The sequence below is a fragment of the Vipera berus genome, assembly GCF_964194415.1.
Source record: "Vipera berus genome assembly, chromosome: 1".
In the NCBI taxonomy this organism is placed as follows: Eukaryota; Metazoa; Chordata; class Lepidosauria; order Squamata; family Viperidae; genus Vipera; species Vipera berus.
The window spans coordinates 58,375,589-58,498,729 of record NC_138202.1 but is presented as its reverse complement, the minus strand read 5'-3'; the positions used below and the strand labels follow the sequence as shown (position 1 = coordinate 58,498,729).

At 36.9% G+C, this 123,141-nt stretch overlaps 3 protein-coding genes across 11 annotated transcripts; 2 read left to right on the top strand and 1 right to left on the bottom strand.

The window, feature by feature from the left end:
- The first annotated feature begins 17,925 nt into the window (after positions 1-17,925).
- On the top strand, positions 17,926-38,252 carry COCH (cochlin). Of its 3 annotated transcripts, none has more exons than XM_081346764.1 (12): positions 17,926-18,371; positions 18,487-18,519; positions 18,846-18,890; positions 24,194-24,350; positions 24,976-25,109; positions 26,228-26,290; positions 26,727-26,771; positions 26,857-27,004; positions 32,065-32,168; positions 33,678-33,904; positions 34,681-35,197; positions 36,471-38,252. In XM_081346764.1, the coding sequence occupies exons 2-12, from the start codon at positions 18,495-18,497 to the stop codon at positions 36,644-36,646; spliced, it is 1,641 nt and encodes a 546-aa protein (XP_081202890.1). In that variant the 5' UTR covers positions 17,926-18,371; positions 18,487-18,494; the 3' UTR covers positions 36,647-38,252. The 3 variants fall into 3 exon arrangements, with proteins under 3 accessions (XP_081202890.1, XP_081202889.1, XP_081202891.1); XM_081346763.1 differs by having other exon boundaries at positions 17,932-18,371; positions 24,191-24,350; XM_081346765.1 differs by lacking the exons at positions 17,926-18,371; positions 18,487-18,519; positions 18,846-18,890 and adding an exon at positions 23,050-23,108 and having other exon boundaries at positions 24,191-24,350.
- An 8,608-nt stretch (positions 38,253-46,860) lies between these two features.
- Positions 46,861-93,432, bottom strand: STRN3 (striatin 3). 5 transcript variants are annotated; one of them, XM_081313676.1, is made up of 18 exons: positions 92,815-93,431; positions 80,226-80,329; positions 79,228-79,301; positions 75,505-75,586; positions 74,980-75,159; positions 70,884-71,016; positions 70,323-70,464; positions 67,276-67,386; positions 61,047-61,187; positions 57,463-57,596; positions 56,011-56,186; positions 55,864-55,911; positions 54,152-54,273; positions 53,670-53,837; positions 53,088-53,228; positions 52,258-52,365; positions 48,464-48,550; positions 46,861-48,376 (listed from the first exon to the last, which is right to left on the bottom strand). In XM_081313676.1, the coding sequence occupies exons 1-18, from the start codon at positions 93,160-93,162 to the stop codon at positions 48,207-48,209; spliced, it is 2,469 nt and encodes an 822-aa protein (XP_081169802.1). In that variant the 5' UTR covers positions 93,163-93,431; the 3' UTR covers positions 46,861-48,206. The 5 variants fall into 5 exon arrangements, 4 of the variants coding, with proteins under 4 accessions (XP_081169802.1, XP_081169803.1, XP_081169805.1 ...); XM_081313677.1 differs by lacking the exon at positions 48,464-48,550 and having other exon boundaries at positions 92,815-93,432; XM_081313679.1 differs by lacking the exon at positions 61,047-61,187.
- AP4S1 (adaptor related protein complex 4 subunit sigma 1) lies at positions 92,535-122,844 on the top strand. Of its 3 annotated transcripts, none has more exons than XM_081313680.1 (6): positions 92,535-92,688; positions 110,803-110,980; positions 111,778-111,864; positions 113,704-113,772; positions 115,605-115,616; positions 122,489-122,844. In XM_081313680.1, exons 2-6 carry the CDS (start codon positions 110,843-110,845, stop codon positions 122,615-122,617), a joined length of 435 nt encoding a protein of 144 aa, XP_081169806.1. In that variant the 5' UTR covers positions 92,535-92,688; positions 110,803-110,842; the 3' UTR covers positions 122,618-122,844. The 3 variants fall into 3 exon arrangements, with proteins under 3 accessions (XP_081169806.1, XP_081169808.1, XP_081169807.1); XM_081313681.1 differs by lacking the exon at positions 92,535-92,688 and adding an exon at positions 95,499-95,548; XM_081313682.1 differs by lacking the exon at positions 115,605-115,616 and having other exon boundaries at positions 122,556-122,844.
- The last annotated feature ends 297 nt before the right edge of the window (positions 122,845-123,141 follow it).

Genomic DNA, 123,141 nt, shown 5'->3' with positions numbered 1-123,141 from the left:
AAGTGCTTTTTGACTCAGACTCTACCTGCATTCTCACAAGCTTTTGATGTTGGCAGGTCATTTTATTTCACTGTTGTAGAACAGGCAAATAGATTTTGTAACTGAATGAAATTTTGACTGATCTGAGTAGCTACCACTATTATGTAGTTCAGATTTATGTCATTATCTTTTTTTCTGATTTTATAAGGCATAAATTGTATGCCTAATGATTAGCAGCATAACTAATCATGTAGTGATGTGTTTTATATATGGTCTGCCCTTCAAAAACTGTCTCCAAGTAGAAATTGTCCATGGTAACATAATATTTCAGTTCTTTGAAACAGATGAGAATTCTTGAACTACTTCCATTTCTGACGTTAAATTTTTCAGGTCTGGCAAATATCTGGATGGGATTCTTCCTTATAATCCTCAGACATGCCATTCTAAAATCAACGGTGGAACAGAAACATTGAAAATAGGCCTAATAATCTGTATTTGGCTCAAACATGTAGCAAATGGGAGAGCTTTCTCTATGAGGGGAAAAACAAGCTAGACATCATGGATCCTTAGCATTATTAGTTTACAATCAGCAGGGAATATAAATGAATCAGAAAAGAAAAAAATGGTTTGCTTCATATTTTTATATAACATTGCTAAACTGAGAAAGGGAATACAAATCTGCCTTTCATTTGGTAATTAATGCATACAGACCTGAAAAGCAGCTTTCTTAAAAAGGAGATATTTCCATAATTATGAAACTAAATTTTTCTTGTAAAAGTTGCATTAATTCCATAACTGCCACATAATTTTAAATAAAGGAGGTTATTTACAGATTTGGTGCCATCAAATTATTTTCTGTTCCTCCAGGTGATTCTACCTTGTTCTGTCTTTCCCTTAGCATATGGCCATATCTCTGTGTTGATCACGTGAATTTTAGGTGCTGCACTCCCCAAAATATTCCTTTTCTCACCAAATTGCTAGATTTTTCAATCCACTCATCCATACTGGCATGAGTTTTAAATCCCATTACTATATTATACATTCTTTTCTTTGCAGCAACAGAAGCTAGGATTCATCTTTACAAATACCAACACTGGTGCTAGGCAAAACAAGTAAGTCAGATACTCAGTGTCCTAGGTTTCTGAGAAAGTCCAGATGCCAAAATTATTCTAGTAACCAGAGACTATCCTTTAGCCGCAGCAGGAACTACATTCTCTTCTTCTGTTTCTAATAAACTTACTGCTTTGATTGTTAGGACAGTTCCAACATGTGACTGTCTGATTAACTAGAGGAGGAGATAGAAATACTTTTTATTCAATTAAATCTCAACAGAAAACAAATAAGTTTCTCAATCATAGTAGCTGATACATAGATCCCTGTGTATGTTATAATTCTGACTAACTTTAAACCTAGCTCTACCCTCAAATGAATTGGTAGAAGCCGCATCTCTTAAGGGTGGAGAGGTGGCTTTTTTCATATTAATTGAATATTAAATTCATGTTAATTTTTCAATGTAACATTTGTCACTAATAACAAATGGGTGTATCTCATTAATTCAGATAAGTGCAAGATATTCTTCATCTAAATCAAATACCTAATACTGTCATGGTTACAATAGATGAGATCAGTAAAAGCAGAACTCCAAGACTAGAGGTTTCCTTAAAAAAACATGTTTATTGGCTACAAAGTATCTGCACAGTCAAAAATGAAACTAAGTCTGGAGTTTAACATCCTTTTTCATACCTGGCCACCAAAATTGTCTTCTGACCAGATGTAAAGTCTTTAGAAACCCAAAGTGACCACCTTGTTTGGCGTTGTGGCTGCGCTGAAGTGACTCACCATCAGGTCGTCTTCTCCCTCGTCGTTGCAGGTTCAGGCAAGCGCTCTGCCAGGGTTTCGTGTTTCCCCTGGGGGGGAGAAGTGACCCGTGCAGCTTGCTCCTGGCTAGCCCAAATTGGGCATGAGGTCTCGGGCTTTGCAGAGGCAGCAGGTGCGCTCTTAGCTGAAGGAAATGGGACCGAACAATCAGCTGCTCGATGTCCAAGTTGCCCACACCTGAAACATCTTATCGGGGGTCCTGTAGGTGCCCGAGGAAAACCAGAGGCTGCGGTAGGTTGGGAATGTCTGGCCACCTGGCGTCTTTCTTGAGTCTGCCTTGGTCTGGACTCCGATGCTGTAGGTCTCTGGTAATGGTCCAGCTCAATGTCCAAGGTTATAGCCAGGCAGTACCATTCGCAGAGCTGATTAGGGATCCCCCTGTAGGTGCACACATGGAATAACTCATGGGCTAAGCCTGCCTTGAAATATTGAATTAGTGATCGCTCAGGCCACTGCCTGATCCGTCCAGCCACCTTCCAAAATTCTCTTACATATTCTTTCGCTGGCCATCCCCTCTGTTTCAAGTTATAGATGTCCTTTTCATCTTGCAGGGCTTGGGATCTGTCTTCAAATCTGGCTCTCAGCTCACCAATAAACAGATTGATGTCCTACAATTCTGGTGCCTGCTCATTGTGTAGGCTAGTCATCCATTTTGCAGCTTCCCCTTCTAGGTTCCCTGCTACGGCATCAACCATTCCAGCACGGTCTGGGTAGGCATTAGCATAACGATTCAGATAAGCCCACATCTGATTCAGGAAGGACAGCTTCTTGGGGTCCCTGTCAAACATGGGGTGGGTACACAGGCCATTGCCCCCAGTAAGCTTGCTGTATACTTGGCCGTTGGCACTGAAGTCACGGAAGGGCCCATCCCTGGAAATCCCTTGGCTGGGCCCCTGGGCTGGCAAGGCGTCGATCTCGGTTGGGGCTCTGCCAGTGTGCTGGACTTGATGTCAAGGCTAGTCTAGGCAGCATGAGCCATCACGATGGGACTTGGGTTTCACCGAGGAGGTGGAAGGGTTGGGGAGTGTCTGTTGCCTCGTCCACTGGAAAACACATGGTGGGCAATCATCTCTATTTTCCCCATCTTGAGTTGGTCAAACTTCTCCCTCAGCCGCTTGATGGAGTAGCTGTGGATGGCAGTCAAGTGTCTCCATTCCCCTGACTCATCCCACCCAGCAGGCCATTTTGTCTTTCTCAGCACAGGTGAATGAGAGCCATGGAATGATATCAATGGTAATGCAGCCTCAGTAGCCTTAAAGGTGCTCCTTCACTGCAGGGCAGCATCCAATTGCCAATTCTCTCTGAGAGTCAGCACAGCACAGTCAAAAGTGAAACCAAGTCTGGAGTTCCTCCAAAGTGTTACAATGTTACAAAGCTAAACTTCCCACCCCAGCACTATGTAATCAACTACGTTCCCCAATAGAAGACTTTGGCAGGCTTTCTAACGGAAGGCTCAGCCTGCCAAATTCCCAGGCAGAGATGACCTTGGTTCTCACGGGACAGAATATTATTTAGGCAAACATTTATATCACCCATCCCCCCCCTCTCAGTCCTGTGGCAACCAAAAACGAAACAAAATGGTTTCATGCAGGATTGTTGCAGTCTTGACAGATACATCATATGGATATTGTATCATCCCACCTCCATCTTTATTTACTCTGGAGTAAGTGCACAATGCATCAAGACAGCACCATGAAGGGGATAAAGAGAGTAGCCCAGTCTTCCATCCCTCGCTTAGTTTAGAAAATTGCATACTTGCATGCAACGGAAAAGCTTTTTTTTAAAAAAAAGAATCCATTGTCATTAAGTGCTTAAATGATTTTTCCCTCCCCTTCTGTGCTGTAGTCCCACTCAATCAGACTATTTACATTGGATTCAGATAAAACCCTAGAAGATGAACTGCACAGTGAATATTGTATAGTTTGGCCCTAAATAAAGACATCATTTTTGGAGAAAGAAAGAGGGGAGCAGCAGGAGAGAACAGCAAGAAGAGACCTATTGGTCAGAAATGAAATAATAAGCTAAGAAGAGGGATCCAAGAATGAAATAAACATTACAGTGTTATTTTTAGCAATGCGTTGAGTGACTGAGCAACTGAACAGAAATGGGTTCCAAATTATAAGTCTTGCTAAGAGCCATTTCAGCTTTGGATGTTGACTACATGGTTTAAAAGAGACACACATACAAACCCCTCTCCTATATACTTAATTTATGTATTTCAGATATTCAGTTTTTAATGTAGGAAAATATCCTTCATACAAAACAAAACACTTTATGTCTTATACAGTTCCCGCTTTGCAGCTTTGAGATCTGATCTAGTTCTTTTGAACTCCAAAACAACAGGACACAGAATAGATCTCTTTGATTTCCAGAAATGTTTTTGTAATAATCAGACATCTGAATGGACTTCCCATTGCCCTGCACTCAGCACTTAGGATGCTCTGAACTATCTCTGACCTCCAGCATTCTGAGATCAATTGAGCAATAGCACAGTTTGTCATTTAAAATGACCTAATGTATGCCACAAAACCATTTGAGAAAACTGAACTATCTAGTAGAAAGCTAAGGAACCAATCCCAAAATAATAACCCAGAAATGCCAGTAAAAGCAAATAAAATGTTGTTAAATCTATGAAATTCTCTTCTCTATGACCAGCTCCAGCTATATCTCTACTTGCATTCCTCCAAAGAGATTAGGGGGAAAAATACTATATTTGTATGCTGCACACAGAAACACACATGCCCTTAGCAATCTAAAGGTATTTATTGACACCCAATGGCTTGAAAGTTCTAAAATAGAACAGTGAGAAGGAAACAGAGAGATAACAAAAAAGCTAAAAGTGCAATTTAATTTTTTTTGAAGAGAATAGAAAAAAAGAAAGATATAACAATATGAAGTAGTTTTCAATATTTTACCTCTCTCTCAAGTTACATGATGCTTCTGTTCTTTCTATAATCCATCCATTTTTTCATTTTTTTATGCAAAAGGTCTATAAGGGATTTCCAATCACCCATAAATGTAGATATTGTCCTTTCTTTAATCAAAGACGTTTGTCTATCTCAGCAAGTTTTGTCAATTTCATCAACCATTCTATTATGGTGGGTGATGCCAAATCCTGCACTCTTTGTATATATAATAATTTATTTATTTATTTATTTATTTATTTATTAATGGGATATAGCAGTAATCTTATATTGAAATAGTCTTGCATGGCTTTTTTCTGTTTATCCATCAATCCCATATTCAGTTGAATATTAATCCTTAAAATTCTCTTTTATCAATATATATATTTGAATCAAATTTTTTTAGCTCTTTTACATGTCCACTAAGTATATCCAGCTTGAATTTCTTGTTATCCACTAACTTTGCCAAGAAACTATAATATTACAATGTTTCCATACTACAATGATTTCCAAACAAATACAGAGATTGATAATATCTTTCCAAAAGTAAAAATAATTGGAATACCATTTTAATTTCTGGAAAGTTATGGTCCAGTTGCCTATGTTTGAGTTTTCAATGAGTATGTACATGCTCATTTCCCTTTTAAAAAACTGATGTTTTATCATTGGCTCTGTCCAATTTGGTAGCCTTTTGGCAAACAAACAAGTCTCCACGCTAGTGATTTTTGTGACCACACATACAGGCCAGCTGAGTGACTTTGGGCCAGTCACTCGCTCTCTCAGCTCAACCCACTTCACAAGGTTGTTATTGTGGAGAAAATTAGGATGAGAAAGAGGTATTAGGTATATTGCCATCTTGAGTTACTTATAAAATATTATGAGTAGGATTTAAAAAAACCTAATATATAAATAAGCATGTCCTCATAATTTCAAATATGCCCAACAGTCAAACAAAAATGTGCAAATCCAGTCTAAACCAATATGTGTAGTTACACTTAAAGAAGACATTTGCCAACATGTCTCAACAAAGCCTATTATAGACTAGAGATAAATTGTTTGATTTCTGTCTTCTCCATTGTTAGCCCCGCTGGTTATTTTTCTGGGTTTTATGTTTACTATCTATTTATTTGAACCTTCAGAACATGATATATTGATGGCTATTTTAATTTCTTTGAAATTATTCTGAATGACTTGTTTTTAAAAAAATTCATTGTTAGCTGCTCAGATGCTCAATAATGAGATAGGAAAGTGTATAAATTCAATAAATAAAGTTTATCTGAAAAAATAGCAATAGTTTACTGGACCCTTATACTGCAAAAGAACAACAGTGATGTTTTGTGATGCTGCACAGCTGGAAGGCACAGACTAGAATGATTTAACACAGTATCTGACTTCAGTATCTGCCAATGCAATTCATATGAAGCAGTGGTGTCAAACCCGCAACATCATGTGACATGTCGTGACATATCGTGACTTTTTTTCCATTGCCAGCAATGGTGTGGACGCAGTTTTGCCATGATGCATCCGTGTTCTGTACCAGCCTGCTACCGGCCCTGCAGAAAAGGCAGGGACAACCCCTCTACAAACGGCAAGAGGCTGGAATTACGCCTGACAAATTTATTCACATAAAACAGAGCAAGACAAGACACCAACCATAAAACACAAGCTAAGAAGCAGGAACAATCCAAGCGGTTGCCTTCAGCAAACCAGCCCTCCCACACATTCCCCTTAAATACAGTTCAGAGCGTGGCCTCTCTGTGCCTCCTTCCGAGGTGCCCCATTGCCTCCCTCTGTTTACTCCTGACTGACTGCCTCCTGCGTCGGGCGTCCTTGAACAGGGCCAGCTGTGGGTCATCTTCATCCACGCTGTCAGGCTCACACAGCTGGGTCTGCATCGTGACCAGATGAGAGGGGCCTTGCTGGGGGCTCTCATCAAGCTGTCCAATCCCCTCAGCAAGCTCTTCAACACCCCCCTCCTCCTCCTCTGAGTCGTCCGACCCAACTGCCGAACCCACAGGCTGACCCTGAATCACAACAATCCGGCCCATGGGCCGGCAGTTTGACACCCCTGATATAAAGAATGTATGCTGCTCTGTTTAGAAAACATCTCCTAGGCACTGAAACTACAGTGACAATATTGCTGCACCATGAAAAGATGAAGACTGCAAATGTATTGTTCTACTGCCATTCCTTTAATAATGCAGGAGTGTCTCACTTTCTGTTCATTCCAGACCACCTGCATCCATCTCTCTCTCTTGTCTCTCTGTCTCTCTCTCTTTGTGTGTGTGTGTGTGTGTGAGAGAGAGAGAGAGAGAGAGAGACAGAGAGAGAGAGAGAGAGAGAGAGAGAGAGAGAATCAATTGAAGAAATATTTTTTTTAATTTAAAGGCATATTATATTAGAAATATAATAGCGTGTCAAGCTAACTGAATTGTCTTCATGCTGACTTAACATTTTGAACAGTATTTTCTTCGCAAACTATAAAAAGAGACCAGTAGCCAGTGATAAAATCTAACGGTGCAGCAAACCGTTTTGTTTTATAGAGAAAATAGCAATTTTTAAAGTTTTTTTTAAAAAAAGATGGGATATTTTAAAAAAAACAGAATCCATTCCAAAATTGTGTTTAATAGCTCCAAGTTAATGACAACACAATTGTCCACCAATTTCCAAACTGAAACAACTAAATAAGTTGTTTATTCTTTTGATTAATGACTTAAAAGTAACAAACAGAAGAATTTATCATTTTAGTTTCAGATCACAATAAAGATGCAAGTACCTGATATTAGTTATTGGCAAATATGCTGATAAAAAGCATCTGAATTTACCCTATAGCTTTCAATACATTTTTTTCAAGACTCCAGTGATATTTCTATGAAGTGGATTTGCTAGCAGTGAAACAAATGTTTTCTTAGCCACTATAAACAACAACATGAAAGGAAGAGATGCCTAAGTAAACAAGAACAGGTACTTTTCCTGACGTTTCTCAACAGTTTAAGGAAAAAATGCAATTGCCAGTTATTTTGACTCTTTAGTACATGCCTGAGCAAACACTGAAACTCTTTCCAGACCTGTATATTAATATTTAAAGCAAGCCTCTATGTGTTCTAAAACATAAATCAAATTCCAAATAGTTTGGGTGGTATAAACAGAAATTCTACACCCCAGTCTGCCGTTACTGTATTCAGTCAGAACAGACTTCTTATTCTTTTTCTGGAGGCAGAAATCCTGTGCATTTTACAAAGCCACATATATCATGCAGCAGTTTAAAAGAAACCATTTGAAACAGTCCTTTATATTTCATGAAGTGTCTGGGCAAAAATAAAAAGCTAACAAAAGAACATTTTTAATTCAGGTTGCTTAGTTTAAAAGCATTAATATTTAGTGTCACCCTTGGAAAAGGCAGGAGTTTACATAATTCACTAATTTTCATGATTTGTGCATTTAATTGAAATTTGTATACTCACTATAAAATTTGTAATTTATTAACTTCAGTTATTTTACTGAATTTCCACTCTCTTCTTATCTTTAATTCATTTTAATGTATGTTTTATTTTGTACTATTTTTCTATCTGGACACTTTGATCTTACATGTTATTTTAAAGAATGAAGTTTCGCTAGTTTAGTTGGGAAAAAGAGGGTTAAAATAGCGTCTTCCAAGAAATTCTCAGAGTATTTCTTTAATGATGCAAGTAGTTCCTTTAGTTTGGCAAGATTTCTGTCTATAGATGAGGAACAATAAAGGAGCTTGCTTAGATGTACCTACCAGATAGAAGAGAATATTTCTAGCTCAGGGTTGAACTGTGGCATCTATGGTGCTCTCTGAGCTTGGTTGTTTTCTTGCAGACATTTTATTACCAAACTAGGTAACATAATCATTGTTAGTAAGGAATGAGGTTTGTTCTCATTTTACATAGAAGTGCAGGGGTCCCCAATCCCCAGGCTGAGGCCCACTATCTGGTCTTGAATCTTTTGGAACTAGACCATGGATGTGGCGCATAAGCTCGTGCATGCATCCTCACTCATGTGAGCAGCAAGTGCATGTGTATGCACGCACTCCATTTGCATGGTTGACGGGCATATGCGCCCACCGCTTGCGCAAATGGAGTTGCCCACCGCTCACACGGAACCGGAAAGATTGGGGAACTCTGTACTAGAGGCTTGCCCTGTCAATATGGTTTTGGTGATTCTTTTGTTTAAGTTGTTGTTTACTGTTAAATTATCTAAGTTGGTATTTCTATGATTGAGGCATTGTTTGATTCTTGATAGTTGGTCTAATATTAATTTTGGTGCTAATTTCTATTCATGTGGTTGTTGATTACTGGTGAGGAGGTGTTTGGGTCTTTTTGTTTCCTTTTTGGCTTTTTATTGTCACTTTTAAATGATATGTAGATTTTGCTTATCTCTATGTGCCTGTTGATGACTAATTTATATGCATGCCAGGCTTCCAGGAATTCTCTAGCATATTTGGACTTGGCTTGGTCTAGGATGCTGATAGTGTCTGTGTGTTTTGTGAAATTAAAGCATTTCCATCATGTCTTCTAACTGCTGGTTGGTGTTCATGGAGGTGCTCTGCTAGTCTTCTGCCTGCATGCCCTATATAGTGACTATTAGTCCTTACACTGTTTTTTCTTCCAGGGATGCTGGGATTTTTGGTTTACTTAGGATGTTTTGAAGGCTTTAGTCCACTTTAAATAATATTCAGACAATCTGGAGAAGGAAAAAAGGTATGATTATAGAACTAAAAATGAAATCTTAGAGTGATTGGAGGAACTGAGCATGTTGACTTTGAAAAGGCAAGAAAATGGCAGAAAATGATAACACTGTTCAAATAGCTTAAAGGAAGTCAGCATCAAAACCTGTTCTCTATCATTTCAAATGGCAAAGCACAGAATAATAGATTTACATTTTGGAACAGTGCATTTTTTAAAAGAAATGCTAGAAAAACCTTGCTTATAAGAGTAATTCAACAATGGAACTAATTAGCTAGAAAGTTGTGTTCTTCCCACATTTCAACAGCAGGAAAAGGAAAAAGAAAATTGTCAAATAGACAAGATAAATTGTTATTCAAGCCTATGAGTCTAAAACTAAAAATGTATTGTACAAATAGAAGATCAAGAAAGAAAAGCAGTGTTGTTTAATAAGGCTGATTAAACCCCTAAGGTCAATATATTGAATGAAACAGTTCCTAGATATAGGAACTGGATCCGGGGTTCAAGGCAGGCTTAAATTAACATGGTGTCTAGCAACCATGTTGGTTGTTGGTACTGCTTTGTAAAGTTCCCAGCAGCTACCTCTCCCGGACTCAGGCCATATTCATTGTGATACCATCTGTCACAGGGTTCTTTTTTAAATACCCAATTAAGTGGGCTCCCCAAACTCCTGAGGGCCCATTACAAGACCCCTTGGCCTTGTTTACTCAGACACCAGCAGACCCTTGGGTAGTAGTCCCAGTTTGATTCCACACCCTTCCTACATCTATTGCTGCTTTGTTTTACTATCAAGAGTAAGCTCCTCCAATTCTCCTCTTCTCTTAGGTTACTTCCAGAGACAAACATTATTGCAAAATTTCCAATTCTAATGCTATAAAAATATTATGTCGTTTCAAATATTGTTTAAAAAAAACCCTCAAAAGAATTATTTAAAACAAAATCAGATTGGCTATGAATAATGTATGTAAATTGTTGAGAGGCTCTGATTACATTCCTGGAAAAAAATTCATTGGGATGGGTCCAGCTTCTTTTCTAACCATGAAATCATTATCTCTGCAGAGTTTGATCAGAACATCCTGGGTTGAGAAAGGAGAAGAGTAACTTTATTGTTATCCCATACTCTGCAACCTGCTGTGGCATTTCCTCCACTGTTTCAGGTTGGCTCCATAAAATTTTACAAATTTAAGTCTACCTCCTGTGACCCAAGAAATAACAAGAAAATAATTCTTGGGTAACTGTTTATAGGATGAACTGTTCAGAAAGGCTTTTTTAAAAAAGCGATATCAGTCTTCCTAAATAAAGTTTTTATTGTTTGTGTTCATTGTTTATTACAGCTAATGATTAACCAATGGCAGAAATAGGAATGTAAAGACATGAGATAAACACAAAAAAACCCAAATAAAACATACAAGATATAATTGAATTAGAACTGTGAGGGCCATATAGTCTACTTAAAAATATCACTTGATCACAATTAAATCAAATCAATAAAATCAAATTGTTATCAGCTATTGTAAACCATGTAAAATAAGACATTGTTCCTAAACATCAAGAGTAGGCATACATGCTTTTAAAAATGAATAAATTTAACTTTCATTGTAACTAAGAGAGAAAAATGGAACAACTGATGTTTTGGAAGGTGTTGAAGATTAGGTATGCCAAATATCGATTGCAAGCAAATTTTCATAAGTACGACTTTGAATTGATTGGCTAATTATTATTTCAGAAATCTGTCAAAAGAAGTGAGAATGGACTCACACTGGTAGACCCTTAAGAGAGCAGAAATTCCTATAATAAGACACAGTCCACACCAGGGGTCTTCAAACTTGGCGCTTTGACTTGTGGACTTCAACTCCCAGAATTCCTCAGCCAGCGTGTCTGGCTAAGGAATTCTGGGAGTTGAAGTCCACAAGTCATAAAAGGGCCAAGTTTGAAACCCTTGGTCTATACCCTCAATTTCCTGAGAACCACAGGAGAAAAATATCCCAGTTTTGGGATCTTGATATCTGCCTTCAGTAACAACTGAGGAAAGAACATCTAGCCACATAGATGGTGTGATGTTTAGAACTCATCAGAAATTGGCAATAATTGAGTGAAGCTATTGGGAACCTTCTTAGGCCAAAACTGATATTATCTGAGTCAAGAATTCTGTTTTATGGTCTTACTAGCTGAATCAAAGACCAGTATTTTCAGGGCTTCCCACAAAAAGTCATATAAAGTTAGTCTCCAATGTTTGATTATTTCTCATTATTATAGAAATCAGCACAGTAGTGTTTTTTCCTCTTGTCTAAACTCTGTTGTTTTAAAATACATTCTTTGCTATTCAAACTATTCTAATTGTTGTTCAAAATCTAATGTGATGTCCAAAAAGTTGCAAAATACTTCAGTCTAATAATATTCAGATTATATTATGCCATTAGAAGGCAATGATGCTGAACTTAATTCACATGTAGTTTTAGCACTGTCAGACCACCGAAAATACTTTTTCTGGCTCATGCAGAAAATCCCTTTTTAATTTGTCATTTTGTTCTGACAATTCATCATCAGTTGGGAGTAACTCATAGTCACCCCATTTCAATTTTGTTTTCTTTAGGGCTCTACACAGTAAAATAATGGATTACCTTTGTGCTGCAAATTTTTATGATTTAATTTGTAATAACACTGCCATTTCTAACAGAGACAAATATACCAAATAAGGATAAAGTTTTGTGTATTTGACAAGTGAGCCTTGACCTAAAATAAGTTTGACACAATAATTTCTTCAGCCCTTAAAATGTTACCAGGCTATAGCTCTAACACATCCATAACATAATCTCTCTGGAATTTTAAATGTACCAATTATTTTATTTTTGCAGGAACGAACTGGCATTGTTAAGTAACACTATGAGGAAGTAGCCAAAAGTGTACTGCAGTTATACTTTTGTGTTATTTTGGGCTATAATTTTTATAACATTGAAGTCTTATTCCTTTTACTTTGCTGTAAACCAGATTCCCATCCTCATATGAAGTTTTAAATGCTATTTTTACATGTGAGGATGAAGTCAGTGGACATAATCCCATGCTGCATTACAGGGCAAAACATTTTTAAAGGCATGCATTTCAGCTTTAAGTATAATACATTTGATAAATATACTGTTGCAGATTTTTAATTTTCATTTTATAAACTGACTCTTCATTTTAAAAATATTTTTTAACATTTGTATTATTGTGTTTTATTGTTGTTAGCCGCCCTGAGTCCTTCGGGAGATAGGGCGGCATATAAGTCCCAATAATAAATAAATAAATAAATAAATTATTATAGCAGCCTTAAGCACTTCTTTACTTTCTCCAAAAAATCAGTTCCTAAGTCTAACAAATTAAAAATAAAGCATAAATTTATAAAGTCAATTATGTACTATTTTACAAAGACAAAATAGGTGTTAGCATTAAGTGAGATTTCACAGCCTTTGTTCAAGTTGGAATAGGATGTACACATATGACTTATTTTCTAAACATGAAGCATTTCCCCACAAATTGAAGTATACTGAATCTTCTCTTCATGTCACTCTAGCTTTGGCCTAAGAAATGAAATCCTGACACATCCTGAAATAAATATTGAGAGAAATTTGACTTTCTTCAAGCTGGGAATGGTTCATCATCTAAATCTAGCAGGAACACCCATAATCATATTTAATTATTGTCTTCCTGCTTTTCCAGAGAGAAAGAGAAGTCCCTCTTAGACTTATTCAATACTATATTTACATTAAAAATGTATCTGTTTCTTTTAAAAATAATTTTTTAAAAAAGAAAACTTCATCTTAATCCATCTATTTATTCAAGCATGGAAGCTGTGATTGAATTCCTTATGCAAAATAAAGAGCCACTCCAGGCTTATATTCATTTCTGTGAAGATTTGTCTTGTAGCAAAGCCTTTAAAATTCAGAAATATGCAGAGTTTTTAAATATCCCTTCCGTTTGGCAGTTTTTACCCTTCATACTTCAACCATAATATCACTCTTCTTTCTTCTGCCAATTCAAAAACTGATTTTTTTGATTTTAAATAAAATCTGTGTATGGAGTAACAACTTTTTCCATTCATACCTCCTCCTTATCCTTTCCTCTTTTTTCATTAGCTGGAATAAACAAGAACTATCTGTGAAATTAAAAGAAGAGCATACTCAGCTTAGTGGTAGGAGTGAGTAGTGCGCTGTCATTTGCATCCTTACGGCAGAGAAATGTTCTTTTATATTTATTTTTGAATTCATTCCCTTGAGCTATCAAGATTGTTTTTGAGGCTAATTCAGTCTTAAAAGATATTATCTACCTAGACAGATTTTGCACCAACTATAAGTTTGAAAGATACTGTTTCTGCCTCTTCATCTAAGTCAAGCATTAAAGTATAGGATATTTTAATACAAAATATTAACTATAGAAGCCAGGAATGAATCTTGTGGGACTTCACTCAACATCCTATTCTGGTTTATACAGAACTGTTGCTGAGCATTATTTTAATACAATGCCAGAACCAGCTACATACCCACATAATTATTACATTTCTTATTTGTCACACTACTTAATAAGATACTCAAACCAAAAGTGAAATAGATTTTGTGCTGCTTTGAAAAAAGCCAAAAAGTCTTTTGCTTGAACATATAATGGTAAAGGGTTGTTTTTTTAATTCAGTCCAGAACAAGAGACTTGTGTAGTATCTTAATAGCTGTATTGTGAAATAAAATTTTTCTTCACAAGAACTAGTGTGTTATCTTAATTTAACAAAGATACATAGACAAAAAAAATGTGAAAAGGAAATGATTAGCAAATTTAATTTGATTTACAGCTCATTCAGTCTTGCCTCAGTTGCTAAATTATTTACAAGTTAATATTATAAAGTCATATCAGTTCTGGACAACTTTTCATGGCTGATTGGAAGACATTCCCTTTTGTTGTGTAGAATGCTTCAATGTTTTAATGAATGGTTTTTAATCATTATGCATGCACAAATATTACATAGATTATATCCTTCAATAAACTAATACACACACTAATGCACTTTACACTGTATATTAAACTATCTCCTTAAAACATAACTGTCTGTTCACTATTAAAATGTCCACATTAAATTCTAAAAATATAATGGACAACACTGCATCTGAATTTCTGCTGAAGTTAAAATTAGAGAAACAAATGGCTATTCAAAAGTTGCACATAAATACTTAAAAATAAAGATTCAATTAATTAGCTGAACAATTGTAAAAATAGTGTAAATGCATTGAGTTGAATTATTTTCTAACAAGGAACTATTTGCAAATTGTACAAACTACAGACCATTTTCCTAACATTATAGTTGCTTTGTCAGTTGTAAAATAAGTGCTTTCCAGATGCTTGTTAAAATTATAGCTGCAAAATATCATCCATGCAATTGCAAATATAAGTATTAGTCCAGATGTATTATTTCCTAAAACAAATCTATGCCAATATTTATCTACATAAGGAGTTAATCTAATTAGTAATTTTCATTGTAATGTAAAATCTTTCTAATTGCTACTTAATTATCTGATCATTTAGAGTAGAAGGATTGTATGCAAACTGACAATTCAGCTGGTGCCTAATCAAAAATTCATAATGGAAAAATCAAAATGGTGCTCGCTATAGATTTAGTATGAAAGTTTCAGCTGCTGGAAAATGAACCCAGGAAAAATTAGTCTATGTTACAATGTATCAAATTAATCATACTTTTGCAAATATTTATATCTTGCAGGGTGGTTTTTTTGAATCACCTTTTTATTATTGTTAAAATTTATTTGGAAGTGGGACAAATAATTCACTTGTGATCTCTTCAATAAATTAATAACTGGAATCAATTTACCCATTTCAAGAAGGAGCATTTGATTTCAAGTACAGTATTTTCACTAACTTTAGGAGACAAAAACAAAGAACAAATCTCATGGCATTATAATTAAACATGATGTGCAAAGAAGAAGGAAATAATCTAATAATAGCTATATAATCAGTATGAAAATATATAGTTGTTACTTATTTTGTTTCATTCTTTCTAAAAAACAAAACAAAACCAGATGTGGACAATAATGAGACAAAAGAAAGAAAGAAAGAAAGAAAGAAAGAAAGAAAGAAAGAAAGAAAGAAAGAAAGAAAGAAAGAAAGAAAGAAAGAAAGAAAGAAGTCAGATTTTTTTGGAAAAGAAAAATGTGACTATGTATAATAATTTAATTAATTTACATGCTCCTGCTCATTTACCCTTTTAAAGTAATTTTTGATAAGATGTAATAAATTTTACTTATTAGGCATTGGGTTGTTATAAAGATCACTGGAAACAGGCAAATTGTCTAACTTTGTGAGTAAGAATTCCACCATTATACTGGTATGCCACTGGTATGAATTCCACCATTATACTGGTACGCCTTCTGTTCTATGTCATTATTGATGACTTTAAAATGGTATTAAAATGGTTTAAGTTTTGTTCCTATTCTGCAATGATTTAGTAAAATGGAAGATTAAAGCATTTATAGTGATTATCACAATAAAATTCAGAATTCATTTTTTCTGCTAACCTTAGCTTTGTGGGCCATTGGCCATTAACAAAGAAGCAAAACAATAAGATTATCCAAAGACAAACTAAATTATATGTGGTCTTAATTAAATACCACAGAAAATGTTTGTATTTATTTACCATCTAGATTGAAAAAAATAACTTAGAATTAAACTAAATTAACAAAAGCATAAAGACATTTGATCAACACATATAAGTCAGAATATTTGTCAAGGAAATATGATAAAAAACTTGTTTCAAAATATCAGCAATAATTATTACAGCAGAGCCAAAATGTTTCCCAGATGGCAAAGCAAAGTAGTAGAAATAACTTTTTCAAATACTGCATGTTAAAAATCAGCAAGGTTATATTCTACAGTATTCTATAAGCTGTGGTAACAAAACTGGCTATGATAGTCTGGGGTTCAACATCCAAAATTTTCCTTCTGTTTAAGACTATATACTTCTTTAAAAGGGAGTTCTACTTCTCAGTTTTTATTTGCACAACTTGAGTCTTCAAATTGTCACAGTGAAATTGTTTAATTTATAACACTATTCCTCTTAAAAGGACTCAAAGTGAGGCCAGCACAAATAAATACAAAGTTACTGCAATTAAAATATGTTCAATTTTTTTTAAAAAAAACACCCATATATCGGGTAATATAATAGCCATGCAAATTCCAGGACTAGAATCCACTCTCAAATTTCATATACAAAACATGGTTTTATTTGCTAGTTGAAAGCATGTAGGTGGAAACCAAACATATTTTTAAAGGGAGAAAGTCCAAACTCAGAATGCATCACCAAGAAAGTATCTTGAAAGTTCACACCACGGGCCATTAGTAGGATCACAAGCAACCACACTAATCTTATGAAGGAAAACAAAAAGGCTGAAATTGTACTTCCCAGTGGCAACTGTGTAAAAGAAAAAAATTCCTGTGACATGTTGTTTTCACTCGATCATGTCCAGTAAGGCATCAGGGGCCAGTGACACTCTTCAAGCATCTCATCTGATAAAAATAATGAAGTTGTGGGGGGAAAATAGGAGGAGAAAGTACCATTAGGTATGTTCATTGCCTTGACTTATTTATAAAAATAGTAACTGTGGGGAAAAATAAAACAATAATAAAATAAAATAAAGCAGTTTCTTTACTGCATTTACTATACTTATTAGGATAGAGAAATTTTGAGGAGGGAAAGAGGGAAGATGATGATTAGGGAGAAGGAAACATGAAGGAAGTTAAAATCAAGGGTGGCCATCAGAAGAATGCAAATACGAGAAGACATATGCTATGTTCTGAATGACCTCAGAACAAAAATAGTTGAGACAAGTGTCCTGTTACAAGAACCAATGTAGTCCAGATACTGCATTGTCCTGCTCTTTAGAACAAAATACTCTTTTATGGGATGGATCCTGTACTCTTCCCATTTGTCCACCACAATGCTCCAACGAAAGCAAAGGCAGCTCTGTCCTATGGGCCTAGATAGGTCGATGACGCTAACTTCAGGCTTCGGCTACGATAATCAATACGACATAAAACAAAACTTCTGAAATTTTATTTTTTTTATTTTTATTTTAATTCCATTTATATCCCGCCCTTCTCCGAAGACTCAGGGCGGCTTACAAGCTTAGCAGAAATATAGCAAGAGGTTGGGTCAGCTAATGGGACTGCAAGTCTACAATGAAGAAGGACCAATTCTCTAGTCTAGCTCCATTTAGCGCGTCGCCAGTGCACGAGGGAGGATTTACGGAGGGGCCGAGATGGAGGGCGACCTTCGTCGTTTATGCCTCCATCGCTCTCAAGGGCGCGGCAAATAAAGGCGCAGCCCACGAGCAGTTTCTCTCTCACCCTGATTTAACGGGGCGGGAAGGAGAAATGCGGGCTTTGTAGGGTAGGCTACCCCCCCCCGCGCGCAACGAGCTAAGGCGATTAAGAGCGCGGGAGCTGCGATGCACCTGTTGCAACTGCCCGCGCGTCTGCCTTCTCCTCAGAAACAGCGATTGCCGCTGCCAAAAGGCCCGAGTCCGGCGCACCCTGGTGTTTCCTTGGCGCCCTGCCTCCCTTCTGGGACAGCCGCCTTCTCAGCCCACCCAGGCGGACCAGAGCCTGCCCAACGTTGCTCATGCGCCCGGGGCGACATTTAAAAGCAAAGCGCTGGCGGTGCAGGTGACAGGCGAATAGCCGGGGCGGCTTACACCCAGCTACCGCCTGCGACCGCCGCGCCTTCCCACCCTCTCGCCCTGGTGCTTGCTCGAACGGCCCCGTATTTCCCCTCAAGGCTCTGCAGCAGGGTGGGCCTCTTCCCAATTCTCTTCCGGCGAGTGGGAGCCCTGCCGACCGGGAGCCAGAAGAAATCCCAGCCCTCAGCCCAAAGGTATTGCGTCCCCCTCCGCGTCTCTTTTCACTCTGGGGAGGACGGGAGAACGCCGCCTCAAGTTTACCCGCGGAGGTTGGCAGTATCCTGACGGCGCCCTTTCTCTCTCTTCTAGGTGCGTCCATGGCGCCCGTCCTGCTCTTCCTAGGTGAGTACCCCGCTCTCTGTCCCCTTCAAACTTGGCCCTTTTATGACTTGTGGACTTCAACTCCCAGAATTCCTCAGCCAGGCAAGCCTGGCTGAGGAATTCTGGGAGTTGAAGTCCACAAGTCATAAAAGGGCCAAGTTTGAAGACCCCTGCCCTACAGCGACGATTGCGGAGCGGCAAACAAACGCGCACCTTCAACGCGGGGTGAAATACCCGACGGAGGGAACTCGACGGAAAGCCCCCGGTCTTCCGAGCAGCGTGCTTGGATGCGAAGCCTGCTTGTTTCCGAGCGCTTCGTGTAAGCCCTTCCCCGTCTTTCATTGCAGGCGTTTTCTTGGCGGCCCGAGTGGCGAAGGGAGCTGAAGGTTACGGTGAGTTCAGAAAGATCTTCGTCGGTTACTCTTTTCCTCCTCCGTCGTCAGAATGGCGAAGTTCCTTTAGGTCCCGTCTTCAGAAAATGTCCTTTGCCGTTTTGTTAATTCTTAAAAGAGTCCCAGAATCTCTTTTGACTCCGTGTTCAGTGTTTCTTTCTGCAGCTTGAGGTGGTTTGCTATTTAATCAATCCTTCTAGCGCCAGGATATTGTTTCCTTTTTCTTCAACGTAAATAAACCGTTTTGAAGCGTTAAATTACTGTGTGAAAGGAAATGCGGGATTATTTCTCCTCCCCTCGCCAATGTATTATAAAATGTCAAATAAGGGACTGATTTTTTGCTTTAACCAAGATACAGCAATTAAAGAAAGTCATTTTTGCACTTTTATAGAAATAGTTAGATTAAAATTATATGGGAACATTGTACAGTTGCAGGTTTTTTCTTATCAGTTTTTAAAAACCAGCATTAATGGAGAAAAAAATAGCCACATTTCCTATGTTCTAAAATTTAAAATCGAAAGATACATAATACTTCAAAGACAACTTTGGAATTCTGAATGTTACCTGCTACCTGCTCCTTTCATAACTAAAGTAGAACAGAACTTTATGCTAATTTAGTTTGAAAAGTTATTTTTCCAGCTAGAATATTTGTGAAATTAAAGTAAAAAAGTTGATGGATGTATTATTATAGAAATTAAGTTAAACTTCAAAAAGTGGTACAGAAAAATGAAGCATAATATGTTCCACATGTATCAACCTATTATTTCCATTATTAGATTATATTAGTTTATTAAGTCAGCATTTCGTTTCAGTCTTCTTTTTTCATAATACAGATAGACATTTGGCATGCTTGTTATGAGTTGCAGTGTTTGAATCAATCTCTCTGATGTTTTTCAAATTGCTGTTTCTTCCTTTTGTTATTTCTTTTTTCCCAGTGTAGAGCCAATGAGCTTAGTTTTTTTAAAAAAATCTCCTGATTCAGGTTGAAAAGGTCTTTGCGAAGGGGTTTGTTTTGGTGCTAAAGATGACTGGGTTTTTAATAATTTAATAATTTTATTAAATTTATCAAAGAATAAAATACAAATGAAAATGAAAATAGATTTTTTTCTTTTAGCCTTAATAGACAAGGAACTTGAAAAAAAAATCTGGAACCTTCCTGTTATATATGTTGACGGCAGCAAGAATGCTTTATGGACAAAAATGGAAAGATACTCTAATTCTCACAGTAATGGCTGGAAAAACGGATAGAACTATCAGAGATGGTTAAATTAACTGCTCTAATAAAAGAAAAGAATACATCCAACTTGGTTTCTACTTGGAAACCATTTCTAGATTTTGTGTTTGAGATGGGAAAAAATGAAAATTTGGCTTTGGGTTTTGCTGATGAGATAGGTTTGTTATAGAAATAGCTAGCATGTATTAAGTATGTAAAAGTAAAGTTGAAACTGTAATGTTATTATTTTATTTTGTTCTTAAAAATCAGATTTTTTCCCCTTTACCCTACAAGATGAAAGTTGTAGGAGAAATAAAGCCTGCTTTTATAAGTGAAGAAAAGTATTCTGAGTTTTTCCATACAATTCTGAGTTGTATGGAAGAATATAGCTTTATGTATCATTAATGAAGTAATTGGCTGTTACTGTAAAGGAAACCAGCTTTATCAATTATAGTGTCTTGTATTTACAGATAGGTTTAAAAATGTCATAGAAATACATGCAAATAATTACAATATAATCCTCTATGATTTCATATTCATATCACCCCTTCTATTATTGATTTGTGAATTGATGATTGGATTAAATATATACAATTGGTCCAGAATGTGATTTTGCACATGCCCCTGATTCACCCATGTTAGGCACCTTTAGGTTTGTCCTCTGTTGTATGAACTGCTGTCAGGCATGAAGGACCAGGTCCATATGTGAAGGTTAAATTAAGCTGATTTATAGGCACAGGAATCTAATCAACTAATGGTCAACACCTGGTTAGAGTTAGCTAAAGGTCAACAGCACTCAAGGAGCTTTGGAGTTTGTTCACTTTGTGGCTACGTATGAATTCTAGTCTGATCTCTCTTTTCATTCACCCCTAGGTTCTGCCATTTCTTTTCCTACAACTGTAATTGCTCCCACATTTTTTTCCAGATGGCATTCAAGGTGCTGGTTACAACCTTTAAATCTCTATATGGCATGGGGCCAGGTTAATTGAGGGACTGTCTTTTCCTGCAGGTATCTAGACATGCTCCAGATCCCTTTCATTAAATATGGCTATTTAGTAACATATGACATATGCCTTTTCCATTGCTAGCCCATTGTCCTGTAGAGGCTTCCATCCTCTTAACCTTCTATAGAGCTGGTTCTTCCCCCAAGTGCTGGATTAGGATAAGTTTGAAACCTAAAGATTATGGCTTTGGCTACATCAGAGGATGGGTTTTTACTATTGTTGCTTTCTGTTTTTATTGTTTATGACTTCTCTAGGAATAATTTGTAAAACTACTGGCTGTTTACAGAGCTTGTAAATAAAATAGTTGAGGTATCTGATAAGGTACAGAGTTGTAAAATAGTTTAGATCACACTGATTTTGATGTGTAGAAGATCATTATAACAGCTTGGAATGGGATAGGACACAGAACCAAACTGAAAGCAAAACTAGAACATCAATTATATTTAAATATAATTTTCTGCCATATTTAGATACATCAGCAGGTATCATAGAGTTTGGAATGAAAAATATTGTTCCCAGCTAGTTTGCACTGTATTGATTGATCATTAAAAGAATTCTCAAATCAATTTTAGAATTGAACAGGCATTCCAAAGAGTTAAATACAATGTTGCATAATCACAAAAACATATCTATTATCACTTAGCAGAATTAAACTAATATTTATAAATGTCTTACAGAAAAAAAAATATAAATGACTGATCAGTGTCTTCATATTGTCATGTAAATTCATTATGGAAGACATATGCATTTCACTTTTTATAATTGGAAATAAAATAGTAATAGATGTCTTTATCAATAAAAATAGTGGTGCATTTATATGGAAGATCATAACTTTAAAAGCATTGTATTTTGCAACTTTTTATTCAATCACCAGAAGAGTGAATTGATATTCCCAGTTGTTCACTAATAATTATAGTGATTAATATAATTTATTTCAACATAAATAGATCCTTAAGGGTTTTAAAAACATAATATAATTATGATAAAGTATTAAGGTTTATGTGCTAAATTTCCTCTTGGTCACCACAATTTGAATTGTCATATGCTGTTCTCCCCTCCATCATTACTGCATTTAAAAGCTTTAATATTTTTTTAACAACTAGGAGAGGAGCATACTCTTCTAACAAATACCAGATTCCTGAAGTGTATGGAACCGGACTGCAGTTTAAATGTTTCATTACTAACTGTAACCATTACAGTGAAATTCTTTAATTAAAAACAGAAAATCAACAGCTATACTCCAAAATAATAGAGGCATAACCACTGCGTGATACTTTTTAATCAGCCACACAGCATACGTTTAAAGTAATTTAAAATATCTCATGCAACTAATGCTGAAATTACAACCAGAGACATCAACATAGATATTTGCCAACATATACAAAGGAACAGGTTTTCTTTGAAGCTGCTGTCTTCCTTAGAGAGCGTGCTTCTCTAGTGCAAGATGTACCAGACAAGGAATTTCAGAGAGTACTTGAGAATTAACTGACCCATTGCATTTTTAGAAGGCTGCAAACACATGACAAATTAAAAAAATATCTAGCAAGAAGCCTGTCACAAAGACTGGAAATTCTCGTGGAAAAGTAGTCATTATGCATAGCTAAATGTCTATGGCGATTCTCAGTCATCCAGGTCATGTTGGTCCCCAGAGTGCTTTTTCAAGAGGCAAGTGGACTTTCTTGTTTTTCTATGAAGATGTTTCACTTCTCATCTAAGAAGCGTCTTCAAAGAAAAACAAGAAAGTCCAGTTGCCTCTTGAAAAAGCACCATTGGGACAAGAAGCCATTATGTTTTCTGAAGACTGAATTAATTAATTATTTGAAGTCTGTCTGTCTCTTTGTCTGTCTCTCTCTCTGTGTGTATTTGTGTGCCCACCCCTTCAAGTCAGTGATGACTCTTATACTTTTCTGTGCAAGACTTTAGAAGTGGCTTGTCATTGCCTACTTCCTAGGGCCGAGAGAATGACTGGCCCAAGGTCATGCAGCTGGTTTTGTGCTTAAGGTAGGACTAAAACTCACAGGTTTCTAGTCTGGTGCCTTTAACCAGTAACCAAACTGGCTGTCTATTTTAATGCAGTTAGGTTAAATACACAAATTAATCTCAAACTCAACTTTTATGTTTCAGGACTGGACAAATCTAAATCCAATTATATGATGATAGGAACCAATTTTGTATTGTCTTTCAAATATTCTACAAATCATGAATTGTAATTTGGCCTAGTGATTATTTTTAGGGAGGTATAATTAACGGTTATGAAAAGATGAAATAAATTATTTATTTTAAAAAATGCAGATGAATAAATATTCATGCTCAATCTAAAAAGGTCATAATTTTAATTTCTTATGACAATGAGACCAAAGGACCACTAGATGAATATTGTAGCTACATCTACTGTAGAAGGTTGAATAGCATAATATTTGTTTTCTGTTCAAGCAGCTTAGCATCTTGGAAGCATACAGTAAGGATGCCAATATAGGACTTATAGTTATAGTGCTTGGGACCATATGTGTTAAATATTTCTCCAAAGGAATGCAACTGCTGATACCTATAAACAGTCCAATTTACAGAGAAACCCCATTGGTTCTTATAGTTTCACCCAAATATTTAAAATTATTTCTACAGAATGATAGGATCATTTTTTTTATTAAAGCTTGATGTTATTGCTTGAGGTGTAGGATACAGTGTATGTAGTGCAAACTATAAAATAGATAAAAGGGAACAGCATGTAGGATGAAAAAAAGACTGATCAGAACTAGCATATCACTATAAGGCAGATGCTTTTTAATTTACTGTTGCTAAGATTAAAAGGAATTATTGGACAAATAATGTTTGAATTTGTATTGGATGCATTATGGTAATTTTATTCTCTGAGTCTTTATCTGAGCTCTAGATTGGGAATTTAAAAAAACACAGCACACTGGAGCAGTAAGGTAGATTAATCTATAACCTTTAGTGAAGAGGCGTTCGTCATGCAGTGGATTCATTTGGAGTGATAGTAATGTAAAATATAATTATATGTGGATATTTTGCATATAGTGTGCTGATATTTTCATGAAACTTTTTTATGTATTTTATCCACTCAGTAGCCCCCGCTGTTGTTACATGTTTCACAAGAGGATATGATCTTAGAAAGGATCCAGCAGTTGTCATCTGTCCAGCAAATTGTCATATATGGCAGTTTTATGTCTATGGAAACATTGAGTATGCCTCTGACTCTAGTATCTGTGGAGCTGCCATTCACAGGTAAGGTTTTTGTTTGTATGACGTCCGTACCTTAAACTACTATTCATATTTTTAAAATGTTATTTTAAAATGCTGTGCAAACATAGTCTTTATGGGTGCAAGGACATAGTTTTTTAAATTATTAGGGTCACAGAATTGTGAATTGTAACACATTACGATGTAACTGGAGTTGGTATGTTGTACGTTTAGACCTTCCACAAGAGTTGAGAGTTCAGAGTGTTCTTGTAATCCCTTCAAAATAGAAAGGTTGGCCTTGCCCATTGAAGGGGTAAACACTCAGCAGACTCCAGAGGTTACAAAAAAAGTGCTGGGAGAGCTACATGCAGACTAAGTACTACAACTTGCCCATCTCTATTTTATGATTAAGCCTGCTTATGAACCAAGGCAAGTGTCTCTTATTTCACAATCTGTGACTAAGCAAGCCAAGGCTACAAGTACTTGCTCTTTTAACAATATCACAACAAATGTGTTAGATCTCTTTTATGGTTGTATGCCAGTGTAACATGTGACATGTTCATGCGGCAGTTGTTACTTTTAACACGAAAAAATGCAGAGTACTACAAAGAGTAGTAGTTGTGTGCCTTTTAGGTGCAGTTGCATTTGAAAATCTTATATTTTGCTGCAGAGGTGTGATCACCAGTTCAGGTGGGTCTGTAAGAGTGAAGATGTTACCAGGGCGTGGGAACTACTCTGCAATATATGCCAACGGAATCCAGTCCCAACTCTTCTCCAAGTCAAGATCATCATTTTCAGTAGCTAGTAAGTGGGTGATTTATTTTCTCAAAAGGTTTTAGAAATTAACCCAGCATCTTGAGATAATGAATTTTGTATCTGAATCATTCTTGATGTTAAAAGAACAAGAAACTCTTCCTTTTGGCTGCTTGGGATGAACCTGTGTTCAGAAGAGAAAAACCTTATTGCAAATAGATATAACTGTACAGGTTTTGTCCTGTTTTTCTTATTGCCCTTTTTGATAAAAGATTCAAACATAATTTGCTATTCCAATCCCTTGCTTAATTTGAATCTCTTTATATGACATTTTCAGACATGGAAATTACATAAAATACACTCTTAAAGCATCAAGAGACATTTTGTTTGCAGAAACCTATCAGCTATAACTCGAATTTGGTGCATATAGTGCAATCATATGTGTATCTTTTATTTTTCTTTAGGACTCAACTTCCCTAAAGTTGTGTGCTTGGCTCCCAATGGCTTAGAGCCAATTCATATTTGATCAAAGCAGAAATTGGAAGCTAAAGTAAATTGTTTTTACTTTCTCACTTACTAGACTCTTCAACTCTATTGGAATGCTAGTTAAAGAATGTCCAAGAGAAAGGGAGAAAGCCATGCTGGCTCCAATCTGCCTCTCTTTTACCATGTCAAAATTAAGCTTCTGTGATGGGAAGTCTTTGGCTTTCTGTAGCTTTGTAGTCTCCCTGTGCAATGATGTACCCTTTTACAAAATATTGTGCAAAAGGCTGTGTTCCTTTATAGAAATTTAAGTGTAATAGAAAGGATGATGAGGTGAGTATTCTGATGATTTTGCTATGTTACATTAAATAGAAAGAAAACTACTTATGGGAAGTGGTGCTGAGATATGGGAAATATCACAGCATCATAAAGATGTGCAACAATAAATTTTAACTGTAGCTTTTCTACTATTTTGATTCTGGTAACAGCATATTTTCAGCAGGAGACTCTGATGAACGAAGAGGATGCAGAGAAAATGCTTTTCTGAGATTTAGCACAACTTTAGATTTCAACTCGCTTGTAATTTATTTTCTCAAGTAAAATTGGACTAATTCACAAACCCAACTTCTTTGACATCTTTTGAGAGCAGGGTAATAAATTTGTTTTATTTTTCAATGTGATAACAGGTGTTAAAAGTGAAGCCCTTGAAGCAGCTGGGCATCCTATTTCAACAGCACGGCCATTTGCAGGTAAAAAAAATCAATAAAGAATATGTCCTTTTCTACCAAAAGCTTCCAGGAAACAAGCAATTTTGCATTTTTTCTCTCATTTTTGTAAAGTATATTTAACAGTATGAAGATGATAGAATACATATAAAGTCCCAAAAGTGCTTTTGAAAAGGCAACTGGACTGTCTTAATTCAGTTCTTAAAACTGAAGAAGCTCCTTAGATGAGAAGCAAAACGTTTTCAAAGAAGGAAAATAACCAAGAAAGTCCAGTTGGCTTTTCAAAAGCACCTTTGGGACATCCATGACCTGGATGATTGAGAATCATAAATAATACATATACATATTTTCCACATATGCAATAAATAAGGATTCGTAGAATGTCTTCAAGTTTACTTGATGACACATTGGTGCCTATATTGAACTATAGGAAGTTAAATTATGTTTCTTTTTTTTTTAGGAAAACGACCTAAAAAACCTGTTGTGAAAAAGTCTGGAAACAAAGGTAAATTATTATCATATACCATGTAAAATAAATCTCTAAAATTATTGTGTCATTTTGTTAATAAAACTATTTTGTATGTTCATAGATTGTCAAGCCGATATTGCTTTCCTGATTGATGGAAGCTACAATATTGGGCAGCGTAGATTTAATTTGCAGAAAAACTTTATTGGGAAAGTGGCAATGGCGCTGGGAATCGGAACTGAAGGCCCACATGTGGGAGTAATACAAGCCAGGTACGAGAAATATGTTCTATTTGGTACATTACTCCTTTTTAATTGCTATGATTTCTAACATTATAGTTAAAGTTGCAGTTGATCATTTGGGCTAAATCTATGTCCATTGGAGAAATCAAAATCAAAGCATTCATGGTAGAAGCTTTCCTTGACTTTGGATATTTCCTATGTTGCCCATTTTTTCCTTAATCCAGAAGACTTAGATGCTTAAAAACTCAATTTTCCATAACTTAAAATTCCTCAAAATAGACACTGCTATAGTTGTGGCAAAGTGCAGAAAACTCTAATCTGGGTATTTCAGCAACTGTATCTAGCACATAACTGTTGGACATTCAATCAAACATTATAGTCAAATGTTTCTGTTTAGCATTTCAAGCTTGCTGCTGATTCCTTCAGCTTTGTGAAACCTGCTTTGATCAAATCCTTGTTCTTTGAACGTCATAATGAGGATTTGAAATGTAGCCACTTAGCCTTGCGTGTGTAAGAATATGGTACTGAATGAATTTTAGGTTAAAATAACAAAACATAAGTCTTATTTGATATAGTGTTTTCAAATGGAATTCAATGCTTTAGAGCAGTTGTCTTTAGCTTAAAAGTGTTTAGAAATGTGCTTCTTACAATAGCATAAGATTTTTATTTGAGTATGAATCTGAGATCCTCAGTGTGTAAATGTCTTCTTCACCATTGTCAAACAAGCTGAAATATATATTTTAGATCAGTGGGAGATTTTTCATTCATAGTCCTGTTTCTGGCCTGTGATGCAAGCTTCTTGGGTTATGTCTTCCAAAATAATAGATTACACTATAGTCATTACCTATTAACAAAACAATGCTGGTAACTTTAGGAGCAAATGAAAATAAGCAGATTTTAAAATACATATAGAATAAAATGCCTTGTTGGAGCCTTGGTGGAGCAGTGGGCTAATGCTTCCTTAAGTAACACCAGCTGCCTGCAATTAGTGCAGGTTCGCATCCCACCAGGCTCAAGGTTGACTCAGCCTTCCATCCTTCCGAGGTAGGTAAAATGAGGACCCAGATTGTTGGGGGCAATTAAGCTGACTTTGTAAAAATGCCGCTTGGGGGGACCCGAAAGCCCTAATAAACAGGCATATACATAGAATGAAGGCTATTGCTAAGCACATTGATTTGTGCTTCTTAGATTGTAAGCCGCCCTGAGTCTTCGGAGAAGGGCGGGATATAAATGGGATTAAAAAAAAATGCCCAAAACATCTGGAAGACTTTAGCCTGCCTATTGATGTATTAGCCCATAAAACTTTTAGACACAAAAGAATTACTGCAGTTATATTTGTTGACTACACTAGGACCACTAATGTTTCTTCCAAGGGAATTAATAGAATCTAGGCTCCAAAATAAGTAATTTTAAAAAAAACTTTTATAGAGCCAAGGAAAGTTTCATATTTTAAGGCGGTTAATAGTGGAAAATCACTAACAAGTGATTAAGGCAGAGCTAGAGTTAAATTGAAAATAGCACTTCTTAAATTAGATGTGTTTTTGCTTGACACCTATCCAATGATTATGGTCAATTTGCAATATTGTGGTGGTGAATATAAGAAAAATAGACTCAACAGGTGTTTGGCAAAAATGTATTCAAATGAACCAAATACTTTTTAATACTTAACTTTGCTCTGGGGTAACCAGAAAGATTAAAAGGGAAAAATACATTCTTCAGTTGACTACATCCATGCACTTTTCTTGGCAATGTTAGGAATTGCAGTGTGTTGCAGTATGTTTATAACAAATTATGACAGGCAAGATATCAGGCTTCTTCCACATTTTTAAATGTTAGCTCTTTTTCTTTCTTATTCCAACTTAATTTCCTATAGTAGAATTGTGTTTTTCTAACCTTGAAAATTTCTCTAACAATGTTCTCTACTCTTCACTTCATCTCTCTGTTGTTATTCCTCCCTACTTATAGCTCAGTTAACACTTTCTTGATTCTTTTAATGCTTTACAGCACCCATGACTTTTTATTATTTTTAGTACATCTCTCTCTCTCTTAGTTTGTTCACAAAGGTGGTCTGTTTCATTCCTTGCACTTAGGAAATGGCCTGCCTTCTTGTAGACCAGGGGTGTCAAACTGCCGGCCCATGGGCTGGATGCGTCATGCCGAAACCGCGCCCACCCCAGCTCTGGCAATGGGGGAAAAGTCGCGATACGTTGCAACACGTCATGTGATGTTGCAAGTTTGACACCCCTGTTGTAGACCATATGTTAAAATTCATTAGTCATGTTCTTATCATCTGGCATTAGAAAGACAGTTTGAGAAATTGTTTCAAATATCACAACAATATTTAAAGTTCTGTGTCTCTCATAACAAGACAATTGGACTATGTTGCTTCTTGTAGAATTTGTCTACAAAAAAAATCAGCATATTCTTTCTTCAGTATGTCTCCTTTTCAGACGACTTGCAGCTTCCACCTGTGTGTATTGCTCTCCTTGGACATCCTGCATGGGGAGGCAAGCTGCTCCCTGCATTTTTTTTAAATAGCTAGATTTGGCAAAGGCTGCATACAAGCAAGCTAAAGACATACAGGGGTAAGAGAGATTGCTAAAAGTGATATGGTGTAGCTTTCTACAAAGCTTTTGCCTCCCACCCAACTCTTGGAGAAGTTCAGAAATTTATTGTCCTCGTGCCAGTGGTTAAGCAAATAAATCCAGTAAGCTTTGCAATTGCCTGCATCAATAAAGATTCATTCTTTTTTCATTAATTATTGTTTGTGCTGCAAACAGTTTATGAACTAAGATAACACATCCCCCTTTCCTGCTGGATGTGGACAAGGATTATGAAGCAGAGGCTATTCTGGGCTCTAGATGTAAGGAGAAACATTTGTATGCCAATTTCATCTGCAATTTCTAAGGAAACCCTGTCCACGTGATCTGCCATCTTTAGAAGGGTCTTGTATATCCCAGGAGGAACAAATCTGAACTGCTGGCATGGAACTCAAGACTCCACAAAATAGATTAGGACACAACATGGAGAGGACAAGATGCATGAGCAACTAGAAACAGATGGAGAAACTCAATCTAGACAGCAGCAGAAAGAAAATGAGGAAGGGTGTTTGTTCCTTGTATAGCTGCATTACAGAATTTTGTCTTGTAATCTTTGATACTGCTGCAAAGAAAAAAAAAGCAGGAAATCTGCAGTTTGTTCTATTTCTCTGACCTGGAAATTTTTTGTGCACAGAGGAAGGAACAATGTGACTGATAGGAGAGAGGGGATAGAAAGTAAGGGAGATAACCCTGACATATGCAAAAAAAAAACCACAACACCCTGTTACTTAGACAAAGGAGCTGAAATCTTTTTTTAAAAAAAATTCTGGGAGACAATATAATTTTCAGAGAAGTGCTTCCCTGATTTACTAAACTATAAGAAGGAAGAGAGGCAAAGCACAATTGCAAGATGTTATTGCTGGCAAAAAGTATAGTTCTTATCTTCCTATGGAGTTGATTCACTGCTCTGATCTACCTGGTGGGTCTGATGGCAGTTTCCAACAGAAGAGAATAATTGCAGCTTGGGGTTGAAATGTGGGGTCCTTGATGCTCTCTGAACATGACTGTTTTTTTGAAAATATTTCATTATCCAAGTAGGCAATATCAACAGTGCCCTGGTAATGAAACAACCAAGCTCAGAGACCACTAAGGACCCTGACAATAGTTTATTTCCCCCTTGTTGAAGATGCAGCTCCACCTGAGGATTCTCTATGTTGGCAGTTTTAGTGGATCTCTCAAAGTACTGAAGAGCTATCAATAAATTTAGAGGTAGGGGAGGAGTCCCTGATGGAAGATGAGGGGACTACAATATTTATACAGTTTAACACTTTAAATCTTGCTCCCAGAAAGTGGCTTGCGAACAAAAATGATTGAAATCAACCTGTTTAGTAAATCTATGTAAATCTATATTAACTTTGTTATAGAATTCATTGGCCACTCTAATCAGCCATGGTTAGGTGGCATGCAACTCCCTAGAATATAATCTTAGATTTAAAATGCTCACAAAAAAATCCAACTTAAAAATAAAAAGGATACCTTGTAAGTCAGATGGTGCTTGTTTATTGACTGTTTGCACTAACACTAGTCATGAAAAAGTAACTTCATAACTAGTTCTCACATTTACAACCTTTGCAAGTTTGTAACACAAAGGACACTGAAGTAAACCCATAAGCATAGTTGTAATTTCCCATAGTGACTGCTTTGCTTAACAACTGTGGCCAGTCCTGATTTGAGTCACTAAATGATGACTACCTGTAACCATATAAATCTAAAATGATAGGGGAGGGGGCAGGAAAGCAGACTTGCATTTGCAGAAGAATCTAGGAAGAAGTAAATCAACAATTATGAACTATGCAACTGTCTGAAGCAGAACAGATACTTTGGGGTAGTTACAATGCACTTGCTGCACCTGTCATATGCTTCCTAAGCTTGCGTGTTAGCTGCATCACCCCTGGAAAATGTGCATTTGACTTAAATTGGTTTTTTAACTTTTGTATGGTTGATTTTTAACTCCCTGTAAACCGCCCTGAGTCCTCAGGGAAAGGGCGGTATATAAATGCAATAATAATAATAATAATAATAATAATAATAAAGAAGTGTCAGCAAGGCAACCTTGATATTTCAGTATCTCAAAAAGGTAACTCACATGTTAGCATTTACATTTGTCTCCCATAAAATTTTACCTAACTTACAAAATAGAATTTATACCCATTTTAGAAAGAAAATTTGCTCATACAACACTGGTATTTGTGAAATGAGAGCTTTAGGTGTTTTCTATAAAAAGACAAATTGATCTGGAAAATGGAGAAACTATTATAGAAAATAAAGAAATAGGACAATCCATCCAAGGACTAATAGGTTAAGGCTCTATCAGTCAAAAGAACCTATACTTTAGGAAATATCACTACTCAGTCAGCTCTAGACTGACTGAACAACAACAGCAAATGTTTAATTAAGTTGTTTCTTATATAAAAAGAACTGGGTTCTTAATTGTATTCACATCCTGGTTGTTGCATGCCACACATCTTTGTTCATGTGCTCTTTTCCTAGTGATTATCCAAAAACTGAATTTTTTCTGAACAACTTCACCACTTCAAAAGATGTTTTATTTGCAATAAAAGAAATAGCTTTCCAAGGAGGCAATTCCAATACAGGTAATTTTTGTCTATGCAGGTCAAATATAACAAATATTTTATACTATTAGAACTCTTCTGTCTCTAACTTTTAACTGGGTGAAACAATGCATCATAGGGCAAACCTTTTTTAATCAAGGTACCATAAATGGGCTAACTTACAGACTGCATTCAAAGTCGTGAACCTGTGATTCCTGTGGAATTGAAATTTGGCATATTTCATAAAATGTTTTATAAGATAAAAATTATCATAAATCATGACACTATACAAAACATCACAAAACATTTCCTGTGATCAGCTCTTGATGTTTGATTGTGCTGTACAGTTTAATATGGTTACTTTCAAGGCAGATACATCTATGAATATCTCTGTAATTTTTTAGAATTTTTCCAGTATATTGAAAGCTAAGAAAGGCGAAAGGGAAATGGATGGATGGAAGGAAGCAAGGAAGAACGGAAGGGGGGAGAGAGGAAGAGAGAGAAGAAAGAATGCTAATGCTTACTGCCAGTTTCCCACAAAAAATTAAATATGGAAGCTGACAGGAAATAGGAAGTGGCTCCCACTGATTTTTTTGTATGTCTGTGGTCATATTGTTTCTCTGTTTAGTAAGGAATTATCTCTGAAACAATGACCCAGTGGGGTACAGAGGTATGGATTAGTATGGATTACCTAACATTACATGTATTGAGAGTTTCATATAATGAATGGGTCTTTTCCCTTTTCTTTGTTCTTGCATACCCCAGCCCAAATCTGTTCCCCAACTCAGCTAAATAGAATTTGAGAGTGAACAATAGTTATGGGGTGGGTGGGTGGGATGGTTATTTCTCTCAATTTTATTGTTAGAAGACTTTCTTTAGTTGGAGGAATTAATTTATCATGTGTGCATGAAGATTTCATCTCATCTGAGCTGTTGGCACATGTAATACCTGTCACTGAAATGACTATAAAATCATAGGAATGTTCTAAATCAGGGGTGTCAAACTCAATTTCACTGAGGGCCGCATCAGCATTGCAGTTGCCCTCAAGGGGCCAGGTGGGTGTGGCCTGGGTGGGCGTGGCCTACTGGGTGGGCGTGGCCAGAGTGCGTATGGCCTATTGGGTGGGCGTGGCCAGCTCTACATCATTCGCATCAAGGGTGCCTATGGGGGCCTGGGCAGGAGTGGGACAGATCTGAGGGTCTCTGGCAGAAGGAGGGTCTCTGGGCCAGGGCCAAGGCAGTGGGGGCCGTTCCCTCACTGTTTCCAGGATGGCTTCGCGGGCCGCATGAAACCACTTCGCGGGCCGGATCCGGCCCCCAGGCCTTGTGTTTGACATGTCTGTTCTAAATAATGAAAATAATTTTATGTAACTTGCACCACCATAAAATGGAAAATATCAGGTCTATTCATTATAGAAGGAAATTGCCACCATTTATTTTCATGGTAGTTCCTTAAGTAACATCTTTCTTTTTAGATATTAAACAGATATTTCCTGCCTTTTATTGTATCAAGAGTATATAGGCATTCTTTTTTTTTCTCCCTCCCTATCAGGAAGAGCTTTGAAACACACAGCACAAAGATTTTTTTCTATTGAAAAAGGAGTACGCAAAGGCATTCCTAAAATCATTGTAGTTTTCTTAGATGGCTGGCCATCAGATAATTTGGAAGAAGCTGGTATATTGGCTAGAGAATTTGGTGTTAATGTATTCATTGTGTCAATTGCAAAGCCTACATCTGAAGAACTGGGGATGATTGAAGAACTAAATTTTGTTGAAAAGGTAAGAAGAAAAATCTTTACATGTTTGCATTACTGTACAGTCAGAATAGCTATTTTTAGTTCTGATTAAATAGTACAATATCTTAATACATAAGTGGGCAATATCAGCAACAAATCACCTTCCTAGCTTTATAGATTGCTACCGAGGGTAATAATGTGGTATTTGATGTCACTAGAAGGCATAAAGTCATTTTTTTCATTCCATTTTCACTCCCCCAGCATCTGGAGGGTGGTGGGTTGTTGTTTTTTGAACTGGGATTAAAATTGGAATTGGGCTTCTTCCATCCCTATCTTTACAAAATCTGAACTCTAAAACAAATGGCCTAAAAACCATCAAAATTTAGTTATTTAGCTGATGAATTTCAACAGTATGTTCTGGAGGTGGAAGACACAGATTATAAATTGTCCAAACTGAACTTCATAGACATACTTATCGTGTCTATGAAATTCTCAGTGAGCTAAGACTTTTTTATACCTCCCCTGCAGACAGATTCTTAATAAATCAACAAGGATAAACCAACACGATAATGCCAACTACATATTACCAAACTAAAGAAAAGAGTAAATGGGAGGGGATTGATGGGAGAAACTAAACAGCACATCAGTTCCCAAAAGGCTATGGAACATCTGGCTCTTAAATGCTTCCTAAACGCAGGATGAGTATCATGTATACAAGCAAGGCTTTGTAGTGTTTAACAAAACAGTTTTAGTATTATACAAAAATCTGTTTTGCACATACGCTAAAACTCATGCCTTTTATTTTGCTTTTAAAAACAGGCAGTCTGTCAAAATAATGGATTCTTTTCCTACAACATACCCACTTGGTTTGGTACCACAAAACATGTGAAACAACTTGTTCAAAAACTCTGCGCACATGAACAAATGTTATGCAGTAAGACTTGCTATAATTCCGTCAACATAGCTTTCCTCATAGATGGTTCTAGCAGTGTTGGCGACAACAATTTCCACCTCATGCTTGAATTTATTAGTAATGTTGTCAAATCGTTTGATATCACAGATATCGGTGCCAAAATTGCAGTTGTTCAGTTCACTTATAATCAGCGCACAGAGTTCAGCTTTACAGACTATAAAACAAAGGAAAAGGTTCTTTCAGGTGTTCAAGCAATCCGCTATATGAGTGGTGGTACTGCTACAGGAGAAGCTATTACTTATGTAATCAAAAAAGTGTTTGCACCTGTGAGAGATGGAGCCAACAAAAATTTTCTGGTAATTTTGACTGATGGCCAGTCTTACGATGACATCCGAGGGCCTGCAACTGCTGCTCATAAAGCAGGTAAAATATTGCCTCTGTCAAAGAAATATTTACTCAAAACACCAAACTTCAGATCTGAGACATGCTTGTTTTTTTTAATAAATTCCATTTCTAGGGCCACCTGCTCACCATTGATTCTGGGTTGTATATCGGAGTTAAAATAGGGAAAAGAATACTTTAAAATGACAAATAGGTCATATTGGGGAGATTAAATAATCTGTATTTATATATATATATATATATATATATATATATATATATATATATATATATATATATATATATATATACACCTACACATATAGAAAAACTGATGTTGACAAAATTCTTCAGGGATCTTTCATATAGTTTAATTACATGGTAGATATGCGGACGGGCTTTATAAATAGCTTGATTTCAGACTTTCTCTACAGTATTCCTGATTTCCCACAGTTCACTTATCCACCGTAATGCCCCATGATATAAATGTATCTCAAGCACTTTATGATAAAATGTGAGTGTATCCTGTTGCTCCATTGCCAGTAAAACTCGAGGGTAGAAATAGACAACGTTACCCTTATTCTCACTCCATTCACTGTGAAAATGATTTCCAAACATGCTTTCCTGTTTGTGTCCAGAAAGACTGGAACAGAAAGGTGGGAGGACACGTCAGTAGAGGAATTGTCTTAAAGCGGGAGGTGTAGTAATCTGTACTTTGCAGTGAATATATCTTGTAAGATGCATAGAATCCCATTCCAAACAGGAGTTTCTTAAACGGCTTCGAGTCAAACTGGACAGTAGTTTTAAGATGCAGATGTGCAAGTTCCAAAGTAACTCCTTCCCAAATGTAAAGCATCTTAAAAATAATGCAGAAAAACAAGAGTCTTGTAGTTAAAGAATCCTAAAAGAGAACTTTAGAAAAATTGAAACAAAAATAGCAATAATTAAGATAAAAGTGTTTAGTAGGGATGACGGGCATAGCTCATTTGGATTATAGCAACTGGAAAAATCTCATGATTTGTATTGATGGAAACAATAGAGGAAAAGTGCTTTTTCTCCTGCTATTCCGGCAAAATTCTGCAAACTTCTTGATAGAATCTACCATTCATTATCCTCTGGAATTCAAGTAGCACAATCCCTCAGCAATGGTCCTAAGTCCATTACTCTATCCATTAGGTCCCTATCTCAAGGAATGCCATTTGTTCTGTTTGTATAAATATTAAGCATATGAAATCTTTTTTTATGTGCACTTTTTCTACATGAACTTTAAGCAAACACTCAACAATCTTCCTTTTCTTCTGAATTATTTTTAAAGGTATCAACATATTCTCTGTTGGCATTGCTTGGGCTCCACTGGAGGATTTAAAAGATATGGCATCTGAACCAAAGGAAACACATACTTTCTTCACAAAAGAATTTACTGGACTGGAGCAGGTTGTGCCTAATATTGTAAGAGCCATTTGCAGAGATTTTTTGGGCTTCAAACAGTGAAGACTGAAAAAGACAAAAAGACTGAAGGGGTTGATTCTTAAGAACATCTGCAAAACTAAAATCTCTAGAGAATAAGATGCTTTGTTATTCTAGCACACAAAGTTACTTGGTGGTGAACTGGCTTACAAAGGGCTTACTATTGCACTGCCTTTAGGCAAAGCTTCAATTAAAATCTGTAATTTTTTTTGCCTGAATAGAGAACCTGGCCAAGAGTACTATTTGATACTATTTGTAATATTCTTGTTCACTTTTCAAAGGTGGCCAAACTTATCTAATATTCATTTTATGTACAAAAAAATGCAGCTGCTCCTGGCACTCTTATATACTCTCTAAACCTCTTCCAAATTAAGGTAGAAATATTCAGTGTACACTGTTAAACATGTCTTCTTTTTGCTCTGGAATGATGTCCACTAAAATAATATTTTGGTGAATATGCAGAATAAACATCTCTGCTATAGCCAGTATAATATATAGCCAGACAAATATCAGTATAAGTTTGACTAAAAATGAACTCCCTTGCAGTACAGTATTACATGGTTCCAAAGACTGCTTTTAAGTTTTAATTTTTTTAGTATCAAAGATTCCAGTGCTTATATAAATTTTGATTTAAAAGACACCTTGATTATAACTACCTTGAAAATGTCTTTATAATGAATTATTTGCACATTTTTCAAACCATTTAAATATTCTTTTACTTATAAAATCTGTTTGAGCTTGAAATTGACTTAACTCAGTTTAATTTAATGGTCTGAATTCAGATCCAAGTATTTTAAACTATGTGTCATAACCATTCTGCTGAAACCGGTAACCTATAATTACAAGATTGTATAATTAGTATGACTTGCAAACGAAAAAATTAAAAACAGTTAAGTACAAAGGGATAATATTTATCTGTCTAATAGTATTTAAAAATTTAAATTGTCAATATCTTATACAGTGGTACCTTAGTATTCATTGTTAATTGGTTTCAGGAGGTGCCACAAGTATAAAAACGAGGAAAAATATAAATTTAATGTGTTCCCAAACCAAGGACAATGCACATTTTAAGGCAATATATATAAACACAGGGTTGTATAACCTGAAAGTTAATAAATAGGTAAATAAAATAAAATAAAAACTTCACTTTACCTCTCCTGGTGAGCAAAAAAACCTCAAAAATACACAAAATGACCAGAGAAGCTGGGACCTCAAGGGCATGTGCAAAGGGCAAGAGTTACTATATGACTGATGTTTGACCTTTTGATCGGCTGGAAAGGGTAGCAAGTCATGAGGCAACAGACACCAATAACCTCTAGCTTGCACCTCAAGTACCAAACGTGTACTGGGACAAAATTTTCTTGTTAAAATACTGTATCAAGCACCAAATTCAACGAGCTTCAAAGTAGTTGTGTTCTGAAGTACCACTGTACTTAAAATTTCCTATTTTTCTTTTGTATTACCCTAATTGATCTTTTGTTTACTAAAATTGTACTCGGAGCTTTTAAAAAATGGCATGTAAAATACACATTATTTATATGTTTTAGCTATTTCTTTTAAATGTATAAAGCAATTATAAGGAATGCAACTATTGATGTAAGGGCTGAATCATAACAATAAAACATAACAATACTGCATTCCTTTCCTTTCTTTAAAAATTCAGTACTATGAAAAGTACAGGTAATTCCCCAGATACGAGCGTTTATTTAACGAGATTTCTCAAAAACGAGGTTATTCAGAAAGGGTACTTACATTAGAAATTCAAAATTGCGATCAAATACCGGCCTCTGTAGCCATGTGACTTGGATTCAGTTTTGGCTGCTGCGGCAGCTATTTTAACTCGCTTGGGTTGGTTCGGGCCTATGAGAAGTCAGAGATGTTGGTGGGGGGGGGTTGTACCTGGTCACATGGCCAAACAAGATCCAGTGTTTTTTGCAACTGGCACAACCGTTTGCTTTTGTTTTCCTGGAGCTGCATGGAAGATCTGCTGCTTGCTGGGCTTGTAGAGCTAGAATTACTTCTGTAAGTATTTTAAAATATTCTTTTTTGTTACTGTCTAGTACTATACTGTATTGTTTGTAATCACTTTGGGAACTGCTCTGCTTTTTATTGTGTTTGTAAGTACAGTACTTGCAAGATTGTTTGTTTGCATTTGCCTGAAATTTATAGCATGTGGCTGCTGCTGCCTCCTCTCCCTAGCACAGATCCACAAGAGATTCTCCTGACCCCTTATGGAAGGAAATCCCCCCTGCCCCATTTGGATTTTCCTTGGAGAGGCTTGTGCTGTTTAGGGACAGTTTAAAAAAAACTTTTAAATTTAAATTGCCTCCAGAAGTTGTGGGTGTTCCCTCACTGGAGGCTTTTAAGAAGAGACTGGATAGGAATTTATCAGAAATACTGTACAGTACTGTACTCTCTTGTGAAAGCAGTGGGTTAGACTAGATGACTTCAAGGTCCCTTCCATCTCAGTTACTGTTGCAAGCCGGCAGTTCTGTAAACTCCACCCCCATCTCCCTGTGCATGCATGCCTGGAAACACTTAAGCTAAAGCTAATTACTTTAGTGGTAACTGCAATCAGAGTTCTCCATCCCACCCCTGAAGAAGCTTGAGCTGCTTAGCAACAAATGGTTTTTTTTAAAGCCTGCTGCCTGCTTAGAAGGCAATTTGCAGTACTGTAGTTCCTAAAACCTGAAACAGCTGATTGGCGGCTGGAAACAGCCTGCAGCAGCGGCAGAAAATATCTCTCAGTTCAGGCAGCTATCAGAGGAGATAAGTCAAATTGTTCATTTAACAACCCATTTAATTCAATTAATGAGTTTGATTTTAAAATGTTGTAATTTTAGAATAGAATACAGCTGGAAGGAACCTTGGAGGTTTTCTAGTCTAGCCCCCGCTTAAGTAGGAGAACCCATACCATTTTAGACAAGCGACTGTCTAGCCTCTTCTTAAAAATCTCCAGTGAAGGAGTGCCCATGATTTCTGGAGGCAAGCTGTTCCACTGGTTCATTGTTCTCACTGTCAGGAAGTTTCTTCTTAATTTTACGTTGCTTCTCTAGAATTGAGTGTGATTCATTTGATGATTATGAGCCTAATGTGCAGGCTGTAGTAGGCTGGTACCTCGGGGACTACCTGTATAAGAATTTCACACAATAGTCTAATTCATATAATTAGGATATGATAATCTAGCCACGTTGATAAAATTGTACTAGTTCATTCACAAACCCAGAGGTACTAGTTATTCCCATTTTTTCCCTATCTATACCAATATTTATCTATCTATACCCATGGTGGCAAACCTATGGCATGCGTGCCACAGGCAGCATGCAGAGCCCTCTGTGGGCATGCGCCCTGTCGCCCTAGTCCTAGGCCTTCAGTCCTGTCCATGAGCAACCTGCACCAATACCCTTGCAGGGTAAGGTTGCCGCGCCTGCCCCCGCCTCCCCCAAGTGTTTTATTAACCTGCCTTTCAGTTGCATTCTGTTTCTCCATTTGCTTCTCAGCCTTTGCCGCGTCGGAGGGAAAAAAGAGTTCCATCAGACTTTCTAACTTCTTGCAAGATCTCAAGAAGTTAGAAAGTCTGATGGAACTTATTTTTACCGATAGTCCCACAAACATGTAGCGAAGGCTGAGAAGCAAATGGAGAAATGGAATGCAGCTGAAAGGCAGGTTAGCAAAAAAAATGCTTGAGGGAGGCAAGGGCATTTGGGCGGGGGCAGGCACAGCAACCTTACCCTGCATGATGGTGGGAGGGTGGGGTGCATGCCCTTCCCATGCCAGGTCAGCCCCTGCAGCCCCGGGGCAGCCGTGCTGGGCGGTGGTGGGCAGGGTTTTGAGGTGGGGGCTGGCAGGCCGACCAAAGCAGCAGGTGGAGCGCTGGAGGCTCAGGGAGGGAAATCTGTCAAAAACAACATTTGGTGTAAGGTAATTATGGAATTACTACCAATTTTTTTTTCCTATTGATTGGAGGGGGAGAGGATACAAATGAAGTTTTTTAAAAATATTTTATTACTTTTCTAATTTTACATTTAAGTATTTAAAAAGGAACATGGTCGCTGGGTTAATCAATAGTTCAATAACATACATAAATCTTTAGTCCAAATCTCAAGTTACAACATACCGGTAGATATTTCCTCTCTTTTCCCCTTAATATCTACTATTTCATATTAGGGTAATACAGTTATTATTATTAACTAAATAAAAACATTATTACATTTATCAATAATTTTTAGCTTATACATATTGTGTTTACATTCAATCCTTATATACAATCAATGACCTATTATTGCTTTTTCCCCAAGCAATATTCAAATTAACATTTGATATTTATAATTTCCAAGCCTTAGGTAACCAAGGTTTCATCTCAACTTTTTTCCCTTTTCATAACAAAATCTAATATTCTAAATACACATCTTATCTATTTGAATATAGTCTTGTACTGTTTTCTAAAAGTTATCTATTTTCCAGCATATTAAACCATCTAATTTAATAAATCAAAACCCTAATTTTCTTCAGCCTTACTCTGGCTTTTTTCCTTTGCCAACTAGCTTTCCATGTCAGTGCTTTTAAATCATCAAATAGTTCTCCCTCTATTATTATAATTTGAAATAAAAAACCCCATTTAGTTGCAGTTTTTTGGAAGAACTACTAGCCCATTTGTATTCATTAAATCGCTTCCCTATTACTCCCAATTTCCTACGATTGTACCAATAGGTTTATCTTCCATTCAATCTGTTCTTCCTTCTCAAATTTCTTCTAATTTATATAGAAAGTCTTTTCCATTTCAGTGTTCTCTCTCCCTTTTCTGAATTTTCTGTTGGCTGGATTTGTTGGTCAATTAAGTCCTCTGTCATAGTGTTTTCGTTGTTCCACTTCTGTTGTTTTTTGCATTGTTAGTTCTTTGGTTGTAGTCAAGATCTGGGTTTGTATATCTAAGCTGGCATCTTGTTTCTTTATGTTGCATCTTATTTTGTCACAGGCTGAGAGAATGGTTTCGTGTATTGATTTCAACATAGAAAGGATTTTTTCCTGATCTTCATCCATATTCTCTTAATAGTATATTAAGTTGAAGACTTTAGAATCAGACTTTAAAAATAGTTTTTTATAACTAGGTATGGGCCATCTAATTCACGTGTTATAGGTGGTCTTTATAGTGGAAGTTGTTTGTCAAGTAAGAATTTATAATCCAGGGTATTCCATCATCTCGTGTAATAACAGATGCTTCTTCAAGCAGGTCAAATATGTCGCCCAGAAGTTCTCTTTACAGCTACGTTTTTCATAGGTGGTATCTGTCAAGGTCAGAAAAGTATTTTCTGGAGTCTGGGCTTCAAGCCAAGTCTCTTTTAGGCAGTATGCCAGAACCCATATTCTAAGGGGACTCTTTTCTATCTTTAACTCAAACTCTACTCTCTATATTTCTGGGTTCTGCCATACTCCTGGAGGGCAGGGGGGAAAGCACTGGTTTTTTTGCTGTTTTCCTTCTATCGCTACACTGTAACGGCTGTTTCTGCATACTTCCTGTGAACTCTCTCTCCCTTTGATGTCAGCTAGAAAGGGGGAGAAGAAAGGAATGCGCTTCCGGCACTGGTTTATCTCTGCGTTCGGAAGGGAAGGTGTGAAAGCCGACATAACATCACTGCAACCCTGAGATAGCCTGGCGTTATCAGCTCTTTCCCACAATGGGAACACCTGGGGGTTGGCCCCTGTGAACTGACCAGATGAACTTTGGGGTGGGGTTTGCTTGGGACACTTTTAGCCTATTGATCTGAGCGGGGAAACCCTCAGATGTCTATCATGCCTGCTATCAGCTTCTCCTAATAAAAGTCCCTTTTAGAAGTAACTGCTTCCACGAGTTCTGCTTTCTTAGGATGAGGTTTTGAAGTGGGCCCTGACACAATAACAAGTTATAATACCATACTTCGCCACAAGATGTCATTGATGCTATTCAAAGCTTTTTAAGTCCAAAGTTTTTATGATAGTTTTTCAAGTTTTATTTTTTTTTAGATAAAAACAAATGTCTCCAGTAAGAATAGGAAAACTTTTAGTCCCCAAGTTTCAAAAGCATATAGATCCAATTAGATTAAAATTGTTCTTATAGTTGCTTTGATTCCCCTGGGTAGTTAGTCACCGCTTTTCTTGGAGGGTGGGGTAGAAATTCCCTTCCCTCTCTCCTCACAGGGGGAAAAAGACTTTGGGCAGTTTTTACACGAAAAAATACTTAGTCTTTAAGAGAAGATCAAATCTCACCCAGTTTCATCCTCATTGCTTTAAAGGTGCAGCTTAGTGACAAGCCATATTGCTATGGCCAGTCTTTCCCCCACCAGTTTGGAGGGCTGCCCTGGATCAAGAGAAAGGGCTGCCCCCCTCCTGCGATCAAGTGGGGGGCCCCCTCCTTGCTGATCACCCCTACAGGGCGACTTTCGACCCTTTCCAGGGTCCCCGAGCGGGATGAATTCGGACACGGAAAACAGAGCTCACATTTCTGTGTCCGCAAGCACCGCAATGGCAAACCAGAAATCCACAAATGATGTTTTTAAAAAACCTAGACAGAACATGGGTTTATCTTGATCACAATAATTAAATGTTGCAATGTTTAAATTTACTGTATAAATTAAAAGCAACATAGTACAGATAATGCTGATAATTTTTTAAAACAAGTTATGCGTATAAGATTAGTTAACTGTGTTATGAGTAAATCACTAAATTTTGTTTTAATTTCTGATCTAAAGGTTAGTTTCCAAGTCCTGTTATGCATTTAACCACTGTGCCACTATTTCAAGAAACATCAGTATTTAACATTTGTTTAAAATATTGCTTTAGCATACAAAGAAAAAGGGAGAACAATCCAAAAAGAAGAGCAAAGATATTTAATGCATCTGAGCTTGATTTTAAACCCAGAATTAAAGCTTTATCCCATGAAATAATGTTGATCCATCTTTCCATTATATCAGTAACGAAGCAGTTCTGAAGTAGAGCATTAAAACATATCAATCCAGGGTGATACTATTTTTCACTGTAGAAAAGTAATATTTTTTGCTATTCTCCAGATGATTAAATTCATTGTTATTCATATAATGATAAATTCCAAATATTCACAATTGGGTAATTATGAATATAATTCAAAATGACATTGTCTCTTTAAACCATGTTCTTTCTCAAACCACTAAATATTCAATCAAAATGAGATAATAGGACAAGTAAATGTGCTTTCCATCATTTTACAGTTCCAGCATAACAAAATGTATGACCCATCCTTAAACATTCTGGGATGGCCAATTAGTATGAAAAAGGTAAATTTTATCTTAAGAGCATAACATATTTATCACTTTTTTGAATTCACGTTTTATTTAAATGTGGCATTCCAACTGTTAATTCCAAAGTTCTTGCAAATGCAACTATGCTTTAATTTCACAGCATATGGATCGACTTACCTAGTTTCAATTGCGGAAACTGACCATCCTAGACCAAGCTAAGTCCAAAAACGCTAGGAAATTTCTAGAAGCCCGGCACTTGGACAAATTAGCTACCAATACACACAGAGACATAAACAATATCTACATACTATGCAAAAGAGACAATCAACAAGCCAAAAAGGGAACAAAAAGATCTCCCCACCAGCAATCATTCCTTTCATTCATGCAATGATGCTGACACTACTTACCAAGGAAAATAGATGGGAGTGGAATGTTGCAAGTACATTCTGGCTGAACAAGGCCAAACTTTATGAACAAATGCATACCAAGCCAAAATTGAGGAGACAGTAACAAACAGTAAAATGTCATCTCTGCAAAGAAGCAGAGGAAACAACAGTTAAACTCTAGTTAGCTGTTGCAAGAATGCAGGCTGACTACAAACAATGGCATGACAAAGTAGCAGCAATGGTGCATTGGAATATCTGCAAATACCATTAGCTTGCAAGTAAGAACTGGTGAAATAAACAACAGACTAATAGATATTTTTATTATTTTTTAAGGAATGTGGACTACCTTGGTACCAATAGAAGAGAATATTTGTAGCTCTGAATAAAAAAAAACCCAAAACACTTTTTTGCTTCAAATGATCCCATAAAAACCAAATATATTTGCAACCTTTACCTCAAAACCTGAATCCAGGGATAAACAAGGGGAGAAATGTTAGTATTTTTATAATTTGGCACCAAATATGTCAGGTGCATGGTTGGCTTCCTTCCATTTATGAGACAGCCTAACTCACCAATACAAAGTAGTATGGCTAACAACATATTGAAACAATTAAAGAACAGTATTAACAAAGAATAAAAACCTACAAAAAGTATTAAGGATAAAACCCAAAACAATAAGAACCTCTCAACGAGCATCTGATCTGAAGATTTCCAGGTCTTCAATTTTTTATAAAAGGTGGATCTGTTCTTATCAGTATGATATTCCAAAGGGCAAGCGCTGTGGCAGAAAAAAATATTTTTCTGAAGATATGTAAGATAACGTTCTATAATTGAAGGAATTGGAATATATGCTTCTCCTGGTTATGGAGAGGCAATTCCACAACATAAATCTGACTCCATATCATAAGAGTGACCACCAGCATTTTGAATTCCACCTTTATTTATACTGGGAGCTAGTGCAACTCACGGAGCAGAGATGAAACACAGGCGTACTGAGATGCATTCATAATTCCCTGTGCTGCTGTATCCTGGATCAGCTGCAGTTTCCATATGGGCCAAGGCCAGCCCCCTGCTGAGCACATTGCAGTAATCCAGCAGAAGATATCTGATAAATGATTGACCTTGAACCAGGCCTCCTGGTCCAGGAAGGGATGCAATTGATGCAACTGCCACTTGGTTTTTGAACAGGAGCTGTGAGTCAAGAAAGACCCCTACACTGCCCACAGATTCTGTTTTGGGGTTGTGCAAACAGGTCTCATCAGCGAAATGTTCAACAGGCTCCTAAAGTACAGATCTTAAGAAGTTGGGAAAGCCTGGGTTTCTGAACTGAATAGAAACAGAAATTTACACAATAAGAAGTTTCAATTTTCAGCTTCTACTCTAGCTTCAAAAAAAATCTCAAATATATTTTCCATTAACAATGCTGTAAATTGATCTTGTTAGTTACAAGAAATGTTTAAAAATTGTAAATTATTTCTATGAAATAGACCCTGTAAACAAATTGCTTTGTTCTGAATATTTTTATTTACTTTCAACGTTTTGTCACATCTGTAGCATATCTATCAGAATTTTCAATTTGAATTATTCTATTGCACATTGATTCATTACTAAAGTTTTGAACTGTTTTATCTCCAAAAAGTTTTGTTTACACAGCACACTTTTTATCGGAATCCTGCTATTTATAAAACTGTAAACCATGGTAAAGGCCTTTTAAAATGGTAATTAACACCACATAACTTGATTTCTGTTACTTTATCTTGCCCGTCAAGAATAAATTTAGCCAAACAACAGCTTTTGACTGATATTTTTGGCTCAAAAAATTTGAGGGGACTGAGGCTGCAAATTCAATGGATTGCCATTCCACCTGAAAATCATTCTTATTACTGCAGTATACAAATCCATTCAAAATGCCATCTTTAATAATCTATGTTAAAATGAAATCTGTGTCAATTCTGTTAACTGTTAGGCTGGAAATTAACAGTTCTTTGGCCCAGGAGAGGCAGGGAATGAGGAAAAAACCACTCACATATCTCCTGACATTAATTAGCAAGTCTACATTTAAAAGTATGACATATTATCTATTCCCTAAAGTAAAAAAGACATTATAGTTTCAATATTGTAGGTGATAAAGAACCAGCCCAAGATTCTTTAAGACCACTTGATCAAAGGCAGCATTATTGTTATGAATTAAAATACAAAATAAATTACCTTGCCGTTGTATTGTCCACTTAAAAATATATGTTTTGAAACAATTCTTGTAAGGGAGGAGTGCTGTTCCAAATTACTGATAACATAACACAACTACTTTAAAAAAAACGAAAGTTATTTCAACTATGTAAACAATACGTGCTATTTAAACATTCATTTCGTACTTCAGCTATTCAGAGAACAAAATGGCACACATAAATTTTGTTACACAAAATATAGCCAACAGTAATATACAGGTACACCATTTAGTATTTATTATATGCATTTTATATACATCATCTTTTTAAACAGCGGTAATTTTTGTTATGTTTTACAATCTTAAAAATTTGCTGATTCATAGTTCATAAAACAGAAAACTTACAAAACTCATCAAAACTCGCAAACTGATCAAAAAGATTTTCGTGGAAGACTAGAAAAAATACTTTATTGTCTTAATCATGCAGTTACACAAACAAAATCTTTAGTTACATTATAAACTGAAGCACATCTGAAAAAACAAATCAAAAGCAGGAATAACAATTCAAAACACAGCCAATTTCTGACTCTTGATTCAACTACAATTTTGCATTCTATCTGAACTGCAAATAAAAACATTTTCACTCCAGAAGTTCTGAAACAACTTCTTGGAATCAACTTTAATCCAGACACTTAGTTGGAAAAAAAAATTGTCTGTAACTTAAAAACTATTACATGTCCCATTTTTAGTCTATTTTAGACTGTTCAAAGAGTGCCATAATAGATATACAGGGCCCATTAACATACTACATAAAAAGAATATAAAGTTCAACAAAAAGTGAAATAAATAATAGGCCATTAGCCAGATGGGTAAACCTTGATAAATAATCTCGTAAATACAGTAAGATGTACAAAATATCACATAGTGATAGGATGTCAAGATTAATTTTAAAAGTTCATTGGAAGGGCTGGACATGTTTAATTCCTCTGTGTTCCTTTTGCACTTTTTTTAACAGTTCTTTAGGAAACCGGTAATGCAGTGTTGATGAATTAGTATCCTATTTGAAAGGACGTAGCAGAGCTTTGTTAGGCAACAAAGGGAAGGAACCGTGTCGTTACAGGGCAGCAGACCAGCAAGATCTCTGGTTTAGGATACTATAATGCAGAAAAACGTCATCCATACAATCTTGAGCACTGTTATGACAGGCTAAATATATAAAAGACATATAAAAACTAGAATTTTATCGAAATATTTTGTGCAACTAATGCTAAATATTTTAAGTTAGTTCCTTTTTCTTTAAAGCAAAATAAAAGTTTAAAAGGGGATTCTGTGGCATTTGACCGATAAACAGAAAATACTAAGAGATGCAAAGAAAGCTACTCTTGGAGCTCACTCCCCCCCCACCTCACCCCCACAAGAGCACCACATTCCTAACCCTAAGGCAGCACACAGAGTCCAAAATAAACGTCTTTAATAAGATTTGATTCCACGTTCGTTTAAAGACACACCTAAGGAACAAATGCTCAGTTCGTATCCAGTCAAGGCTACAAATACTGGTTTGCTTTCCCCCCCACCCCCCAAAATACAGTAATTACAGTTAAATGAATCAGCCCAGTATTATTCATGAGATTGCAATCTGACCAATTTATACCTGCCCCAAACACAGTCTCTGCTGAGGCTGGTTACATGTAGTGTCATCGGTAACCTTTACAGTGACGGCAGTGATGCATTCCCTCTTTTTGTCCAGGCAAACCTGCTACAAAGTGCAGGCTTGCTTTACTGTGTCACACAAATACTTTGGCAAGAGCATCGGCACCTGCGCTTGCAATGTATGCTTTTGATGGGTGAAAAGCTACATCATAAATGGATTCATCCAGCTTTTTTCTATGGGCTGTTATTTCTTGCACACATGTTTTGCTGTCTAAGTTCCATAATCGAATAGAGCAGTCATGACCTGAATGAAGAGGTAAACAGAAGTGTTACAAATAAAACAGTGCTTTACTACAAAGTCTCTTGGCAATACAGGAGCTTGTTAACTTACTTCCAGACATCAAGTAGATTCCATTAGGATCCACAGCTAAGCTTGTGACAGCATCCAAATGAGCAACCATTGAATGGATCATTTTACCTAAATATTAACGTACATAATATATATGAAGAATAAAGATTTATACTTTATTAAAGGGTAAAATAATTATATGATTGAAAGAAAAAATAAGAGTGTGATACAAAATTTAAACAGAATTGACATGCAACAATGATAATATCAAAAGGTAAGATATTAAATCTGTAGTGAACATAACAATTTAAAAAAAACCGGCACAAGGTCTTTTGCTTCAGTCTTGATAAAATAGATTCATTCTCTAAAAATGCTGGAAATTGGGAAAAACAACAGAAATTACTTTGAAAAAAACTACATGGCAACAACTTACAAAAACACAATTTTTGTTTCTGTTGCTGCAGTGTTTCTTCAAGGTCATCTCAATGGCTGTCCAGAAATATAATAATTGGGATTGATAATTTTTTCTCATTTGGTGGCAATGCTGCAAAACCCAGCAATTCTGGTAAATGATTACCAATTCAAACAAATTCTGAAAGCTGAATTCTTTTTTCAACAGACTGAAATATTAACAAAACTTCATATTGCCACGAAATATACCAAAGTGGAAGGTGTGGTTATAATTGCTAGGATACACTGTTCTTTTCACTGGAAATTATGTACAATCCTTTCTGTAGAAGAACAGTATGTTAGATTGTGGATGTACAGACAGTCCTTGAACAGCTCATCTAATGACTGTTCAAAGTTACAATGGCACTGGAAAAAATGACTTATGACCATTTTTCACACTTATGACCATTGCAGCATCCCCATGGCCATGTGACCTGGATGCTTTACAATTCATATTTACGATGGATGCAGTGTTCTGGGGTTTTGTGACTTTCTGACAAGCAATGATCCACCTTAACAACCGTGTTACTAACTTAACAACTGCAGTGATTCACTTAACAACAATGGAAGGAAAGGTTGCAAAATGGGCAAGACTCACTTAAGAAATGTCTCACTTAGCAACAGAAAGTCTGGGCTCAATTGTGGCCGTAAGTTGAGAACTACCCATGTAATATGTTTACCATCTGAGTTGTGTAATGTCACAAATAACCTTATATTTTAAAAATAAAATCTCATATTGAATTCAACAGGGATACCATTTCTATATTATAATTTTACTATACTTCTGTATAGGCTTAGATTGTACCTGAAGTTTGGGTTTCACCTAACATACGATTTTAAGATTTAAAATTTCTATTAAATAGTGATAGAATATTTAGATGAAACAGAAATTGTAATTTCTCATTAACAATTTATTCTGTTCTATTTTGGTGCCAACATTAATCTGAAATTTTAAATTAACTTAAGATATTCCAATATATACAGTCATGGCTGAAATTGTTGGCACCCCAGAAATTTTTCCAGAAAATCAAGTATTTCTCACAGAAAAGTATTGCAGGAACACATGTTTTGCTATACACAGGTTTATTCCCTTTGTGTGTATTGGAACACAACAAAAAAAGGGAGGAAAAAAAGCAAATTGGACATAATGTCAAACAAAACTCCAAAAACAGGCTGGACAAAATTATTTGCACCCTTAACTTAATATTTGGTTGCACACCCTTTGGAAAAAATAACTGAAATCAGTCGCTTCCTATAACCATCAATAAGCTTCTTACACCTCTCACCCGGAATTTTGGACCATCATTCTTCCTTTGCAAACTGCTCCAGGTCTCTCTTATTGGAAGGGCGCCTTTTCCCAACAGCAATTTTAAGATCTGTCCACAGGTGTTCAATGGGATTAAGATCTGGACTCATTGCTGGCCACTTCAGAACTCTCCAGCGCTTTCTTGCCATCCATTTCTGGGTGCTTTTTGACGTATGCTTGGGGTCATTGTCCTGCTGGAAGACCCAAGATCTTGGACGCAAACTCAGCTTTCTGACACTGGGCTTTACAGTGCAACCCAAAATCCTTTGGTAATCCTCAGATTTCATGATGCCTTGCACACATTCAAGGCACCCAATGCCAGAGGCAGCAAAACAACCCTAAAACATCATTGAACCTCCACCATATTTCACTGTAGGTACTGTGTTCTTTTCTTTGTAGGCCTCATTTCGTTTTCGGTAAACAGTAGAATGATGTGCTTTACCAAAAAGCTCTATCTTGGTCTCATCTGTCCACAAGATGTTTTCCCAGAAGGATTTTGGCTTACTCAAGTACATTTTGGCAAACTGTAATCTTGCTTTTTTATGTCTCTGTGTCAGCAGTGGGGTCCTCCTGGGTCTCCTGCCATAGCGTTTCATTTCATTTAAATGTCGACGGATAGTTCGCGCTGACAGTGATGCTCCCTGAGCCTGCAGGACAGCTTGCATTCCTTTGGAACTTGTTTGGGGCTGCTTATCCACCATCCGGACTATCCTGCGTTGCAACCTTTCATCAATTTTTCTCTTCCGTCCACGACCAGGGAGATTAGCTACAGTGCCATGGGTTGCAAACTTCTTGATAATGTAGCACACTGTGGACAAAGGCAAATCTAGATCTCTGGAGATGGACTTGTAACCTTGAGATTGTTGATATTTGTCCACAATTTTGGTTCTCAAGTCCTCAGACAGTTCTCTTCTCCTCTTTCTGTTGTCCATGCTTAGTGTGGCACACACAGACACACAATGCAAAGACTAAGTGAACTTCTCTCCTTTTTATCTGCTTTCATGTGTGATTGTTATATTGCCCACACTTGTTACTTGCCCCAGGTGGGTTTAAAGGAGCATCACATGCTTGAAACAATCTTATTTATCCACAATTTTGAAAGGGTGCCAATAATTTTGTCCAGCCTGTTTTTGGAGTTTTGTTTGACATTATGTCCAATTTGCTTTTTTTCCTCCCTTTTTTGTTGTGTTCCAATACACACAAAGGGAATAAACCTGTGTATAGCAAAACATTTGGTGCCAACAATTTCGGCCATGACTGTAGAATCAAACAAGTTACTTTGAAATGCTTACTGAATTTTATAATATTTGTAAATCTCTTTCCTATTTATATTTTTCCTACTTTCTTATTATGCTTTAAAATATTTAATAAATGCAGGGGATAAAAGATTTAGTTTAAGAAGGCTAGAGAGCCTGCCAAATATGTAAGAGAAAGAAAATAATTGTTTATTACTCTATGTAATTCAGCTTTCTTTTTTCAATAGAATCCAGCTAGATCCTTCTCAAGTCCAGAAGCATTAAAAACCTTGCTTTATCCATTAGTTTACCCTTGAATCTGCAGCATTTAAAGCCCTCTTATTAAACCATTTATCTTCTTTTGTAATGTACTAAGTTTTATTCTGATCCCTTACGAGTGCCAGGATGAAATACTTATTGGGTTGGTAAATGTAATTATAGTCATTAACAGATTAATAGAAACAGGAAATAGGTCAGTAACTACTAGAAAACATTCTCTGATTCACACAAAAAGGCTTCAAATTTTAGATCCTAATGACTTCTTAATCCCTTTGAAAAATTCATCAATACTTCTAACTTGAAGCTTAAGGAGACAAGCTGAGATCAACCATTATAGTCAGATGAACATGCTCTCTTTCCAATCACTATTATGATGAATGAACAGATCAAAGAAAGAAAAGACAAAAAAGGTAAATAGAAATGTGGAGGCTGGGGATTAGGGAAGAAAAGCAGAAGGAAAAACTGAATAATAAAGACAGGGTGAATATTCAAATAAGCCAAAATGTAAAGAAAAAGATGAAATATAAAACTTTGAAATCTCAAGAAAACCATTTTTATTTCCTTACCCGTTTTATTGTCAAAAAACTTTATGTGTCTATCTTCATGAGCTGTTATTGTTACAGGAAGCGTAGGATGACTTACTACTCTGTTAATGTGATTGCTTGACTGCAATCCTAGGAATGAAACACAGGCAATTATTACACTTTAATTAAGTGTAAAGAATTAAGGAAATATTAATATAGACAGCTTGTTTTAGTCTTATATTTCAAGATCATTAAAACTATTACTATGTTATTAAATTAGCTAACTCTGCTATGAAATTTCCACTGAGGATACAGGCAGAGGTTTCCACAGAAGTTAAAAACTGCAATCATTATTATGAGATAGAATAATGACAAATTTCAAATTTGACCTTCTCCCCTGATTCTTTGTTTCCTTTGAATACCAGAGTAGAAATTTCCATCCAATCTGTGGCAAAGCATTTAATTAGAAATGGCAAAACTTAGTCTGCAGCAAGCTGAAACCATACAACTTTTAAGTTCTCTTCTTTGTGTACAAATAAGGGAATATAAAAGCATCAGAGCTCAAGACAAACAACGATTCATTGCAGGTGTGTCAGTCAAACTGTCGGCCCATGGGCCGGATGCATCATGCCAAAACCACGCTCACCCCATTGCTGGCAATGGAGAAAAAGTCGCAATACATCGCGACAAGTCACGTCACTTTGTGAGTTTGACACCCCTGATTCATTGTAATACATTGCAGTTCATTATCCTAAATGTTTAGAACTTGAACCATTTCAATTTGGTATGCAAAACAATTCTGTCAATTTGATGCAATGTGCTTATAAGATTAAGTTCAAGCAAAGAAATTGAAATAAAAGAAACAAACTTACCAGAATCTGTTTGTGAGGACAGCATTACCAGTGACTGGGATGTTTCCAAATCATAGATGACAGTGTTGCCAGTGCTGAACGATGTCACCATATGGGCAGGATCACAGCCTATGAAGTCAACTGATGTGGGTATTCCATATTCTAAAGCATACAGGGGGGAAAAACCCACACAGATTCTGTAAAAACTATTTGTGACACTCAAATTTTTACATTTCTTCATCCAGTGTTTTCTTAGAAGTACTAATTCGTAACATAATAAATCTATCTGGAAAATAATTAAAGCCTACCTACCTTTCTTTAAAACCAATTCCATTGATTGCTAGTATCTTTGCCATCCTAAAATAAATGGATAGGATACCATCTCTTCCCACACTATCTGGACCACTGTCCCAGATCTACCAAGAAGGCATCAATATATAGCCAAAGTATATGATAAGGAAACTTCTGTTAGAATGTTAGAATTATTACAATTATGTATTAAAATTTTGATTTTTATAATTACTATTAATCAACTTTTAGTATATTTGATTTAATCTTCTGAACTTTTTTTTAAAAAAAAGTAAAGACCATCTCATAACTCACCTCTATTTCCATTATAAGTGCAAATGCAGGTCACTTTTTCAGGTGGATTCCACAACCTAATACTGCCATCTGCTGAACAAGATAGTAAGTGATTCTTTATACCACTATAAGCGAGATCCCAGACAGCATCTGTGTGAGCAATTAATGTGCCCGCTAGAACATTTGGCTCTGTAGAAAAATAAAAAAGACGTTAAGTTTTTTAAACATCTGAATATTTCTCAACTAATATTAATTTAGCTCGTGCTACAACTATTTTACTAAAACCACAACTGCCAAATTTAACACTGCTAACGACATGTTAGTTCACAGCTTAACTAACATGCTATATAGATCTAGACAGAGATCAGTCCAAAGATCATAGAAAATATTGTAATTTAAATTCATATGAGCAATCGTTCAGTTTATTATGCAACATATAAAAGTTATCTCAGAGAGGTTAATTATGTGACTGATACTTCACAACATTTATAGATAAAGCTTACCATATGTATCATAAGGGTCCACATTTGGGCTAGGCATATTCCACCACTGAATAGTTGCATCAATACCACCACTAAAACATTGTTCTCCGTTAGAACTAATTGCCAAAGATAACACAGGTCCACTATTTTAAAACAAAGAGACTACATTACTATGAATAAAACAATTAAAATTTTAAATTTAGAAAGTTCAGATTATCAACTTTTTTAGAACATAAACATATGACTTTGCTATTGAATCTATAAGTTGTATATAAGCCATATTTAATACTATGATTAAAAGTATTGTCCTTCCTCTTTTCCCATCTGTATGTGTGTGTGTATATATATATATATATATGTTTTCGTAGATTCTCGCGGGTGTCTGTATGTGTAGATCTAGAGTCTCGGGTTTCTTCCCGCGTTCCTTTCATCTTCAGAAAGTTGTGGTGACGTTTCGACGAAATCCCATCCGTCATCATCAGGCCGGAGTGTTTCTCCTGCTGCTACCAGGAGCAATGCGTGGTCTGGCTGTTCCTTTCTTTCCAACTGCCGGTGGGGCTGTGTTCTGACTGGGAGGAGGCGTGGCTGCTTTCTGATTGGGTGGGGGTGTCCTCCAGCTGGGTGGAGGCGTGGTTGTCTTCTGATTGAGTGGAGGCGTGGCTGTCTTCTGATTGGGTGGATGCGTGGCTGTCCCCTGATTGGTTGGAGGCGTGGCCGTCCTCCGACTGGGTGGGGTGTGTTCCGAATGGGTGGGGTTCTTTGTTGTGTTGTAATATCCTGAGTGTTGTAATTTGGTGTCCTGAGGAGTGGGCTGTATAGTGGCCTCTAGAGCTTTGGTTTGGCTCCGAGTTCGAGGACCTGCTATGTATCTCTGGTATGGGTCAATCAGGTTCGTGTGTGCGTTCTTCTGCATGGGTGATGGCCCTTTTGCTTGACTTGTTCTGTCTTCTGTGTGGGAGAGTTTTTGTTCTGGGTGTGGATGAGTCTTGCTGGGGCTGGTGGCATTTGGGGTTGTTTGTTGGTTTTTTAAATCCTTATTTGCTGAAATTCGTTTCTCTATCAATGCTGGTTTCCAAATGGCATGTAGGCGGGAGGTGTCGTCTCGCTTGTTCATACTGTCTGGGTGTTTTTCTATTTCAATGGCTTCTCTGATTATTCTGCTATTGAGATGTTCTATTTTGGCGATTGTTTTTGTACCTTCAAAATTGATGTTGTGTCCCGTAGTGTTTATGTGTTGTACTAGTGAGGATGTGTGATCTTTCTTCTTTACTGAGTTCTTATGTTCTTCTACACGTACCTCTATTCTTCTGTTAGTCTGTCCGATGTATGTTGCTGGACAGGAAGCGCATGGGATTTGGTATATGCCCTGGTTTTCCAGTTCTATTTTGTCTTTGGGATTTCTCAGGATGGTTGATATCTTTCTGTCAGTGTTAAATGCGGTTTTGTATATATATATGATGTATATATATACACATACATACATACATACACAGATAGACACGCACACGTGTGTGGGGTAGGTTTCTGGTTTTGATGCAGATTTTTTTTCTAAAGTAAATTACATAACTAATATAAAACATTTTTAAAGATTAGAAATATATTCAGAATATAACTGATTGCTTTACAGTTAAATAAAATCAAAAGCATGAATGTGCAGCCATCAAATCAACAATTTCTGATGTAGAACTTGGAGAAGCTTTTGTCAGGAATATTAAAATATTAAAAATACTTACATATGGGCTCTGAATGTGTAAATAGGTTCCACATCTAATGAGGCACTCCTAAAATAACAATGTCAAAAAGCAATCTGTAAGCATTATCTTTAAGTATTGAAACTTCAGAACTTCCATCTTCTTTAACATATATAAATATATACTTGCTTTTTGGCAGGTACTGTTTTTTGTAAGTTCCAAAGTTTTAGGGTATGATCCTCAGAGGCTGTAACCAGCACAGGCTCCACAGGATGGAAAGCTAATGCTCGCACTCCATCAAAATGGCTGCGCAATGTATATTTAGGATTCCATGTTTTTCTAAAAGCATCTTTGTTGGCTGGCAGCTAAAATAAAAATGAACAATGTTAACATAAGTAACAAAAGCATACAACTATATAGGTAGTCCTCAACTGATGATTGTAATGGAGCCTGACCACTACAGTTGTAAGTTGTGACAGTTCTAAAATGGGTTGATCATGTGACTAATGCAATTTTACAACCTTGCACCAGTTGTTAACTGAACGTTGCGGCCATTAAGCAAACTAATGGGTTTGCCATGGGCAGTTTCGCCAAAAGCCAGAAATAAATGCCATTTTTTTGGCAAAACTATCATAAAATACGGTGACATGGCCTTGGGATGCTACAAATAGCCATACATTTGGCTATGCTGAGTGCTGAGGTTTGATCACATGACCACTGTGTGTGCGTGTCGGGGGGGGGGGGCTGGCCATCAGAATTTTGAATCTGTAAGTAGCCCCACAACAGGTCCATCATAATTTGAATAGCTGCTAAATGACTGGTTATAAACCAAGGATTACCTGTTATGGCATAGTTTTTTCTGCTCAACTCTATCTAGAAATGTCTGTATTGCATTTAAATACAGAGAAATTGCTTGAAAATTTTATAAAAACTAAAACTGTCATGTTTCAAAATCTACCAAAAGGTTTTCTGTGGTCAAAATATGGTTTCATTTCTTAACCAAGTTTCATATTTCCCATAAGAATTGTATTTATATAAATACACACACACACACACACACACACACACACACATACATATATAGAGAGAGACAGAGAGAGAGAACAATCCTAAATCACATGGATTTCTACAAGAGAAGAAATTTTGTATGTTGGAGTAGTTGAGTCAAAACTGTGATCTTAACCTAAATAAAAATGTTATGGCAAACAGTTCCAAATCAATATCCTTAGAATGAGTACATTTAGTTCCTGCTAAATTAAATACTACCAGTTGCTAAATCTAAATCTTCACATAATTTTCCCAATGAAGATAGTGAATGTTCACTCAATGCATTCCATAAATATGTGGTACAGTATATTTTTTTGTTTTGACTCTCCAACCAGAAATTATCAATTTACAGGATTTAGGTGAATGTATATCACAGTACTGCAACATTATTGATGGTTCTAAAGCAGAGTTTCTCAATAGTGGTAACTTCCAGGACGTGCATTTCCAACTCCTCAAACTCATATCAATAGCCATGCTAGCTGTGATGTTCTGGGATTTGAAGTCCATATACCTGGAAATTGCCACAGATGGGAAACATTCCCAAAGTTCTTGGTTCAGTTAAAAGATATCAGGTGTTAAACATGTTATACTTACATCATAACTGTAATCTGCATCATTTGCCACAGTCAAGTCTGCAAGATCCCCAAGGCCTAGCACACTTAACAATACATCATCTGAACCCATAATAAACGACTTGCCCCCTCCAGATGGAAACGTTATAGGCTCAGCTATAAGAAACAAAACACCATTTATTAAGTGATGTAAATTAATATATGAGCTTAAAAACTTAACCAAGTATTATGAAAATCGTGGGAATTATTTCCTCTCTGCTACCGCTTACACAATTGCTTTACAAAATAGCTTTCCCATTTCATTTCAATGAAGCAAAAATTTTGCAACGACTCATGCCCTCCTCGCTATAGATGTAGACTACTACAATGCAGAGTGAGAGTGAGAGAGACACTTATGGGAAATGGGCAGCCATATAAATTAAGTAAGTCAATAAATAAAAATACAGTGTTAACCAACAAAGCTCTTTATGGCTTGGCAGCAAGCTACCTAAAAGACTACATCTCCCTAACAGAAATTGGTCTAACCATTATGATTTTGCTGGAAGAAAATTAGGGAATTGTTCCCCAGTTTTGGGAAGTCAAGGAGAAGTGATACCCATTAGTCCTTCAGAATAGCTTCCCACTTGAAGTTAGATTTGTTCCTTCTGTTGCAATCTTCTGAAATATGTTGAAAGGTGTTTGAGTAATGGCAGCTCATTGTTTTGGTATTCTGTGCTTTATGGATTTATTTTTTGCATTTTTGCTTTTTATTGGGGTTTTATGTATTTGTAAGCCAATGAGTGTGTTTTAGATTGCAGAAGGTAAAAATCCAATAAATTTGTATTCCAATGCAATATTGGAATAGCTATGTTTTAACTATAAGCAGAATTCTTCTTATAGGGCACAGGTCGGCAACCTGCGGCTCCGGAGCTGCATGCGGCTCTTTGAGCCGTCCCATGCGGCTCCCAGGCCTCCTCCCTCTGCCATGTTTACTTTTGGGGGAAAAAAGTTGCACTAAAAATTTAATCAATTTAAACTTCTCACAAAAATCTTGAAAAGTTTAAATTGATTGGTTTGTGGGACCGCCCACAAACCGTTTGTGGGACTACCCACAAACCTCTTTCTTTGTCTAACTGCACTTGGCAGAGTGGAGGAAGAGACAGGAGAACTAAAAAGGTGAGTAGGGTGGGGTGGCGGAGGCTTGCAGATCTGCTGCCTTCGCCACCTCTTTGTTTGCGGTGGGGGGGGTAGGGTTAGGGTTGCCTCCCCTTCTCTTTGCTGAGGCTAGCAACCCCGGCAGGGGGAAGGGGCGGTTTTCCTCCCCTTCTCCTTGTTGTGGCTAGCAGCCCCGGCAGGGAGAAGGGGCGGTTTTCCTCCCCTTCTCCTTGCCAAGGCTAGCAGCCCCGGCAGGGAGAAAGGGTGTTTTTCTCTCGTCTCGGCGGAGACTTCTTTTGGGGCGGCAAGCCGCCGAGAGAATGGGGTGGCTTGCTGTTTTCTCGGCACGGCAGAGGCTGGATCCCCCGAAAGAAGTCTCTGCTGACAGAATGGGCGGCAAGCCTCCACCGCCCCATTCTCTCGGTGGAGCGCTCCACCGCCCCATTCTCTCGGCAGCTTGCCACTCCATTCTCTCATCTCAGCAGAGACTTCTTTCGGGGGATCCAGCCTCCACTGCCCCATTCTCTTGGCGGAGACTTGCAGAGATGCTACCTTTGGCTGCTTTTCTTTCGGGGCATCCAGCTGTTGAGAGAAGTGGGTGGCAAAGGCTGGATCCCCCGAAAGTAGCCGAAAGCAAGCTGAAACAGAGAGGAGACTACAAGAAGGGCGAGATCAGCGCAGGCTGAGACATGCTGATCTCATGTTCCTGGCAATCTCCCTCAATTTCCACTTGTGAAGTTCGGGGCTGGCCTTACGGAGTTGCCAGAGCTCCAGGGAGGACGCATACACAGGGCCACTGATCAGCCTCTTGTTTTGTGCATGCGTGCACGTGCACACTCTTTTTTGTGGCTCCCAGTTTTTTCTTTTGTGAGGGAACCGGTTCCAAGTGGCTCTTTCACTGTTTCAGCTTGCCGACCCGTTATAGGGGGAAGTAAGAAAGGAAATGTTATTTTCTTCTTCTTTCACTACTCCAAGAACAAAGCTTTAAATACTGAAAAACTGTTTTACAGGAAAGTGGTACTCTCAGAAAGAAAATGGCAGGTAGCCTTGGAAGCTCAAAAATCAACAAAAATCCAACTTCCTCCAGTAGGGAACATCCACTGAATCTGTTAAATGAAGCATATCTCTTCACCTCCCCAAAAAATAGTTTGAAAAAATGAATCACTCTTTCAAATGTAATTAATAAAGCAAAATGGTTTCAAACCATTGGAACTTTTCATATGAATTTTAAGGATGTTCTATATTTACATTTAGATATCAGGTTATTTATCTTAGAAATATTTCATGCATACTCTTCATGTTAAGATCAATTAGTTTTCATTGAGATTATTGTTAGAGAAATAATATATATAAAGAATGATGTAGTTTTATTTATTTATAATGATGTAAAGTCTGTATTTCTTGGTATTGGAGAGCTCACTGAAATTACAAAACAAGAAAATGACCAAAAATTCATGCATATGCAGAGAATATATGGAAAATTTAAAAAATAAAAATAAATCCCTTCCATTATTAGGATATACTTTGGTTTTGACAAAGGAAAATAAAATTTATTTTATTTATTTAAAATAAACTTCAACATGGAATGTCTGAATTTTGCATTGTGATGAAGTCATACATCCATTCCTCTATGCATCATAAGCAGATCCATCCAGCTACGTTGCATATCATAAAAGTGACCACATATCTCTTTGAATAGTTTAGTGACTCAAACATTGTTAATCAGGAGAAAAGGTGATTTGACAGCAGTTCTATGCATGTGTAGGGTAGATGTTTAACTGACACATTTGAAGCCACGATTCTGCAAAGTACATCTCTTGCTGACAATAAAGGATCCAGGATGAATAATAGTGACAGTGGACCAACAAACATCAAAAATGTTTATTTGAATTTACTACATAAATCTAATATATCAAAGGTTTTACATTGTAATCCATTTGTTCACTTGGAAATATTTGTTTTTTTAAGGAAATGTTCTATTTTGCTGGAGGGAATATTTAGAGCATAAATTGCACTAAATATTCAAAGTTGATGAATATGTAATTATGATTAGCACTTATTTACATATTCCAAAATACATTAGCAACTGCTAAAATCAATTTTACTGTATATTGGTCCTGCCAGTTACTGTGAAAGTATCTTTTGGGGGGAAAATCTTACACTAGAATGAATAAAACAGAAAGAAATCTCTCCTCACCAGAAAATTTATTTTATTCATTTCTTATAATTTGTTGCTCGCTGTTGTTTTATTAAGTTCATTTATTCTATGTATATATGCTTTTAAACTCAATTTTAAGTATCAATTTTCTATCATTCAAAACAAAAACTGGTAAATGTGAAGTAGCAGACTTTTCAGAACCAAGCTGCAAGTTGCAAGCGCATCTTAATATAGGCATCTGGGTCATGGGCTATAAATATGTGTTTTTAAAATCAAAATTTCTAAATACAAATAAATAGGTCAATTTGTTGTACCTTCCTCTGCTCTTGCACCTTCATGATCAGTCATTCTAGAAGAGGGTGGCCTAGATTGATTAATGACTCCTGAAGGGATGTGGGATAGCTCATCATCGCCCAGATCAGATATCATGTCGTGCAGTTTTGTCCTGTTGACCCCTGTAAATTAATGTCAGCAGCAAAGTTTCATTTTATTGCTCCCTCTGAAATTGACATCCATTCACACGCCCAGTTTGCTAATTAATATTGTTCTAATGTGATGTTGTTAAAATAAAGATGTATTTTGCATATTTGAAAAAGAATTAAAAATGAAGCTTCAAACAAAAAAAGAAACCAGACTGGTTTTTTTTTATTATTAAACTGCTGGTGCTCTGCTTACGGTAAAAGAGGAGAAACCTGAATGTCTGAACTCCTTATGAAAGGCCATAAGAATGTATTTACAACCCACCCCCAGCATTTTTATTAATTGTTAATACTAGACAGAAGTTTGATTAACAAAAGGGAAACAAAAATCAGGTGACTGGGAGGCAACAAACTGTCAACTTTCCCTCTTTTCTGGGTTTCTAAATAAAAAAGTAATTTATAAATATCAAAGCACACTTATTGTTTAGAACCATCATTAATAACCCAGATGATCTGAAACTGTTAAAATGAGATGTTGCTCCAATGAAGGAATTAAAAAATACACAAGGTATTCTGTTACATAAAAATAAGGTAGGAAATGCACTTAGCACATATTTTCTGGAATTCTTCCTTACTAATAGCTTCACTCTGAGCCATATAAACAGGAAGGGAGGGGGGCTGAGAATAAGGGAATCCATAACATTCCAAACTACTGTTTAACTACCTGTTCACAGAGATGCATTGGAGGAAATAATTTTTTTGGATTTTTTTCCCCTCTACAGCCCTGGGCCAGATCCAGCCCATTTTCAAACCTAATCTTTCTTTTGCTAGCTTTTGCCTTGATGCCAACTTTTGTTCCATTCTGTTTTAGCAAATTATCCTGCTGTTAATAGTGCTGATCTACTTTACACAATTTATTTCCAACATTCTGCTGGATTGGAAAAAAAAATTGAGATATGACATAGAATTTCAATTTCATCTATTTCCGCTGAGCAGATCGGGGTGGACAGCTGTACTATCTGTATTCAATCCTAAATCTATGTTTTGTAGCCCCAGACTTACACCAGAGAAATCAGAAAATGGCCAAAAATGGAAATGGAGAAAAACAAAAGAAATGAGATCCATCTAGGTTTAAGATATACAGATAGGGAAGCAGGAGGAAAGCAATTCTCTGAGACTATGAAAGCCACATTTGTTTTTTCCTGATATTGAAAATACATTCAAGACGTTTTACTCATCAAAACCACTAAAATCATTATGAACAAAAACATGCTCTCTTAGCATCTCTAGATTACAGTGAGCAATGAATAATTTATCAAATTACCCAAGATGTCCAAGCAACCTAACTGTATTTCTGACGCTTGCAGTATCCCAGGATCATATGATCACCTTATGCGACCTTCTGACAAGTGAAGTCTATGGGAAAGCCAGATTCACTTAACAACCATGTTACTAACTTAACTGCAGTAATTCAGTTAAGAACTGTGCAAGCAAGGCCATAAAATGGGACAAGACCCTCTTAACAGCTGTCTTGCTTAGCAACAGAAATTTTGAGCTCAATTGTTGTCATAAATCGATGAAACCCGGTTCTTCGCTGCTATCTCATCCTGAATGGGGACATGCTCTCAAAGTCACAAACTGGTTTCTGGAGTTTGTAAGAATCTCCATGTTCAGTCTAAGTCAGGTGTCCCAAACCTGGTCTGTGGACCGGTACCGGGCTGCAGCATGCCAGAAACTGGGCCGCACAAACAAGCAAAGCCCCATCCGTGGGATGCAGGCAGTACATGAAACCATGCCCCCTCCGGTCCGCAGATAAACTTCTCTCCACAGAACCGGTCCCTGGTGCCCAAAAGGTTGGGGACCTCTGGTCTAAGTCCTACCAGGATAGGATTACTTGGTAAATTTGAGGGCAATCTTATAACAAATACTTTGGTAGTTACATTAAATGGTTACACTCTCCTCAAACAAATTGGTATATGAATCTGAGGTTCTCCTGGACTCATGGTTCCTACTATAAACAGGTGGTAACTACAGACAGAACTTTTTCCCAGCTTCAGCAAGTGCACCAGTTACAATCCTCTCTGCCTAAAATGCTCCAGCAGTATTATCCCCACCTAAGTAGTCTACTACGATGCATTCTATGTTTGGCTGCCTTTGGAGAAGACCCAGAAGCTTTATGTGGTACACAATTACTTTTAGAGCAAACCATCAAGTAAGAGTAACACCTATTCTGAAATTGCTGCATTGGTTGCCTATGCACATTCAGCTTGAATTTGAAATCCCGATTATCACCCTTAAAAGTGCAATGTCAGGGATTGGCAATACCTGGACAAAATCAAATCTGCCTCCAATCGTTTACAGGGGCTCTATCTCAGGTCTGTCTTCTTCACAAGCTTTATGGGACATGGGCCAGGTAGTAGACGTTCTTACTGTTTACTTCCATTTTATGCAACATTCTGCCCCATAAGTAAGGATGGTCCCTCTTCTACAATTACTTCAAAAATTGCTTCAGAAAGGTCAGAACAGCATTCTTCCACAGGGCATTTGGCCCTTAGGTTACGTTAATGGTGCCTTCAATGTACTAGATTTTTTTTTACTGTTGATTTATATCAACAATAAAATATATACTTGAAGCTGCCCAGAGTCACTGGATATGAGATAGATGAAAATAAATTTGATAAATAAATATTACTTATAGAAATATTTTATGTATTTTGTCTGGTCTCTGAGTACCTGCATATGACCTTGGGATATGAGGGAAGGAGATGCTGCCTAGGAAACAATCAAACAAGAGAGAGAGAGAGAACCTCCAATGGATTAACAGTCAGAGGAAGAAACTTAGGAAAGACCTACCCTAATTGATCAGGTGATTACAAGGACAGTGGGAGTCTGTACCTTCAGACTTGCACGATTCTGTTTATGTAACCTTACAATAAAGTAGAATTAGCTTCTCTGGTCATGTTTCATGTCTAGTTTATTTGTGAAGATGTAGAATACTACTTGTAGACCATTAGGATTAAAGCAGGCTATAATTACTGTAAAAATATTGTTTTCAGTATTATCCTTCCGGCAAATACTAATTATATTACTTACGTGGATGTTCTACACTACCCAAAAATCTTTTTGGCTAAAAAATACATATAGTCTTTGACTTCTGACTACAAAAGGAACTGAAAAATTTGTTAATTTGTTAAGTGGTGCAGTCATTAAGTGAGGCAACATGTGACCACATATGATTTTATTATCTTTCTGCTGCTGTTGTTAAACGACTCACCAGGATTGTTAAGTGAGATATCCCTGCTGGCTTCCCCATTGTGGCCTTCTCTGCTGGCTTCCCCATTGAGTTTGCTTGTCAGAAGCCATCACAAATGGTGATCAAGTGACCCTGGAATGCTGCAACCGTCATAAATATGCAATGGCTGCCAAGCACCTGAATCACAATCACATGACCATGGGGATGCTGCAATGGTTGTAAGTGTGGGCACCAGTCGTAAATCATTTCAGCACTGTTGCAACTTTGAACTGCTGCTAAACAAATGGTTGTAAGTTGTAAGGGCTACCTATGATACATGGCACATACATACATATATATGTAGTTGAGATTATTTCAAGCACTAACGTAAGTACTTATGATTTCTCCAGTACTTCCAACAATTGTCAAAATAAAGGAGCTGCTCTGCTTTTATAATACTGTGATGAAAAAAGCAAATAATGTTCACACTTTCTTCAGCTGCATATACAATAATCCTTTAATTTCTTGCTATGATTAGCAAGATTACGGACTTCAAAAATAACAATCCTTTAGAATTTTCAAAATTAAAACCTGTTATTCATTAGATCAATTCCATACTGCAATCTCAATAATCCTCTAACAGATGTTTGTATTTGAGATAAAGGAAAAATAATATAACGGGTTAGATACATTTCAGAAGAGACAGAAAAGGCCCATTCAGAATAATGCAATTAGTACTGGGTTAAACAAGTAATGCAAATTATCATGCAATTTTTTTAAAAAATGAAAAACAACCCCAGGAGCACAATTTTTTAAACATTACTAAAAGGATGAAAATATTCTCTTTCATAGTCTTTTTGTGTGCTTTTTTTACATTTACATACCTGGAAGTAAATTCTACTGATAGAATGTACATCTGAGATAGGATTAGAATGTAAACTCCAGTCCTGCAAACTGAGTATATACCATTTAAGTTCTTCGTGCCTTAAACCTATTCTCTACTTCTTTTAAAGATTCTCTGTTAAGTAGTATTGTTTAACTTTTAAAACTTTGTTTAACCTCATGCTGCTCAGTCCATCCAAAACTATAGTAGCTACTTTCTAGGATGGGATAGAGCAGAAGATAAAATATTAAACTGATTATATAAGCAGAATTCTACTTACAAAACACTAGTGTAATTCAGAATTGGACACTGGAGCACTATATCACATTGCCATAAGCAGATCACTGCAAACTAAAATCAAGAAGAGAGTAACTACTAGCATGAAACAGCTTATGATTAACTTTTCTGTAGCTTGCAGCTCAACTATTGCAATGTCCTCCGTGAGGTTGCCTTGAGAAGCTTCAGCTGGCCTGGAAGCCAATCAGTGATGGATGGGCTTGTATTAGCAAGCCTATGTGACATGCTTGGTTCATGAGTGGCAGTGATTGCCAGTATGCTTCCAAGTGCAATTCAAGATGCTGGTTATTATCTATAAAGCTCTACATAGCATAGGGCCATTATTTAAGGGGCCATCTATCTTCTGCGATTTCTGCCTGGATGATACACACCAACAGAGTGGGTATGCTCAGGTGTCCTCAACAAAGCAGTGTAATCTTTTGGGCATTTTTTTCCCCACAGCATCTCCTTAAGATCCCCATGTTTTCCCCCGATAGCATTACAGAGGGCTTCAAAGATGCGATTGTTCTCCCAACCTGGAGGTAGCATGAATGGAACCTTTTGGTAGATGTGCTTCATGTATGTTGCATACTTTGGGGGCCTGGTTCTCTGGATTTTTCATTATTTCTTTAATTGTACTTTTATTTTCTTTGATTGCATTTTTAACTTGTTTTCCTTATATTGTTTACTATTCAGTATATGTATATTATTACATTGCAAGCTTCCAGAGTTGGGCAGCACCAAGATAGAATCAAATATATAAACAAATAATAATAATAACCCTTTTCATCTGACAAATAAGTGCTCTGCCATTGCTTGCTGTAGTATATTCTCTTCTATGAACTCTTCCTCTCTGGACTATACATCTCCTAGTTTAAGAGTTATGTTCAGTGAAAGAGAGTGATGACATTTTATTAAATATGGTATAAATTAAGCTTTAAAATGATTTTCAGTCCAAAATTAAGAACTCATAAATAAATTTGTTAGCCAATAATAGGAATAGCTTTCACCATTAATTAATTTTTCTTTTAGAATTCCATACATTGAAGGGAAATTAAGGAAAACAAAGGATCAGTTCTTGTAGCAATACTGCAGAGTAACAGAAGTGATTGCTCTTGCTTTTACCAAATCAATTCAAATCAAATCCATCAGTCTCTTCTCCAACAAATCTTTCCTATCACTTGATTTGTTTTCCAAACGAATGTTATCTACAAAATAAACCTGCATTCCATGCAATTTTTGCAGACAGCAATAGCAGTAAGAAGTCTACAACTCTGATTTCTTGCACGTACATAAAAGGTTAGGAAAGGAGGTAATTGATGATGACCACTGTCAATACTATAAGATAACCTCAAACTTGTGGATTATGAAAATACTCAGTATTAATTTTCTTCTTTTCATAACTCCTAAAAAACAAGTAAAATTTTAAATGTCTGGCAACTATAGTCAGAAGCAACGTTATTAGCATTTGAAAGAAATTTCCAATCATTGCTGCCATTTTCCTAGACAACTCCAAAGCAAAACAACTCGTTCACCTTCTGACATTCCTCCCTCCAATGTAAATTCAAAATAATTTATCTTCAGAAATTATGATTTCCAGATTTATCAGACAGAAAGTTAAAGTTGGTTGCCCCCCAAACAGCAAAACTATAAAATGGAGGGGAAAGATGACAAATACATTGTTTTCCACAAGATGTCAGAAAATTGTTTCAAGATTCAGAATCTGCACTTACTCTTCACCCCTTTCTTCCCCTTTCGTTCCTTCTTGTACTGTTCCTTCAGTTTACTTATTAGTCCCTGGTCTACATCCCAAACCTCAGCAGTTGGGGACAGGTCATCTTTGTCTACATGCAACATATTATTAAAAGAAAAAAAAATCAACAATTGGGAATGCAAACTATTTGTGAGCGTTAACAGGTTAATCAATAAAAAGTGTTATTCAAAAACATTCCAGTATTTTAAAGGTGCAGTTTCTTGTACCATTTGGTATAATGCTTCAAGTTGTCATTTTATGGTAATTGGTAATTTGAATGTCTTTCATATTCAATTATAGGAAATTAATTGATTAAAACTAATGTATGCAATTACTGCAACTTTAGTAAGACATTATTAACAAATTATTCAGGCAGACTTAAATAAGCAAATAAATTTATTTCATGCAATACCTTTTAGGAAGTGCAAACTGAATTCTGAAATCATGCATTTCCCCTCTATTCTTAATTCTCCATGCAATGATATCTAGTAGCTCTAAAATAAATCCAGCAATAAAGGCAATAGAAAGTGTTCTTCTGTTAAGATTATTAAAATGTTAATATCACATGGATAGTTTGGCATATTGTAAGACGTCTTCAAACTTTATTTACTGAACGCTTCTTTTTATTCACCACAACCCAACCAGCCATAGCAAATGAAGGATGGCAGAGAATGATAGCTGAAACAGACGTGTAAATCCATAATCAATGCTTGAATGTTTGTCCCTTTAGGCCCAGAAAAGTAACATATTTTACTTGGAAATCTCATTGGGAAAAGAATACTGAAGCTAGTGTCAATAATTTTATTTTAAAATGAAGTACATTTCTACCTGCTAACAAGCATGAGCTAATGGAGAAGAATAAGATGAAAGCTTTAATATTGTCTTAGCTTACTTGGGACTAAGTTTACTGAACTCAGCACTGCTTACTTGTAACCACAAAAAAATTAGAACACTAATAAAATATTTTGAAAAAGAAATTTCACAGCTAAGGCTTTTTGAATGTAATGAATAAATGAGATGATTAAAATATTTCCTAAATGGTCACAGTTTTGTTAATGTTATGTCCTTATTAACAAGATGGTTCATACTTTCAAATTAATAATTCTTGCATCCATTATGTTAGTTCTAGAAAACTAAAACTTTCTTTGAGATAGAACTTCAAACAAAAAAGCATTATTGCCTCTTTACTGCTACTGTCTGCCCTCTAAGATAAATTAGAAATACACTCCTAATGTCACTTAAGGAAGGAAAATATGACCTCAATTTCAAAATTCTTGTCTAATAACACTATGCTATACTTATGACATTACATGTACTTTTATATTCCCCTTTCCTTGACAGCTTAGTGGATTAAACTACGAACAACAAAAATTTACAAGGAGGCAAAATACACAAACTTTTGAAATTAGTTATTTTCAACTTCCTAACCTTTTTATATGTATACTATTATTAATTATGGAATAGGAAAATTGTTTAATGTATAAGTCACAACTTTGCAAATGTAACTGAATGAGTCTTTACTCAATAGGTAAAAACTCTTTTCTAGTAAGAAAATATAAATTCACTGAAATCTTTCTTACCTATCTCTCATGAAACAGAAGGCTAATTTCATTAGCTAAGAGGAAGTTATCAACTTGGCAATTGTGAATAATAATAATATCAACTATGCAAATGTGTTGATTCATACATGCACTGAAGAAATGCGAAACAGTAACAAATTCAATCTCTACATAAGATTAAGAGAATTTAGTAGATGGAGAACTTCCCCAAAACTTTAACTGTTGCAGTTTTGAGCCTTTTCTTAATCAGGTAGGCTACAGCAAAAACCTAAGAGTGGGGAAGTCCTCTTCCACCTATCCCTTACATAAGTACTTTTCTGGATGTAATCCAAAGTATTCAACTTAAGTATAAAATGTTGTATCAGAAAAAGGCAGATCATTGCTAAAATGGTATATTTTAAAACATACATCTACATCTAACATCAATCCTACTTCCTGCTACTTTTCCCATCTTACACTTTTACAGAGGATCCTGTACCCTGCACATCAGAAGTATATTCTATATAGAACAAAAAGTTTAAATCCAATAAGTCTCTGCAATTTTTTGTTTTTCAAATTATATATTTCCTATCTTGTTTCAAGACATCCTCTGAATAATATCTAGAACAGGAATCTTAAAAATAAGTGAGTAAAATAATGTTAATATATTTGTTATTTTCGGTTGCATTCTTGCTCTTTTGAAAACAACTTGGAGGTTAATAAAAACATATAATATGGATTTGAAAAAAATAAAAATATAGCCATTTCCTGTTGCTTTACAAGTACGGGAACCCACAATCCATTGCAGAAAAAGAAATTTACATTAAAAAGCATTTTTGCACACAACTGAGCTCCACTGACAACACAGTAAACCTATGGAAAGGGCATGAAAAACAGAACCTCGTGTTGTTAACAAGTAATCAAAAATTTAATCTTTCAATTGAATGCTAGGCAACATTCTGAGTGTTGCAAAAAACAGTTGAAGGGTATTTTTGTTAGTGGTGATCTACAGAATGAGTAAATTTGTTTAATTTAGAAAACACAATACCTTAGCAAGATCCATCAATTTCAGTGGAAATTCAAGGTAAGCATGCATTACTAAAAAAAAATTCTAAGATTTTCCATGCGGACATGTAACATGTAATGCACTATATTTCTGTGCCAATTTGTATGTCTAAAATAACTGCCAGTGTTATTAAGGAGTGCATTAAGAACACTCTTATTTCATAACTTTGTTTTAAAGAACAATCCTAAGATATACAAAACAAACTGCTTAAAAATATCAAAATGATTTGACGAATGCATGGTTTACTTCTGCAGGAAGAATAAAAAAATGAAAAAATAAAACAATAACCATCAAGAAAGATTTAAATGACTAAAAGTATCACAGAGAAAAGAGAATACAAATTTAAATTAATATAACTGAAATATATATATTTATCTCTTTCAAATTCTTTAGTTTTCCTACCATTTTTTTTTTGTTTCTTACCCCATTCTGTCCCATCCCCTGAACTCCGTGCTTCTCCTGCTCCCTCTCCATCTTCTGCTGTTACTAAGAAATCAAATTCTTTCAAAGCTTCTTCTGTGTCTGGGTCATCAGTAAGGTCAGCAGCTAGTCCTTCATTTCCAATCTACAAGTCAGTTTTGACAGAAACACCATTAAAGATACTATCATTCATGGGGCAGTTTGATGTAATCTTCTCTTCCCCTTTCTCAGGATGGCCAAAAGATACGTTATTCTGTTTATTTTTTTAGTCCATCATGCACAAACAGTCCCATTAACATGACTATGGTAGGTGAAAATTATGCTGCAGTACAAAATTGGCAGCCAGATAGATATACTTAGAATCAAGTATTTATCAACACTATTTCTCCATTCATAATGCCTATGCAAAGTATTGATAACAGAAATACCAACAATATCAAGGTGCTCAATTTATCTATTCCATGAATGGCATTTTATTGTAATGATTCTCTATACAAAAAGACAAAAAGGAGTAACAGAATCTTTAAATTAACAGTAGTTAATAAAACTTTTGGGTCTTTTTACTTTGTGCTTTTTATTCATCCGATGTTTTTCTTTTCCTTCTGTAATATCTTCTATAATATCATTCTCTTCCTCTTCATCACTATCATCTGCATTTTCCAAAAAATTAAATGTTTCAAGAACATCACTGGGGTTCCTACAAAAAGAAAATAGCGTACAATGTCAGAAATAACTGTGGTCTAAAGAAATCTCAATATACATTTTACTCAAGTAGGCATAAATCATGGTCTAGAATCGATATGATATGGGTATCTGCTGAACTAAGAATGAACATTCAAGAGATTGAGATAGAAACTAATGTATGGATGGATCACAATCCAATAAAGATGACATGGAGAGGAACAAAGAAAAAATTAAAATGGACATTGACTCAATCTCTATTGAAAGAGAAAGAATTTATACAAAAAGTAGCAAAGGAAATGGAATTTTCTTTAAAGAAAATAAGAAAGAAGATACATCACTCCAAAACATTTGGGACACAGCCAAAGCATATTTTAGAAGATTAGCCATACGTTATATGGTGAAAAATAAAAAGGAAAAAAAACAAGAACAAATGAAGCTAAAGGAAGAATTGATGAAATTAGAATTAGAACTAAAAAGAGATCCACAAAAGAAGATGCTCAAAAAACAAATAGAAATAATAAAACACAAATTAAAATTTAATAGAAGCTGAAGAAATGCCTCAAAAAATCAAGAGCAAAACAAAACATTTTTGAAAATGCTAATAAGCCGGGTGGATGGTTAGCCTATAAACTGAAAAAAGAAAGAGAGAAAAAACAGATAAATAAACTGCAAGATGTGAGAGGCGATTTACAATGTCAAAATGATATAATAAAAAAATAATTAAAGAATTTTAGGAAACACTTTATGATAGAGAAGAAAACACTCAGGAAAAAATAAGGCATTATATAGAAAATGCTAACCTACCAAAGATTTCAGAGAATTTCAGAAACATGTTAAATGAAAAAATAACAGTGATGGAGTTGACAGAAGGTATAAAAAGACAAAAAAATGACAAGACCCAAGCCCACATGGGCTACCTGCAGAATTTTATAAAAGCCTACAAGATATACTAAGCCCTTTTATGCAAGAAGTATGTAATGAAGTATTAGTAGAGGCCAAACTACCAAATACACGGACAGAAGCCAATACTGCTTTAATACCAAAAGAAAATTCAGATTTCACTCAGATAAAGAATTATATACCAATATCTTTATTAAATGTGGATTACAAAATTTTTGCTTCAATAATAGCAGATAGACTGGAGAGATTTTTTATTGAATTTATACATCCAGACTAAAATGGAGTCTTACCAAAAAGACAAATAAAGAACAACCTAAGAATGGTTTTAGATACTTTGGAATATTACGAAATGCATCCAGGGAAACAAATGGCATTAATTTTCTTAGATGCGCAGAAAGCTTTTGATGTGAACTGGCAATTTATGGTACAACAGTTAAACTATACGGACTTTGGAGAAAACTTTATAAATATAATCAAAACAATTTACCATAGACAAATGGCTAAGTAATTGTAAATGGAGATTTTACAGAGAATTTTAATATTAAAAAAGGCACAAGACAAGGATGTTCACGATCTCCATTATTATTTATTTTAACTCTGGAAGCGCTGAATAGAAATGTTAGACAGGACCCAGAAATTAAAGGTATGGAGATAAAAGATGAAAAATATAAATTACAATATAAATTAGAAGAACCCTTGGAGACAAGTCCTAAATTATTGATAAAGATTGAAGAATTTGGAGAAGTAGCAGGATTGAAAATAAACAAGATAAGATTAAAGTAATAGTCAAAAACCTTACAGATAAACAAAAACCAACTGTCAGAAAAAACAGATCTCCAGATAGTTAAGAAAGTTAAATACTTGGGGATATATTTAACAGCAAGGTGTGCAACATTAAAAGAAGATAATTATCTTAAAACAAATTATTAAATAATCACTATTAAAACAAATAAAATTAGATTTGGAAAGATGGGAAAAATTTACAATTACAATGTTGGGAAGAATAGTGACAGTGAAAATGAGTATCTTACCAAAGCTACTTTTCCTATTCCAAAAAATACCTATAAAATTAGAGAATTTTTTTTTGATAAGTTAAATGCATCGATTTTGAAATTTATCTGGCAAGGGAAAAAAGCCAGAATATGACTGAAATTGCTACCAGACTGGGTTCTATACTATCAAGCAGCTGCATTAACATGGTTAAAAGGGGATAACCTTCAGACACAAAAGACTACTATACCTAGAAGGACATGACCTACAACGTGGATGGCATGGTATGGGAAGAACAAAATCCATAAATACTTTCAAAATCACTATATAAGAAATGCCTTGCTTTTGATATGGAAAAAGATAAAAATGAAAATTTATATGAAAATACCAGGATGGATCTCGACAATGGAAGCGTTTGTGCACCCAAATTTAATCAACTATGAGAAAATTGTGACATAGAGACATTTTGAATACTGATGGCAAATTACAAACTAAACAAAAATTGGAAGAACAGGGTATTGAGCTATCATAGTGGCCACATTTGCAAATGCAAATGAGATACAAAAAAGATGCTACAACATATGGTTTTTATAAAGATAAAACAGTGTTTTACCAGATACTATTGTCATCAGATGAAAAATTGATTAAGAAACTATATTTTTTTTGTTAAACTTGAAGATGGAAGAAGAACAGGTTAAAGAAACAATGATAACTTGGGCAAAAAATTTGGACACAATGTAGAATTAGAAAAATGGCAAAACCTATAAAGAAAATCTATACAAAATGTTTTATAGATGGCATTTACCACCTGCAAGATTAGCAAAAATATTTAAAAACATGTCTGGTAATTGTTGGAAATGTAGACAAAAACCAGGCACATACTATAACCTCTGGTGGATATGCTTTAAAGCAAAAAAAAAAAAATCAACAATACATATGTGGTTAGAGAAAATGTTAAGAAAATATGTAGATTTTAACCAGAACTGTTTCTTCTAGGAATAATCACAGATAACTATGTCAAAAAATGTATATATTTAATATTACATGTATTAACAGCAGCGAGAATTACATTTGCACTGTATTGGAAAAATGAAGAAACACCATTGGAAGAAGATATAATTAGGAAAATCTTGGATTGTGTGGAAATGGATAGGCTTACATTGAAATGAAAGGGAAAGAAGATACAGAATATTTTCAAACATGGGATAATTTTTATAAATGGCTAGAAAAATGGAGTAAAGAGTAGAAATGGAAGTTGCAAGAGAAAATAAACTTATTTCTAATTCATAAACTCCAATGAAACTATGTATCTGATTTTTTTAAAGTTCTGATTGTAACCTTTTCATATTTAAATGTCATTAAAGATAAAAAATAACTTGTATGAATCTTTTTAATACACAAATTGTTAGTTGTCACATAATGAAGATTTTCAGAAAATAAACAATTTTAAACGTGAAGTAGTATGACTATTATGTAGTCATAATTATATGGCTATGATTAGAAGCCTAGCAATAAATTATTTAATTGTCAGTTAAAAGAAACTCTTTGTTCCTTCCTCAAGTTCTTGCGAATGTCCCTAAATTATGCAGGTGCAGAATTTATTTCAGACGAGATATAAGATTTATTTTTTTTTACAAAAATAGATACATATTTTTAATCAAGGACAACCAGTATAACTGTTTTAATTTTGTGTACAAATATTTATTTTTAAAAAAACCATAGCATGCAAACAAATTAGTTATCAGATATATCTTTGAAGGCAGTCACTCTTGCTAAACATTTATAGTACTTTGTGATTGCGGGGCTCCCCGACAGACTATCCAACATATAGTGAGGGAATGTACTAATAGAAGATACCCAGGAGATTTTAAGGACTTCCTCTGCGTAACAACGGCAGCTACTGACTGGATCTCCAAACTCAACATTAAACTCTGAAATGTTATTTCTGTTTTCCTCTTACGTTTTATAATTGCTTCTTTTTTTAAAAAAATTGTTTTAACTGTTCTAACTTGTAAATATGAAGTGCTTTTAATTCTGTGTGTGACCAGCCATACGCTAAATAAAAATAAATAAGTACTTTGCCTACCTTTTCATGTCTTGTCCCTTTTGTTTTGATGTGGGAGATTCTCCTCCATTAAGAATCTGTTCTAATTTTTTTGTCTCCACTGAGCCATTTGGTTCTGAATTGGAAAGTCCAAGTAAAGACCTCACCCTCTGTGATCGTACATCCAATATTGTATCCGTGTAACCTACTTCTTGAAGATATCTAAAAGATAAAAAAAGTAGAATTATAGTCATGCACACACACAATCCATCTAAGATGTTCTCTACGGCAATTTAAAATACAGCTATTCTTAGCATATTGTTTGAAGAACATCCTAAAGCTTATGGCACTGCTTTTTGTTTCTAGGAAGTTTAATTCACATGAATTTTTAGGTAAATCTATTCCAAGAAAAAAATTCCTTACTTATTTTAGATTAATTGCTAGTTACTGAGTTCAAGCGAGTGTTTACAATTACATCAGAACTTATGTAATTCAATATACAATGTACAACACGTACACTTATGCTTCAATGTACAATGACCTTCAAACCCAATATATGATACTTACTGTCTTAGCAACTGTCTGCCTTGTTTCCAAGTTAGCTGACTATTGTGAGGCACTGTAGGAACCTCTGTATCTTTGGTTTCTTCTGAAACACAAAAAATAAAGTAATTGACAAATTATGTGCCATCAAGACATTGTTAACTCTGAGTGATCAGAATAACAGAGTACGAAGGGCCTTGGAGGTCTTCTAGAGTCTAGACCAATCCCCTGCTGAAGCAGACGACCCTATACCATTTCAGACAAAATAGCTGTCCTGTTGTCTCTTCTTAAAAGCCTGCAGTGATGGAGCACCTACAACTTCTGAAGGCAAGCCGTTTCACTGGTTAATTGTTCTGTTAGAAAATTTCTGCTTAGTTCTAGGATGCTTCTCTCGTTTAGTTTCCATCCATTGTTTCTTGTCTTGCCTTCTGGTGCATTGGAAAATAGGTTGAGCCCTTCTTCTTTGTGGCTGCCCCTCAAATATTGGAACACTGCTTTCATGTCACCCCAAGTTCTTCTTTTCATTAGACTAGACATACCCAATTCCTGCAACTGTTCTTCATATGTTTCAACCTCCGGGCCCCTAATCACCTTTGTTGTTCTTCGCATTCTTTCCAGAGTCTCAACGTCTTTTTTTATATTGTGGTAACCAAAACTGGATGTAGTATTCCAAGTTTGGCCTTACTAAGGCTATATAAAGCTAAGGCTTTATAAAGTGGTATACAGATAGGTGTTCCATTTTCTTTTTACTGTCTTTTATTAAGGATTCCCGGTTTTGCATTACTCTTGATTTACTGAATTTTTTAAATTCTAATTTACAAGCATATCCTAAAGACAGCAAATTAAATTTATTTTCAGCATATTACTAGATGTTTAAAAGTGAGGGAAAAGTTAAAAGGTACATGTAATCTTTATAATTCCAGGTTATATATGGTATTCCAATTGAATGGAAAGCTATGTTTGCTGATATATAAGTTGTACATCATTTATATTTACATAGGATCAAAGAATGGAATGTTATCTCAACAATTGATAGTACATAGACAAGGAAAAGCATAGCCACCTGCCATCTTTAATTTCTTACTCTGGGTGTTGACTTTTACTTAGCTTTCTGATTAATTTACTTAACCCATTTTAAAAAAAACCTTGGGTTTTTTTACTATTCGTTCCATACTTTTTTATTACTGTTCTTGAGGAATAACATGAACCTTGGCTTGATTCTCTGATAAATCTTATAGGATAAATGGTTTATACTGAAAAATAGAAAAACTTGAACAAAAAAGAAACTATGGAAGGAAAGAAACATAGAATGTAAAAATTGAAAACAATCTTGAAGAACATCCAGTTCCCCTGCCAATTGTAGAAATCCATTACAACATTTCTGATGGTTATTTAACCTTGGTTTAAATATTTAAAATGAAGGAAACTTCAACCTCCCAATGCAGCTCTTTTACCACAATTTTTTTTAAGAAATATATTCTGATTTCCAAATGATTTTTTAAAATCCATTGATTCCTATCATGTCTTCTACAACAAGCCAAAATGTCTGTCCTGTATTTTACATGACAACTCTTTAAATACTTGAAGAGAATCATCATCTTTGTCCCACAATATTCTGTTCTTCAGCATCAAATCTTTCTTCAAGTTTTCCTTCTAGGACATTTACATTTGTTTGCCCTCAGCTGGACAGGTTTTATTGTTTCATTGTACTTCATTAAATGTGGTGATAAGACACAATATTCTAAAAGTGATCTGACCAATGCAAATATCGCAAATTGCCACTGCCAATCATAGAAAGGCATATGTTTAATGTGCTGGGCTAAGAATATGTTTGTTTCATTTAGCTCTTAAACAAAGTAATCTACACCATGTGATGTAGCAGTGTGAGAAAAAAGAAAATTTCCCCTATTTATTTATTTATTTAATTTTAATTCCATTTATATCCCGCCCTTCTCCGAAGACTCAGGGCGGCTTACAAGCTTAGCAGTAGCCTTCATTCTATGTATATGCCTGCTTATTAGGGCTTTCACACACACCCCAAGCGGCATTATTACAAAGTCAGCTTATTGCCCCCAACAATCTGGGTCCTCATTTTACCTACCTCGGAAGGATGGAAGGCTGAGTCAACCTTGAGCCTGGTGGGATGCGAACCTGCACTAATTGCAGGCAGCTGGTGTTACTTAAGGAGGCATTAGCCCACTGCTCCACCAAGGCTCTGTGGTTGGGAAAAGTGCATCCTGTATTCGATTGCAGTTTGCTAAGGCCATACAAGGAATTCACGCTGAGACCAGTTGGGACGACAGCACCAGCCCCAATAATGGTAGAGAGGGAAACACATTATGAAGTTAAGCGACTCCTGGACTTTAGATTAATCTTTAACTGTAATATACAAATTATATTAGTATATAATTATTGGTATTTACAGTTATTAATTATTGTACTTGGTGATCATTCTCATACCTCATTATGTAGAAATTCTGGCCCTTTTTTGAAATATTTGAATTCAGTAACATCTGATAAATTTCAAACACGAACTGTTCATTTCAGTTCTACAATAATATTTGTATGGGATTTAGGTAGACTTTGATTTGACCAAATTCAGTTCTGAATTTCTTCTTCATCATCCATTTTCTCATACACTTGCTTGTTAAGTTGGGAATATTGTGCTGTTGCATAACTCATTTGAGTTTTAGGTTTAGATGACAAATTACCCGATATTCTGCTGTAGAATTTTTCTGAGCCAAAGCAGAATTCATGCTTGCTGCAATGTTAGCAAATTGTCTATATTCTGAAGTAGAAAAGCTTCCCCAACCATAGCACTACTCTTTTTTTGACAGACAATATGAGATTCTTATCATGTTTGGTTTCCACCAGATATAATGACACAGATGGAACTCCAAAACATCTACTCTGGAATCATTTGTCCTAGAACATTCCTCCAAAGTTTATAAAGTTCATTCAGATGTTTTGGAGTAAATTTGAATTGACCATCAATACTCTTCTTACTAACAATTACTGCCTTGCTATTCCCTTATGCCACCATATAATCTAGCAACTGTCCTATAATGAAATCATAATTGCCAACTTTAACCGAGGCAAGAAAAGCCTACAGAATTCTGGCTGTTCTTCTATGATTTTTGTGGCTCCCTAGACCAGACATGTCAAACTCGTGACGTCGCGCGACATATTGGAACTTTTTCCAATTGCCGGCAATGGGATGGGCGTGGTTTCTCCGTGACGCTCCGGCCCGCGGGCCGGCAGTTTGACACCCCTGCCCTAGACAATATCTCTTGGAGGTGATTTTCAAAGGATACCCACTCCTTTCAAGATTCACTGTTGTCCCAATCTTCTCAATTTCAAGGTTATTTCTCAGACTGTCGACAGGTAGAGAACTAGAGCTCTAGAAATGTTCTATAATTTTTCCCACACTTATGGGCTTTAACACTACTTTATGGAGATATCAAGAAACAGCACTTCTGTTCTTTTATAAATATCTTTAAAAACAATGTAAAGTTGAAATTTGGACAATAATAAAAATAATGCTTTTAAAGCCAAAATTTCTGTCTTTTTCAGGCTATTTTAATACTAAGAAAACTTAGAAAGATCACATAACTTTTGTAAATAAAATGAAACCCAATTATAATCAAAATACAAAACAATAATGCTAACATTGATTGCAAAGACTTATTTTGGTATAAAAAGTGGACAAAAGAATGTGAGGTAAATACAATAGTTATAGATTTTTACCTGATTCAAAAGTTGGCATTTTCAAGTCACCTTGATTCAATTCTGTGCCATATTTTAGTTTATGGTATTTTGCCCTTGAAAGAAAAATGTAAGTAAATTGACCAATAAATTTTAATTTGTATTTCCTTACAACATTCATACAAAGATGTCTAAACAGTGAAGATTGCTCTTATGAACTGCCTTTGGTCATCAGATAGACTTGGAAATATCAGTGTTTTAATTAGCAAATCTCCTGTTCAATTATCTTTGTATACAGATGGCTAGTGTATTAAGCATATTTAAAAAAATTTATGCCATCAAAAATCAAACAGAACCATAAAAACAACCACAAAATTACATTTTATATATTGACCAACATTAAAATAAAAACAATAAAAGTTACTGTTTACAAAAATAAATGTTTAGTCTTTAAATAACTGGGTTGATTTTGTCTTCTAAATTAAAAAAGAGAAATAGGAACCAGCAAGGGGTTTCAACAATGTAGTTTAACATAAATCCAAATCATAGACTGCTGTATATTAGTTCTTGACATCAATACCTTCTAATTGTGTCTGGAAAGCAACTGATAAACCAATACATCTTATGGTTCTAATATCTTGCACCAATTAGTAGCCTAGCTACATTTTCCATCAACTGGAGCTTCAGAAAATTTTCACTATTGGAGCACATTGAAATAGACAATTTGGGATACACTTAAGGCAAGAAACAAACCAGTTCAGGAACAGCCACAGTTAGCATCTTAAATAAATATTAAATTCATTTTTGTCACAGCCTCCACCCTGTTATTAAGGAATAGCTAATCTGCTATTTCAGATGGATTAGCCCTGAACCCAAATCTTGGACCAAGAGCACCTTCAACTTAACTGAATTTAGTTCCATATTACTTTTTCATTCACACCAATATTCAAATTCTATAATTTTCTTCAATTATCAGTCATGTTAACTAATATGAAAACATTGTACGTAAACATCTCAGTTGAGAAACATGGGATAGATACCTTTCTTGTTTTAATGCATATTCTAACATTTTTATTCTTCTTACTAAATCTTTCTTCAAGTTTTCTTGACCCTTTCTCTCGCCTTGCAAAAATGCTATCCGAGCCTGAAAATACAAAAATGGTAACATAATTATCTTTCATTTGATCGTGTTTATCCAATATACCATATTTTAATTCTATGTTCTATGTCTCCTAGAAGAATTTTCAGGATAAAAAGTTTTGCCAAACTAACTGAACTGTATGAAATCCATTTTTATTTTACAGTAAACCTGTTCAAAACAGCATTCAAAAACAAATATGTATTTCTAATTCATAAGACAAGGAGATAAATAAAGCAGGAACAATAACATCCTCATAGGAAAACTCAGGAGAACTCTCTATGCCATGGGTGTCAGACTCGCCGCGTCACATGACTCGTCACAATGTATCACGACTTTTGCATTGCTGGAGCTGGGGTGGGCGCGGCCTCCGTTATGATGCAACCAGCCTGCAGGCCAGCAGCTTGACACTATTCATCATTATATTATTTGTCAATCCTATGACATTTAAAGAACTGAATCAGAAAGATTCCAGATACAAATAAAAGAACCAGCTTTAGATAAATGCCACACTGTAATTACACAGAAAAGAATTTTAAAGCAGCACTATGGATTTGAAAACAACACCACACTTTTGAGTGTGAATATTTTTTTATGTTTTATATTTTAGCGTTCAGGTTCCCAGATGTCTGCTTATTTCTTTTAATCACTATAAATAGTAAAAGAAAATGACCTCTAAAATTATGCTACAGTACTGGACTAGTGTAACTGAAATTTCCCTTAAACCTCTTATAATTCTTATATAGAATTCTTATATATATTTCAATGTCTTCCACAGGAACCCTAAGCTTTTTCAAGGAGATATCAGAACTAATTACAAGAGAACACGGGGGGGGGGGGGGACAATTTTCCACCAATTTAATATTAAATTAATATTAATATTATATTAAATATTAATATTAAATCAATACAACTACATATTTTTATTTTATTAGATTCTGTCCCATTTCCTAGAGACATAAATGAGGCCTCCTCTCCACTTATGTTACCCCCACAGCAGCATGCAATATAAATTAGGCTAAGGGAGAATGACTAGTCTAAAGTCATGCACCAGATTCTATGATCCAGGCAAGGGTTTGAATCTGGGCCTCCCCAATCTAAATCTAGCCATTACCTATACTTATCTACACTATTTCATTACCTAAAAATAGCTCAAGAGCAGAACAAAAATACCAGCAAAATCCAGAGTTCTCTTCCCTTTAAAATTTATGTTGATATTTGAGTAATAGTGAAAAAGTCACAGTGGAAATATACACTGAACTGAAAAGTGCAATGAGGCAGAACTTATTTATTTCTTTACAATTCAAAAAATATATTACAATCAAAATGCTAAAAACATTTTAAACCAATAAAAATAACAGAGACCATTAAATATATTAAAATGTAGCACTATTAATAATAAAAACTTAGCACTATTGACTTGCAGGCAAAGGCTCCTGCCAAGCTTCTTAAGCACACCCACATTAGCCAGGCCCCTTGAGCCATGACTTTCTTCCTGCTAGGCCCCTACTGTGATCCCAGAGAGACTCCTTACCAACAAGACCCATTTGTTCTCTTTTGTTGAAGGAAAGCAACTGAAAATAACTTTTCTTTTTCATATTGCTCCTTCTCTCTTTTCAGGGAAGGTTGAAATTATTCCAGTTTATGACGGCAACGATAGCTAAATCATGATTTTCAAATTAGTTTTATTGGAAGTAAAAGGCAGTATATGCTTCCAATATTACAAGGTAACCTCATAAATTAAAAAATAAGTCTGATAGACAATTCATCTGGAAATCAAATTTGGAATTATAGATTATAGCTCTGCATACAGACTCTTATTGCATCTGAAATGTTTTTCTTAAAATAAGTCTTTAAAATATTAGATACTACTTGATTCATCAATACTAGACCTTTTTTAGATTATATAGACATTCTTATTAATTGTTTATTTTGCTATTCTTTTGATAGATGATCTGGCTGTATTCATTAATTATTGAATACTTTCTTTTAACAATGGTTTTGAAATGTTGAATTGATATAACATCACTTTTATATGCAGCTTTTAAAAGCTTTAAAAAAATCTCATTTCTATAGAGCTTGATAACCTTTGGTTTTTAGTTTTTGCTCTTTCTCATTACTATGTTTTTAAAATCTATTTTAAAAAGAGGCAGCCTCATGTCTTTAAACAATATTACTTAATGTCTGTATGTGGAAGGATTGTACATATGTTTAAGAGGAAAATGTTGACCATCTACGTTGCACAGGTGTCCATCTGACTGGTGCAAGATGCACGTTGCAGTGTTGAAGAAAGACTGTTTAGGTGGGTAAGATTGTAAAAGGATATAAGATTACATGTAAATATATGTGAGAAGTTCTGTGTGCATGTTTTACATCTCTCGGACATTGAGTGCAAGGCAGTGGTGGGATTCAAATATGTGAACCACCAGTTCTCTGTGTGGATGCTGCTTCCGGAAGTCCGGTTCTGCCGAACTGGTGCAAACTGGCTGAATCCCACCACTGGTGCAAGGGTCAGTCATTACTAACTTTTTTAAGCTCTTAACTTTGAACAGTAATTAAACAAATGTTAGTCAAAGATTACCCATAAGGAAGTATTTATATGAAAATGGCAACAAATTTGAACATTTAAAGTAATTTATATCATCTTATCAACAGTGCCTAGCTTCTGATACACCATTTAACTTTATCATATTAGTAAACTTATTAATCACAATTAATTTCAGTGTGAGATCATTACATTTAAAATGAAATTATTAATTCTAACAAATTCATGTGTATTTCATCAGTTTAATTAAAAACATCGTTTAAAATAAACATACACATTAAAGACAGCAAGAAGTTGTTGAATGATCTAGAATACTTACATTTGAAGACATTTTACATTTTTCTTTTCCCAACAACCCTTATTCCCTTAATTAGGGATACGGATCATGAGTTCAATAAACACTAGAGGGTGCTGCAGCACCATCTTGGATACTTATTAAATATTGTGTCAAAGCTCTATAATATAATAATGTATACATGAATGTGTAAATGATATTAAAAATTATGAGGTTTATAAACTTAATGAAAACCCATGAAACATACCAGTAATGTACTGTATTTCATTATATTTTGTTATTGTATGAAAATCTTAATTTTGGTTATATTTGCAGTTATTTATTACTTCCCATTTTTAATAAATGAAGTTTTTTCTTGCATTTCACTTTAGCATAGTTTTGTAAAAAAACAAAAAAAACCCCATCTTGTGTAGCAATTAAAGACATCAAGCTAAAAACCAGGAAATTATGAATACTAATTCTGACTTGGGTACAAAGCCAACTGAACGACTTTGAGACAGTCACTCTCTCAGACAGACATAGGAAGAATACAATGGCAAACCAATTTTGAAGTGTCACGAAGAAAGTTGCAAGGGCTTCTTTAGACAATCACCAGGAGTCAATACAAAGGGAGGAAAAGTTTATTTAAAAAGTGTGTATGAATGCATAATATTTGCTAGAAGCCATTCTCTCCAGCCCCATCATCAAAAAAGGGGTAGGACAGGGCAAAGAAATACAGAGATATAAATACGGTTGGGTATTCCATTTCTTACCTGTTTTTTTAACTTTTCCTTCTCTCTTTTGTCTACCATTATCCCACTCACCATCCCGTAATACTACCACTGAATTATATCTGATTGCTGTAATAAAGGATTTGAGTGATTGATGAATTACTTGAAATTAATTACCTATATAATCTCATAAAAATTAATTGATCCTGTTTGTACATACCACCGATTATCTTGCATGTAAACCAGTTTCACAAAGAAACTGTACACTCTGTAATTTTCCTCCGACCTTCCCCATTAATAAAAATTGGGGGGGGAGAGAAATGTGATGGAGGGGGGAAGATAGCTGCACTGGAGAGAAAAGGGAGAAAAAAATTGAATAAAGATGAGGCAAAGGGAAGAGGTTAACCGAATAGGGAAGAGACAGAAGCCTCATTACTGTTTAACCACAGGCACATATCCAACCTAAATAGCAGTTAATTTTTAAACATATACTGTATATCCACTTTGTGTTCAGAAGTGAAGTCTGTAGTCTTTGCATCTCTTGCCCATTTTTTGTTTGCTTTCAACAGCTTCTTCCATTCCTTTCAGTAACATAAGACAACTCCAGCTCTACTCATAAATAATTATGCAGAAAGAAAATCTTGAACAATGTATATGTACATTCCTGTGGTGGTGTGAAGGTACTAAAATAATGGGATAGAAATTGTTAAATAAAAAAACCCTGAATTTTGAAAAAAATCCATAAATGTACAGTATATTTAACATAAACAGTGGTACCCAACCATTCTGGCTTTGTGGACTGGCGACGGCCGCAGGGGAGAGGGGATGGTTCCTCCCAATGGGCCAGAGTGCTGCTGTGCACACTTGCACACTTACCCACCACTCGCACAGCTCAGTTCCAAACAGACTGTGGCCTGGTTCCAGGCAATGGCCTGGGTGTTGGGGACTCCTGAGTTAAATTATGCATTATACCTGCATAAAATCCTGCCTTGCTACATATTGAAAGGACATTCAAGTCTAATGGAAGCTAATTTTAAGTTCCAACCTATAGCATGCTAAACTGAGGATTTACTGTTTATTGAAGATATCTTTGGGAGGTGCTGCATAAAATGTATTAGTTAAAACTAGTCCTTCCATCCAATTTTTAAAACAAAAACAATTATGCAGATTGACTCCAAAATAAATCTCAGGTTACTACAGAATTATAGCATTATTTATCACTCGGTATTAGCCAGAATCCTCACAGTAGATTATTTAATGACATGTTTATACAATATCAGTTTCCAACAATACCATTTTAATACTGCCGTGCTAAGGAGTTCAATTACATTCCTAAAATCAGTAGCTATCAATGTTTTTGCTTCCTTCTTTAGATCAAACTCAACTTGTGTTGTTTTAATGGCAACATGGAACTTGCTACTTCCTTCTTCTGAGTAGGTTTTAGATTTCTTAACTTAGCCTATAGTCCTAGGATCTCTTAATTGTCTCCAATCGTGATGGAAATGACTTATATACAAAATAGAGTGGTTCATCTCTGCAATATTCTTTTCCCACCAACCCAGATCAAATGACGCTTTTGTGCAAATGGTGATAGTGGCATTGGCCTGAAACATAAAACAAAGATATCATGAACTATTTCTAAATGATATAACTGGGGAAATACATGAACCATTCATGGAGAAAAGCTATATCTATCCATCCACTCACCCACCCACCCATCTAAAACTCTTGTGTCTGTTGTAACCTTTAAATTAGGTGAAATGACGCATCATGGGGCAGTATCAAGGAGGGAGGGAGGGGGTGTGCAACAGGCATGATGCAGATCAGTCAGGGTGCAAATGGGTACCCAAGACGTGTACAAAGGATTAGGGAGTGTGTGTGAAGATGCAATGCAGGCTGGGTAGAATGTGGAAGGGTGTGGGTCACGGAAGAGATGTAGAGTTGCAGTGAGAGTTATAGGGGGTATGCAAGTGTTGCACAGGCCAGGGAGGGTGCGCAAGGTTGTGAGTGATTGCAGAAGGACTGGGGAGGGTGCACCAGTAGGAGACTTGCCTAAGCAACTTGCAAGCTTCCCTCCCAGCTTCTCTATTGATATTCTCCCTGAAAGCTTCCCACAAAGTCAGTGGGAAAGCTGGCAGAAAGTCGGAAATTGTTCCCACTCCCACTCCTTTTTTGCCTGTCCTTCATCATTCTGTCGATATGTTTAGCTATATAAATATTTCTGAAACAATGAAGCAGCTGAATGTCTTAATGGGTCATGGGTTGTCTAGTATGGTTGATAAGAGCTGACAACAACTTGATGGCAAGTCATCAATCAATCACAGTAGCATATCTTAAATACTTGAACTAGACTACCTGCAGGAAAAAAAAATGTTCTGGAGAAAAAAGCTCTACCTGCACATTCCCAGTGTAAACATCAGGTAGCACATTGATTTCATAGACCACTCATCTGTATAAGTGCCCCTAGAATGAGACCTCTAGGAGACAAAATAGAAACATACAATAACTTTATAAACCAGCATCTTCAGGATAGAACCGAAATCTCCCAAAACCAGTGACTGAGTACATGCAGCTGGGAAAGAGAGAAGGCAGCTCATACCATGGTTTAGGATATCAAGGCCAGTAACAATGTTTAAAGGAAAATGGTTTCATACTCCTATTCAGTGCTTTTTTTGTAAAAGAAAAAGGTGCCGGAACTCACACATGTCATACAACCTGCCTTGCCTACCCTACAAGGTTCCATCCAAAAAAGGTGCCGGAACTCCGTTCTGAGCGTTCTATGAGGAAAAAAGCCCTGCTCCTATTCATTGGAATAAGTCACATATCACTATTTTTTTTTTAATACAGTCAGCTAAAAGCCATGGTTAAAAAGCTATTTGTTATAACCAAAAATAATTAATAGCGCCTGTATATAACAGATGCAAAATATAAGCCGTCATAATATAATTTACACAGTGTTTTCATATACTGTAGCATCTAAGCACTAACCCTTCTGTTATAGGAAACTGATGAAATTAAACATGAAGACTGCATGTCCCATTTTGGTAAATCAATAGTGGATTCTATTAAACAATATGAAATGGTCAGAGAATATAATAATACGAGTTGTTATTGGAGCTGAAATGGCAGATAGTATTTGTATTTATAACAGTATTAGAAATCAAATAGGTTTGGCCTTATCCTATTAAACTGAACTCCAAGATTAATCATTAAACATTCTGAATACATGTACACACAAAAAATATTATTGGCTATATCTGCAGTACAGTATTCCTTGACTTATGACCACAATTGAGCCCAAAATTTTGATCACATGACCATGGGAATGCTGCAACAGTCATAAGTGTGAAAAATGGTCAAAAGTCACTTTTTTCAGTGTCACTGTAACTTCGAATGGTCACTAAATGAACTGCTGCAAGTCAACGACTACCTGTATACTGACTCTATCAGGAATTTTTTTTTATTTTAATTCCATTTATATCCCGCCCTTCTCCAAAGACTCAGGGCGGCTTACAAGCTTAGCAGTAGCCTTCATTCTATGTATATGCCTGCTTATTAGGGCTTTCACACACACACCAGCGACATTATTACAAAGTCAGCTTAATTGCCCCCAACAATCTGGGTCCTCAATGAACTTTTGGGGCACGGGAAGTGATCAAAAGAATACTAAACAGAAACCTACAACTGATTTCCAGCAAAGGGTTGTTGTACATATTGTTTATCAACCTTAAACCGCAAAGTTTCCAAGGATTTTGTTTCCTTTGGGGAGAGAGGAGTATGCTTATTAATTCTGAAGTTCATCCTTTAATACTGTTGTATGCATCCATATCTTTTAATTAGTTTTCATAAGTCACAAAAATAGAACGTATATAAAAACTGTTTTCAAAAATGGAAACTGGAATTCCCATTCTTCTTTCAGTCAACATTTATATGTTTAGCTCAAAAATGATTAAAAAATGAATCAGCCATTTTCACACTAGGAGTTCAACAACTTCAATACTCCATTTCTGAAATATCACCATGAGCTTTTCCTGGTATTAGCAAACCAAGTGGAACATATGCTAGATCTAATCTTATGCAATGGAAGTCTCCACCTTGTTAATTAATCAGTCTGAGAAAAGTTCCTCTTTCCAAATAGAGGTTGGGTGCTCCTTCCTGTTGTGTGTCTGTGCATCCTCACTATTTAGTTTTGAATGAAATGGATTGACAGATTTTTCTCCTTCAACTAAGACATTACAAAATTCTTAGTTCAAAACATCAGAAGGTACCAGATTGTTTACCTTCACATTATATAATGTAGCAATGGCTGCAGCGAAGCATTGGCTTGAAACTCTCTAATTCTATCTTTCACAATGTACCACAGATACACATAAATTATAATATTTCTATAATTTGATGACTTAATCTGCAGGTAGTCCTTGATTTACTATGGAAACTGGGATTGGAATTTCTCTTGCTAAGTAATGAAGTTATAAAGCATGACATCACATGACTGCATCACTTAGTGATGGTAATCCCAGCACTCCGTTGCCATTGTTAACCAAATCCCACCAGTCATTAGCCAAAGACCCACCTCAAATCTCAATTCTTCCACTGCCTCCCTTTCAACTCACCCCAACCACCTATTCTCCCCCCACCTCTGCTCTTTTTGATGCCCTGCACCCTGCGTTGTGGAGCAAACCCACAACTGTGCAGTTGTTAGGTTGCTGTTCAGAGGCTTTCTGGAATGCCACAGCTCTGGGACTGCAAGACGCTCCTGAGACAGTCTGGCATGATGCCAGAGTTGCCCCACCCCAGCCCAACAGCACTACATGAAGCTGCAGCCCAGCATGATGCCATGGCTTCCCCAGCCCAGCAGAGTGACAAAAAGCTACAGCCATTCCAGTCCAGCCCAACAGTGAAAAGCCCCAGCTACCCCTGCCCAATAGTGCAAAGTCCCACCATTCCAGGAAGCTCTAGACATCTCAGCTCAGCAGTGCGGTACAAAGACACAGCCAGCCCAGCAATGCAGAGCCCCAACCATTCCATCCCATCTACATGGTGTAAAGCCCAGCTATCCTCACTACCCTGCACTCCACAGCCCTGCTACATTGTGTCAGTTGATCTTGGTCAAGTTCTTGAACCTTCTGCTGACAAGGCATGCCTACCCTGGCTCTTTGTGAGGCAATTGTTGGCCATGTGAGGCCTTTTTTCAGAGGTCTCATGAGGAAACCGCCAAATGTAATCTTGGGTAGAAGGCCTCAGGTGGCCATCAGCTGCCTTGCAAAGGGCCAAGGCGACCAACCTGGTCAGCAGTGGCAGCAAAAACAGAGCTAGGTGGTGGACAGGAGGGTCAAAAAGACACAGAGGGTGGGAGGAGTTGGAAGCACACCCACAGTTTTGAGTGTGGGTACGGTGCGAAGCACCCAAATATTGATCAAATGATACATGGGTGCTGCAACAGCCGTAAGGTGCTGCCATAATTTTGAACAGTCATTGAAGGAATGGCTCAAGTTTTAAATTTGAATTGTATCTGTTACAATTACAGTACACTATATCATTTCTGATATCTGACTGAAGTTAAGTGAACTGAAATTTTAAAGCAGTAAGGCAGCCTCACACTGTTAATTTATATTACCACAGGCATTCTGTACCATAAGAGATTTTATTCCATCTATAACAAATTCTGCCAAGCAAGCAAAATCTTTATGAATTCTGGCAATTCTTTAAAAGATTGTGCTTATTATAATAATGACATAATGTTGAAATAACTTGTCTGGTAAACCACAAATAATATAACAGTAGTCTTCACACAAGCATATGCAAAATGAAACTGGGGAAAGAAAATTCCTTAAAGAAGTGAAAACTATTCAACCAAAACAATATTTGGTCAAATAAAAAGATTATTATATAGCAAAGTAAGAACTTATTGTTTGGTTGAAAAAATATGTCTACATCAAAATCAAATCTGGAGGCTATAACAAATTAAAGAAACCAAGATGACAAAAGCTAAATCTTGCTGTTATAAAAAAAAACATTGGACTGGAAGTATGCTTCAATCTTGTAATATTAATGGTAAGAATGAGCTTAATCCTAACCTTCTGATTACATCTGCTTGTGAAAGTAGGGCTTGGCCAAGGTGTATTCTAGTAGTAATGTGTCCTGCTAGGTCAAAAAAGTTTAGCCAAGAGCTCCACCAGTCTGGCAAAAACATCTGATTATGAGATCAACACCATCAGCATTACAGCAAGCTATGGCACTGATATTTTGGATCTTCAGCTGTACCAGTTCACAAAACATTAAAAATTATGCTGCCATAATTTTTCTACAATTGCAACTAATTAGCAATAAATTTGGGGCTGGAGGTGACTTCACATTTTCACCATATTATATCCCTGAAACTCACAGAATTGTTACCCCTCTTGCATGGAAAATAACATTAAACAGCATGATTAATATAACACTATATAGAATAGCTTGATCTAGTACTCCATTTATAACAACTTCAACTCACTAGAACTGAAAATTCTATTTCTAGTTTTCAAATGATTAGGCCTAATAGCTGACAAAGAAGCAAGTTATTTCATTTCTGGAATTTGATTCAATTTACCTTACATAAAAAAGTCTTATATTACTTTAATATTTTTATGTTAACAAAGTTCTCTACTTCTCTTTGATCTAAGACATACATGATCACCAAAGTCCACAAAAAATGAAATTCTTTCTTAAATAACAAATCTGGGAGTCCTCCTGATCTCATAACTTCTGCTTGAACAGCACATGGAGTTTGTCTTCATATGATTACAACTGGTGTACAGTGTCAATAATTTTGACTATTCATGAAGCAGCAGGCAATGACCAGGATTACTTATGCTCTTGTCACCTTGTGGCTGGACTTTTGAACTTCACTCTACATGGAGCTGCCCTTGAAGACCATACAGTAGTTTCAACTGGTACAGCACATAGTAATCCAGCAGTTACAAGCATACCCAGATTTGTCTATGTGACACTACATTACTATTATGGCTGCCAGTATACTTCCAAGTATGATTCAGGTGCTGACTGTCACATAAACCTACATGTCTCAGAACCTTGGTAGTTTTGCCCTAGGCTGAATTGGCTTGTCCAGTAGTATCTGTGCTGAGTCAGCTTGTTTAATTAGAATGTAGAAAGAAGGTCTGTTAGGGTTCCTTCTCTCAGAGACTACCACATCGAGACCCTGTGATGAAGCTTTTTCAGTGATGGTCCCTCTTCCGTGGAATAACTCTTCCCTGGGCATCTTGAACACCCTTTCTTTGTCAGGCTTCTGAAAATAGCATTCAAGGACAATAAGGATTGACCTAGCTCCCCATCCCCTGAATGCTGAAGTTACAGGACATTTGCTGTTTAAATTATTATATATTTTTTAAAAATCTCGTTGTTGCTTGATGTAAATTGCTCAAAGCAATTTGGCAGTGAGCTGCATGCAAGCTGTTATAAACAAATAAAAGAAATCAGCCAAAAGAATTGTTCAGATTTATGCAGCATACCTGTGTAAGTGCTGTTGTATAAACTATTTGATTATGCTTTTTAGCAGCATTCATTTTGCAAAATTCAGCATTTGCTCTTGTAAGAATTCTGTAAAGTCAATAGCTATTATTTGCCCCCTTTCCCTTAAAATGCGAAATTGAAAGTAAAAGACTGCATAACCTTAAACAAGTCAGGACATACACCTTCAAAGAGTTGTATCTTCTATCTACATTGCAACATTTTGAGAACTAACCACATACCTCACATTTTTTTTGCTTTTGACTCAGTATGTAGTAGCACCGTTTCTTACAATAATTGCTATCAATCACGACACAGGTCTAAATTTAACATGACGATATGCTATTACTGAGCAAGCCTAAAATGTTAATTACGTTGTTTATTTTGAAATACACCTTTAACGTTAATAACACCTTTATATTTATGCACTGAACTGAAACGCCCAGTCATCTCCCTAGAATGCAGTAAAATCAGATTGGTGTATACAGTACACAATTCCCAATTTCGGTTCATTGATCTAAGCACGACTGCGTTTGCTACAATCACAATATACACAAGCAGCCTGTGTTTTGTAAACACAGATCGCCGAAATAACGCAACGGGTGCAGAGGATGAAAGAGACAACCCGTTAACGTCCTCAATCACGGCGTGCCTTCATCTCCCCATCTCTTTTGGGGGTGTTTTGAGCTAAGAAGGAAGGGACACACCTCCTATTTCTGAAAAGGCGCAGGGTCCCACGCCGGAGCGTGTGCGTGATTTACATTCACAAGATAGGACTGTCAATATGCGTGTGACTAGATCAGGGGTCGGCAACCTCGGCTCTTTTATGACTCGTGGACTTCAACTCCCAGAATTCCTGAGCCAGCTATGCTGGCTCAGGAATTCTGGGAGTTGAAGTCCACGAGTCATAAAAGAGCCGAGGTTGCCGACCCCTGGACTAGATCGTTGCGTTTATACGGCTTTTTTTTTTCCTTAGGCCGCGAAAACTCCCCGAGGTGTCCAGCCGGCTTCGGCATTTCTTGCAGCTCTGGCAAAAGGCAGGGACGGACCCAGCGCGAGAATAACTTGCGAAGGCGCAGTCCCAGGCCGGCAGAGCCAGGGTGTCATCTCTAGGACCGGCCGGGCGAAGAGAAGACGGGAGCCTTCCTCTCCCAACTCTCTTTTGACAGGCCCGAGCCAGGCGGGCGCCATGCTAGAAACCAAAATGGCTGCCCCGGGGAAAGCAGCCCAACCCGAAGAGCACCGAGGGGGACGTGCCGAGTGACGCCCGCCGCACCGCGCCACGCCTCGCCGGACCCGCCACACGCAGGTACTTTCTCCTCCGCGCCCACCTTATCCCCCGTATCGGCCGTCGTCGCTTTAACCCCCGGGCTCAACTCAAGCCACTTTCTCATTGTTGTCCCTCTCGCCCGCCCGGAACCCGGCTTCCTCCTACCTGAAGCTCGGCCCTTTCCACCTCCCAGTGAGCTCGCTCCATCTCGAAGCGGGCCCACTCGTGCTGGATGTAGTGCAGGATTCCCGGGATAGTGTAGTGCTGGGGCCGGGACAGCTCCGAACCGCTCCCGGGCCCCGCCGTTTCCTGAGCCGCCGCCGGACCTTGAGACTGCTGCTGGGACAGGAGACTCCCCCCGCCGCCCCCGCCGCCGCCGCTGTTAGACCCCGCGCAGCCCTGGTTGAGCAGCTGGGAATTAACGTTGCCTCCGATGGGCGGCAGTGGCTGCTGTTGAGGTCGCGGGGTAGCCCCCGCCATGATCCCCCCTCCGGCGCCGGGATGTTCGTCCATTGTCTGTTGAGGAGTCCTCCCCTCTTCCTCTTCCCGCCTAGTGTGTCCGGCCGAGTCCTCAGCGGTGCTTTCGGGGAGGGGGAGTGTCCGGCCCAGGGAGGAAGTCCCAGCGGCGTAGAGGAGTACCCGGGTGTCAGAGTCCAGCTACACCCGAGCCGCCTCTATCGCGGTTGCCGCCGGCCGCCATTACAGCCTCCGCTCCATCATCCGCCGGCCAGATTCACTCCCCCACCCAAGGGGAGGGGGTACGCCGAGCATGCTGGGTAACAGCAACCGCCTTGCTCTGCCCCCCCCCTCCGCCTCCGGCGCCGCTGCCGCCTTACTCTGCGCATGCGCTCGCGTCTGAAAAAAAAAAAAGTCCTGGATGGGAGACGGAAGAGGTTCCTGTGCGTTTTGGTGGCTTCTGATTTATATTCTGTATTTCCTTCTTTCATTCAGTCGTTCACGCTTGGTTTTTTCCTCGGATAGCGCGATTCAGGAGAATAATCAAGAGGGCTTCCGCTCTCTAAACCTTGCGCGCCTTATTCTTTAACTGCTGCTTGACTTTTATTTGTACAATGACTCTTTGAGGTGGGGTATAGAAATCGCTTTTAAATGCACGTAGAGGAGAAGCAGAGGATTACAGTTAAGGAGATGCTCCGGGTTTTTGTATTAAAAAAATCCTAGACGTATAAATCAGTATTTAATACTGATTTATTACTTTGATTTATAAGCCTTTCAAGAATCTTGGTTCAATAGTTATCTCCCAGTACAGTATTGTAATTGGCAGTATTAAGAGTCACTGGTGAGTCAAAGGTCACATAATAAATTCATGGCAGAGGTGAAATCTGAATTAGCTTTTTTGTCATTTAGATTCATTGTCATATTCTTCTATAGTACCGTTAAACTGGTGCAAAGTTGCTCAGTCTTGGTGAATTTAAGCTTATGGAAATTCAGGGCTTAATACATTCAATAAATAACAAATGTTAGTGGATATAAATTTAATTAAACTTTAGTTGTTAGTCATTAAGTATTTAAGACTGAAAATACTTGGGATGATCTCTCAGCTCTGGAAGCCATGTGAATGGATCATTCACTTCTCAGCACAACATTTTGGGGTTTATTTAGATAATTTATATGGTTGCCTATTTTATACTAGTAGCTCTGGATGGCTGATACAGTTCATTTTTTAAAAAAATTAAACCAATATAAAATAAAGCAAAATTCAATTAAAAATGATAATAATGATAATACAATAATCAAGGGACCTCACAAGAATTCACAGTACCAAAACACACCCACAGTACCAAAAAGCACCTCCGTCCAGTGCGCTCCCACAGAGAGGGCCTCCTCAGGGTGCCGCCGATCAAAGAATGCTGATTGGTGACCCCCAGGGGGAGAGCGTTCTCTGTGGGCGCGCCAGACCTTTGGAACCGCTTACCGGTTGAGCTCCGGATGGCCCCCGACCTTCGCTCCTTCCGGCGCGATCTCAAAACATTCTTTTTTGAACAAGCTGGCCTGGTCTGACGGGATGGGGTTGGGTTTTTAAAACTAGTTTTAACTTTAATATGTATTGATTTTATGGGCATGATGTTTAATGGCTTTTTAAATTTTGTATTCGATTTTTATTGTGTATTGCCCTGTTCACCGCCCTGAGTCCTTCGGGAGAAGGGCGGTATAGAAATCAAATTATTAAATTAAATTAAATTAATATTCTGGCCCTAACACCTAAACGAAAAGTCAAGTCTTTACAGCCTTAAAGGTAAAAGGTAAAGGTTCCCCTGCACATGCGTGCTAGTTGTTTCCGACTCTAGGGGCCGGTGCTCATCTCCGTTTCAAAGCCGAAGAGCCAGCGCTTGTCCGAGGATGTCTCCGTGGTCATGTGGCCGGCATGACTAGACGCCAAAGGCGCACGGAGCGCTGTTACCTTCCCACCGTAGTGGTCCCTATTTTTCTACTTGCATTTTTACGTGCTTTCAAACTGCTAGGTTGGCAGAAGCTGGGACGAGTAACAGGCGCTCACTCTGTTACGGGGCACTCGGGATTCAACCCGCCAAACTGCTGACCTTCTGATCGACAAGCTCAGCGTCCTAACCCACTGAGCCACCACGTCCCTATTTACAGCCTTACAGAAGGCTAATAGTTTTGGGGCCATCTGGATTTTACACTGAAGGCTGTTGCAAAGGACAGGTGCAGTAACAGAGAAGTCATACCGGTTTTAAAAATGTGTCATTTGTTGCAAAGAGAAGGGGAGAGTACTCTATACACTATCTTGAGCTTCTGAAAATAAAGGCAGGATACAAATCTAGAAACTGGAAAAGTGAGCTCTGGTTCTCCCTCGGACACAGAAGCCAGGTGGATGTCTGAGCCAGTCATTCACTCTCAGCCCAACTACATACATACAGTTGTGAGTAAAATATGGGGAGGGAGTATTATGTGTGTTGTCTTGAGTTGTACAAATAAAGGTGAGATAACAAAATCTCAATAAATAAAGGTAACAATTATTTGAATATGTTGTAAAAATGTTTTCCCCCTTTAGGATGAAATTTTCCTCATGCAGGAAACTCTTTAAAAATGGCAAGAGAAGTTAAGAACAAAAGCATTTCTGGTACAGGCATCTAATTCTGACTATATATGTAATTCTTCCTTATCTCTGTGGGAAAGCAGAAGGAATAAAAGATTATTACCTGGCTTCAGAACGGAACTTACATTGCTGTTTTATAACAGCATAGGAGTCCTTTGTTTGCTTCATTGCACAGTACCTTACTTAAGAAGGCAAGAACTGATTGCTCAGTATATAGTCTTCCACTGTAGCTGTTCATTCAGATCACTTGCTTTGTGTCACTGATGATGGATTGGGCCAGCAACAGATTCTTAGCATTGCAGTTTCATTCCTCATATGTCTACAGCTGACCAGCTTGGGTGGATGGGGAGGCTTCCTCACTCATCACACGCACAACACATATACCCAGCTCTAGGACAGAAGCATGCTTTGATTTTGACGCTGGAGTTATTATACTATCATCCAAAGTAGAAGGACAGCAAATAGAAACTGGAGAGTGAGCCTAGTATTAAATTACTGTGATGAATATGAAACTATATTAAGAGATGATAACTTATCTCTGGATAAATAGGTAGAAGTTTCTGGGCAATCTAGAGATTAGCTATGGAAAATCCATCATAATATTTAAAATAAAATTAGAGCTGTAGTGAAGAGCTTCTTTATCTTTTGCTAATCTATTCAGTCATCTTTGTAACCCATATATAAACTAAGCTACATACAGGAACATTTTACATCTCCTGGCTGACTGTGTGACAATAATAGATCTTTATCACTTTTTGCTGTTGTAGCTTCTTCCCATAGCCCTTTGGTAAAATCAAGCTTCCTCTGCCCCAAGGTCAAAATCAGGACCTCCATTTCCAAAGTTTGCCCTTTCCCTTATTTATCTGAGCATGAATGCATCATTGATGCATTTAATGAAAGGCAAACTATAAAAAAATCAACACTTTCCTAGTCTGTTTTTTTAATAATTGTTAAAATTTTAAAAATTAGAAAAATGGGAAAAAAACCAGAAATTATAAAAAAAAAAAACCTGGAATGCAGCATTTTGTTAAAGTGTTTCCTTGGTTCCAAGTGAAAGACTTCTAATCCTTTGTTAAATCAATATTGAGCTAAAACTTCGGAGAATCAAACCCTCTAGCTTTACTTTGCAGATTACAATTTATGTTCTTTCTACAATCGAAAAAAGAGATACTTTAAACCTCAAAGTAAGATGCTGCCCATAAGGTTTTCCCGTTTCCTTCCCAAATCTGCCTCTCGGAGAGCTAATTCCTCCAAGCAAGGTCCCTTTGTCCTTCAATACATTTTGAAAAAGAGAGTTCTTTTACTCCCATGAGGGATTCTGGACACAGGTTTGGGGAAAATGCAGGGTTCAACTACTATGGCATTTGGTGGCTGGGAGTTAATCTGTCCTTTTGGTTTGATAGGGTTCTCGGTCTCTTCTTGGGACTCTAAAGAGGGTTAATGTTCCATACTATTGCTATTTCTATAGATTAATAATAGTTCCTAGAGCGTTCTTTTGTAATCTTGATTCCTTTTTATTCCCAAATGTCTTATTCTGTAATGGAAACAGCACATAAACTAAATTAAAATGAAAAAGTATGCCCTCATTAAATCATGTGACATATAAGTAAACAAAAATTGTTCTCAAAATATTTTGCTGTTAAATTGCTTGGAAACAATGTCCAAAAATATCTCTCTTTTGTATATAGTAAGCCAGGCAATAATAGTAACAGACTATTTTTCTTTTTACAACCCTGTAATCCAGGGGTCCTCAAATGATTGGCCACCGGGCTGCATGAATGGCTGGCTGGTGTATGCGAGTGTTGTGGGTGTTTGTGGCCCCACTCGCGTGAGCATCACATGTGGCCTCACTTGAGCGAGTGTTGCAGGTGTTTGTGGCTCCACTCACCGAGCATCGCAGGCCTTCACATCCCCACTTGTGCGAGCATCACCAAGAGCACCACGGGCGTTCATGGCTCAACTCTCGTGAGTGTCAAGAGCATTTGCAACCCCACTCATGCGAGTGTCGCCGTGAGTGTTGCAGGCGTTCGCGGCCCCACTCACGTGAGCATCGTGAACATTTGTGGTCCTACTCGCCCAAGCACTCACAGCTCCACTCACATAAGCAACAGGTGTTTGTGTGGTGCACATACATGCGTGCATGCATTCCCCTCCCCACAAAACCATCCTCCCCTGCTCCAGGTTGCCAACCCCGAAAGGTTGGGGAACTCTGCTGTAATTCCTTGCTTCGGGGTGGGATCTGGGCAACTGAATGGAGCTAGGGATGCTCCTGTGCATCTGGAAGTATGGTACAGTATATGGTACAGTAGCAGCAGCAGCTTATCCCCAAGGCTCAGTTTCAAAAATACAGTTTCATATTAGGCCACTTGTGGAACAGCCACTTCCTAACTACATGTTTTGTGGCATACAACTGCCACACTATCCTCACCATAGAATTGTGACAAATGCACTACCAGAAAGAAGCTGAATAGATCTCAGTGTTGGATAATCCCTATTTCTCATCCAGCCAGATTTTCGAAATACAGTCACTTCATTTCACGTAACGAAGCTTTCAGTACGTGATGTGATGAGACGTTTTGTTTTCAGCCAGCTTCTGCAAAGCCTGATGCTAATTAGAGCTGAGAGTGAATGACTGGCCCTAAGTGAGCCAGCTGGCTTCTGTGCCTAAGGGAGGATTAGAACCTGTGTCCCTTGCTTTAGTTCAGCGCCTTAACCATTACACCACACTGGCTCTCAAAAGCAGTACTTCAACAGAGTACTAATTAAAACCGACAGATTGCAGATTTCAAAGACAGCAAAGAAGTACTTTCATAACACATAATTAACTGGTCAGGTCCATTTCTATAGGATCTTGCAATGATTATTAGCATCAATGATGTTAAAAAGGATTAAGTAAAAAATTAGAAGGCTAGATGTACTTGTTAATAACAAGAGAAGTAACTGCACTGTTGTATTTAACGACTAGGTACAATCTTAATTCAAAATGAAGATCTTAATTAATGAGGTCTCTGATATCCAGAGATGATGCTCTCAGAAGCTGATACTGTGTAATGGTTGATGGAAAGATAAGTATCCGATGCTCACATTCTTACTCATTATTTTTAGTTTTCATATTCCTTTAACCAGTCTTTTTGCTGAAAACATATGTTAGAGGAAACATTTCAGATTAAGACTTAACCTACCATTCATCATTACCCAAGATTGTAACAGCTTTCAATAAATATCAATCCTGCTAAATTTTTGAATGGGTGTAACTTTTTTTTAGTTTTAATGATAAAAGGGTTTTGCCTGGATGCAATAGTATCATTCATGGAAGAATGAAATTGGTAGAGGTTTTAATTTCCATCTAATCACTGCAAGTTGCAGATTTTCTTCTCCATCAATCATCATTGCAAACAACTTTTCTGATCAGCTTTAGAATAAAAGAATAAAAAATTACCGTCAATTTGTAGCATTAAATCCCTTGTTTCCATATGAACTATTTTTCATTATTACTTATTAGCATTATTATACATACTTCCAAATCTCTCAGAAATTACATTTTTGGGGTTGGTATCCAAATCAGTTACAAGATTATACTGTATCCTCTATATTTTCCTTGTAGAATCCAAAATAATATATGTAAATTTCTTAAGTTTCCTTCCCATTAATGCATTGTCTGTTTCCGGATTTACTTAGCTTTAAAAGATGACAATTTCATGCATTCTCAGATCATTCTACTGGGTCTGTAAACTGTTCCATTCTCTGTTTATTTCTATTACTTTTGACACACATGCATTAATCTGATCTTCAATCATTGCAACATCTGATTCAACAGTGTTAAATATGCATGCATTGAAACCGGATCCTTTTCCAAACATCAGAAAAAAATTCATGAGTGTTTTTTTTAATTTCTTAAGTAATTAAAATATCTATTTCCTAAAATTATAATCAAGTTGGGATCAGATCTTTAACCACTTTATAGCCCCAGTCTCCTTAATGACTGCTGGGTTGCATCAAAAGTAAGCTAATCAAAATTCAGCCGTTTTTCTGCTTACAATTAGACAAAAAGAAACTAATACAATGGATTGCAGCTCTTTACATTAAATTAAAAATATGTCCAAGTATTGAACTAGCTTATCAGACTTTCCCAATGATAAGGACTAAGGGAAATAGTTTAATGAAAAAATGGGATTTTCTGCTCTGAATTTTATGAGATGTTGGAAATTCTCAAATTCTAAGTTCTCTCCCTCCCCTTAATATCTTTTAATTTTCTTTCTGTATTTTAAAAGGGCATCTTGGAGATGTGGAAACGATTGTGGAGTTTTTATAGGTGCCCCAAGAGCTTATAAGTTCATCTTGTTTTCAGTTTTCATCCCTATTTATTTCTCTAGAGCATTTTTTTTCTAGGAGAAAGACTTTCAAAAGTGTTCGTAGCACCTTCTCTTCTAAGAGACAATTATGATTTTTTAGACACCCTGTCAGCCCTACTACTTACAGGGAGATTCTATGATTCAATAGTAAAACAGCTGTTTTTTATGTCAAAGGTCCCAGGTGTTGAGAAATTCTAGTCAGAAACCCTGGACATTATATTGCTATTGGTGGTCTGATACTCCTTAAGATAGTTTCCTATAATTCAATGAAATAATGTGAGGAAAGAAAAGGGCTGAGTAAACGAATGCTGGGCCACACTTGTCAAAATACCTTGTATGGATAGAAATAAGTGAATGCCATTATTAGGAATTTATTTATTACAATAACACGTTTTTTAAATGTACTTTTTAAAATATTATCAACAAACTGCCTTTTGCAGTTTCTTAAAATCACAGGATTAATTAGTCAGAAGCTAATTAAAATTAAACAAACCTTTGTAGTATTTAAAACATGTTTTCTGTTTCTTTACAAATAGCTTTGTAATACTGTCAGCTATTAATCAACCTCTTCTCTTGAAGTGTCATATCAAAATCTATTAGCAATTATTACAACCACTTCTTAATCTTTTAAGTGTTTATTATTGTTGTTTTACTTGGGATGCCAGCTATATTGTCAGATTTGGAGGACAGAGGACTTCCTGTACTCACTGAATATCTGCTAAGGATACATTCAGAGAGACAGCTATTTTAATGTGAGTTGTTCCAGTCTATGAGACCACACAAAACATGCCAGCAGACCAGCCTGCCTCTGTAGCTGGTCTCTACTCTGTCTCAGTAACAGGCCAGTGAGTGCTACTGTCCTAACAGTTTGCTTTATCTTCTGTTCAATCATGCCCAGTTCTCAGAGACTGCCTGGATAAGTCCCTGCAAGTTTGTTGGCAAGGTTTTTCAGTTTGCCATTGCCTCCTTCCTAGGGGTGAGAGAAAGTGATTTGCCTAGGCAGCGGTGTCAAACTTGCAACGTCATGTGACGTGTCGCAACGTATTGCAACTTTTTTGCCATTGCCGGCAATGGGGTGAGCCTGGTTCCGCTATGATGCATCTGGCCCGCGGGCCGGCAGTTTGACACCCCGACCTAAGGTCACCCAGCTGGGTTTGTGTCCAAAGCAGAACGGTTTCCTGGTTTCTACACCTTATACATTAACCATTATATCAAAGTAGCTCTCCCTAACAGTTCATTGAAAGCAAATTAAGATACAACAATTGATAGGCTTCCCACCTAGTGGGAAAAATAACCATCAATCACTGTCCCTAAAGGGGTATGAGTTTAGGCCTGGGTTAAGGGTCATGTTTAGATATGTTGAAATCTTCATCAGGGTCCAGTCCAAGCTGGGAATAAATAAAATGGAGACTGCTTTAGAAAGAAGGTTGTAGTTTATTGAAGAGCAGAACCAAAAGACATGAGGCTCTGGAACAGTTGACCACATGTTGCTGGGAGTGGTGGGTTTTTATACCTTCTTGGGCTTTTGAGAAGTTTCCTGTTCGTGTGGCATGAACTTTGACCTGAGCTTTTTATATACTTTTGAGTGTGTCCTTTTTTGGTATTTTGATGATGGTGGGTTAATCCTATTATGTCCTAAAGGTCATGTCTTCAGAGTTTGGGTGGGGTATGCAGATTTTAGGGCTCTTTGACTTTCTAATCTCATCAGCTTCTAGTTTTCTGGCTCCAAACTTCCTAAATAGGATTGTCAAATCTGCATTCCTACGGGGCTCTGCCTGGGGGGAGAGGGGCTGGGACTGGTTTCTGGGGGCTGGTTTCTGTCTTTTAAGATTTTCTTTCTCCATTACTGTATTCCTTTGGGAAATATAATATTCTGCTTTTTTAATATTTCCTTCACTGGAGGGGGCTGACTTCCCACAGATATATGGCAGGAATGGCAAGGTTAACCATCTGATAGAATCTTTACAATTTAGTTTTGAGAGGCCCTGGCTATTTCTTTCTCTAGCAATATCGAGACCTCTAAAGAAGGTGGTTAATATCTCATGGACTGTTAAAAAATGTTCTGGTCTATCACTTTTTTAGTGTAGTGGTATATCATTTTCTCTAGCAATTTACTCTTGCTCTAACAATACCAGGTTCATTAAAAATTGTAAAGTACAGATATCCTAGGGCTACCTGGTCTAACATAGCTTCACCAAGTTCACTAAAGAAAACAAGTAGGGAGATTCTGCTCTATTGTCTATTGTAAGGTTAGTCTTGCTGTTCTTCACATGCTGTCATGTCATGCTATGCCAGGATAGCAGCACAAAACAGAACAACTATGCAAGGAAGTTAATAGTGACCTGAGAGGAAGGGACATGACCATAGCAGACAAAACCAACCAATAGTTGATGGGGATATTCTATCCCTGCTACATCAGTACAGTTGTGTCTGAAGCATCACATCTTGTTGTTAGGGTTAGGCGAAGGTAGAAAAACTTACTTCCACATTGATTAGAAAAAAATATGTTACCTTTGATCATCTGGACTATGGATGATAGGAAGAACAGATCATGTAGGCATGTGCATAACAGTAAGCAAGGCATTTTTTAAGCTGAATTTAATAGAACATGCAGATATCCCTAACCAGGTTCATAATTAAATTTTGATTTTAGAACAAACACTATACTTTCATGTGTAGATAAGAGCAACATTATTAGTTTACACAATGGCAGTGTTTCATAGAAATAAGATCCCTATGAAGAAATCCAGTATTCAGCTTTCAATAACATCAAAATTAGGCAAAGGATAAAGAATAAAAAGCTTCAGTGTAGATCTGACAGTACAACAGATTTTGGTGACTATAGTTGCTATGTCTCATGAAGATGTAGGAGAAACATAGGAATAATTATTCTCCATTACCCTAATACAGCTCTACATGAGTAGACATACCGTATATTACTCCTTTGGTCTCAGATCTTATTATTGTAGCTGCCAGTTATCCAGATCAGTGTGTAAATATACTCACAAAAAATTACAGGGACTTATCCAGGCAGTTCTCAGGAGTCAGTATTGAATTGAAGACACACACACACACGCACACGCACACGCACAGAGAGAGAGAGAGAGAGAGAGAGAGAGAGAGAGAAGAAATGTGTACTTCTTTTGCAACTTTAATACTTGATAGTTTGCCCCAGTATTTTGTTTCTAGTTGTGTCACACTGGTGCTGTACATCACCAACAGGATTTTTTATTCTAAATTTCCATGGAAGAGCATAGGTTGTACACTAGCATAGGTTGTACACTACTTTTTGTTGACTAGTGGGAGTTACTTTCTTTATAACCCTACCTTGGCATTAGCCACAACATTTTACTGCATTTGATCAGAGCAGATTGGAGTTATATCAGATTGTTGAAATAGAACATCGTAATTCATTTCAAAATAGAAGTTTCTCTGGCCAATTCCACTACAAGTCACTGGCACGATTGAAACTGATTTTACCTTATGCTAGTCAGATTTAATCCTGAAAACTTTTTGAAAAGTAGCACATTCCTGAGGAGTAGATTGTATTTTTAATCCTTGATCTCTCTTTAAATGTATATAGATATATAGTTATATAGATCAGTACTGATTTTGTTAGTCTCTGAAACTTGAAAAAATTCAAACAGGTCTCTGCTGGCACAGTGGGCCTTCCTCTCCTTTATTTACCCTTTACTTCCTTCAATAGTCTGCACACACCCAAAGCCATTTCAGAAATTTCCCCAAACCTCTAGAGCAAATTTTGGATCTACTGGGGAAGTAATTTTTTTTTTTAAAAAACCTACCATTTCCACTGCAGGAGGGCAAGTTGTACCATCAGAAATTAGGCTCTGAAATTTGCAGAACCTGTAAAGCCAGTTTGACGGGAAAAGGTTGTGGAACAGGGAAATCTGAGCATGTATTTATGTAGTTGAATATGTATTTATGTAGAATGGGTAATAACTCTACAGTGCTATTCCCGGATCTTGGAAAATTTAGCTTCTCTATAGGAAACATACAAGAAGATTCTTGGGGTGACTATGGGTGATGGGTGGATAATATCTTCCTGTGCAATAGAATCCATATTTATTTAAAGTGAATATTTTTTAATGTGAATTAACACTTGCTATACTCCCACATCCCCTTCATGGATTACTGCCTTGTCATGGCGAAGGGGCTTGCATAATTCAATGAAGCTATGAGCTATGCCGTGCAGGGCCACACAAGATGGACAGGTCATAGCAGAGAGTTCTGACAAAACGTGATCCACTGGAGAAGGAAATGGCAACCCACTCCAGTATCTTTGCCATAAAAATCCTATGGACAGTACCAAAAGGCAAAACAATATGACACTGGAAGATGAGCCCCTTAGGTCAGAAGGCGTCCAATATGCTACTGGGGAAGAGCAGAGGGCTAGTACTAGTAGCGCCAGAAAGAATGAAGCAACTGGGTCAAAGCCGAAAGGACGCTCAGCTGTGGATGTGTCTGGTGGTGAAAATTGGCAGCTTTAAAAGGTATGGATTTCAACTCCTAGAATTTCCCAGACAGCTGATTGGGGAATCACTTAAATTTGCCAAGATTGAGAAACATGGTTTCCTTAAGTTATAGCTTAAGGAAAGGAAGAGAGAGGCAATGCATAAGGTCGTCAGATAGGATGAAAGTAATTACTGGAATACTGTTTGAAGAGGTTATAACTAAAATAAAATGGTAAGGAATTATCCAGAAAGTCACCATGAGTTGATTTGATGATCCTTATTAACTATCAATTATAGCTATTTATAGCTGCTGATTAATGCATTTTTTTTCATTGGTCTGCACTGGCTGATTCAAATATCTCTAAATGTTGATTAGAATAGGACTGTACCAGTCAGGCAGTCTGAGTTCTGGAGTGTTCATTCCTTACATACCAGAGATTGCTCATGATAAATTACTTAGGTTGTGGTCAGCAGTGTAAACAATACATCTTATTCCCTGCCTAACATCTTTAACCCTTGCTTAACCGATTTTCCAGTACAAAACTCGAGTTTTAAAATCAAGCTGGATAAAGCATGAAGAGCAAAAAATTATCCTTTGGAGTCCTTCTCCAGATAAACCTGCCAAAGGAATCAAAATGGATAGCAGCAAGAAAAAATACATTCTCAATTGAGATGCTCAATTTATAGAAACATTAGAGAGAACTAACTTATATTTTTCTTTTACCAGAGCCAGGGTAAAAGCAAATTAACATTCTAGTGTTTTGTATTGTGAATCTGTTTTTAATCTTAGTTTTATATACAATGTTTAGTTTTCAGTAATATGTGTTTAATTGATTTGTGCAATATATTTTTCTTTATCTGGTAAGGGTCCTGATTCAAATTCTGCACGCTCCTGATGATTAATTCCAGTTTAGTGTCAGAAACCTGATGTTGTGTCATCCTTTTCTTACCTGGGTGATGACTCCAACAAATAAGGCTCCCAGTAAATTAGACCTGGGAAAGCATGGTTCTTCTATTACTCCAAGGTAGAAATTGGATAAAAGTGGCACTTAGAGAGATATTTTCAGGTCATTTCAAGAGCTAGCCTAAATTTTCTCCATGTCAGTAATGTTCTGAAAGCAACAAAGCTCCCCTTATTAGGGATTTAGTTGAGGGTGAGCATGCGGACCTGGCTTGCAGCACGGAGACTTGGTTGGGCCCAGAGGGTGGGGTCCCTTTGGTTGATCTTTGCCCACCAGGCTTTCGGGTGCTACACCGGCCTCGAGCTCAGGGTAGGGGTGGGGGTGTGGTGGTGATCGTTAGGGAGACCTTATGTCCGCGGGAGACCACCGTTCCTCAGATAGTCGGGTGTGAGTCTCTCTTTATGAGATTTGGCTCTGGGGCGCAGTTGGGCTTGCTGCTCGTGTACATTTCGCCTAGTCGCGTAGCGGCAGCCCTGCCCGAGCTGCTCGATGTCCTCTCAGGGTTGGTGGTTGAGTTCCCCAAACTTATAGTTTTGGGAGACGTCAACCTACCATCCCTGGGAGGTTCATCTGAGCTTGCTCGGGAGTTCATGGCTTCCATGACGGCCATGGACCTGACGCAGGTAATTTCTGAGCCAACTCATGAGGGAGGCCACACCCTTGACCTGATTTTCTTATCTGGACGGTGGTTGGATGATCTTGGTGGGGGCTTTCCATTTATTATGCCCCTGTCATGGACCGATCATCACCTCCTGCGGCTGGTCTTCCATTTTGCCACCCCCCGCCGTGGAGGTACGGAGCCAACTAGATGGTACCGCCCCAGACGCCTAATGGATCCTGAGAGATTCCAAGCGGCGCTGGGGTCTCCACCTGCCTCCATTGCTCACAGCTCGGCGGATGCCTTAGTGGAAGCCTGGGAAAGGGCAGCCACTGAGGCACTCGACCGGGTTGTACCCTTGCGGCCCCTGACCCGGCGCAGATCCCAGCGAGCTCCATGGTTCTCCGCGGAGCTCCGGGAGATGAAGCGTCGGAAACGGGGCCTAGAGAGCTGCTGGAGGTCCAGCCGATCTGAACCCGACCGATTGCGGTTAAGAACCTACATTAGGTCTTATCTCGCTGCGATGAGGGAGGCGAGGTGTAATTACTTCTCCACCCTCATCGCGTCCGCAGATAATCGCCCGGCCACCTTGTTTAGGGTGACTCGCTCCCTTCTTAATCAGGAGGTGAGGGAGGATCCCTTGCAGGGTCGTGCCGAGGAGTTTGGTCAACATCTGTCGGATAAAATCGCTCGGATTCGGACCGGTTTGGACTCCAGCTGGGCAGAGTCTGACGATCAGGACACGGGCGGTCTTGTCAATGTTATCTGGGAGGAGTTTGATTCTGTGACCCCTGATGAAGTGGACAGGATTATGGGGAAGCTGAGTTCCACCACATGTTTATTGGACCCGTGCCCTTCTTGGCTGGTTTATGCAGCTAGGGAGAGGACACGAGGCTGGCTCCAGGCGGTTATATCTGCTTCTTTGAGTGAGGGTTATTTCCCCACCATCTTGAAGGAGGCGGTGGTGAGACCTCTCCTCAAGAAGCCTGCCTTGGACCCAGCTGTATTGAACAACTTTCGTCCAGTCTCCAACCTTCGCTTTCTTGCGAAGGTTGTTGAGAGTGTGGTGGCGCATCAGCTCCCTCTGGTCCTGGATGAAGCGGATTATCTGGACCCTTACCAATCGGGTTTCAGGCCCGGGCACAGCACGGAGACGGCATTGGTCGCTCTGGTGAATGATCTCTGGAGGGCTCGGGATAGGGGGTATTCCTCTGTCCTAGTCCTATTAGACCTCTCGGCGGCTTTCGATACCATCGACCATGGTATCCTGCTGCAGCGTCTCAGGGGATTGGGAGTGGGAGGCACGGTTTTTCAGTGGTTCTCCTCCTATCTCCTGGGACGCTCGCAGTCGGTGTTGGCAGGGGGGCAGAGGTCGACCCCTAGGACTCTCGCTTGTGGAGTTCCTCAGGGGTCGGTCCTCTCGCCTCTCCTGTTCAACATCTATATGAAACCGCTGGGTGAGATCATTTGTGGTTTTGGAGTTGGGTATCACCAATATGCTGATGATACCCAACTTTTTATTTCGACCCCAAACCACCCCAGTGATGCCCTCGCTGTGATGTCCCGTTGCCTGGAGGCGGTTCGGGTCTGGATGGGGAGGAACAGACTTCAACTCAACCCTGACAAGACTGAGTGGCTGTACATTCCGGCTTCCCGAGACACCTGGGATGTTCCACCTCTTTCTATGGGGGGTGAGCTTTTACCCCCTGTGGATAGGGCTCGCAACTTGGGAGTCCTCCTAGATTCACGACTCACTTTGGAGGATCACATAGTGGCCGTGACTAGGGGGGCTTTTGCCCAGGTTCGCCTGGTGCGCCAGTTGCGGCCCTATCTGGACCGGGAGGCCTTGTGTACGGTCACTCATGCGCTCGTGACCTCTCGCCTAGACTACTGTAACGCTCTCTACATGGGACTTCCCTTGAAGACTACTCGGAGGCTCCAACTGGTACAGAATGCGGCCGCGAGAGTTGTCTTGGGAGTTTCCCGGTACTCCCATGTTACACCTTTGCTCCGTGAGCTGCATTGGTTACCAGTTGTCTTCCGGGTAAGGTTCAAGGTTTTGGTTATGATCTTTAAGTCCCTACATGGCATGGGTCCGCGATACCTCGAGGACCACCTGCTGCCGGCGTCGACTCCCCTCCGCCCTGTGCGCGCCCACAGAGAGGGCCTCCTCAGGGTGCCTCCTGTCAAGGAATGTCGACTGGTGGCCCCCAGGGGGAGGGCCTTCTCTGTGGGTGCTCCGGCGTTATGGAACCAACTGCCGGTTGAGCTCCGGATGGCATCAGACCTCCGATCCTTCCGTCGCGGGTTGAAGACCCATTTATTTGAACTAGCGGGTCTGGCCTGATGGGGGTACTTGGGTTTTTTATAGGTTTGTTTTATTATTCTGGTTTTAACTTGGGCATTAATTTAATTATCTTTTAATGTTTGTACTGTTGTTTATATTTATGCCCTGTGAACCGCCCTGAGTCCCTTTGGGAGAAGGGCGGTATAAAAATCTCAATAAATCTTAAATCTTAAATCTTAGTACAACTTTATATTCCAGAGTCTCAAATGACTTATCTGTGCAGTAGCTCAGTACTGTCCCTTTTTCATCATCTTTGGCATTAAAATGGTATAGTCCTATAACTGAATTTGGATTTGCTCATTGATGAATTTAGAGAACAAAAAAAATTGCGGAAGATGCCATAGAATTGTCAAAAATTATGTCATAAATACAAACTTATTTTACTAACAGGTAACATGTATGGTTATTTCTTTGTACTCTTGCAACCACCTGTGCATCAGTTGTACTGACAGTTACTTCTCCAAAGCTCCCATTAAGCTAATCAAATAGTGTGGTAGCAATAAAGGAGAGGCCTTCCAGGGAAACTGTGGTGACCTAAAGATCCCTGCCAAAGTGGGACAGCAGTCATGATAGAGATCGGGGGCCATATGCAAGATCCTGGCTGGAGAAATCTCTGGAGAAAGGAGAGGTTCTGAGATTGCCTGAATATATTCTGGTCAGCAATTCATCATAAGTAGACTGTAGGAACCTGGGTTTTGTAGTCAGCTTATGAGTTGAACGGCTGGGAAGTAAGAGATTTAATCTAAGCTCACAGTTGTAATGCAACCTTTAGAGACAAAAAACTTGATTGAGCTCCATTTCTTAATCATCTTTGGGATTGTTCTGCCCTACTTTTGAAATATTAAGAACTTTCATAATGAAAAGTTTTTATTATATTCACTGGATATGTTTCCTTCTCCTTAGTGAAAAAAGTTTTAAATATGACTTTAATAAATAGCAAGAAAGAGTTTAGAACATTGATTCTTAAAGGTTAAAAATAGACTAAAGGTCCAGTTGGATTTGAAATAAAAAAATTGAAATTAATTATAAAAATCCTTCTTGTAGAAACTGTCAATCCTGGGTTCTTTGGGGAAAAAATGATAGAACAGGACTTTGAAGGTTGGGCACTAGAGGAAACTAGAAGAAATTAAAGATTACAATTAAAGAGGAATATTTCAATTGGACTTGTTAACAAAGAATGTAGTACGATTCCTTAACACTGGCTGCTTTAAAGGATATTTTTGAATAATGAATTCAGAAATTAATTTTAAGAATATCTAACACCATAGATAATTGGTGTGTTAATGATGTCATGGAACACAGTCAAGCTATACTGAAATTGATTTGAATGTGTATTTAAATATGAGAAGTTACATGAACAATATGAAAAAAGATAACATGCTCGACTTACAAATTAAACTGGCTGGTGTTGTAATACTTCAAATTATATCAAATTAGAAAAGTGATTTGGATAACTGTTTTCATTGGATGTACAAAAGAGATCTGTTAAAGTTTTGAAGGATTCTCTGAGAAGGGACAAAAAAAATAAAAACAAATCAAGTTATAGGAGATTATTTGAAGGATAAAAAACTAAGATTGTTAAAAATTCAGGAAAGGAATATAGGGTTGACTTATTTGATCAAGTTTAAAAGAGGTATGAAGTATATCTATAACCCTTAATGGACTTTTGCTGTTAAGAAATAAGTGATACAGAGTTTGGATTTTGCTTATAGTTACGACATGAGATAGGGGAAGAAGAGAACATTTGTTGTATTTAAACAGATAGTGATAACTTACTAAAATTGTTTATACATGATGAAAAGGAAAGTTGCTTCTTTATATAATTTTTTCTTTTCTTTTTTCTTTTACACACTTTTATTTTTTCTTTTAATATTTTTTGTGGTTTGCATTAGTTTTTACTTTTTCTGATTGCAATCTTTAATAAAATTGTTTCTCATAATTCTTATTTCTACTCCTTCCATTTTCTGCAAAATACTATTCTTTCATAGTAATTTTGATGATGTAATTTCTTCCCTGAGCTTGATAGCTATATCTCTGCTAGAAATCCACTGAAGGAAAAAGGCTCCATGTTGGAAAATATCTGTTATAATTAATTTGCTAGTCATTTATTTAAGAGGTAATGTTATTTGAACCTGGCTTATCTAAAACTCCAGTTTTTCTAGGTCTTCACATGGCTTCTACTAGCTTGGAGTACTTTGTGCAGCTTCCACAACCTAATTACTTGGCCCTTACTGTAGTCTACAGACTGTAAAATTTTGTTCCCAATTCATTGTTTGCTCTTAATACATTCATTCAGTTCATTTCTGACAGTGCTGATAAATCTGAATTTCTGATTTCTCTTTCAAGCATTTTGCCTTGTGAAGTTATTTAGACCGAAGCACAAGCCATGATCAAATTTTTCCTGATGGTGAATAAACAAGGCCAAACAAGGCTTTCCCGCTATTATGAATACATGGACCTTCATAAACGGACAGTTCTGGAAGCTGAAGTAATCAAGCAGTGCCTTTCTCGTACAAAGGAGCAAGTATGTAACTATGACATTTTATGCATCTGATGAATTGGACTAGAGTTTCGAAATATTATAAATGTTAATGTAGTTTTTATGGTGTCAGAATTTTTTATGTATTTTTCATTGTCTTTATCAGATGCTTGAAGACCAAACTTCATGTAATTCTGCCAGATCTATGGCTGGTTGGCTTTATTTATACATAGAAATGTGTAAAACACAACAATTAGTTAGGAAAATCAGAAACCATTCAATAATATGCTATATACCTTGTGAAGATATTTAGACCAGAGCACAAGCCATGATCAGATTATTCCTGATTTATGTCTAAGAGGCATGCACAAAATATGATTGAATGATCTATTTAGACACAGATAAAAATAATTGTTATTAAATGATTCAGAAATTTGTATGTCTTTTGAATTTTAATTATTTTATTAAATTTGACAGAGCAGTGATCAACGATTTGTTCATATTTATATAAGGAATGTGAGTGTTTCTTTTTTACTGACATAATGCAGGAGAGGAACAATGCAACAGTCTTATTGAACTACATTGCACCGTTTTTTCAGCATTTTTCTATACTCAAGTATGAATACAAAGTATGACCTATGATATATGATTTGACTCTAAGGGTGACTGACTTCACTCATCACATTGAATAATTCTGCACTTCATTTGATTTTATATTGGCATGTTGTGCAATGATATAGTCTTGTGATAAAATAAAAAATGGACAAATTATTGTTAATACATATCTACAAATCTAAGTATTTTATATCAATTTACATCTTTTACTATCTGTTTCCCTTTAGTGCTCCTTTCTTGAGTATAAAGATTTTAAGTTGGTCTATAGACAGTATGCTGCGCTTTTCATAGTAGTTGGAATCAATGAAACAGAGGTATGTTTTAACTTCTTTAATCTATAAATATAGTTATATCCTGAAGACCCTTTTTACATCAAAAAATACTTGTTGATACTTCTTTGTCACGTTGATATGTCATCCAATGCTGCTTCTGCTGCTGTTCACTACATAAATTCTGGGCAGACAACTTTAGGAGCTGGCCCCCAAGGAACACAAGGATGTGGTAGCAATGCTATGACATCATCAGAGGAATGAAATAGAAATATTTTGGCCTTTTATATATATATATATATATATATATATATATATATATATATATATATATATATATATATACACATACATACACACACACACATACACACACACACATACACACACACACACACACACACACACACACACATATTTTCTGAGGTTTTCGCGGGTGTTTGTATGTGGATCTTTGGTCATTCGGGTTTTTTCCCGCGTAGAGTTGAAGGTGTAGGAGCAACGTTTCGACGGAATCCCATCCGTCATCCTCAGGCTGGTGGCTTCAGCTTCTTTCTTCTGGGAGAAGCATGTGGTAGTGGCTGTTTGTTCCTCTTTTTTAAACTGCCAGAGGGGGTGTGTTCTGTGGGTGGAGGTGTGCTCTGATTGGGTGGGGGATTAAGTGTGTTCTGATTGGGTGGGAGTGTGTTTTGAAGAGACCCAAATGAGACCCAAACTCATGATAACATCTCATGACACCACCACCACACAACCATTCAAAAAGCAAATCCGAACCCACAATGATAACGACGCACAACCATAAAACAGAAACCTAACTACAGCTGCAACATCAGCCACTTTAAACCCCTCCAAACCACACAATAAGCAAACAGACACCCACTATAAAAACATAGCACCACCACAAACACGAAGCCGAACAAAAGCAGCACAACTCAACAGCTCAGGTCTAAGGCTGACAGCTGAGACCAGCCCATCCACTCAAAACACACCCCCACCCAATCAGAACACACCCACCATTCAAAACACACTCCCACCCAATCAGAACACACTTAATCCCCCACCCAATCAGAGCACACCTCCACCCACAGAACACACCCCCTCTGGCAGTTTAAAAAAGAGGAACAAACAGCCACTACCACATGCTTCTCCCAGAAGAAGGAAGCTGAAATGGTACACTAAAGATCAAAAGGCTGGCATGAGTTTTTGTAATGATAATGATAGATTTAGCTAGATATCTAAACTGAATGCTATGAATTCATATGACACACGAGCTAGCTTCTGAGAGTTGTAGCAGCCTTACATCACCTTTTATTGGTTTGATTGGCTCTCATTTCTGTTAGCAGATCAATTTTTCTATATTTTCAGGCCCTCGTGAAAATAGTCTACCTCTTCTTTCCCAGATATTGTTTTTACTGTACATGCATCTGAAATGTGTTGTTGCCATTATTGTATAAATATATAGATGAATCCTGAGTAAAATAAAAAGTATTTATAATAAGGAAAATCTTTGAGAAAAACCCAAGGCTAGAAACAGGAATCATGAACTAAAACATTAATGTCAGTGTCAATGTATAGGGTGTAATCAAGTTGCTCACAGTGTTCTCTGTGGTGAAATTCAGTGGAGTGTGGACAGCCTGGTGCTCCACTTACACAGTATATCATTTTACTTAATTTTGCTAGTGCAGCAGATGCATAATTTAAGGGAGAATTGGGGCACTTTTTTCTTTTGACCACTGGGGAATTTCATTCAGGAGAGGCAGTTGATGCACAGCCAGTATCTAAGATGGGCAAAGCTTCTCATTTATAATTACTATATTACATTGGTACAGTAAGCTATTCCAAACAAAGAAAACCTATTAAAGTGTATTTTGAACTTAATTTCAGAATGAGATGGCTGTATTTGAACTGATTCATAATTTTGTTGAGGTTTTGGACAAGTATTTCAGCAGAGTGGTAAGTATGAATTTAGCAGATGTAATTGTACTGTGAACAGTCAGCTTGAAAGCCAGGTAGTATTTCTGTGCATAGGGCATAATACCAATGAAATACATGGGAACAGTCATGAATATAGAAAGGTTTAGGTTATGCATAGTGCACACTACCACTCGGCTGTCCAGCCTTCATCATTAGATCATGACCTACAAAACATGAGCATGCTCTATCAGCTGTGCAGTGTGTATGCCTCAATTGCCATCCAAGCAAGATTTTTTCCATGATTCACTTTTGGAGAATGCTCAATTTTTATGCATAATGCATAAAAATGCCCAATACCTTAACTAATGTTTAATGCATTACCTTAATGCTTTAAGTAATCAAAAATAATGTTAGGACATTCTTAGGGATACTAAAAGCTTTTCCATGTTAACATTTCTATGAATTTATTGGCCGATTAATTAATAGTATCAGGTTTACGATTTCATAAAAGTGAGGATTTGGGTTACGCAGCACTCGGGATTCAACCTGCCAAACTGCCGACCTTCTGATCGACAGCACAGCGTCCTAACCCACTGAGCCACCGCGTCCCTTCAGAAGTGGTATACTGGCTAGGAAATTCAGGGAGTTGAAGTCCACTTAGCTGCCAAGTTTGAGAAGCACTGAAACAGACTCTGTGAAATATAGTCTATCCAACTTTTTATCCGTTCTGAGTTTAACAAACTGGGAGGCAAGACCAATTCCTATAGATTGCTATTACATGTGATTGTAGTATTTTTAAGAGAACACACTGTGGATTATCTATTCTCTGCTAAATGATCTATAAACACAAAGTATATAATAGTAGGGGAAGATTTTGAATGAAATTTGCAGATTTTCAAATTACTGTAAGTGTATAAGGTACTTCCTAATATGACTGCTGACTTTATGTAATGCATTTTGCACATAATAATCTTTGACATGTAGACTGACATGGGCAAAATGTAATGTTGTTTTTATGAGCTCACCTCTGCAGAACACATTAACAAATATAAACTTAAAAAGACATTAGCTTCTGAGTTCTTTCTAATGCTGTGATAGAGGTACAACATTATTTGATTTAGAAAGTAACCATTTGGAGTTGTAGAATTTTCACAATTAGGCAAATGGAAAATGAATGTGTTCAAAGCAGAACTTAGGAGTAAAACTCACCATTTCCTTAAGTCATCCCAAAGATGCTTTTGCACGAGGCAACTGGACTTTCTTGTTTTTCTTTGAAGACGTTTCGCTTCTCATCCAAGAAGCTTCTTGGATGAGAAGCAAAACGTCTGTAAAGAAAAACAAGAAAGCCCAGTTGCCTCTTGAAAAAGCACCTTTAGGATAACTATGACCCAGATGACTGAGAATCTCCATAGACATTTCCTTAAGTCCCATCCACTTTTTCTTTTAGAATTCGATTTTCCTCTTGCATCCATCGTCTTCCTCATTATCCACTTATCCTTAAAAATCAGTTGCAGTTAAGTTGGGGAAAGAGTATACCTTGCCTTTGGGATCAGTTATGCCCTCTGGGTTTAAACATAGTCAGCATTCTGAGATTCATCTTTTACTTGAATAATAAAAATAACTGTTTCATTCCATTGGAAGAAATGACAAGAGGTGAGCTTTTGGGGTCACTGGAAGTGGTAGCAGAAAAAAATGATAAAAAATGTCACATTTATTTTTCTTGAAAAAGAGTTTCTGCTAGATTGAAAACTTTGAAGGAATTTAGGAGTCCCTATGCTTGCAAAATAATATACAAATCAATTTTAGAAAAAAAATAGCAAAACCGTAGTAGCTCTGTCCTCTTGCTAATTTTTTTTTATTATTTTTTCCAGAGTGAATTAGATGTATCCTTTTTTATTCCACCAATCTATTTATTCTTTTTTATGTTCTTGCTCTTCCTTGCCTATAGCACACAACTTGGCAAACAGCTGAATTAAAGCTATATCATATTGCACCAGAATATAAAATAAGCGAGTGTTAAAATTGGGGTAACTTGGTAAAGGTCACAAAGATTTTACACAAAAGAAAGGTGGTATGATTATAGATATTGGGATATTGATGCTTTATCCCTTCTTTTTGACCAACTTTTTAACCAACTGAGCATTAACCATTTTAGGAATTAGCTTGAAATCTACAAACTCCAAACTTGAATTTTGGGAGTAATACATAAAAATGTATGAAGTACAAAGCATAAAAAAGCAATAGAAAATCAGCACACTACTGTATAAACTCTAGTTAATGAAGGCTATTGTCAATTTAAGTTTTAAAAGTTAACAATGTTAAATAAAACTAGGAAAATAAGGATGGTACCAAAATGATAGCAAGTGAACATCATGTGAACTCTTCCTTCTAATATGTTCCTTGGAAGCCTGCTCACAGGTCGAACATCACCACTTAAAATGCTATATCTTTATGCGACACTAGATACCCATCATGGAGGACTGGGGGACTCAGAATAGTGCCCAATATCTAGATCTCAAGAGAACATATACTTTCTAGAGAATATATGTCACTCAGTGTTGAACTGTTGGGTTCTTGATGTTCTCTGAGCTTGATGGTTTTCCTGCAGATATTTTGTTATTAGGCTAGGTGATCAGTACATGGGTGTGTGAAAAAACCAACATGATTACAGTGACTGAGCTAGACAATATGAAGAACCCAATAATTAGATATCAACTTGTGAGCAAATAAATCTGGGAGAAGACAACATACGCACATTTGATTGTGTGTGGTACTTATTCCTATGAAGGAGTGTTTTTTTCCGGGGCTTGGAGCTAGTTCCCACCTTTAGAAAGTTATTCCAGTTGAACTTGCCCCTAAAAGAGATTTATTTGTCTCCATTCCTTGAGTTTAAAGAGCAGGAAAGGTTTCTTTTCTACCATGCCTTTAATATTGTCATGCTGTGCTGATTTTTAAACTAACCCAGTTGTTTAAAATCCTTTGTGTGCTGCATTTTGAGAAATTGCCTTTGTTGTTTAACCTTGTTATTTCTTCTGCCTTTTCATTATTTTAATTCTGAAGGACCAAAAAAGCATAGTGGACACTTTCTTAAATGGTAATAATAAAATAATTACAGTATTTGCATGATGACTAGTTCTCATATTCTAAAATATTCACCAGGGATTGAAGAAAGATGAATCTGAATGTAAACATAAATCTCCAGATGATTTGCAATGCATTTTGGAAGGTCTCTTAATGTGTGATTGCTATTTTTTGCAACATGAGCCAAATGATAAACCTTGCCCCTAAATTTCAACACTGAAATTAAAGGAACTGGGATAACATAAGTGGAGTTTGCATAGAAATACTATGCCTTTTTTCATTGACAATTCAATTGATAGATCTGGGAGTTCTCTCAAGATTGAATTCACCTCCAGTAGAACCCACACATACATCTCCCTCTTGGCAACCTTTGCTACTCAGGAGGGGCATGGATCTAATGAGCAGATGATCAGGCTTACAGTTATAAGGACCTTGTCCACTTCTTCAGGCACAGGTTTAATGTCAAGTTTCCGACGTATGGGCTTTTCAAGTGACTCTGAGGCATTGTTTACCTTAAAAGTCCTTTTTTAGCCTAATACACCGGCAAATGCTTGCTAACATCAAATGTTATTGCTTAACATTTAAACCTTTCCCAGATATCAGGGCAAAATTGTTCCCCAAGCATCTTCACAGGTCCTACATTAAATCTGGCATATGTCAATGTCCCATGTAGACTAGACAGGAATCACAACAAGATGAGCTAATTCTACAGTATTGTAAGGCTACTTTAACAGAATCTTGCCAATCTGAAAGTACAAATCTCTTGTCATCTCTTTTTATTTCTGATTAGTTATGGCAGATCCTTTCTAAAATTCTTTCTCTGCCGGTTACCCAGTTACAGGCTCCTCCCTCTTTTCTCTGAGTGTTCCTTAGGTGCTATCTCTTTGTTACCAGGGCATGATCTAACCATGATAGAGGAGCCGCAGAGAGCTCCACGAGCTCAAATTGTCCCCAAATTGTCATCTGGCAAGATTCAGCACAAGTAGCAACTACCTTGTGAGCATTTTATCAGGTGGCCAAGGTGATCAGTCAAGCAAATCACCATGAGGAAACAGAGATACCTAAAGCTGGGACTGAAATAAAATTGCACATTTCTCTTGTCATGTCATAGCCAGCTTGGCGCCTTCTATCATTCCCTCCTTGGGTGGGAACTTGTTTCCCCATACAGGAAGGTTCCGTTGCCCCTACTGACCTAGTTCCAAATGAAGCAGCCAACCTATCACATTCTCATTCACAAATAAAGGTGGACAAGTAGCAATCAGGAATCAGAATCCCATTTTCTCATCCATTCCACACATCTGCACACCAACTTGACAGCGCAAAATTCCTTAACTCATCAGTCTTCATCTGTGAGCCCTGTCCTTCCAAAAATCAGTTCTTTCACCTTTCCCACAACCTTTCTCAATGTTTGTAGCCAATTTTCCATACTAACTGTCAGAATCTTTCATTTGCCATCAACTTCAGACTGATTCCAGTGGATTTCTGTTTTATTGCAGTTCCTCTGGAACCTATTTCTTGGGATCTCCACACAGGTGCTACTCTTCTGAAAGCTTCCAGTTTTCTCCATTTTCCTGTCCATAAACTGTAATAGGAACCAAGACACAGATGATTCATGGCCCTGGCAAACTCAGCTTCCCATGTGACAGATCAGACAACCAGGAAGACTTCTTTACTGTCCTTCTCAGAAGATACTTTTCTAGTTTGTTCAGATCATCCTGTCATCTCCTTTGCCCATCATTCTTTCTATGCCCTCCTTCTCACTGCCACTTGCTGTCTCTTCCATTGCACCTTATTCCTTCCAAAACCTGATTACATAGTGTTCCATCCTGGTCATTGACATGCCTCTACTCTGTAAATACCAGTACTAGCATCACATAAATACTTTATAACTAAAAAAAAACTTGTATAGCACAATACAAAATCTCCATGCAGCACACTTAACAATAGAGCTTACTGCAAACTTTTTTTTTTTGGGGGGGGGGGAAAGGACAAGAGCATGCATAGTAATTTAATTTGAACAATTAGCTTTTTGAATGGTTGATTTTGGGTAATGAAATTATGCAACCTTCAGGCCTGCAGGATTTTTTAATAGGGGAGTTTATTAGGAATCAGGCTTTATCTCTGTAGGTGGAAATAGTGGCATGCCCTGAAAGCATAACAGGATTATTCCAGGTTTGTACTTGGTTTGAAAACTTACCAGGGGATTCCAGGGTAATTTGATGTGATGATTAAAACCCAGACTAGAAACCAGGAGACAGAGAATCCAATTCCTGCCTTAGGCATGAAACTAGCTGGGTGATATTGGGTCAGTCACTTTTCTTTTAAACTTAGGAGGAAGTTATGGGCAAACCCCCTCTAAAAAAACTTGCCAAGAAATTTGCAGGGATTTGTCCAAGCAGCCACCAGGAGTCAAGACTGATTTGAAGGCATAAAACAGGTTAACCAAAAAGTTGGAAAACATCTTAGGAAAAGGAAGAAGCAACTATTTTTACTTTTATTAAAAAAAACTTTCCAGTGTAACAAAATGTAAAGTCTTGGTAAATTGCTGGGATATAACCTTTTTTTCTCCATAGAATGGAATTAAGAATTCTTTATTACATTAATATTTGACAAGCTCACCGCTTTGTGCCTGAAAATGTTGGAATAAAATTCTTTGGAATAATGCAGGGGGGAAACTGATTTAGGAAAGAAATATTTATTCAAAAAAATTATAAGAACAATTCAAAGTCGTAATTTTTTATATAGCAGGAATGACTTGGAGGAAGGTAGTTAAGCATAACCTAAATTTCTATAGTTTAAATTACTATTCTGCTACAGCAAATTCATATCTGAAATGAATTAAAAGCTTGCGGAAAAAACATTTCTTTTTGAAAATGAAACCTAAATATCTTGATTTTGTGATTGTGAGCTGTTTACTACAGTGCAATTCTGTACCTAGACAGCTGAACTGAAACCTAGTGAACGTAATAGAGCTGATTTCTGAGCAACTATACACTGTTTACTTGCAATAAACATGTCACCCGCACATTGCACAAAAGCTTGTTAGAGCATTTGAAGGGAAGAATTGGGTTAGAGTTAAATATATATATGACTCATAGGTAAGAGAAGCAGATACACAAAGTAATCAGTAGCAAAAGCCAAGCTTGCTACTCCGTAGTAGGCATCTAATAATATGTTTTGTTCAAGTGCAAAGATTTCAATCATGTCTGCTAAAGGAAGAACCATCCTTTCATGATTGAAATAACCATTCTGGTGACTGCACCAACTGTTACATTGTCAGATGAAGGCCTGTTTGATTGTACTGACATACAAGGAGATCAAGGTACACAAAATCAGAGGTATTAAATTGATATATAGACAAAGCACACTTGAAAAGTTCTTAACAGGGTTCCTTTCAGATCACATCATTTAGATACAGACCTGAACACAATTTTAGATCAACCATACACTCATGGCAATGATTTGTGTTATCATGCTGAGTCCCATTATAATAGTGAAGAATAGTAATATATTTCAGTTCTCAACATTTTATATAAAGTAGTATGTATTATTATTGAAGCCAGTTCCTATCCATTAAATACACGTCCCTGATGAAATTGATGCCAATCTCTTTTTACTAGAAAAATGCTAATTTTAATTTCATTGTTAAGTAAAATGGGGCAAAACAATAATCTTTTAAACACATATTCTTAAGGAGAATGTGCGCAGCAACTGAATAAATAAATAAAAATAAAAAAGCCAGTTAGTTGCTGTAGTGTTTACTTAGAACAAGATGAGCAAAAGTAGACTGAGAGAATGAAGAGGAAGTTATAGCCACTTGGTTGTCAAGAGCAGATGAAATACTTGCTGGTGGAATGAAGTTGTGGAATGCTGCTTAGCAGGGTGTGGTTAGCTCACATCATGGTGGTATGATGAGGAAACCTCTTAGGGTTTCCTTCATATCAGCTTCCAGCTACCTCTCCAGATGCTTTTTCAAACTTTGAACTGTAAAATAGAATATACTATATATACCACATCAAATCCTAAAGCTTTATCATGTATTGGAGACGTATCAAATGATCCTTCTAGTTTCCTACACCGCCCCCCCTCCCCCCAGGAAATGGTAGCATTTATTAGACTTCTGACAGCTGAATTAGCAGTATTGAAATACCTGAATTATTTGTGTAATTAGCTCTTTATGACAAACAGCATTCTATGCCCACACAATACATTAAATAAACTCATTCACTAGTTTTAAATAGAGATACAAAACTCTCCTTTCTAAACCAATTGTGCAGTTTTCATAATACAACTCAAGACTTGAAAGTCAAGAATGTTTGACTCTTAATAGAATGCATGCATAATTAGGTACATAATTAAGACAATGTTTTCGATACGGAAGCCATCTCATTTATACTTGTCATCAAATTGCTTTAGTCCAATCTCAAGAGAGAGAGCCCTGAAAGCTGCTGTTCAAGAAAAGACAGGGGCCAAATATTAAAGAATGTTGAGTATTTCTTTCAAATTATAATTTCTCAGGATTGTTGGAGAAAAGCCATGGGAATTCATTCAGAATAAAATTTAAGTTTGTAATGTAGAGATTATTGTAGAAGATAGTAGCTAGCTGATGTAACATCACACATCACCTCCCTTGATAAAATATGTTTTAGGTTGAAGCACATTGATGATAAATTAAATATTTAAAAGAACCAAAGAAGCTGTTATCACTTATTTCTTACTGTTATGAAGATCAGATACTGAATATTATAATGCATTGTTGTTGTTAGCTGCGAAGTCGTGTCCGACCCATCGCGACCCTATGGACAACATTCCTCCAGGCCTTCCTGTCCTCTACCATCTTCTGGAGTCCATTTAAGCTCACGCCTACTGCTTCAGTGACTCCATCCAGCCACCTCATTCTCTGTCGTCCCCTTCTTCTATTGCCCTCGATCTTTCCCAGCATTAGGCTCTTCTCCAGTGAGTCCTTCCTTCTCATTAGGTGGCCAAAGTACTTGAGTTTTAGCTTCAGGATCTGGCCTTCTAAAGAGCAGTCAGGATTGATCTCCTCTAGGACTGACCGGTTTGATCGCCTTGCGGTCCAAGGGACTCGCAGGAGTCTTCTCCAGCACCACAGTTCAAAGGCCTCAATTCTTTGGCGCTCAGCCTTTCTTACGGTCCAACTTTCACTGCCATACATTGCAAATTATAATGCATACTAAATATTTTAAAAATATATCAGTTTGAAAGAAAAAATGGGAACAAGCACACGTTAGATTTCTGAACACCAACATGGCCATCTCACTATTATTATTACAAAAATAATATATGCTAGGATAATTTAAAGATTTAAATGTTATTTTATAATGACTCCTTTGCATTAGATTTTGTAAAAATGAAATCAAGTGTTTCTGAGTCTCAGGTCTGCAGTAGTGACATTTCAAATGTCTGCTTTTACTATTTCATGTTTCTAAGTCTCTTTTCATTCATTTACTCAGTTATAATTGGAAATTTCAAATTGAAATATAAATCATGGTGTCATAAATTTGGCATAGCTATTGAAATATCTTATTAGAAAGTTAAATTAAGTTGTCCAAACATGAAATAAATGCACTGATGAATATGGTATTTTGCAATTTAGTTCATACTTTTTGCTTGAAGGAGTAACACAAAACCTTAACTTGATATATGAATACAGATCATGTTCAAATTAGACAGAGTGCATATAATTTTGGATGAAATGGTTCTAAATGGTTGCATTGCAGAAACCAACAAAACCAGAATTCTTGCACCTCTTTTGGTTCTTGATAAAATGGCAGAAACCTAGAAGAAACAAGCCAGAAAATAATATTGTACATATTTGAAAATATTCTTCAAATAAAAAGGATTGTTTTTGAGGTTTTTGGCAAATTATGAATAATTGTTTTGAAGCTAAAAGATTACTTAAGTGAATGTTTAGCTCTCAGCACCTTCCTGTAAAATTACAGTTTTTACTACTATGCCAAATGTTTTTGAAGTTTGTAATCTGCTTGAGGAATTAAATTAATCTTTACATGTGTGAGTCTTTATTTATTGATCATTTAACTTGTCACAATCAAAAACAGATTCTTGGTGACTTGCAACATAAAAGAACAATAAAAATTGAAAATATAAATTTTGATAAAACAACAAAAAAACATATATTCCAAATAGCATCTGGCATCGGCTCACAAACTGCCTCCAGGAAATCTGTTTTCAAGAGTTCTGGAATGTGACTGAAGTTGGGGCCAAACATACCTCCTGCAGGAGGCCGCTTCAGACTGACCTCTTCGTTCTCCCAAAAATGGGGGACGATCATCTGCTTCTTAAAGA

Coding starts and splice junctions, on each gene's coding strand:
- COCH (XM_081346763.1), top strand. CDS start 18,495: ATGGCGCCCGTCCTGCTCTTCCTAG. Junction 26,291..26,726: donor AACAGCACGGCCATTTGCAG/GTAAAAAAAATC, acceptor TTTTTTTTTTAG/GAAAACGACCTAAAAAACCT. Junction 35,198..36,470: donor AACTGCTGCTCATAAAGCAG/GTAAAATATTGC, acceptor TTATTTTTAAAG/GTATCAACATATTCTCTGTT.
- STRN3 (XM_081313676.1), bottom strand. CDS start 93,162: ATGGACGAACATCCCGGCGCCGGAGGGGGGATCATGGCGGGGGCTACC. Junction 79,302..80,225: donor TATGCATTAAAACAAGAAAG/GTATCTATCCCA, acceptor TTTTCTTTCAAG/GGCAAAATACCATAAACTAA. Junction 70,465..70,883: donor GGATGAATAAAAAGCACAAA/GTAAAAAGACCC, acceptor ACTGACTTGTAG/ATTGGAAATGAAGGACTAGC.
- AP4S1 (XM_081313680.1), top strand. CDS start 110,843: ATGATCAAATTTTTCCTGATGGTGAATAAACAAGGCCAAACAAGGCTT. Junction 110,981..111,777: donor TTTCTCGTACAAAGGAGCAA/GTATGTAACTAT, acceptor GTTTCCCTTTAG/TGCTCCTTTCTTGAGTATAA. Junction 111,865..113,703: donor TTGGAATCAATGAAACAGAG/GTATGTTTTAAC, acceptor ACTTAATTTCAG/AATGAGATGGCTGTATTTGA.